We start from the raw sequence: 144,179 nt of genomic DNA on the forward strand, positions 1-144,179 counted from the left end.
ATTATGGGATATATAAACGAACTCTGTTTTGCTTATCAACTCAGACGCCCTCGGAGGAACACTACCCCGCATCAGGACCCCTTCTTTATCAACCCGGAACTCCCGTTTTGAGGTAAGCCTATCCTTAGCAACAGTGAGGAGCCTGAACTCTAAAACATGCAGACAAGCCCCCTCAGTTCCGCTGCACGTCTGCTTCTTTCTTTTCTTGTTTGGGATTCTACTAGTTTAAGAGTGAATACATTTAATCTCTTTTTCTTTTTCTCTTTCTTTAGAGAGGTACGGTTATTCCTTTGGTCCCCGATACAAACGTATACTTCTCTGTGGCAGAATGAGGAAAGCTTAATTGATAGCTCCGTTTTGCTTGGCTTAGAAGGTATGTGGCAATTTGGCTGTGTTCTAGCCTAGTACTTAATAGAGGACAGGCAGTCATTTGCTTTCAGGCACTTAGCTTATTATTGGTCTCCATTCTTTTTAGATTGTCCTGCACTTCTTTTAGTATTTGAATTACAGAAAAGTCGAAGAAGTAGACACCTCATTAGCCTGCATTTACCCTGTAGGTATTTGATGAGGAGTTTTTGCTTACTCTCCTAGTTTTAAGTGTATCAACATGTGGGCCATTGATGATTGCCCTTGTTTTATGCTTTTTTTCAGTTTTAATTGTGAGTGACGGCCTGTTACCACACATTCTGGAACTCGCTCTCTATATATATACTATAAGAGAGCCTCTCCTGACGATATAAGGTACTATCAGAACCTTTCTTCCTGGTGTTATTTATAGACCCTGGTACTACTTAATAGACCAATCTTTTTGACCAGAGTTTCTCAGTCATTTAGCATATGAGTAAAATTTATGAACTATTCTGGAAGAATGATGCATGTTGGTTTAGCCAAGAGGGCAGTATGTATGATGGGTTTATTCTGTGAGCCAGCAAATCAAATCTCATTAGTTTGTATTTTAATACATATGTTGTTTCATGTTTTTTTAATAGATGTTATAATGAATTGTGGGAAGATCAAACTGTTATCCTGAAGAATGCGGGCAGTTATTTAATATGGACCCGCCGAAACGCGTCAATGCTTTTTTCTGGGAGCACTCCACGGATACGTGACGGATGCATCAATAACGCCGAATATACCTCCTTTGAATACCTTGTAGCCGAACTCAAAATACAGGATTCCCCCCCCATCCGCCTTCACAATATATATAATCCGCCTAGAAATCACTACCCATTCATCGATGAGCTATCTAACCTTCTTACGCAATCCTCAATTTCCAAATGTAAAAACTTCTTCCTGGGAGACTTTAACCTCCATTGGAATGATACTAAAGATCCCTCAATCTCCCTCCTGTATGACCTTCTCGAAATTAATGACCTCAAACAAATCTGTCAGTCACCAACCCATTCCAAAGGAACCACCCTCGACGCTATCATTACCAGCAAAGATCTAGCCCTCCTATCTAACATCATTCCCATTGACTGGTCCGACCATCACCTTATCCTGTTCTCCATAAACAACTCTGCCTCCACCCCTCCATTTAAACTATTAAACCCATGAAACTGATCAGAAATCTTAGTCATATCCCTCCTGACTTACTTGAATCCAAACTTCAGGCCCAGCTTCTCGCTATCCCTCCTTCCCTCAACACGAATGAACTAACCGAACAATATGACAAAGCTGTCACTGCTACCCTTGACCTTTTAGCACCACTCAAACTCAAAAAACAAAGAAATATCCCCTCCAAATCACGGTTTAACACAGACCTAATCATTAAAAGACGTAGACTCAGACTGACTGAAAGATTATGGAGACAGCACCCCTCTCCTTCTAACCTGGCCAGCCTCAGACTTTCTAGATCGTCCTACAAAAAACACATCTTTAGACAAAAAACTTCCTTCCTCAGATCACAACTAGATTGAGCTCAGAATAGGCCAAGAGAACTATTCAACATTGTGCGCAATCAAACTGCTTCCGCTTCCCCTGTCCCACTGGCCTCGAAGACTAGATGTGAAGAAATAGCTCTCTTTTTTTCAGACAAAATTAAACTAATTGAGCAATCCTTCCTCTCTACTGCGATCCCTACCACCAATCCGAACACCTCTCTTAATATCCCACCCTCCATCAGAACTCCCCCTACACCCTCTACGGCCCATCATAACTCTGATCTCCCTTACCCCTCCTTGCCCCCCAATTTCCTGGACTCCAATCATCCTAACTCTCTTACTAAAAATAATGCCGCTTGGCTTAACTTCCAGCCAGTCACGGAAAGAGACGTCTTTAACATCATTTCCAAACTCAAGCCTTCCTCCCACACCAAAGACCCTCTTCCCTCTAAACATGTCCAAAACCTCAAACATATCATCACCCCTACCTGGACCTCTATTATCAACAGCTCCCTTGTCACCGGTTGTGTCCCCAACTCATTGCAACTAGGCCAAATCACCCCCATTATCAAAAATCCTTTGGCAGACCCAAACGACCTCAATAACCTTCGTCCCATCTCCAACCTTCCCCTTCTTTCTAAAGCCCTGGAAAAATGTGTTCTTCTCCAACTAGAGAGACACATTGAACACTTTAACTTACTAGACCCCTTCCAATCTGGCTTTAGGAAAGGATGCAGCACTGAAACCGCCATGCTAAACATTGTTGATGACATCCACCAATCACTCGACAATGGTGAATCTAGCCTTCTGATCCCCCTTGATCTCTCTGCAGCGTTTGATACTGTTAACCACTCTACTCTACTCAATGTTCTTAGAGATCGATTCGGCCTAAATGGTATGACACACAAATGGTTCGTCTCATACCTACAACACTGTTCTCAACAAATCAAAATCCAAAATTGCCTATCTAACCCTACCTCCATCTCCTTAGGAGTCCCGCAAGGATCCATCCTCTCCCCCGCTCTCTTTAACCTTTTCATGGAACCCCTCACACTCATTCTTAAACAAGCCGGGATCAACTACCATCTCTATGCCGATGACACCCAACTCTATTATAAGATTAAAACCCATGCTGACATCCTTCACCTCAACAACACCCTCATCAAGATTCAAGCCTGGTTCCACACTAACCACCTCAAACTCAACCCTAAAAAAACTGAAATAATTCTTTTTTCCCCTAAAAACAACCAGCTCCCTATTCAGAATTGGATCTCTGACCTTAATGCCCTCAACTGCTCCTTATCTTTATCCTCCTCAGTCAAATCACTAGGTATCTCACTTGACGACCTCCTAACCTTCAAGGCACACATCAATAATTCTGTAAAAGGAGCCCTCTTCACTCTCCGCCACCTGAAGAAAATCAAGCCCTTCATCCCGATCGATGATTTCAAACTAGCAGTCCAATCCCTTGTTCTTTCTCGCATCGACTATGGCAAAGCCATTCTCACCGGAATTCCCAAGATCCACCTCGCACCACTTAAATCTGTGCTGTACCTTGCAGCTAGGTTTACCTCAGACAGCAAGCGATTCGACCACATCTCCCCTACCCTTAAAATCCTTAAATGGCTCCCCATTGAAGGTAGATCCACGTACAAAACAGCCTGCATTACACACAAAATTCTCCATCAGAATACACCGACCTACCTCGCTAACAAACTCATAAAAGCCGGTTGCTCCCGTTCCTTGAGAAGCACAAACACCTTCCTTCTTATCCCCCCCTTCAAAAAAAGAAAACCACCCAGTCTCGGTCCTTTTCCGGCAACGCTCCATGCATTTGGAATGCCCTTCCAACTGACCTTCGTTGCAACCCTTCCTACCCTTGCTTCAAAAAAGAACTCAAACTACATCTCCTCAATAAATATTGGGGACCATAATCCATATCTGCTATCTTCCACTGGCCACATCTGTCCGACCTCAGATACATCCGCCCTCCCTTCTTTTCAGCCTTACTTCGCCCTTCCTCCTCGTCACTTCCACCTCCCTGTTTACCACCTTCACTCCTCCCTGCACCCCCCCTCCCATGTCCTCCGCCTGCCCTCATTCCTGCCCCTCCTCCTCTCGTCCTTACAAACCCAATCTGACCACCAACCTCCCTATCCTCCTCTGCAATTTTCCGGCTCTCTTTTCAATGTATGCCTGGTTACTTTTGATTATCGCATCTCCCACTTTTCGGTGTTCTTATTTACCATATTTATAATTTTGAAATATGTCTGGCGGAGACTTATATGTTGTTTATACTCATTTATGCTATGTATGACCCATGTCTTACTGACCTTCTTGTCTCAAAGATGTAAAGCGCTCTGATACCCCTGGGTCCAGCCAGCGCTATATATAACCTCTAAATAAATAAATAAATACATATATTTCATTGCTCTTGAGTATCTAGCTTAAAGTGTTTTCTACCTAGAGCCTTTTTGCATCAAGGACTATTCATTCATAGGTCTCAGTACCGTGTTGTTCCCTGATCTGATATACATTTTTGTCTTGCTGTACTTCTGTCCCACTGTTATGATTATTGTGTTTCTATTAAATGTTTTTAACCTGTTACTTATATTGTAGCATGAATTTTTAATTACATTATTGCTTTTGTTACAATTTTTAATAAACTGTTTGTTTATCTCTTTTTAATATTTTTGTTCCCCCTGGATTTGCTTTTCTGGTTCACTTCGAGGATAGAATAAACCTAAGAGTGTGTTACAGAATGTTTGTTGGATGCTGAGTGTGACTACAAGAGTGGTGTACTATCTTGGTGCGTTAAACTGGTTTCCCTGGGGAATCTTTTTTAGACAATTGTCTTTTGGTACCCTACCCCCTTGGGATTGTTGGGTCCCTCTCTCCTTCTTTTTATAGTATGATACAGATGCCTAAGTTGACTAATGCCATATCTTGCCCATAATTTAGCCTGAATATTGTGGAATATTTCCGGTAACATGGGTTACTCCACAAAGGTAAACTAAAATGCATCAGTGGCAAAGAACATTTAGTAGTAATCTCACGCCAAATATATACTATATCCTTAAGAGTCTTAAACCGTACTCTTTTGAAATAATTTGGATCATTAATCCTATATAAAAACATACTTGTATCATTACCAATGGCCAGGTTATAGCAACAGTGTTGAGTGCCAGGGAAAAGAAGATCATGCAAACGTTGTGCATAGGAGGCCCAAAAATAAGTTTTAAAATCAGGTAATTGGAACCCTCCATTTTTATAGGGGATTTTTAGGTATCTTATAGCGCGTCGTGATTGTTTATAGCCCCAAATAAAACTACCAATAGCCCCCTTGGGTTTAAAAAAATAATAATTCATGACTCCCAATGGCATTGCTCTAAATAGATAAAGGCAATAATTTTATTGATATTACAGCGTACTAATATGCTAATGGACAGTTTATGCTAGTTCTTCATTTTAGAAGTCATAAGTTTCAACAAAGGATCATAATTCAATTTTATGACCTGACCTATATCTGAAGTGACCCGAACACCTAGATAAGTTGCTATGGAGCATACCCCAATAATCTCCCTACTAGTTTGGTAGTTGAGGATAGTCTACGTCTTATTTACATTCAATTTATAACTCGAAAAATCCCCAAAAGTCCTAGCCTCAGTCTGAATTGCCTCAATAGCTTTAATTGGGTCCGTGGGAAAAGACGGCTATATCATCAGGATAAGCCGTTATTTTCAGATAATTAGAGCCAAAAAAAACTGAAGGGATGGATAAGTTAGTAAGCAATTATCTTAAAAAAGGCTCTATATATAAAGCGAAAAGTAGAGGTGAAAGAGGGCAGCTTTACCGGGTGCCCCAGAGTATCTTAAAAGAAGCAGACTGGTGATGTAAATAGATTAATTTAGCACATGGAGATTTATATAAGGCTCTGATCCATCCATGAAAACGACCATGGATGTTATACTCAGTAAGTGCAGCACAAAGACATTTCCATGTCACATGGTCAAAAGCTTTTTCTGTGTCCAACATGACCATCCCTATATACAAGTTCAATTTAGACGGAACAGAGAAAGCAACAAAGGTAGTATTGACGTGTGCGCTGGTATCCCTACTGGGGATAAAACCATGCTGTTGATCAGATACTAATTGTACCATATGAGATGCAAGACGCATTGCCAGTATTTTTGCAAAAATTTAAGCATCAGCGTTTATGAGCGAAACAAGGGCGATATGACCCACAGTCTTCCTTTGGCTTATTTTTTTTAAAGAAAAATATATTTGTCATATCCCAAACGCTAGGTACCATCCCACTCACACTGACATAGTTCATAATTCTGCTCATCAAAGGGATCAGACTTATCTTAAATGCTTTATAAAATTCTACTGGTAGAGTATCTTGACCAGCTGCTTTCCCTGAGGGAAGAGCCCCTATAGCTTCAGCTACTTTTTCAGCCGTGATATCTAAATCAAGGGAGTTTACTTGTTCTGCTTCTAGTCTTTGAATAGAATTATGAAAATTACCCTTTTCTACATAATCCAGAATTTTTTCCATCAAAAGCATTAGAGCAACTACATTGTTCCTTGTAGAAACAAAAAAATGGTTCTATTATTTTCTCAGGCTGCGTATAGAGTATCCCCCACCTCATTTTATACCCTTTATTTCTCGTTCTGCCCTTTTATCAGAAAGTTGATATGCAAGCACTTTGCCTACTTGTTCTCCATACTCGTAAGGCCCGGTTTGTGTTATAACTAGCCTTCGTCTTATCTTTCAAAGACTGTCCTAGTTCAACCAGTTTTTCAACTTTCAGTATTCACAAAAGGGATTTAGTAGTAGTAAAGTTAGGATTCATAAATTTACTACTACTAAATACCATGGAGCTCCAAGATCAGGAAGCAGAAATGGCAAATGATTAGGGGATTACCAACATGGCAAATGGAGTGCTGACATGGGCCATGGTAGTTAAAGATAATCTACCCAACATCCAGCTTAATGTTCATTTAATCAGGGCTGAAAGATGTGGGTGTTCCTCTGCGCTGTCATGGGTATTTCAAGGATTGTTTTCTGCAGTAAACGTTATGCTATGATGAGATGTAATCTCAGAAGCTTTTTATTCTCCTCCCTCATCCACATACGGCTCATAAAAAAAATGGGTCAGTTTGATCTCCCCCATCCTCAATTAGGGCATTACGTATAAAAGGGTTTTACCCATTCTGTGCCTATGGTGAAATGTGTTGATCCCTAATGATGTCAGTTACATGAGTACAATCCATGTTCCATGGCTAGTTTACTCCATCTGGACATTTGCTTTTGATGTAACTTGGCCCATGGGCATACAGAGGGTCGCTTTCAAGGTCTAATGCTCCTTTTGACATTCAGGGGTCCACTTACCCTCCACATCAAATATTTAAAAGTAATTTGTGTTAATCAAGGTATAATAAACCCCTGAACCACAGAACGTTCCTTTAATACTCACAGAATCAGAAGAAGTCTCCTAAATGAGTCTGGGTCTCAGGAGGTTCTGAGCACACAAAATGCTGTCTCTTTTAGAAGGATGAATGTTACCTGTGGCTAAAGTCTTACAACAGCCTCATCAGAGGTATCCTCCAGAGGTGAACCAAAGTATCTATGTCTCACCCTTTTCTAGCATGGGCCTCGGTCAATAATTATTCTTAAAAAGTTCAGTGGGCTTTAGGACAGGTCACCTCAAATAGCCATGTAAATAAAGAATAAAGACATAGGTACATCATAATATCAGCTACAGAAACATTAAAAGTATTGTTTACAAGGGTAAGAATGTTGTATCCTATTCAAATACTAATGAGTTAAATGAACACCAAAAATGCGAATAAATAACATTAGATGATGTCTCTTTAGGTTAAACATTTCATAAACATTGAATAAAGAATTTGAAATGTAACGTCAAGAAAAAAATCTGCAATAATGATAATATTCTACAAAAAGTGTCCACAAAAATATTTAGGGCCAGATGTACGACCATTCCAAATTGTGACTAGCAATTTGCGCTCAATTGTGAGCTGCAAATTGCGAGTCGCAATTTAGAATGTACAACTGTGTCAGAGACACTGATTGTGATTCCCAATGGGGTTGCAAAATGCGAGGCTCATGAATATTAATAAGCCATTCGCAATTTGCGATCCCATTTGGAATGGCTGGCCCTCCCAAGAATGGTGGACTGCTGGGCTCAGCTGACCTCCATGTCTGGGACTGCTTTTCAATAAAGCAGTTTTTAGGTCTCGCCTCCGCAAGGCACATGCGTTGCAGAGGAAAGAGACCTCTTGAGCTTTCCAGGCAAAAACGTGCACATGTTTCAATGCAGCTCGTGCACGTTTTGGCAATTTCCTTGCGAGAGCGTGCAGTGCCATTTGGTCGCACACTCACTTAAGGGAAACGCTGCCTGCTCTCGAGCAGACCCCCCACTCGCGCGCGCCTGCGCGCAATGCTTGTTTTTGTGTACATTGGCCTCGCGTTCGGCCAATGCTTGTTTCTAGTTGGCATGTTCACGCCAGTGTAACGATCCCATGAAATGTCCAGACAGTTCAATAGCTGCACACAAAGGGGAGTTTGTTTTGCATATTCACTAGACACCTGCGTCGTTTGCTGTATAGCTGCAAAAGATGTATGTATCAGGCTGTGATAACTACAAACCAAGAAATAAGAGCCATGCGCTCTAGTCTCTGTCTGCCGGGGGCGGAGCCTCTGTTCCAATTGCTTCTGGGGCTTGTAGTTGGTGCGCAGGCTTTTCTATCTGCCAGAAGGGCATGCGGGACTCCAGCTCCCAGGGCAGCACTTCCGAAGCCTGCTACTGCAGGAAGGCTCTTGCCTAGGCCGCCGACTGGCTTAAGTCGCTAAGCGAGGTAGATACCTTGCCAAAGACAGCATGAGTTCGCCCGACAACTCCCGCGTGGCTCGAAGAGGAGCACCTCTCCTGATGGACACAGCAAACTGGTAAGGGGAGCAGCGAAAGAGAAACGTGGGCCTTCCTGCACTAGTGTGCTTGGTCGGAGGAAGTGACCCTGCGTGCTTAGTAGTGTATAGCGACGAACCGGGTGCTGCTCGTGCACTATGCATGAGCAGGAAACACTGACTTACGACACACTGATACCCCCAGCGCAGCGTCTAGCTGCTGCAAAACCGTTGCATTGTACACATGGGGCAGTCTCTCCCATGCGGTGTACATACAATACGACGCCTCAAACTTGCATAGCTTCTCCTCTTACCATGAGGTCCCTTCACCTATGGCCAGTCCAGGCGAGGGAACCGATGTGTGTGACCAAGGGAGGGCCACGTGAGATACCGAGGGTACCCCGCAAAGGGCCCCGCCCCCTCAGAATCCAAGAAATACACCGAGGTAGACCTTAATCTTGAGTTCCAGGATGGATGTGTTTAGATGATAGCAGGATCATATTTTCTGCCTAGTTGCTATGCTGTTGTGGAGGAGTCAAAGCTAATGCTGATAGTCTGGTACTGCATGTCGTGGTGCCAAACCACAGCAAGATTCAAGAGCCAGAAAAGGAGAGAACACATACGCGGACAAACATTCCCTTCGTGCCCCTACATTTTGAAGTCAGTTCATTGCAACCTTTTCTCGAACATTTTAGAAAGCAACTAAAGATTATTCTATTAGATACATGCCTCCCCACGCCCGCAAAACTCGTACCAATGTACAGCCTCCTTAATTATCATTCCTCCGAGCTATCCCACACGCCTGCATCATTCTCTCTTTTATAACTGTTATACTATTGTCTTTTTTGTGTTTTTAACTATGTAAGGCGTTCATTGATCTCAGAAGCCAAAACAGTATTCTCTAAATATTCTAAATCAAATCCTCAGAAGGTGCATTGGATTACACATATATGCATCACTTCATATCACCGAAGTCGCCATAGTGTCTGGGTGGATGCTACACCCAGAGCATGCCTAGATGTAAGTGTGTGAAACCGTGACCAGTCCTTTAATCTACTGTGAGACCTAGAGTTGTGTGTTTATTGCTGCACCTTTGCAAGTGTCTAGACTTAAAATAGCGAGCTGTTGGACGAATAATGCCAGACTCGCTTCAGGTCTCCAAGGCAAGTAGGGCCTGCTGAGCCTCAGCTGTGGGGGCTGATGTTGCTTACCTTATGCTGCCATGGGGTACGTCCTGTTATCTCCATGTAAAACTGGGCCAGGTACTACCCCATCATCACTGGATTCTCAGTGGTAGTAATGCCAGGCATTAGGGTGTTAGCACGCTTCTCCAAAAGTTAGTGCGTGGGTGCACAAGCTCAGAACTCAGCACTTACCTAGTAGTGCATTAACTGATTATCCAACCCAGTGCTTTACTTTAGTAAAAGAAATGCAATAATCCACAGAACAGATAATAGGTACGAATAAAACAGTAGTGTTTGGTCTAGTGCACCAAGGGTTCTACCCCACCTTGTTCCATCTCCCAAGTGTCCCCCCTCCCACACCTTTTTTTGTTTGTAATTCTAGGCAGGTCTCTTCTAGGCAGGTCTCTTCCTGGGGATTTAGAGTTTCTCTTAAGAAACTATCAAAGGTTATGGACAGATTACTCTTTAATTTGATAAATAACGTCAAATAGAAAGTTCACTTTGAGCACAGTCTCAGCACAGTCATCAGAGTCCTTTCCTGCCAGGTGTCGGGTTGTGTGCCTACACCCACAACAGAGACACATAGAGGTGTGTTCTTTGAGCACCTGGCTATTATCTGCCACAGTGAAATGTGGCCTCACCCAAAGTGGTCCCTTTTACCTTAAGATCAGAAACTGCAGTCCCACCCTTCACTCTCACCATCTGTCAAACGCCAGTGCGACTAATCTGTGGTCCCCCTCTGCGAAGGAACTAATTGTGTTTCCAAACGAGCCATGTCTCCTCTGTCATCACTTCAGTGCCTAGGTCTCCTCCCTCCATCTTCAGAAATGTCAACAGTGTGCTTCCACTGTAAGGAAAAACAACCTCTCCTTTATCATGTGCATAGGAACAGGACAGAGGCTTCCAAATCGGAACCCACAGCCCTCCATTACCCAGACTCACTCATATACACATTACATGTGCACCACAGACCACCTGTTTGAACATGCACAGCTTACACCTGGGAAGTTAATGCTATAGATCTAGTGAATAGAAGCAGAAACTATTGGGCCAGTAGACCTTAACTCCAGTGATGCAGGAAAAAAGTTATGGTCACAACTATGGATTCACAAAACGCGTATGGTTCCAACATTGTTGTACATGTTTAACCTGGGACAAAGTTCACTGACAGTAAAATGAGGGCATGGTTAGTGTGCTTCTCCAGGTCCCAATTCAGGCCTTGGATCTCATTCATGTTAACTGACAGCCCTACGCTTATGTGTCCCCCAACAGTTGCTTTCAAAGCCAGCATTGTTTTCAACCTATGGAGAGCTTATCCTGCAATTCGCCTGCCCTCTGCTCTGCGAGTAACCTTAACAAGCATTTGTAATGCAATAGGTCTCGCATTTGCAAGAGTTTAAGCTACTAGCATTGCAAATGACAATGCCTTTTATTTGTTTTAAAAACCAAATGATAAATAAGACATTGTAATTTACAATGCGAATAGCTAAAACTCGTGTAAATGCGAGACCTATTGCATTGCAAATGCTTGTTTTTTAATGCAGAGGGTGGTAATTTGCGAGTGTTTTGCAGTCGCAAAACATTCATACATGGCTTTGGGGCCGCTGTTAGGAAGGGAACACCCCTTCTACTAGCGACTCACAAAACACTATTTTGCGAGTTTCAATTAATTTATGACTCGCAAAATAGTGTTTGTACATGGCCCACAAGGATTTAACATGCGCAAATGGGTCGCAAACCCATTTCAGCATGCTAAATCCTGTCGTACATCTGGCCGTCGGATCGTTAGCGAGAATATATCAGGGGTGGCCGCACCGGGAACCGAAACCAGAAACCCAGCGATCACGTCGCTGGAAGCTCCCCGCACCACGGGGATTATCCACTCCAGAAGGCTCCACTCTGCCCGCGCTTTATTCACGTGGACAGACACGCACCCCTGATATATTCTCGCTAACGAGCCGAATACGCAGCAACACTGCCATATAAAGAGCCTCCACACACCAGCTGGAGAATTTCCCTTCTGGACAAGCCAACTTGTATCTCGACAGTTACTTATACCCGGTCCTGAGCGGAGCCGGGTCGGAATTATCACCGGCACCGCGACCTGTGCTTTCTTATCCATTGCCCACAGCCCTGAGGAGTCGCGGAAACTGTGTTTTCTAGCGACGAAACACGTGTCGGCTGGCTTGCTTTGAATAATAAAAGGGGAACCGAAATACTGATGTTCCACACCTTCGCCCATGGATTTTGAACTTTATGTCTATTGTGACATCCTTTTTGCTTGAACTTATATATAAGTGTGCAGCACGTCCTGCTTTCATTGTATTCAGTGTGTCTTTCTAAGCACATTTTGAGGGGTTTCAGGGACTTGCCCCTTACCTGCATGCACCTTTTACATTACAGCATCCCTTCTACGTGTAATCTGAGCAGTGCGCCCGGTATTTCCCTCAAACTAAAACCCTGTCCTTTTGCTATGCTCACACAGATGCAGGCAAACGGCCAACACATAGCCCAGATGACCGCTGCAGTCCGTGAAAACAACCAGCTGCTTGTAGCTCAGCAGGACATGACCCGTCGACGCCACCACCAACTACTAGCCCGCCTATCGGCCTACACTAGGTCCAATCATGTAGTTGGTAATGCTACATCTCAGCTGGCACGAAGGTCACTCGCCATGCAGGCCCAGATGGTGCAGTGTTGCCAGGATGTGGCCAGGTCACTAAACCTACTCACCGCAGCAGTGCTCGGCAGAGAGGCCACTGCCCATGAAGAAGCAGAGGGGGCTGACGATGCAAGTGAGGCTGCGTCAACCAACAGCAGCGCATCCTTGCCACCGATGCCTGCACGTCGCCGCAGCAGCAGGCCAACATCAGCAACTAGGGCCAAAATTGTCCCTCAGGATGCGGAGAGACGACTTGGGGCGTCTCGTCGTCACCGACCGTGAGGACTCTGACACTCAGAGGGAGGCCATGCAGTCAACCCCTGCAAACCCCCTACCCCAGCATGGGGAGGTATGGAGCAATACTCTCTCCATCAGACATTTGAATACTTAAAGGCCAATTTATTGTGAATAAACAATAAAGAGTAATGGTCAAACCTGATACACACTCATGTCATTATTACTTTTGTCATGCATGGGTGCAGTGTTGTGATAGGGGAATGTGTGCACTAGAAACAGTTCGTAGTGATGTGGTTGCGGCGCCTGTGTCCTTCAGCAGGATCTTCTCCGCGTACATGACGTACATGTGGAGGTGGCCGGTTGTCACCTTCAGACTCACTGCCAGATATCTCCACTGGTATCCTGCGCTTGGTAGCAATGTTGTGGAGTATTGCGCACACGGCCACGATGCAGCAGCAGACCTCACGTGTGCATTTGATGGCCCCACCAGTCTTGTGCAGTATGCGGAAACGGCTCTTCAATAGGCCAAATGTCCTCTCTATGCAATTTCTTGTCCGTATGTGTGCAGCATTGTAACGCCGTTGCTGTGGTGTAGCTGGGTTGAGGTATGGGGTGAGGAGGTACTCACGTAGACGGTAGGCGCTGTCACCTGCGGGTAATGAGCACAGGGTGAGTGCCTATTCTGCGCAGATACATGATCAAAGTGTAGCATTTGGGGACATGTGTACTTACCCAGTAGGTGTCCTCGCCAAAGTCTCCCCTTGCCAGTCGTGTGTGAATGCCGCTGTGCCGGAAGATGGAGTCATGTGTGCTGCCCGGATATTGTGCCACTATGTCCGTGATATAATTCTTTGCGTTGCACACCATCTGGATATTGAGGGAGTGGTAGGACTTGCGGTTGCGGTTCATGTATTCCGTTTGTGCTGGTGGGCAGATGTGGATATGGGTACAGTCAATGCATCCAATAAGATGCGGAAAATGTGCAATGTTGTAGAATTTCAGCTTAGTGTCATTTAAGTCCTGTTGGGTGGTTGGGAATGAAATGTAGTGGTGTAGCCGGGTCAGCATTGCATCCAGGAAACTCCTAAGGCAGCGGGACATGGTGGGCTGGGATATGCCCCCAGTGACAGCAACTATCCCCTGGAAGCTTCCGGAGGCCAGTAGGTGCAGGCTGCACAATACCTGTACATGGGTGGGGACGGCATTGGTTTTCCTTGTTGGATGCTGCAGCAGGGGGTCTAGGTCCTGGATCAGCTTAATGATCATTGGGCCACTTAGGCGATACTTGGCATAGATTTGCTCCCTGGTTTGGCCCAGAAGGGTGACCCGCTGCCGGAATATCCGCTCCTGGATCCTACGCCTGTTCTGTGCTGCTCGCTGCAGCCTAGGCCGCCTGACCACCATGTAGAGTCCTGGCATTGTGGAAGTCCTCAGTCTCCAGCTGCATGTCCTTTAGTGTGTTTGGTCAGGACAGCACCTGTATGCAGTTAACATTAATCAGCATTTTTTTTTTTTGCTGGTTACCACCTGGTTTGAGTTCTCCTTAAATTGCGCGTCGCTAATAGCGATTTTCGTATTTTTTGCAATCTGCGAATTTTCATGAATGGCAATAGCGATTATTTAGCGACTTCGCAAATGAATTCGCAGAATCCTTGGTTTCTCGCTATTTCGAAATCGCAAATGGGTAGGTTTCAGGATTCTGCGAATTTATTTGCGAATTTGCAATTTTTATTTAGCGATTACGCACTTTTGCGATTTTCTATTTCATGAATGGCTTTTACTCTATTTGCGATCGCAATTGCTAATTCGCAGTAATTGCGATCGCAAATTAGCTTCCTGAATCTGGCTGTATGTCAGCTACATGGACATGGGGTTAAAACATTAGGTTGGGGAAAAGTTAAACAATTTAAAGGCCACAAACATGTCAGCAGGAGGATGAAGTCCCTCCTGATTGGAGTCAAACCCGGTTGAGGAAGGGGAGGAAACAGTGCGGGTTTGGGAGGTGTAGATGAGGTTGGCCATGTGATATGCATGACAGATGGAAGCAGAGGTGGTTAGTGCGATGGCGGCCAATAGAGATAGAAGTGACTGGTACGGTGAAGCTGCTGAGGAGGTTTTTTTATAAAGAAAACCTCAGAAAGCAACAAGAACTGCAAACTATTTAGCGAAAGTGAATATAAACATCTATCTGATTACTGATATGCTATTATCGAAATATAATCACAGAATTGGGTAATTGGGTTGGGTGTCACCATTTCAAGTCCTCTTTCTGGACAGTTTGACAAGGCAGTTCACACCGTGGGGAGAACACACATGAGAAAGAAAAGATACAGTAATTTCTACGAGGATGAGGTGGCCAATTACTGTCTGACTCAGGTGCTGACTGTTGCTGAGGATAAAAATATGGGATCTTGACATGAGGAGGGGGCACAGGGAAGATGATGGGAGAATAACTACCCCCTGCCCATTTTGGCGAGTGTCAGGTAAAGAAGGTGGGATTGAAATCATGCAGTCAGATAGCTTAGTGTGTAAACAATAGATGCCAATCACAAAATATTTATGACAGGCACTTTTTCTTCTCCTTGATGGTGAATAAGATAGTGTATGTTGCAAACCCTTTAACTAAGCTGAGCATGCTGGGCCAGGCAGGCCAAGCCAGGCCACACACGCACACATAAATACTCACACTCACCCATCTACATGCATGCTCATCCACACCCATACATTCCCAAGCACACACACATTCACCCACTATTCACAAGCACATTCACACGCACACAGCCATTCACAGCATGCACACACAAATACACATACATTTCTCACACACGCACTCATGCACCAAGCATTTAAAAAAAGAAACTTATCGGGCTGCATCAGTGATCTTAAGTGGAAGTAGGGAAAACGAGGGACCGAGGTTCCTGGAGGGTTGGGACTGCTGCCTTCTTTCCAGCTAATGAGAGGAGTCGGCAGTCCCTTACTTTTCACAGAGTTGGATGGGGTCAATGAGAGCTGCTGACCCCACCTCACTTTGTCATGACCACCACTGATGGACACTCGGCCCTGGGCACTTCAGGACGTAAAACTGAAGCACCCTTATCCAAGCCTATCTGTGATGTACCCCCCTCGTCATGAGGGGGTGGACCTTGGAACACTTGGCTGGGTTGAGGAGGGTCACGTCCACAAGGCTGTTTGCAGGGTCATCCCCAAACATCTTGCCTAAACCCTCCTGTTTTCGGAATAAAGTTTTGTTGGGTTTTAGAACTCTGTGAACTTTACCACTGCTAACCGGTGCTAAAGTGCATGTGCTCTCTCCTTAAAACCTGGTAGAATTGGCTTACTACCAATTGGTATATTTAATTTACTTGTAAGACATGGACTACATGTAAATTAAATGGTGGTAGTGGGCCAGCAGCACGTATTGTGCCACCCACTGAAGAAGTCCTTTAAACATGTCTCAGGTGTCCCAGTGCAGCCTGTGAGTACAGATTTAAACTAACATTTCAACCTAGCCAAAATAAAGCTTTTGCCACACTCAACCCTTCCTTTTTTAATGCATGTAAGTCAACCCTAGGGTAGGTCCTGGCCAGCCCACAGGGCATGGTGCAGTGTATTTTAAAAGTAGGACATGTACTTTTAAGTTTTACTAGTCCTGGCAGTGAAAAACTTTTACATTCGTTTTTCACTGCAGCATGGCCTACCACTGCCATAAAATAACATTGGATTTACCTTATTACATTTAATGAGTGATAAGATGAGAGCAGATAATCAGTACATGTTTGGTCTCTTTGGAATTGTAATGAAAAATCCTCATGGTGAAGTCGGATTATAAATTACAGTTTTGAAAATGCCACTTTTAGAACTCGACCGCTAAGCTCCCTGGCGGCCCGGGAAGATTAACAGTGCATCGGTTCAGGCTTGTTACGAAAGGAAAACGTGAAATGAGTTGTGTCAAAAATCCAACCTGAAGGAAGAACCTGCGGGCCAAAACTATCGGAAAACAGGATTTACCCCTGGAAATGCAACACGTATGTTTGAGCTACCGGCCTTCAACAGTCTGCCAATTGAAATGAGTCTACTATTGACTGGGATTTTGAGAACACAGCAGGGATCGGCTGATCTTGCAGCATAGAACAAGCTTGTGGGTCCTGAAGAGAACCCCGTATGTGAAGTGTTTTAAAATGCGTCAACCTTTTTTGTGGAGGCAAATAAAGTATAACAATTGATGTTAAAAAGTGAAAGTTTTGTATTTCGAGAATTATTGTCTGTTTGGCCATTGAGTACATTGGATTTTCTCTTGTAATTGTATAAATATGAAATATCGAGAGATGGGTATGGGTATACTGGTAAGTGAGGGGAGTGTAATGATTGTATGATCGAATAGAAGGAACTGACAGAGAGGGGTGCATTAAGGGTCTCTAAAAGAGAAGTTTGTATGGGTGAAAGGATGTATAAAAAGAGAGTTTGTAGGTAAAGAGAGCTTGGTTGTTTTCAAAACTTTTAAATTGAATGTACTATGTTGTTGGTGATTTATATATGTGAGTTCTACAATAAATCTTGCTTAAATCAAAAGGCAAAAGAGGTTTATGGTGGCATTGTTTCATTTCAATGCACCAGTTGTAAGGTAAGAATTGTGCACCAATATTGGCATTTTGTTGTTATTGTTGAACTAGGGCTCAGCTGTGCTGATTTAGAGCCAAAACCCCCTTTGTTTTTTTACTTTTAGAAAATTGGCATTTTCCTGCCTTAGCCATTTAGTGCCTGCTGCCTATCTCTGAGTCACCTGACTGGGTGTAGCTGACAGTTGGGCTTTGTGTATTGCTCCTAGACAGCCACACACAATAGAGAGCTTAGGCGTACCTAGACGGGCCATCACTGGCAGGATGAGAGGTTGGAGCTGGGCACAACCCTACTTACACTTGAATAGGCTGTGTACTGTCTCAACTCAAAGGGCTGGATACCCCTGTAGTTAGTCTGGAGCCAGGGCAGGGAAGGCAGGAAACCCATGCATTTCAAAGGGAAACCTCTAGAAGCTTCTCACGCTTCAAAGGAATACCCAGGTATAAATATTTAACCTCTAGCACCAACTATTCAGGACACTTCTAGACCTGTGGATTCTCTGTAAAGAAGAAGAACTGATGTGCTGCTGAAAGGACTGCTACTCTGCTGGACTGCTGCTCTGAAGGACTGCTGATCTGATGCATGCCACCCTCTTACCTGGGTGAGAAGGACTGTACCTGCATCTGCTGAACCCAGGACACAGAGAGACTACAAGGGCTAGTTGGCTGGCCTCTTCTCTAGAACCTCAGGGATAGAAGGCTCCAACAACCTTGAAAACAGCGCCTGGACTCTGCTATCTGTGAATTATACCCTACCAAGTGCTACCACCCCAGTCCAGGACCATGGGCCTGAAGGTGCTCTGTCAGCATCTGTGGTCCCAGCAGAATTGACCATCTCCTTAACTGCGCGGCACAATCCTGAGCATAACTGATGCATTGCCTCTGGTACGAGGATACTCGCACTGCAAGAACTCTACATCGACCTCGCAGCCCGTATAAGAACACTTGCTGTGCAAAGTTTCCCAAATGCAGGCCCTCGCATCCAAATCTCTTGTCTGCAGCCTCGATCACGACGCAGGTTCTCGCATCACAGTTTGGCAGCTCTTCGGAACCGAAGCATCCCCCCGACTGTGTAATGATTGTGTAATGCATCCTCAACGCTGCACATCGCAAGCCCTCGTTGACAGGATCCTAGACTGAACAAGCTAATTAGGCTTCACAGGGGGCATTTTGAGATCTCTGCTCTCCTCTGTGAACGCATTGTGTGACCCATTACAGGTAAATTAATCTAATCTCTTTGTCTTTCAGTGACCACAAGCTGTCATGTTGATGCTTTATAAAATCCCCTCTGGTGGGATAGGCAGATGAGAAAGGGTTGCTAGAATCTGGTGGGGTGTGAGCTGCAGCACCCCTGTGCAGTATTTCCTTATCGCTATCCAGCTTGTACTGAATGGGGACTGGCTTCCACACCTCACTGTGCTATAGTAGAAGGATTACAATTTATGAACTGCAGGTAACAAAGGAATCTATGGCTTAAAAGCAGTAACCCATAAACCCATTAAAAAAAATCTGTCATCTGTTACATAATGTACTTTGCAGGAGACATGTAAACCCTCTCAGCATGCTACTCGGTCTCCAGAGTGAAGTCTGAGCCCAGTATTGTTGTTTATATTTTGAGTTCCCTCTTTGATGTAGGATTTTCACGGTTCATTGTGCTCGAACTTCTGCATTTTTACAATGTAAACATCTTGTTGGCTGCTCTCTGGCAGCTCGGATGTTTGCACCTTTAAATTAGATTTTGTCAGCTTAGCCCTCCTGAAATGATATTATGAATGCGAGACTTGGTTTTGCATAATGTATGTGTAAATAGGAAGAAGAGATAAGTTTTGAATTTTTCAATGTCTACCTTGACACATCAGCTCTTTCATCTTGTAAGGCTTTAACAGATGATCACATTGACTCTGCCAATGGATAATGCAGCATATTTGCATAAAAAGGTCCTCTGGCAAACTGAATTGTATTCTCATGTTATTAGTGCCAAAGTTGTCATTGCTTTTCAGACACTCAGCTGATTGTTTAGTATCTAAAAACCTTCTGTACTACACCACATGGCTTGTACTATGTTCATATGTAAGATATTCATGGCGTGCATCTTAGCTGCCAGCCTATTCACCTTCGTTATTCCATGATAGGAAATTAATTAACATTGCAGAGTGACTAACATTTATAGGATATAAACGAAGTGTTCTAACTATGCGTTTAATGGTCTTCCCTCTCTTGTCATTTTGTAGCAGATAATTTCTCTGGTAAACTATCCAGTCAATTATTTTTTTCATATTGACTGTTGGCTCTGAAATGTATTTAGTTTCTATATTTGGTTTAATTTCTTTCTTGTAAACCGATATATTGTGTTTATTAAAAAACAAGTCATAACACTTGAACAGACTTTCAGTAACTTATATTGCACAACTATTCACCAAGGGCCCGATTCACAGAACTAACTTAAGGCAAAATCCTAAACTTACTACCATTTTGGTATTCACAGAAGGCACTTACTCATTTTGGTATTCACAGAAGGCACTTACTCATTTCGGTATTCACAGAAGTTAGGAGTCCTAACTTTAGGACTCCTAAATGCCTTCTTTGAATATCGAAAGTCTTACAATTAGGATATTTCGCAGTTTAGGTGTAGTAAAGTTAGGACTCCTAACTTTAGGACTCCTAAATGCCTTCTGTGAATACTGAAAGTCTTAAAATTAGGATTTTTCTCAGTTTAGGAGTAGTAAAGTTAGGACTCCTAACTTTAGGACTCCTAAATGAAACGCCTCTAGGAAGAGGCGTTTCAAGGGTGTCCCTTCCTAATAGCGAGTCGCTTCCCTATGTAAGAATGTTTTGCGTCTGCAATTGTGGTTGTAAAACACTTACAATTTACCGCCTCTAATTTGCGACCAGGAAGGGGTCCCCAGGGGACCTCTTCCCCTTTGTGAATGCAGGCGAAAATATTTTTAGGAGCAGGCAGTGGTCCCATGGACCCCTAAAAAATGTAACTAAACTTTAAGGAAAACGGGCTGCATTAAACAAAAACTGCTTTATTTAAAAGCAGTTCCAGACGTGGCGGTCTGCTGAGTCCAGCAGGCCACCATACCCGGAAGGGCCAGCCATTCCCAATGGGACCGCAAATTGCGAGTGCCTCATGAATATTGATGAGGCATGCAATTTGCAACCCCAGTGGGAATCGCAAACAGTGTCTCTGACACTGTTGTACATAGCATTTTGTGACTCGCAAATTAAGAATCGCAATTGAGCGCAATTTGCGAGTCGCAAAATGCTATGGTTGTACATCTGGCCCATAGTGAATAATATTACATTATTCATTATTAGTTTAATAAAAAATGGAATACAAATAGCTGGAATATGACTTTTCCTGGCAGCTGAGGTAATTAAAAAATGCTTTTCAATGTATCTATGTTGTGTGCTTGCTTGCAGGTTTGAGTGTTTATGTAAGAGAGTGTAGGTGTGTGTGCATGAGTAGGCAGAGTGTGTGTATGTGTGAATGTGTGTTTATGTATAAGCATATGTATGGGAGAGTGAAAGTGAAGGTCACGGGGCATGTGAAGTCACTTCTGCTACCACTGGCATTTTGGTGAATAGATGTCCATGGCTGCTGGCAGGAAATTGCAGCTGCCATGCCGCCAAAAAAGAAAAATAATGATAATAGTAAAACATCGAATGAGAGGTGAAAGGGTGAGCCACATTGGAGATGGTGACGGTTTTTTTTTTGTACTTTGATGATGGCTACGCACTGTATAATTCAAAATGATGCTGCAACACATGCTGTGTCATGGAATGTGAGCGCGATCTAGAAAGTAGAGATTATTTTTTTTACACATTTACATTTTTTCTTTACCTTTAATATGACTGGTTACCTCTATTGTCTTTATAAATGCCGGCGGATTTTTGTCATTGGCAAAGCCTAGAAGACACCACCATGACACAGGACAGGAAAGAGGGGGAAGAAGATAATAGTAGAAAAAATGTTAGGGCACAGATTAATTCTTTTTAGGCATGGAGAATTTAGGTGACTTGCCCAGAATCAGAGGATGTAAATCCGATGTCAGGACTCGACTCCCATCATATTAGTGAAAATTAAAGGCTTTTATCGCACGTGCCTTTTAGCAGAAAATATGACCATATTCCAAACTCCGGTCCAAACTCTGGGTCTCAATCACAAAGGCAATCTGAGACAAAAGTCTAACCTAAAGACTTTTTGTATTCATAGAGGTCATTAATTAGTAGCATCTTTACGTCCGCACCCAGGCCATACTATCCGCACCCGGGCCATAATCTCCGGCTCGGGCCGTACTCCCCGGCTCGGGCCGGATAAAGTGTAATCAAAAGGCCAGAATACAATGTTTTACAAAAAAGGAACATTAGAAATATGTGATAAATGGTAGAGGAGGTCATGAAAATCAGTTTGGGCAGGGGAAAGGGTGTTGCTGAATACTACTTCATATCCCAGAAAAGTTTGCTCCTTTGCATCATTGAACATGCAGCCCACAATTAGCGCTCCCTTCAGTGCTGACTGCAGTGTCAATACTAGTGTTGACTGTAGTGTTGACACTACAGTCAATACTAACAGGAGCGCAAATCGTGGACTGCATGTACCGTGATGCAAAGGACAAACATTTCTGGGATATGATGTAGTGTCCGGCCACACCTTTTTCACTGCCCAAACTGATTTTCATAACAATCATATTTCTGGTTCCCCTTATTGAATATTTAGCATGTTTGTGATGTTTTGTTTATTACATTTTACTATATTCTAAATTGGTTTGGTTTCTATTGTCTAGTATTTTACCTTTATCACTGTTTTGATACTGCATAAATACTTTACACAGTGCACTAAGTTTAAGCATGTGTGCTCTGTGCCATAGCTAGCAGGCGGCTGAACTCCGTTAATGTAGTGCCTTTTGTGGTTTACCCTGACAAGCAAGTGTCATTGTTCGTTGAGGTGGGTGACCACCTACCGCAAATAATAATCTTTTTCCTTACATTGGTGGCAGCAGTGGGATATTGGACTTGTGTTTTGCAGCACTGTGTGATTTCGGTTGAAATTAAAAATCCCTTTCTAAAAGTACCAGCAAAAATTTACTTTTTGCTAATATAATTGGTGTTTCATCTTTCCTGGGCCATTTAATTTTTTTCCTAATTTAATTGTACTTAATTTTTTAACATTAAAGTATTGCGAGAATATAATGGTAGATCTAACTTATATGGAGCGCCCTAACATGACAGAGATGAGGAGCATGTGCAAACAGCAAGAGCTGAAGTTCAGCAGAGAATCCATAAAGGAGGATCATTACCATATTGCCTTTAGAACTTAGGAAGAGGTCTGTCAGCTAAAGTCCACCTCAGAGAAGAATGAGGATGGAGTTGAAGTGGAGAATGAGTCTGATGTTGAGGGAAACTAAGTGCCAAAGGGGAGGTTTCCAACAGGAGATGCATCACTTGTGCTGCCCAGAGCAGAGAGCAATGTGACCTCTTGCAATTTACCCCGGCTGAGCTGAAGCAGGCTGAGAGGGCATTGATAGTGCAGCTGGCTTCTTTGCCCATGAGGAGAAAAAGTTTGCTTTGGCTGCTGAGGAGAAAAAGTTGACCTTAGTCTTAGGCTAGTAGAAGGCCTTTATGGCCCATGTTAGATTGTAGTGAGGACACAGCAGAAACCTGTAAGGCGTCTTGGGGTTCGCTCCGAAGATGAAACTCTCCCCGATTCTCATTGCGACGTAGACACAGCCTAACCCATTGAGGCAACCACACACACAGAACACCCCTAAAGTATATCTTAATTGAGACGCTTGTATACAGGTCCACCACTTGAGCCTCACCGTGCAAGTCAAGCTTATTATCAAAAAGCACATAAGTCCACATAGACACCCACACTTGACATAGCTAAGGACAAAAGACCGACCATACCAGTTCACCCCAATCTGAGGAGACACTTTACCAAGACCAGAGTGAAAACCCATCAATACTCAATATAGGGGACAAAAGAAGGACTTACAATTAATCACCCTGGAAAGGACCATCACACATAAAATTATTATATGGTTTCCATTCTAAGACTTCTGTGGTCTTCATCCTGGTATCTGTAATGGTGTAAGATCATGTTGAAAATATGATAATGTGAAATATGATAACACACTGCTGATAATTTATGAAATGGCAGATACAATATGTACAGCTTGCGAAGACCAACCTATTGATTAATACATTAGGTCAACTGCTAAATTTCTACTAAGTATGAATGTTGTTCTCTGTAGCATATGATATAATATTGCTGGAGTATTTATATGAGAAGTAGAAAATACATTTTCGATGAATTTTCTTTGGATCAAGTGATTGTATGCATTCTTCTCAATTGAATTTTTTTTAGTAAGATGTACTTTTCTTCTTGTATAATACGGCCTATGAGAGAAGCCCGTACAAAAAGGCCTTGAGGTTGGAAGGGCATCAGAGTCCAGTGATGATGGTGGCCGCTATTCAGATGTGCCTAGGTGAAGTAAACATTGGGTCCACATCCTGAAAAACCTGGTGCCTAGTTATGTGGCGGGGGATTACATTGATAAGTGGTTTGCAGCTTATTTTCAGCCTGCATATGCACAGGGTCCCAGAAGAGGACTAGGGGTTAGCCTCTGGAAGCGCATGCCCATTGCTTGGAGGGGGACATTATTGGCCCTATCTGCAGCTGATCAAGTTATGTATGCCCCCATGGAAGAGGCCCTCATGCGGTAATTTGGTTTGACTCCAAAAGAGAATAGCCTAAGCTTTAGGTATGCTCAGAAACAGTTGCACCAGTCTTGAGAGAACTTTATCGACTTGTCAAGTAAGGCGCAAAGCCAATTACGGCACCCATTTCAAAGGAAAGTCTTATTTTTTTAGTCATCTAAATTGACTCTAAATTATATCTTTAGGTTACATTAATTCAAAGTCCAGCCGCTGTTCGTGCAGGTAACAGTGATAGGACGGTGGGGCAGGGGAAGGGGAGATTTCGAGGGACGATGCTGAGGGACAATTAATCCTTTATTTAATTTCCCCTTGGCATCATCCCTCGAAATCGCCCAATATCCAGCACCAGCGCCACCACCGCTGTTCCCTGCACGGACCGCGGCTGTCAAAGTCAATAACATATTTTCGAAACTCCAATATGATTAATATGTTCCTGTGGTGTGTATTAAATTTAAAAACTGTTTCTGTGCTTGAAATATATACAACTGCCCGCTAGGAAGCACCCGCACTATTCTTTTAAAATTATATGGGATGGTTACTTTTTTGTTAAATTTTACATTTTCATGGAAAGCATATGATGGCAGCAGGATTTCTCTTTTTTCTTCTTTTTTTTTTGTAGCATATACTTGCAATAAAAAAATGTAAATAAATGTACCGAACACATCAACTTGCAAATGCCAGACCTACTGACTTTGCCAATTTGTACTTATTGTGTTTTAGTGGTCTGCATTCCTCAAGTGTCTCTGTAAAGTAGGTGCTTTTTTATGTATTCGAATTAAGGGGCATATTATCAAGCCTGTGCGCTAAAATTATCGCCACTTTATCGGCCGAAAACGGCCGATAAAGCGGCGATAATTGGCTTGATAATATGCTCTATGGAATTCCAATCGAAGCACATGTTAGATGTGAAGACATCTAACATGGGCTTCGATTGGAATTCCACAGAGCATATTATCAAGCCCATTATCGCCGCTTTATCGGCCGTTTTCGGCCGATAAAGTGGCGATAATTTTAGCGCACAGGCTTGATAACATGCCCCTAAGTATTTAGTCAAGTCTGCGCTATTTATTGCCCCTTTATGTTTGTGTAAAATGTATCTTAGTTGCTCCGTAATAATTTTACAGATATCATATGCCAGTTATTAACTAACGCGATTTGTAGAATGTGACTAAAACACACCGTAAGTGTTTTCCCCTACAGTTCTGTCTTCTGTGAAATCCTCTTGCACTTTGCACGCCAGTTTTAGGAGGGGGCCTTCACAGTTTTCTTTCCAATCCTATTTTTGCAATTTTTATTGAAATGTTAGCCACGTTTTTCGTTGACTGTCAGAATCGCTTACATTTGCGTTTGACAGGTATGCACTGAAAGCCTGCTTGTGGTGTCGGCTATAGTTAATAGCTTTCTTGAAAAAATAATGAATTCTTTAAATAAAATAGCACATGACACTTTATTGAAAATCGGTTTCAGAGTTCATAAAAACGTGATGACTCAACTACTTTATTATTTTTGTTTGATGTGCCTCATAACTCCTGAAATGTATACCAGGGTACTCTTCTGAGTATAAAGCAGGGCAGTTGCGCACATGGACATCAATTCACCAAAAGACTTGGGCCCTTATTTATGAGGCCTTGTGTCAGTTTTGCGCCGCCGGTGCGTCACTTTTTGTGATGCATCAGCGGCGTACAAAATGCGCCTTGTTGCGCCATATTTAAAAAGTGACGCATCTAGGTAGATGCGTCACTTTTTAAACCCCTGCGCCACATTATACCTGCATCAGGTATAATGTATGCAGGGGGCGTTCCCCCGCAAAAAGCCTCGTAATAGTGACGCAGTGAAATCTATGAGATTTCACTGCGTCACTTTTAGGATGCTGTTGCGTCAAAATCTTGCGCCTGCCTCACAGCAGGCGTAAGACTGACGCAGGCCCTTTCACATGGAAAAGACGCATTGCTGGAGTTGCGTCACTTTTGTGACACACTCCAGCAATGCGTCACTTTTGCGCTTACAGATGCGTCAGTAATACTGACGTATCTGTAAGTCCTTGCGACATGAGATGCGTCATACATTAAATATGACGCATCATTGGTGTCGCAAGGAGTGCACAGTGAAAAGTGACGCATCGCTGTTTTCACGCAGCGATGCATCAGTTTTCATAAATGAGACCCCAGGGATAGTGGAAGCAACATCACATGCCATTTGATCTTTACTTTCACTCACTCACACATTACATGTACACACATACAGAGACTGCCTCTCACATAAGCACACTCTCACCTACAAGCACATACACAACATACAGATAAAAACATTTCTTACTTACCTCAGCTGCCAGTGATGTTTCTATTCTATCTAACTTGACTCCATTTTTATTGCACTAATAATGAATAAAATAACATTAGTCACTATTAGTGTAATAATAAAAATTGACAGAAAATAAGGAAAGTGGAGCCTCAACCAAGGTCAGTAACAGTGGCGTAACATAGGCCCCCGCAGCCCCTGTGGTGCGGGGGCCCGAGCTCCAGGGGGCTCCTTCATCACATTACCATGGCCTGAGACCTCTTGACTGAGTCGGGAAGGGGGGGGGCCTCACTGCACTTTACAGGGGGGCGCCCTCAAGTTTTGCTATGCAACTGGTCAGTAAGAACATGCTTCTCCTGTGTTCCTGGCACTTCTGAGGCCAGGGGTCGCAAAGACAGTGCCAGGGGTCACAAAGAACAAGCCTGGGGTTGCAAATTGCACTCCCTGGTGACTGCTAAATGACATCCATTGTTGCACACAGCACAGCAGACTGTTGGCAGCCAGAGAGGCGGTGGCCAATGAATACCAAGCCAAAACAATCCCTTGAGGCACCAACCGTTTGTCCATGCTTTCTTCCAGAGAGAGCGTAAAGAAAATATTTTATCTTTGTCAGTTGGGAGGTTTCTTTTAGCTTTTTGTGAGATCTGTGTAATCTGATGAATACTTGTGTCCTACAGGAAATTCTCATTCAAAAATGTATTCAAACAGATCATTCTTGTAGATAACAAGGACCCCCTGATATGGATGTGACTCCTGGGTCAGGGACAACAGTTTTTTTGAAATGGCAAAAACCCAGGCAGACTTCAAGCACAAAAGCTGGCTAAATAATGAATAATAAAAACATGAATGTGTACTGAATAAAAAGTAATGCAATGGACTGAAATGATATCAAAAATAGTTGAAATTTAATAGATAATACACTCTTTACATAAAATACATAAAAAACATGTGGCTATTATTAAAGTATACATTTGAAGCACATCATGATATATATAAAAAAAGGAACTTTTGTTTTCCTTTTTGTGAAGATTAGGGCTGTGTGTCAACGCGTTTCGACAAAGTCTTTTGTCTTCATCAGGACTAGGAGATAGTCAGCCACTCTCTCTAAAGAAATCTTTTTGGACAAGGTAGTTCAGTGTGGATAGAACAAGACACTTTCGTTTTATCTGTTCGTTTCAGTCTGTATTGTAGCTGTTCAGATAGTATTTTACCAGCGGCCTTCTTTTTTCTCTTTCCTTCACCTATTGCTTGATATTTCTTTAAAATGTCAGAAAGTATCCCAGAATGCGTTTATTCAATTAGTCGCAAGATACTCTGAGTGGTATATGACGTTATTGGTCTGTTTCACTTGCACGCTTATTTTTCCTTTTTAGGGGATGCAAGAGGCAGTTCCTGGAAAGGCTCTTCGTAGCTTGAGAGCGATTCAAGGGACGCGATGTACGTTGGTTAAATGTGCGTCGGCACTATGATGTAGGCACTTAAACGCTTGTATCTCCTTTAACAGAAGAACGTCGTGATGCGGTTCTTTAGCGAAGCTCTTTGTGGCTCGGGGGCACTTCGCGGAATGCGGTATGTGCTGATTTTAAAAGGGCGCAGTAAACGTGATACAGGTACGGTTTGATAGATGTGCTGCTGCTCGAAAAAGAACTTCCTCCTTCAGCGGTTCCGGATAGACGAATGGCTTGGTGATTTTTTTTGGAATAACTTTGTGAATGAGAACCTCCTGAAGGACACAAGGATTATGCACCAGGGGCAACTGATGTTGGAAGAGATGCCGCAGAGCTATTAATCACTACACTCCGACCTCGCTAACTTGATGAATACCTCTCCTGTATAGTCCTTTAGCTAACCCATTTATATACCATAAAATGCATATTTGAAGTATAAATCCTGAGAAATATTTGCAACAAGTTGGCTAACCATAAGGCTCGCTGCCTCAGCATGTAAATATAGGTAACATAAATTACAACGTTATTGATCCAAATCTGAGACTATGGGATCTGTGCAATCTGGGTGATATCTCATCTCTTTTAGACTCTAGCCCACGGGTACTCATAGTACGGCCCGCGGGCCGCCAGCGGCCCGGCAAGCCTTGCTTGGCGTCCCAAGGACCTTGCAGACATTGTACCTGTGTTTTTAAAAATTGTTTTTTTAGAGTGTCAGCAAACACTGCCGCAGCAGCGCGGACTCCGAGACACTCTGCTCTATGAGGGCCAGGCGATTCACAACAAAGCCACATTAACAAGTAAATGGTCTTTTAAAGACCTGTGAAGTACTCGGGTGCAGCTGTGTGTGTATCCAGGAAGCTGGGGTGAGGCGACAAAGGGTGACAGACAGAGGGAGACAGACTGAGGGAGACGGAGGGAGGAAGACAGAGGGAGGGAATCAGAGGGAGGAAGACAGGGAGGAAGACAGAGGGAGGGAGTCAGAGACGGACAGAGGGAGACAGCGAGAGAGGGAGACAGAGAGAGACAGAGACAGAGGGAGACAGAGAGGGAGACAGAGAGGGAGACAGAGGGAGGGAGACAGACAGAGGGAGACAGAGGGAGAGAGGGAGGGAGACAGAGGGACGGAGAGAGAGGGAGACAGAGGGCTACAGACAGAGGGAGACAGACAAGGGGATGGAGACAGAGGGAGGGAGACAGACAAAGGGAGGGAGACAGATAGATGGAGACAGAGGTAGGGAGACATATGGAGACAACCAGAGGGAGGGAGAGGGAGGGAGACAGAGAGAGAGGGAAACAGAGGGAGGGAGACAGAGGGCTAGAGACAGAGGGCGACCAACAGAGGGAGACAGAGGGAGACAGACAGCGGGAGGAGAAAGACAGAGGGAGACAGACAGAGGTATGAGGGCAATAGAGGGAGGGAGACAGAGGCAAGGAGACAGATAGATGGAGACAGAGGGAGGGAGACAGACAAAGGGAGACATACGGAGACAGACAGAGGGAGATAGAGGGAGGGAGACAGAGGGAGAGAGAGGGAAGGAGACTGAGAGGGAATCAGAGAGAGAGGGAGACCGAGGGAGGGAGTCCGGGGGAGACAGAGTGAGGGAGACAGACAAAGGGAGACAGTGGGAGGGAGACAGAGGGAGGGAAACAGGGACAGACAGAGGGAGACAGAGAGAGAGGCAGACAGAGAGAGAGGCAGACGGAGAGAGAGGGAGACAGGCAGAGAGAGGGAGACATAGGGAGGGAGACAGAGGGAGGGAGACAGAGGGAGGGAGACAGCGGGCAACAGACAGAGGGAGACAGACAGAGGGAGGAGACAGACAGAGGGAAAAAGAGGGAGACAGACAGACGGCGGAGGGCAACAGAGGGAGGGAGACAGATAGATGGAGACAGAGGGAGGGAGACAGACAGAGGGAGACAGACGGAGACAGACAGAGGGAGAGAGGGGGTGGGAGACAGAGAGAGAGAGAGGGAGACAGACAGAGTGAGTGAAACAGAGGGGGGCAGAGGGAGACAGAGGGAGAGAGAGAAAGTGATAGAGAGGGAGAGAGAGAGAGAGAGATAGAGGGAGGAAGACAGAGAGAGATTGAGGGAGACACTGAAAGAGAGAGAGAGGGAGGGAGACAGATACAGACTGAGCTAGAGACAGAGACAGACAGAGACAGGGACAGACAGAGACAGATAGAGGCAGAGACAGGGACATGATAGACAGATAGAGGCAGAGACAGACAGAGAGACAGAGAGGGAGACAGAGGGAGAGAGACAGGGACAGACAGAGACAGGGACAGACAGAGAGATAGAGGCAGAGACAGGGACAGACAGATGGAGGCAGAGACTGAGGCAGACAGAGATAGAGAGGGAGACGGAGGGAGACAGAGGGAATGAGAGAGGGAGGGAGAGGGAGGGAGACAGGGAGAGAGAGAGACAGAGAGAGAGGGAGGCAGTGGGACCGAGACAGAGGGAGGCAGAGGAAGGAGGAGATAGATGGAGGGAGATAGAGACAGACAGAGACAGACAGAGGGAGGGAGAGTGAGGGAGAGAGAGAGAGGGAGGGAGACAGAGGGAGACAAAGAGAGAGGGAGATAGAAAGAGAGGGAGACAGAGAGAGAGAGGGAGAGAGACAGAGGAAGACAGACAAGTGAAGACAGAGGGGGGAGGTAGAGGGAGACAGACAGAGGGAGAGAGAGAGAGAGAGAGAGAGAGAAGGAGAGAGACCGAGGGAGGAGGGCGACAGAGGAGGGAGATAGAGGGAGGGAGACAGAGGGAGGGAGTCAGAGGGATACAGAGGGCGACAGACAGAGGGAGACAGACAGAGGGAGGGAGGGAGAGAGACCGAGGGAGAAAGACCGAGGGAGGAGGGCGACAGAGGGAGGGAGACAGAGGGAGCGACACAGATAGAGGGAGACAGAGGAAGGTAGACAGACAGAGGGAGACGGACAGAGAGAGAGGGAGGCAGAGGGAGGGAGATAGAGGGAGGGAGACAGATGGATGGAGACAGAGAGAGACAGAGGGCGACAGACAAAGGGAGGAGACAGACAGCGGTAGAAAGAGGGAGACAGACAGACGGAGGAGGGCGACAGAGGGAGGGAGACAGACCAAGAAAGACAGACGGAGACAGACAGAGGGAGACAGTGGGAGGGAGACAAAGGGAGAGAGAGTGAGGGAGACAGAGAGGGAGACAGAGAGAGAGAGGGAGACGGACAGAGTGAATGAGACAGAGGGAGACAGAGAGAGACAGAGAGAGAGAGAGAGAGAGAGAGAGAGAGAGAGATAGAGAGAGGGAGGGAGACAGAGTGGGAGACAGAGAGAGAGAGAGGCAGACATACATATTGAGTGAGACAGTGGGAGACAGAGAGAGAGAGCGAGAGAGAGGGAGAGAGAGAGAGAGAGAGCGAGAAAGAGAGAGAGGGGGAGACAAAGAGAGAGTGAGGGAGACAGAGAGAGAGAGGTAGGGAGAGAGAGACAGACAGAGGTAGAGACAGAGACAGACAGAGACAGGGACAGACAGAGACAGATAGAGGCAGAGGCAGGGACAGGGGCAGAAAGATAGAGGCATAGACAGAGAGAGGGAGACGGAGGGAGGGAGACAGGGATAGACAGAGACAGGGACAAACAGACAGATAGAGGCAGAGACAGGGACAGACATATAGAGGAAGAGACTGAGACAGACAGAGACAGAGAGGGAGATGGAGGGAGACAGAGGGAGACAGAGAGAGGGAGGGGAGGAAGGGAGAGGGAGGGAGGCAGGGTGACAGAGAGAGAGGGATACAGTGATGGAGACAGAGGGAGGCAGAGGGACGGATTAGGGGGAGACAGAGGGAGGGAGAGAGAGGCAGACAGAGGCAGACAGACAGAAGGAGAAAGATGGAGGAAGGGAGACAGAGGAAGGGAGACAGAGGAAGGGAGACAGAGGGAGGGAGACAGAGAGAGAGAGAGGGAGACAGAGAGAGAGGGGGACAGAGAGATAGAGGCAGAGGGAGGGAGACAGAGGGGAGAGACAGAGGGAGACAGACAAAGAGAGACAGAGGGGGGATAGAGGGAGACGGACAGAGGGAGACAGAGAGAGAGGAAGGCAGAGGGATGGAGACAGAGGGAGACAGACAGAGGGAGGGAGACAGACAGAGGGAGAGAGACAGAGGGAGGGAGACAGACAGAGGGAGAGAGACAGAGGGAGGAGGGCGACAGAGGGAGGCAGACAGAGGGAGCGAGACAGATAGAGGGAGACAGAGAGAGGTAGACAGACAGAGGGAGACAGACAGAGACAGGCAGAGACAGACAGAGGTAGATAGAGGGAGGGAGACAGAGTTAGAGAGAGGGAGGGAGACATAGGGACTGTGTTCAATCTCATGGTCACAGTTTGTTTTTTGCTCTAGCCATGCCCCCCTCCCCCACTGACCCCGTCCCCACCGGTGTGGCCCTTGGCCACAACCCACACTGTAAATTTGGCCCCAGAGAGAAAGTTTGTGAGTACCCATGCTCTAGTCCATAAGATCCCAAACTAAGGAGTTGGTATGCTGTCTATAGAATGAGAGACATGTGTAACAGTGGGAGGCACTGAATGACTATGTTATCTGAAGTCCTGAACCTCTATATTCTCTGAAGCATGATGGGTCTCAATGATTATGCCTGGGTCTGTTAAATTGATGTATACCTTGGGCAATAGCTTGTGTGCATAAAGGTTTGCACTAGGGGAGCATGGGTTGAGCACACAGAACATGGTGGCATGCCAGTGGGCCGAGGGGACACTCTCCTTCCTAACAGCGGTTTCTCCTCTGTTTTTGATCTCGCTGTCACAGGTAATGACCTAGAGAGCTGCCTCATCGATATTTTAGTCGGAGAGGATATTGTGTCCTACTGCCTTCCATCGTGACAGACTCCTCTCCCATCTTTAATTTACGGCGGTAGCAGCAAAGGCTTTCAATGAGCACGAGGTGACCGGCAGAACAATGTTTTCCACAGCAATGCCTTTTCTCATCAATTTGTGCTGCCAATAGTAGGTTCTTCAGTTGCATTGGACATATATTTACTCATGCTTAAGTCTCTATGAGGTTTTGGCAGTAGAATTTCAATCCTGGCCTTAATATAACTGCTCCTCTACATATACGTCTTCTCAATTTAGACAGTGCCTCCTCCTGTGGCCGTCGCTGAATTACTTTAAAAATACCTTATTTCTTACTGTTTTCTTAGCATCAACCTTGCAGCGCTGACTTTTACAATTAAGACTTCTTGCTTGTTCGAACTTCTGTGATACCGCCATATAATCTTATAATCAGAATTATATGGGCAGATTGAGAAAGCTAAGACTGCATCTTAAGGACTCCTTGAAACTCTAACACTCTAACAATCTCCCACACAACTTCCTTAACTTTCTGCTAAACTAGAGACATCGCTCTCTGTTTCTCACGTGACTTGGGAGCTGTATTTTCTTCCGCTGCCACTGCAGGAGTTGCCTTACAACCTCTGGCTGTAGCTAAAACTTCACTAAAAGGCAAAAAAAGAACCTCCTTCTCCCACCAAACCTCCTTCCCTGGTTTCCATGGGCTCTACCCCCTTATATGGAGGAAACAGATATGAAACTACAGAATCTAAAGGAATCCGGCACAAAACTACAGAGTCTTGATGACAAATGGTCAAGGATGTAAGAAAGAATTGTGTCAGCTGAACACCAAATATCTGCATTTACTGCTACTACTCTAACAGTTATTCATCTTCAGTCTCATACTCCATACTTCAAAAACAGATTGAAGATTTGTAAAACAGGAACTGATGCAATAACTAACACATCTATGGTTTTTCAGAGGGTTCTAAGGGCCCGACCCCTCATGTTTTTCAAAACCTGTCTTCCTATACTTCTAAACATTTCACAGAAACCATCTCTTAATATTCAACTTGCCCATATCCTCAGTCATCTGCCAAATGATGCTTTTATGTCCAAAAGACCCAGGTCGGTCATTCTCTACTTTCTGTAATACGCAGTCTTGCTTAAAGTTCTTTCAGATGGCTAGGTTGATGAAGAAGAGTTCTTGGTCTGGTAAATACATCTATTTGTTGCTAGACTATACCAAAAACAGAGCAGACAGGCACAAAGCATTTCTCTCCATGGCATCAGTCCTTCGTTCTCTTGGAGCATGTTGCGGCCTCTTCCACCCTTGCTTGTTTAAGGACAAGTAAAAAAACAACACTTCCACCATTGAGGAGCTTTCACGTCTGAAATAATTTTTTCAAGGCTGTAAGAGTGAAGCCATGGGCATATCCAGATCAACTAAGACATGACACTGACATGACACTCCTCACTTATCTCTTTTGGTTCTTATTTGCAGGAATTGCCTCTTGACACTGTCTCGCAAGCATTGTCATTAATGTTACTACCAAATGTTTATATTTGCATTCTTTCAACACATTACCTCAACTAACTTTTTTCTCTGCCTTCACAGGTTTTATATCTCTGTTTGCGTTTATGCTGCAACTCGTTCAAGTCTCCCATGTCCTTTTTTCTGCAGCCCACATGTGTCATCCTTCCATTTGGTCTCCACAACCCCCAGACTCTCTGGAAATATTTTTAGGTATGTCCCGTTTCCCTCAGGAAGTGTGTTTCGTTTTTCTATTTCTTTTTGTTTGAATGACAGCTTTTGTCTATCTATTTGTTTCCAATATCATCTGGACATAGTTTGCCAATCTATTTGTTTCCAATATCATCTGCTGTCTCTTCACTCATTTCTTCATCTCCTTTTTACTCCCTTTCCTTCCTCCTTCTTTTACCTGTCACGTCAAACTCTGTCCTTGTTACTTCTTCTTCTTCTATTATCTGATATATCACTCAATATTTCCTCCCTATGTCATTAAAAATCAATCTGGAAATGTCAAGTATTTAGTTACCCCCATTAAAAGGCAGAGGGGTTTAACACATTTACCTAATCTTAAAGATGACAATGCTTAATTAAGAGTCCCATCGTACGGATTCAGAGTCTTTGAAAATAAAGAGAGGATTGGTTGGATATGTTTATTTATCACCAGGTAATGGTAAAAAGAACGGTGTTGTGACCTTATGCCACACATCTCTCCATGTTTGTTTTCCATCACAGGATACTGACACTGAGGGAATATAGTTATTTACCAATCTTTAATAACTTACAGGGTCACACCACCAAAGACTGCCAATTCTAGTCAACTGTCACTCAAAACATTTTGTAATGTCCAGTAGACCTTTTTATGTTTGCTGGTGACTTTAATCAGATTGTTGACACTTTTATCGAAATAAATTCCTCTTTGTAAACACCTAATAAATTGCAAAATCTAATTTTTCACATTCTAAAACAATGTGCATTTACTGATGCTTGGAGACTTTTGAGAATACACATACTACTCTCCAACTCATCATACACAGTCACAAATTGACTACGTTGGACCCGGGCCTTTTTGGCTGGTTCGCCCCTGAACGTTTTGCTTTTGATGGCGACCTGGCGTTCGTGATTCCTGGTTTGGCGCACTTTTTCCCTGGGTCCCAGGGTAAAGTGCGTGCGTGTAGTGAGGTTGGCCTGCCCTCCCATAGGAAGGCATGGGGAATGTACGTGACCATGTTAGTTCCTGATGTGTGGGGAGTGCAGGCTCGAGTTTGGTATGTGCGGACTCATGTGATTAAACGCTGCGCAATGATGTATGCGGCGTGATTGTGTCTACTGTGGAAGTGCCACTTCTAAAAGTTGGCATGTTTGTGTAATTTGTGGTCTGGCTTGTGATTGGCTGGAGCTGGCTGGTGAGCCTGGCTCCATGAGACAAGATGGGTCCGCCCCGGTGGTGAGTGTTGAGATTAGCATAAGTGTTGTGAGGGAGGAGTGCACCTCGGACCTGAATAGGGCTGGGCTTTCCCCACACAATGCTGGCTCCACCCCCTGTGGTGCGACTGATGACCCTGGCCTAACTAGTGAATAGGAAGGGTAGCTGAGCACATCACAGTGCTCCAGAACCAGCTGCGACTGGCTTCCACCCACCCTGCACTTAAGGACAAAGAGAGTTTACTGTATAAAAAGGGGCTGTGTCCCCTTACAAGTTGTTTTGTTCCTGATCCTAACCTTAGGGGGGGCATGCTGCTGCTGCTGGGTGCCAGTAGGAACCGCCACTGGGTGCTGCCTCCCTGCCTGGAGGGTCCCGTGAGCTGGCCCCTGGGCCCAGCCCTTGCCCCCTGCCTGCTAAAAGGAACTTTGCCCGGGACCCTGGAGTCCCTGCAGCGCCTGGGAAGCGCTGGATTTCGCTTCTAGGGGAGCGCTTTTGCTTTATTTTATGTCAAGTGCTTTGGGCCCTAGGGGAGCGCTGTGTTACGGACCTCTTGCCCGTTTTCTATGGTCCTAGCGGTTGCCCACCCCGCCAGGGACCTTGTGTCCCTCATAGCGGGACTCTTGTGTTTTAAAGCAGGTACTTATCCCGTACTTCTGCCCAGAAACGCCACGCCGCCATCAGCCAGCGAGTCCAGGGGCCTAGAGGCTCGTCTGCAGGGCCGCGCTGCCCTTGATTGGCCCTAGGAAGAGTTGCCGCGGCCGCCATTGGCCTCGTCCTGAGGTACCGCCAGAGGTACCGACGGACAGAGCGGGGCCTCCTATCCCTGAGCCGGTGCCAGGAGAGGTGAGGCTTACTCCCTAGATTACTGGAGAAAGAATCCCTTAAGACTAAGTCTGGCAGAATTGGCGCAGTGAGTACATTGCGTAAAGAGCTATAGCCAGATTAATCATTAGGTAACATCTATAATGCAATAATTATGGTACCGATTTTTTCATATTTTTTGTAATAATCACAAACAATTATTTGTGGAACCTTTTCTTTTGCAGTAGTGTATAAACTAAGATTTGGTCCTGATGAAAGCTAAGCAGGGGAGCTGCCACTGGGATAGCAGAAACATGTCGACCATTATATTATCTTCTTAGGGCAGTTATTATGTTGCACTGTCTTACACTTCATTTTTAACCTTGACCCCATGATTTATCTCCCAATAAAAAAGTTCCCTATATCATGGTAGCCAATTTTAGCTCACATTACCTTTTTTTGTTTACTCATTCTTGGTTGCACTGCAAATCTTTCTTGTTTTCTCACACCATCTTACTCACTCTCTGTGTTTGAGGTTGGATCCGCCTGGGTGGTCCTGGAGAATTGGAGTAAGCACACAATTTACCAGGTGTGTCTCCTTATCTGGACCAGGCCCCTTCAACTAATCCCAGATGACGAGGCTCCGCCATATGAATGGGCTGATGGGAATCATTTCCATTCATTTGCACACTCATATCTAACTCTTGTTTAATCTTTTTCATTCTCACTACTTTGAGAGGTTCAGTCCTGGATACTTACCTGTTACCAGTGAGTACAGGTTGTGTGCTATATGTGCTGTTTTGGTACCACAGTATGATTATGTTCTACGTGCTAAGTCTAAAAGTGATTATTCCTGACAGTGGTCCATGTGGCCCTGTCCTGTACATATATCCCCTGTAAATTCTGCCCGTGCCCATGGCACCTTGTAAAGTACGTGTTTATTATCTAACGTTTGTGGTATAATACAAAGATTATTTTTTATATATACCCTTGTGTGGAGTTTCCTTTGTGGTGGGCCTTGGGTGTTGTTGCTGGGTGCTTGCGCAAACGCTTTACACATCGCCTCTAAAATAAGCCTGACTGCTCGTGCCAAGCTACCAAGGGGGTGAGCAGAGGTTATCTTGGCTGGTAACTTCATTGCCCTGACTAGAGTGGTGGTTTCTGCCTGGCTTTGGCACCAGCCTCAGCCAACCAGAAATTCCCATTTCTACCTTTGGTGATCAACGGTGAGGATAGGACTTGCATTTACGCTGTACCGTAGCGGCAACTGGCTGCACCACAAAACTGCAATTTTTTAGATAATTACAGGTTGGGGATTATCGTTTTTTTGAAGTTCTAGTATTTCTTCTCAAAGAGTGTCATTTTCAAAGAATGTCCAGTACTTGACGCGGGACAAACGGGACAAACGGCAGCGCTGGTGCTATTAGATCTAAGCGCTGCCTTTGACACCGTCTCGCACCCTATCCTTCTGCAACGGTTAGAGGAGGCTGGTGTTACCGGCACTGCTCTCGACTGGTTCCGGTCGTTCTTAACCAACCGGGCCTTTAGCGTGACCGTCCCACCTTATCAGTCAAAATTCCATCCGTTGAACCTGGGCGTCCCCCAAGGCTCCTCGCTGAGTCCTACGCTGTTCAATCTGTACGTAAGGCCGCTAGCTGAGGTTGTCAAACAATGGGGTATGACCATGGTGTCATATGCCGATGACACCCAGCTAGCGGTCACGATCAGCGGGGATGCTGAAGTCGACGCTCCCAGGTTTCAACAAGGACTGAGGGCGGTCGCTAGCTGGATGACGCTCAATTGTCTCCAGCTAAACGCTAGTAAGACCGAGGTGATGGTATTTGGTAGACAACCGGAATTGTGGGGAGAGAGATGGTGGCCGGAGGAGTTGGGGTCTGCTCCCATCCCAGTCGCCGAGCTTAAGAACCTCGGGGTCTGGTTGGACCCTTCCCTTACGTTTGCATGCCACACTAAACGCACGGCTGCATGTTGCTTCGGCATCTTGCGTGGGCTCCGTCCTGTGCTAAAGTTCTTCGACGCCCCTACTCGGCAACTCATGATCCAAGCTACCGTCATCTCCAGGCTGGATTATGCGAGCTCTTTGCTGGCCGGGTTGAACGTAGCTGAGATCGGGCGCCTGCAACGGATCCAGAACGCCGCAGCGAGAGCGGTGGTAGGCCTTCCAAGATTCTGTCCTACCTCCAGCACCATACGAGCGCTGCATTGGCTTCCGGTGGCGCAGCGGATTCAGTTTAAGGTCCTATGCGTCGCCTACAAGATCTTGAAGGGGTCCCCGGCAACGATCCTTACGACCCTCATGGCCAATTATATCCCAGCACGACCCTTAAGATCGGCAGACCTCGAATTGGCCGTGGTACCACGCTTTAAGCGAAGCAGGGCCGGCGGACGCTCATTTCGAGTGCGGGCCGCTGCTTTGTGGAACTCCTTACCCCCGGCAATTCGCGCTATGAGCGATTTGCTTTCTTTTCGTCGCGCTGTGAAAACATTTTTATTCCCTTAGTCATCTGCTTGTGCTGTTTTATTTAGTTGTGTTGTGTAGCTGCCTTGTCGGGCGCCAGGACGCTCCTTAGCTGGAGCATCTGTGCGCCAAATAAAAACCACATAACATAACATAACATAACATAACATTTGTTCCCTGCCCTGCTCTCAGAGTTTGGTACCTGTGTCACATGAAGTCAGGTTGACAAATCAGGGGTAGTAAAAAACGCCTTACCGGTCCAAGGGTGGGGTGTGTGTGGATTAATAGTGTGTTGCCCTGGATAAATGAGTGTGAGTTCTCTGGGATAGGGAGCTTGCTGAATACTTTGAACTGTGTACTCTTACTTCAGCTCAGTTAGGTCCCCTGTGTTGCACGTGTCGGTGAGCATCCTGCCAAGATGGAATCTTCTTTTGACCTCTGTGGTCTGTTTAGGTACAGTAGGCATGAGTTGGTACATTTTTGTGAGGAGAGAGACATCACAGTGAATGAGTCAGAGACCCAGTCCAAGCTTAGGGATAACCTAATCCAATGGCAGAAGGATGACTGGGAACGTGAGCACAGTGAGAAAGAGAGGGCCCGGGCCGCACGCCATGAGGGTGGTGGGTGTGAGGGGAGCCCTGAAGAGGAGGATGAAGATGACAGTGAATGGGCACCAGTAGATAGTGAGGACCCCATAGATAGGGAGTCCCTTGCTGGGTCCAGTGCCAGATGCAGAACCCCATTCCTTTCCCTGTCCTCCGATGAGTGGTTGGATAGGAGGGAAGAGAGGGAACACCAGCTTGCTTTGGAGAAGCTCAGGTTAGAGCATGCCAAGGAGATAGCGCAGCTGGGTGTGCAGGAGAGGAGTGCAGAGGCTGAGAGGGCCTTGGCCAGGGAGAAGCTAGCCCTAGAGGGTAGGTTATCCCCTGTCCATAGTTATAGTTTTCTGGATTCCCCAGGGAGGGTTGGATCCAGTGGTGGCAGCAATAGAGAGTTCGGTGCAGGAAGTGCCATTCCCTGTTTCCATAGAATAGTACCTTGTTCCCGAGAGGACACGTACAGGTTTAAGTTCAGGGTGAGTAGGAGACTGCCTCACCAGGATTGGGGGGATTATGCGGATGATTGTCATGATGCACTGATTGATTGGATAGAGCTTCACGGGGAACCTGATTTTTATGGACTGCTCAACCTGGTTATCAGAGAGCAGCTGCTCAATTGTTTTGTGCCAGAGTTGCGCCAACACCTGTCGAGGGGTGACTACGTTTGTCCTTGGGACATTGCAAAGGAAGCAGACCACTGGGAAAGTGCCAGAGGTTCTGACACGTCATTGGTGAGTGAACCCGAAAGTAGTGGTTTAGGTATCTTCCAGCCCAGCGTGGTGGAAGAGGCTCAGAGTAGCCCAGCTAGGTCCCAGTGTAGCGAGAGGGGTTTAGGGGCTCAAGTCTTGTCTCAGTGGAGTAGGAGTGAGTGTGGGACTGAGTGTTCTCAGGTGCCCGAAACCCAGTCTCAGAACCTAGATGGTTTCTTGAGGGAACACCAGGTTAGGGACCTAGGCTGTCCTGTTAGACCCCTTGAGGAGGATCTCCTAGTGTCTAGAGAACCTGGAGTGTCTTTAAATAGTGCTCAAGTGATTCTAGTGTCCGGCAGTGCCACTCCAGTTGGGAGGGCACAGAAGTCCGAAGTGAGGAGTGAATGGGGGATGTGTTCCCCAGTGGGAGAACCAGTGGGTCAGGGACTACCCAGTTGGGCTACGCTCCCTTGGAGTGACCATGGTGACACCACTTCTGTTCTGGGGGATCTTCACGCACTGTCAGGTGGACAGGGGACGGGAGATCTGCGCCAGACAGACAGTCACACAGCACATGAGTCATGTGTTAGCCTCAGGTGGATGGTGTGTGAGTCCCCAGATGTCCTGGAGTGCCAGGCAATTATCCTACCTGGGGTTTTAGACCGAAGGTTGGGAGGCCAGGTTCAGGATCGGCCTGACCTGAAGGGGGGGACGTCTGTAACCAGCGTCCTGGCCAGTGCTTCTTCCAGGGGTACCTCTCCAGTTGGGAGGGTGCAGAACTCTGGAAGGGGGTGCAGAGGGTGGGAGAGCTCGCCTCTGTACCCGGTGCAACCTGAGGGGTTAAACCCTGGGTTGGGTGAATGGCATTCTAAGGGTGCCTCTCAGAGGAGGAGGAACCCTAGAAGAAGAGGCGGGGGAGGAGAGACTTCCCTGTGACTCCTGGTCCGTCTGAGGATGTAGACCCTAGGCTGGAGAACCAGTGGCAGTCTAGCCCTGTCTTACAGACAGGAAGAGTGGAGAATGGCTACTATGTGCCAGGGGTTACTAAACCCCAATCTGTGAGTAGGCAAGGACCAGTGGCACCTGGGTGGCCTAGGGCCTGGTCCTGGCCGCGGACAGCTCGGGAGTACCAGTGGGGTAGCCCAGTTGTTCAAGATGGTGGTTTTAGCAGGAATCCCAGGGGTTCACAGTGGCATAGAACAGGAAGGTGTCCCGGCAGTGGCAGGCCTGTGTCCGTGTTCTATCGCCCAAAGTAGGGAAGCCCATCACGGTGGTGATAGGTCTACCCTGCGTTTTGGCTGGAAAGGAGTTGTGTTGGATCCGGGCCTTTTTGGCTGGTTCACCCCTTAACCTTTTGCTTTAGATGGCGACCTGGCGTTCATGATTCCTGGCTTGGCTCAATTTTTCCCTGGGTCCCAGGGTAAAGTGCGTGCGTGTAGTGAGGTTGGCCTGCCCTCCCATGGGAATGCATGGGGAATGTATGTGACCATGTTAGTTCCTGATGTGTGGGGAGTGCAGGCTCGAGTTTGGTATGTGTGGATTTGTGTGATTAAATGCTGCGCAATGATGTATGCGGCGTGATTGTGTCTAGTGTGGAAGTGCCACTTCTAGAAGTTGGCATGTTTGTGTAATTTGTGTCTGGCTTGTGATTGGCTGGAGCTGGCTAGTGAGCCTGGCTCCATGAGCCATGATGGGTCTGCCCCGGTGGTGAGTGTTGAGATTAGCATGAGTGATGTGAGGGAGGAGTGCACCTGGGACCTGAATAGGGCTGGGCTTTCCCCACACAATGTTGGCTCCGCCCCCTGTGGTGCGACTGATGACCCTGGCCTAACTAGTGAATAGGAAGGGTGGCTGAGCACATCACAGTGCTCCAGAACCAGCTGTGACTGGTTTTCCCCCCACCCTGCACCTAAGGACAAAGAGAGTTTAATGTGTAAAAAGGGGCTGTGTCCCCTTACAAGTTGTTCTGTTCTTGATCCTAACCTTAGGAGGGGGGCCTGCTGCTGCTGCTGGGTGCCAGGAGGAACCGCCACTGGGTGCTGCCTCCCTGCCTGGAGGGCCCCGTGAGCTGGCCCCTGGGCCCAGCCCTTGCCCCCTGCCTGCTAAAAGGAACTTTGCCCGGGACTCTGGCGTCCCTGTAGCGCCTGGGAAGCGCTGGATTTCGCTTCTAGGGGAGTGCTTTTGCTTTAATTTATGTCAAGCGCTTTGGGCCCTAGGGGAGCGCTGTGTTTTGGACCTCTTGCCCGTTTTCTATGGTCCTAGCGGGTGCCCATCCCGCCAGGGACCTTGTGGCCATGTATTCCCTCATAGCGGGACTCTTGTGTTTTAAAGCGGCTACTTATCCCGTACTTCTGCCCAGAAAAGCCGCGCCGCCATCAGCCAGCGAGCCCAGGAGCCTAGAGGCTCGTCTGCAGGGCCGCGCTGCCCTTGGTTGGCCCTAGGAAGAGTTGCCACGGCTGCCATTGGCTAACCCGGGGGAGGCTCGACAGAAGGGCCGCGCTGGGATTGGCCCAAGCGCCCATGAGTCTCCCGAGGGCCGCGCTGCCATTGGCTGCCCAGGGGAGGGAGCCCCGGAGAGGGAGTGGCTGGCGAGGAAGCCGAACCGCACCCGCCTGAGGAGCAGCGCTGGCAGGAGAGACTGCGGGTGAAGCAGTCCCGTGACCGGCGCTGGAGCAAGAAGCTGTGGATTACCGCGGACTTGTCCTCAGTGAGTGCAGGCAACGTGTGGGGACAGTGTGGGTGCTTGTGCGAGGGCACTGGTGATGTAGAGCCTGTCGAGCCTCTGCCGACATTGGGGGCATTTTTCCTCTTTGAGTCCCCCGAGTGGGACCCCAGCGACCATTTGGTACTCAAGCCCGCCGGGGTCCCAGGGGCCTTTGGGTGTTTCGAGTCCCCGGAGCGGGACTCCACCGTTGTCTGACCAGTTATCTTTCGAGCCACGAGGGCTCAGGGCACATTTGATTAGTCAGAGCCTGTCGAGGCTCCAATGAGGGGGCATTTTATTGCTGCATCGAGTCCACGAAGGACTCCAACCACCGTGCCATTTATATTTCGAGCAACGAGGGCTCCAAGGGGCATTGTTGCTAATTCGAGTCCCCAGAGGAGGGACTCCCACAAAAGGGGCCATCGTAGTGCAGAGCCCACAAGGCTCTAGAGGGGGCCACGTCTGTTTACCGAGCCCAGGAGGCTCCCACGTTGGTTCTGGCCCCATTGAGTTTCTCGAGCCCACGAGGCTCCAAAACGTGTTTTTCCCCATTAGTGATTCAGCTGCCCAGCACTTAGTGGGCAGCTGCCCTGTTTAGGCTTGTCCCTTGGCTGCCGGCGCAGCCTGCCCTGGCTTTGCTGGACAGAGGGCGAGTGAGCCCCCGAGGGGACAGGTTGGCCTGGGGGGTCAGTGTTATGATGTTTTTGCGCAGATGTTTTGCCTGCCTAATATGATTTACGCAATGCTTTTGCCCTTGCCTCTAACAATTTGTTTTTATATCTAGAAGGTGTTTTCCCCTAGTATAGTGATGTTAGAGAAGTTATGGTGCCTGCGTGATGTTTGCCTAGATGTATTAAGATTACGTAGGTGATACTTACCTGTTACCAGTGAGTACTGGTTGTCTGCTATATGTGCTGTTTTGGTACCACAGTATGATTATGTTCTACGTGCTAAGTCTAAAAGTGATTATTCCTGACAGTGGTCCATGTGGCCCTGTCCTGTACATATATCCCCTGTAAATTCTGCCCGTGCCCAAGGCACCTTGTAAAGTACGTGTTTATTATCTAACGTTTGTGGTATAATACAAAGATTATTTTTTATATGTACCCTTGTGTGGACTTTCCTTTGTGGTGGGCCTTGGGTGTTGTTGCTGGGTGCGCGCGCAAACGCTTTACACATCGCCTCTGAGATAAGCCTGACTGCTCGTGCCAGGCTACCAAGGGGGTGAGCAGGGGTTATCTTGGCGGGTAACTTCCTTGCCCTGTCTAGAGTGGTGGTTTCTGCCTGGCTTTGGCACCAGCCTCAGCCAACCAGAAATTCCCATTTCTAACAGACTATATATTCATTTCACACACTCTCTTGCAAACCCTACACTCTGCAGACAAAGGCTTTATTCTAGGTGTCTGATGATGCTCCGGTCTCTATTCAATTAGATATTTTACCTAACCCCACCAAGCCTAACAAATATAGATTTAACAACTCACCATTATCAGACACTTCTTTTAATTCTGCGTTTTACTTCTTTGTTCATGTCTTCTTTCAGTCAAATTACACAGAAGGGATCGTCTTTAACTCTACTCAGGATGCTTTGAAAGCTTCTGCCCAAGATTTGATTCATTAGATATGTTTCCCCAAAAAAAGGAAATTGTCCACAAATAAAAATAATGAACTATTTGCAAAAATAAAACACTTGGAACACTTATATTATGCTTCTAAATTGAAGGATTGTCTACACAAGCTTATTACTGCCAATCTACACAAGCTTATTATTGGCAAGCTCTAGTTTAACAAATTTTCTACTGACAATGCCTCCCCTTACTTACTCAAATCTAGTACTAAATATTATAAAGGTCTAAACAAATCAGGCAAATTATTAGAAAATTATCTCAAAATGAAAAAGAACCGAAACAAAATGTAATTTAATTTAATTAAGGACACTGTTCAAACGTTACTACTTAGTGATCCTGACATATAGCAAGAATTTGTAAAATGTTATAAGAATCACTACTCCCCAGAGCACAATCCAGAGGATCCAGATATCATCAATTACCTCTCGACCATGCACAAATCTTTTGATCCTAATTTAGATCTCTTGAATCTATAGGTAGACATTAACCCTGGGCGAAGGACTTCGCTACGCCCACGAAGTGGGCGTAGTGTTGCCTACTTCGCCCTTTGCAAAGTAGGCGAAGCAGGCAACACTACGCTCAATCCTTGGGCGTAGCGAAGTTGCCCGCCACCCGCCTCCCTTCTACCCTCCCGAACATACCTAATTTAGTAAATGGGCACATAAAAAATAAATAAAAGGCACTTACCTTGTCCGCGGCGTCCCGGGGCTCCCTCTGCTCGTTCACGCCGCCGTCTTGATAGCCAATGCGCATGCGCGGCCACCCGCGCATGCGCATTGGTTATCAAGACGGTGGCGTGAACGAGCAGAGGGAGCCCCGGGACGCCGCGGACAAGGTAAGTGCCTTTTATTTATTTTTATGTGCCCATTTACTAAAATTAGGTATGTCGGGGAGGGGGGCATGCGGCGCATAGTAGGGCTGCGCGAAGTGCGCAGGGTTAATAGACATCTCTTTGACTGAACTTCAGACTGCACTATCTTCCCTTAAATCATAGAAAGCCTCAGTTCCTGATGGACTTTTCTCATCTCTTCCTTTCTCCACAAGGGTCGGGTATCTCGCTGTTTCCTAGATGCTCTCATCTGCCTCATCTCAAAAGATGGCAAAGATCCACAGTCATGTTGCAAATACAGACCCTTATAGCTCATAAACAAAATCTTTTCCAAAGCCTTAGCTCTTCATTTACAATCTTTTTTACCCAAGCTTCTCTGAAAAAAACTGTCCGGTTCATTAAGGAGAGATACCTATCCGACAATTCACTTTTAATGTTTGAAGTTTTATCTAAATCTATCCATCTCCCCGACCCCTCAGCAGCACCCTAGATGCAGAGAAGACCTTTGACCAATAAACTAGTCCTTTATTTCTCACACCCTTAAAAGTTTTGGATTCAGGCCAAACATTATGGCCCTCATTTCTCTTCTATATACCTCAGGCCAAGTGGACATTTTTGCCAATGGCCTTACTTCTTCGTATTGCTCCTTAGACAGAGGGGTTCATCAAGGCTGCCATCTCTCACAATTTAATTTTAACTTAGCAGTGGAACCTTTTTGTCCAGGATCAGGCAAAATTCTGAAATCCTTGATTTTTCTTGGACACTCAACAAGTCATGATATCTGAATATGCAGATGATATTCTTCTATTTATCTCACAACGCTCACATTAATTCCCAGCTTTTTCACATGATGTTGAGACCTATTCCCTTGCCTCTGGTTAATAACTAAACAATGATAAATCCGAAATTCTACCCCTTAACAAATACACCTTTAAACAAGATTTCTTAGTTACCAAGTTTTCTTGGAACTCTTCAAAATTTAAATACTTAGGTGTATGTTTGTCTTCAGCACTCAAAACTTTTATTTTACTGAGTTTTGGTGAATCTACTCAAAAATTGTCCATATTAGTCAACCGCTGGCACCCGTTACATCGTTCCTTGCAGGGTCACCGTGACACTATTACATTGATGCTGGTATTTCTAATATTCCAAAATATATCCCCTCCAAATTTTTCAAAAATTCAATTCCACACTCGCTTCCTTTTTATGGATCAAGAACAAAACGCATATATCTGTATTAAAATTAAAATGCCCTAAATCTGAAAAAGATTCTTTGTGAATGAGGACCAAAGTGAGTAATCCATGGGAGTTGTGGGCCACATTCCGTTCAACACCCTGGTTCCTTAAATCAGAAATAAACCATCCTGCCTCTTAAAAAAAACTGTTGAAAAAACGTGTTTGCCTGAATGTGAGCTAACTTCATCCTTGTTCTTAGCTACTAGGCCTGCGACCAATCCCTCTAATCTACTTTAGCAATGCAACAGTAATATAAATAATATTCTAAACACCTTTGGCCCTTCTACAAAAGTACAGAAGTAAAGAAAATTACTTGCCAACAACATGGAAAAGCCCTTATGGTCTCTAAAAGGTAATTTTCACTTATAACCCCAACACCTCATTCCTTGTCGATGACATCATCTCTTTGACAATGGACCCTCGTCTCTCCTTTTCAGTGACCTTTAACAACATTTTCCATCACATACTGCTAAAAAATTGAAATGACAGATTGGTGACAGGAGAAACAACTCTCAAGACATTCTATTCCTATCAAACAGATTTAAGTGTATTTTATCATTTCACACTCAGTCCCTTTGGTGTCCTCAAGCATCTATTCTTGCCCCCTTCCCATTAATCTTCTGGGTGACCATCTGGTAAAACATGGAATATATTTTTCCAGTATACCAATGGCACACAGTTTTTAAATCAAGATCAACACCTGAAATAGCCTAGTGACCATAACCTTCTCTGTAAGGAAAATGTAATCCTAGAGGACCACCAAAAAGCTAAAATAAAGCTGCCAGAAAATAAAATTGCTCTTTCTGTCTCCGACTAAAAACCAGGATTTGCCAGATGAATAGCTTACCAAACTCCTGGAGTTGGTAATTTCATCGCAAATTGTCACCTGCAAGAAATTAATTCATTTCAAACTTGACATTCTCCTACACCCGGACAGTCAGGTTAACAAAAGGGCCAGAAATGCATGACTCCAATTGAAATTTGTCCATAGTCTCAAGCCATTACTCCCCAAAATGACCTTAAACTAGTATTCCTAAAATGTATGCACTAGTTAAGCCCTGAATGTGTCAGAGAAGTAGGTGCTATTTATCATCTGAATCACAGAACTGGGGAAACAGTGGGATCCACTGACATCTGAATGAGCATAAAGGCATCCTATCAGAGACAAGACACAAATTCATGTTTTCCTACATAGGTCTCCAATAGAGATCACGTGTTGAAAACAAAACGAAGGAGTTGATAAGGTGCAGGAGCTGACGTCATGAGAGTGTGCAAATGATCTTCATATAGATACAGAAATGTAAATTTTTGGTGGTGAAGAAGCCATCAGAATGTTCCCGTCTATAATGCCAAGCATGATAGTGAAGCTTAACATGTACGAGATAGGCACAATTTGAAGACCTGCTTAGATAGCACAACAGTTACAGTTACTCTAAGTCATTATTTTAAAATCTCACAATCCCTCACTTTTGTACAATTGTACAACTATTAAAGCAGGTGAATTGTCATTAATCGGTTTACATCTTGAAACACATCATCACTGACATTTTCAAATAAACCATAACTACATTTTTTTTAAACTATGTCACCCAAGTTTCAGGTATTTTAAGAAGAAATAAAGGACATTATTATTTTTCTTCAGTGAGGGGATATATGGAACACTTAAAAACTCTGGTTAGAATATAAAGTCATATAAAGACCACAGAGTCCACTAGTTGATTTCTATGAATTAATTACCATCCCTTCAAATATGGCATTGGCCAAATATTCCATTTATGAAGATTAAATCTATCATTCATTTTTTGTGGAGATCTTTAGCACTATTACACATATGGTCCATATGATAATGTATGTTTAAAGAAATATTTGGTATACACAAGCAACCTACTTATCCTTCAATAAAAGACTCCACCCTTAGCAGCCAGTACAAAATCAAGAGCTATTCAGTTTTGCAAAGGGACATTTTTGGGGGTTCAGTTTGGCCAAATATCAACTCTAAGGCTATAACTGTAGAAGTCACATTTATTTTAAGACTTAATTTAAAATCTCCTGTATTGAAAATGATGTTGATATTTGAAGCAGAATAGCAAAGAGGCAAGTATTTTTTTATATTTCCCTGAGTAGTCTCATCCAGTGCAGAGATTTGGTGGGAGTGTGTCGGATTGCTAAGGCAACATTAACAGGGTAGCAGGATCCAGACCAATCCTTGGGTCCCAGTTGCTGCAAAAGGTAACTCTTCACAACATCTTTGAGAATAGAGAACTCCAGATGGAAGTTCTAAGTAATTGAGGGCAAGCTCATAATCAAGGGGGGCATCAAGAGATGTCACATCTGCAAATGCCTACATAGTTGCTGCCATTTTGGGTTTCATACTCTATTTCCTGTGCAGTGTCAGCAAGGTGAATAGAAGAAAGCATGGTGTTATGATTAGGGAAAAGGAAACCGCTTGTCAACATGGGCAAGATGACAGCAGTATTATCAGATTTTTCAGGATAGTTCCCATGCAAGTACAGGTTGAGACACTGTCCTGTTTCCTTAAAATGAATGGGAAGCATGAGCATGCCCCATCTGGCATCACTAGGCAAGACAACACAAATCCAGCAAGATGAAAGTGTAAGATTTGGTTGATGTTGTCCAGAAACCCAAAAATGTGTTGTTACTATACAAACAGAATTGATTTCAAAGGTTGGTGGAAGGCCGAAAGTTCCTGAGTTCATCGCACCTGGCCCCTTTAGGCACAAATCTTAGCTATCTTGTTTTGCAAAATCAAGTTGAAATGGTCCACCGGCTCCACCTTGCCTGAAGATTCAGAATCAGTAATGGTCAGTGAAAGTGTTGTTTGATCCCTAAGGCTTTACATCTTTCCTGAACTACAAAGAACACGAATTGGGCACCCTTCTTACATCATAGCCAAAGGAGGGACCCAAATCTTGGTATTAAATCTCAGCATTTTTACATCTGTAATCACACCACCACATGCACATGGATAAGCTTCTATTCAACCAGAAACATCCAAAACTAAACAAGGTCATACATGTAAGCACAATATTTTGGCATTTGGATAAAGTCCAGCTTAAATGCAGATAAATGCTCCCCATAACAGCTGGTAGGTAGTGGGAGTATTTTTGGTTCTGTTCCCAATGCTGTGGGCTTGGAAAGTAACACAGGAGCTGTAACACTGTTGGGCAACAGGAGGAAAAACATGGAGTGGGTACTTGGTAACAAATGACTTCAATGATGTCTTCAGACAGGCTCCTTTTCCGCACTGAGATGCCATAATCTAAATAGCGAACACAGAGAAGACAGAATTGTAATTTTTCTTTTGATTATTTGTGCCCTTTCTGAGATCATTCATTGAGGAGATATGGGGAGCTAGTCCTATATTGATGTAAGACGTTAGATGCAACTAACAAACCATCTCCATATTGACATATAGTGGGTCCTCCATGGAAGACGAGGGTGTCCAGATCATTCATAACGTTTGAAAAAAGATGGCGTGACTCATTGAAGCCCTATGGCAAATAACACTATGTGGGCTGACTCAATAAAAATGAGTAGGCAAAAGGGCACTGGCTGTCAGGGTGTATTGGATCGAAAAGAATGCAGAGCAAATATCCATTGTTTAAACCATTTGGTGGTGGCTGGAATACAAGACAATATGGTAGCAGGGTTTGAGACAACAGGAAAGCTAGGTATTACAGCAGCATTATAGGCTTGTTGTACTTTCATAAATCTATACATGTCTTTAGCAGGCTTTTTGATCAGTGAAATGGGGGTGTGACATACATTTAGGGTAGGCATCAAGACCCCTTGCTTTATCACAGTGCGAGTGACCATGTCATATATTTAATCTTTCGACTCAGAGCATAACTCTGAGGGCACCGGGGCACATAAAGGAGTTTCTACATCAGATTAATTATGATCTTTACAGGTCCAGCGGGCAGGAGAAAACCTACATGATTTGCATATTTGAACCATAAGGAAATAAAGCATATCAGAGGCGGAATTTGGTGGTGTGCTAATACCATTAAAATCATCAGTACATTCACATAGAACAGATACAAGTTTATTTTCATTGCTTTTAGGTTCGGTGCAATAAAATTGATACAATTAATGCTACAGTGTTCAGTGCAATTCAGTTTACTCAAAATATCGCTGCCCAAAAGGGTGTGCCAGGGAAGTGGAGCTTAACAAAAAAGGAATGTTGGTCTTGAATGGTACCCATGGTTATTAATACAGGCCCAGTGATGCATGGAATGCAGGTGTTTGCAATGCCAATTGCAGCAATAAACGTGCCCATGAGAGGTAAGGAAGAAAATCCAGAACTCTTAAGAGCAGAGTGGCTAGCATTGGTGTCAACCGTTGGGCTTACCGTTATTAACACATCACACATATGGGCAATATTTTTTTTGGGGGGGGGGCACAACCTTTATTGAGTTTTACAACAGTCATTACTATGGAACAGAATGCATTCACAGAATTTGGCACATATATCTGTCCAATACAATGTCCATTTATAAACTGTGAGGAAAATAAGCAGGAGGGGAGAAAAGGGGGGAGGGGTGAAGGAAACAACCAAGGGATCAAACACTAACACCAACATAGTTGATCCTCCTATAGAATGTTAATTAGGGCTGAAGTATGTTCAGCTCAGTACATCTGTTCAGCTCAGGTTTGTAAGGTGCCCACCAACTTCAGAGGGGTGGGCAGACGAGAAGACAGAAAGTGGGCGCAGGGACATTTTAAAAATTTGGGGGGCCATAGGCCAAACATATTTTGATGATATTCAGATGGTATCCACAGGCAGCGGGTCTCAGAATGCCTCAGTATAGGTGCCTCAGGATCCACGATGGCACACCCACCTCCAGAGGGTTGCTGCACTGGTCAGCACAGACAGGAGAGCTCATAGTGTGCCCGCCTGATCAACAAGCATCTGCTGCTGCCATGCAGAAAATGCAGCCGCTGCAAAACTTTGACTGCAACACAGGTCCCGTCGCCTCACCACTGCCACAAAGGCTACCCATGGGCAGTAGGAGCGGTATACGGCTCAACGCTGCTGTACATATGGCCTGATGCCTCTCAGCAGACAGGATACATTCCAGATCTTCTCTCCGGCTGGCAAAGTTTCCTCAGGGAGCTGCCCTCTTGTGGCAGGGCTAGCTCCACGTGTTTACACGTTTGTGAATTTCTCTTAGGCTGTCCTAAAAGGCAGGTTATTGTTTTTGGGAAACATGGGTAAATTCAGGTTAAAATTCCAATACGCGCTGCCTCCAAAATCCCATCACTACCAGTAACATGGATACCTGAGAGACAGTGACCTGACTGTGCAAATTACGAATTACTTTACTGCTGTCTGCGGGCAGGTGTCTTTCCCCCAATGAGATTCCATGACCTAAATAGTAAATGCGGGGAACACAGAATTATAATTACTCTTTAGACTCTTTCTGCTTTTTCCTTGCAAATTCACTGATGAGATACAGTGAGTCAACCTTACACTGGTCCAAGAAATCAAATGCAACTAACAAGAGATCTACATATTTAGCTAAAGTGGATGCTCTGGAAAGGCAATGCTGTCCTGATCTTTCTTAGCACTTAGGAAAATATGGATTGCAAATGATTACGTTTTGTGGCAAACAACACCACAAGACCTGGCTCCCAGAAAATGTGAAGTCAAAAAGGTACTGGTTATCAAGGAATACAGGGATTGAGAAGAAAGTAGAAAAAAGATCTGCTACAGTAAGCCATTTGACTTTGGCTGGAAAACAATTCACAATGGTAGCAGGGTTTGGAAACTAGGTACTGTAACACCATTAATAGCACATTGGTCCTGCACATATCTATATGTGTCTTTGTCAGGCTTTTTGATTTCTAAAATAGGGGTGTAACTTATAGTTATGGTGGGCACTAGGACCATTACATTAACAATTGGTCAAATGATTTTTAACTTCACTCAGTACGATAAGACGAAAGAATTGATTCACATTAGCCCAATTATTTTTGTAACATTCAAATAAAATCTGTAATTCTTTGCAGAATTTCTGAGGATTATCATGAAAATTAAGGAACGTTTTTTTTAAGTTCACTAGTTTGAAAGGGGTCCAAGGTACATGGATGGTGACTATTGGAACTCGTCCTCTCTACAGGGTCACCCCAGAATTCTGCCTTCCATTGCTGAACCTGTATTTGTTAGCTTTTAGGACTTTGTGCACTTTTTTCCTGCTAACCAGTGGTAACGTGATTCTGCTCTCTTCCTTAAACATGGTAAAATTGGCATACACCTGATTGGCATGTTTAATTCACCTGTAAACCCCTATTATATGGTACTATAAGTAGCCAGAGCCTGTAAATTAAATGATACCAGTGGGTTGTAGTACTCATTGTACCACCCACTAAAGTAACCTTGTAAAACATGTCTCAGGCCTATCACTGCGGTCTGTAATGTGGGTTTAAACTGCTATTTGGACCTGAAAATTAAACCTTTTGCCACGTCTACAGCTTCCTTTTTAATAGTTATAAGGCACCCCTAAGGTAAGCCTTAACCGCTCACAGGGCAGGTTGGCTAGTATTTAAAAAGTAAGTTGTGGATTTCCTGGCAGCAAAAAATTCCTAAAGTTGTTTTTCACTGTTGCAAGGCTAACTCTCCTATAGACTAACATTGGGATACCTTATTACACTTAACAGGTTATAACTTCAGGTTCAGACCAGATGGAGATGTACTGTGCGCACACACATTAATTGCAATTTAAAACTCTCTTTAGTTGTAAAGTCAGATTTTAAGTTTCTACTATGAAAATACCACTTTTAGAGGGTTGGCATTTTTCTACCTAATCAATTCAACAATAACCTTGTCCTCTGGGTGAATTATATATCAGTTCATTAATTGCAGAAAGAATATCTTGTGCTTATTTCTTCCCCTATGCTCATTAATCAGGAGGTGTCAAACTGCATGTCACCAAGTATTTTAAAATTTCCAACAATTTTCTCTTTTTATTTTGTGTGTGTGTTTTGTATTTATATAGCGCCTTCTACCCAGAAGTCTCGTAGCACTGTATTCATACAGCTGTGGAACCCTTCCTGGCTTTCCTGTGAGATGTCCACTCCTGGGCCCCCCAAAGGAGAAGCCAGGCATTCAAGCGCTGCTGGGGCCATTTTGGAGATTAAGCAAGCTATTGCCCAGAGTCACAGAGTGGGACCCATGATTAGACTAGGCACTGAGGCGAGAATTATCAGGTCCGGGGAGATTGAGTCCAAGAGCCGCTGAGGTGGGAATTGAACCCTGGTCCCGGGCCAGACCTCTGCATTAGGGCCTGCCGCTCTAACTGTTGAGCCACGCTTCTCCACTAACAAAGAGAGTTTTGAATGTGAATAACCATTCCAAATGACAGTCAAAGGAAAAAATGTATAAATCACAAGTAGTTTCACACATCAACTAGTGAAAAAATGTGAAGGACAAAAATGACCCCTCACGGGCGTACCACCTTCGGGGTAACTGGCAGGTACTCACCAGATTATGCCCCTTTTCTCATCACAGGCAGTCATTTTATTGTCCAGGAAAAACAAAAGTGAAAAAAGTGTCAGAATCAAAAGATTATGTAAAGTGTGTGAAGTGCAGGGGAGCGATAGGTACTCTCACTCCACCAGTGACAAAGTGATTAAAATAAAACAGGCACACCTCTCACAACACTTTATTCTATTTTTTAGGGTGTGATCTGTCGAATTAAAAAGGGAAAGGTAGCTATCATTGCATACCAATACCTATTGCCAACATGTTTCTCTGCCTGCAGTAATTTCCGGCAGATTTTTCAGGGCTGGTAACTTTGTCACACCACCTGTGTTGGACACTACATTCCCTTTAGACTGTCACAATGGAACAAAAAAGAAAACACATATAGTGAGGATTCCCAAACGTTCTCTCTCCAGACTGGTAATGCACACTATTCATTTTTTATTTTTTACTAATTACCCTCTGTCAGCTCTCATCTCTCATACCAGCTACAGGGTGAAAATGTATACTCCTCCCTCATGTGAGTCTTCTTAAAAATGGCACCGCAATATTGTTATCAATCTACAAATATAAAATGGCCATATCAACACCATCGTATCCAACATATCACCCATGATTTTAGCTTTTATAGCGTGCCCCCTCAAAAAAACCTTATTGAGGAAATCATGTGCCTCATATCTAATAGTGCGTTAATGTCGCCGCATCATTTGTAATCTGCCGTGTACAAATAAATGGCCAACCACCTTCGTCACCAAGTCAATTTCGGTGCGGCCATCAAGAACTCGAAATCTCTAAGGAATGTCGTATCTTGCCCAACGTCTTGATTTACTTGTAACACAAAAAACGGGAAAAACTTTGATAACATCTTTCTCATCTCTATCACCCCGCACCCCCCCTCCTCACCGTCTACCGCATTACGGGGATCGTTTTCTCGTCCTCAGTATCTCTGCGTTCTCTGGGGTTCTGTTTTACCTGCGGCGACGTACAGGCGCTGGGTCCCATGATCCACGCCAGGAAAAACGTCGTCGGCCATCTTAGATTGGGCGATTTGTTTACTTCGAGTAGAAGGGATCATGGGATAGGATAAGGATTATGTTGTTTACCGGAGTTTTACACTTTGCACATAAAATATTATGGCAAAAACAAAAAACACACAAACAACAAACAAAAACGCCAATCCCCATCCTCAGGTCCCTTTATGAGCCCAATGATAGTCTCCACACAAAACTGCATAAGATAAGGTATTCTTAGCCTGATGTTATCCTGAATTATATCCGCCATCAAGAGATTCAGGAAAAACGGTAGATAGTTACTCAAATTTTTCTTCTAAAATTGCAGATCCCTGCTAAAAAACTCTATTAAGAGTTGCTGTCCCTAAATCCAGAAATTCTTAATCAAAGGTTGATATCCACTCATACACGTCACAGTTCTCTGTATTAATGGAAAATGCCATCATCACACTCCGACGTGATGTTCATATTGCCATATGATGAAGTACCCCTCATAATAGAGTAGTTTTAAAAAACAACTCTGGTCAGACGTCAAGGAGCAACCATCTAGGTCAAAACTCATTTGACCCTGTCCCATTCAATAATTTCATTTAAGCCTATATGGTCGCTTTTTTCTTAATATATCCATCGTGCTTCTTTAGAAAGAAGTACGTATTCAATGTTCTGTATAGTGTCCTTAACTCTCTCGAGGACCACCCCCGTGAATGTATGTTTCTCTGTGAAGCAGTGCTGTACAAGCTTAGTGGAGAGTTTACTTGACCTAATGGTACTGAGGTGTTCTTGCACCCTCAACTATAACACATACGATTACGGGGGACCCTAGGGCTAGTTTAATGACCATGCTCTGGATACACGCCCTTTTGAACCTTCACAACAACAAGGGTACCAGAGGGTCAAAGTAATAACAAAGGATACTCGGATAATGGCTGAGAATTAGTACCACTAGCTATACCACAACTCTTCTTTATAGGATAAAAGTGAGCCAATCAAGTGTATGGTCTTGAACACCCATCAGTCACCACTCGGAACAGCCCTTCATCATTTGGGGTTCTGGGGACCCGCACACCAAATTGCCTGATCTCAACCAGGAAAGGGCCTAATAGATGATAAACGGTCCCTCCTGTGGGCAGCGTGGGGTCACCTCTTGTCAGAAAAAGTTGGTTATATATATATATGTGTGGAGTGGCTGATGGGGTAACAGAAAATGTGCAGTGCAGAGAAAATGTGATACCAAAAAATGAGAGTGAAGTAGGTAAAATTGGTTTAGGAAGCAAAAAACTAATTTAATTGGATATAGCTTCCAATGCCAACATTAAAAATAGCCAAGACAGAGAAAATTTATAAACTGTCTAGTAGTGGAACGTGGTCAACATGTTTCAGCAAATAGCGGCCATGTGGCCTTGCTTTCTTCAGGACCTTGTCAAAACGACTGCTGCTACTGCAAACAGAACCAAAGTGTAAACAAACATAAAGAAATAGTGTTCTAAAAAAGTGAAACAATTCAGATACTGGTATACAAGTCACCTGGACCTCCTAGGTGTACTCTTCCGTATCTTCTTACAGATTCGGTTGTTCACTATAAGAGTCAAAAGAATAGCATGAGTATATCACACACAACCTGTCTCTAAACATCCTTGTCCACATTATCATGAGTAATCTTCATCATTAATGAGGCCTGTAAGGAAGATAAGGCCGATTGCACTGTATATACTAGTGTCTCCTAATGTTTATAGAACTTGAAGGTTTTCAAATTTCATATAGTACATCTTACCCGATGTGTAAGATGTGAAGACCTCACCCCACCTGGCTGCGGCTCAGGACATAAGTGAAGCACCGCTCTGTTGAGGTGAATAAATACAAAAATGAATCACCCACCACAAGCATGTTCCAACACAGCATAGAGTTCACTCATTCTCATAGTCTCCGTTTACAGATGGTGGAAATCACTAACTTCTGTTCAGTATGTAAAAAATGCACATTACGAGGTCCTGATCCCAAAAGGGTCCTTATTGTACATTTCCTACAATGATACTTCGATGATTGTATAAGCAAGCTTTTCTACAACTGAGGTCCGTTATTAAGATCACATGACCCTCCTCGTTTGTATGAACTAGCCCGATAGGAAGAGCGATATTGTTCTACCTTTATCGGTTCTTCGAGGAATACCTTGAGTTAGCTAAAATGATTCTTCCAACTCTAATGATCACATAGTGTGCCTGAAAGCACCCGAGCACTTGTACTAATGCGTCATAACACCAATAGGACGAGCAATGTTGTCATAGCTCAACCGATCTTACACAGGCACCATAAGTTCACCAAACCCCTCTAGTCTCCCTACGATGATTATGATGTGCCAACAGCACCTACGCATTTGTACTAACGCGCTAGAATATCAAACATAGGCCTACCTCTCAGTCGGTACTCCAACGCGGCATCTGTGCCATCTGGGGAGGTAACGCCGGCTTGCTGGAGGTGAGTTTAAGTTAGTCTGCCCCAGATAGGCAGAGTACACCACGTGGTAAACGACCGAGCCTCGCCATAGGTCGTATCTATGCCGGAAATGTACAGAGTACTGTGATTGGTTGGGCACTCGATACATTGTCCAATCATATCCCGGTGGCTCGTGGTCATGGTGAAATTAATAAACAAAGACCGGCGAGGTTCCAAAACGGACCCGACTAGACTACGGAGTGATGTGGGCCCCTTTATTACTGTGAATATTAACAATATATAGCCTTGGTTCACCATACAGGAGCATTTGTTGCCCCCTAGTCAGTAACGCTATATTGAGTATGTAAATGTAAATGTACAGGAATTTATATAGCGCAAATCACCAACCGGTCTCTAAGCGCTTGCTTAGGGAACCCGTCCCGGTACTCCCCTGTGAGATAACCCCGGCAAGGTATCCGCAAGGTGAAAGCCAGGCATACCGCCGCGAGGGGCCGTTGTGGAGATTAAGCAAGCTATTGACCAGAGTCGCAGAGTGTGAACCCGTGAATCGAGTAGGCACCGGAGCGAGAATTGTCGAGTCCATGGACATTTTAGGACTCAAGACCCCACCGAGCCGGGAATTGAACCCTGGTCCCGGGCTGACCTCTGCTTCCAGGTCTGCCTCCTCTAACCAGTGAGCCACACTTCTCCACATGTAGAGTATGTAAAGTATAATACTCCTGATGAAAAACCAACAGGTTACAGTGACTGGAGGAATAATAATCACGACCCTATGGGTCATATAGACAGAACACTAGCAAATCTGGATGACATACCGTCAGCTGGCAGAGTCCTGTCTTCACAGAGAGGACCAGGGTATGTCGTCATTGAGCCCTCTACGGTCAGTGCCAAGTTTCAGCACCCATTTCTGTTCCTTCACTAACAGAAAATTACTCACATTGGCCACATGTGATGGAATAAACGTTTTCCCTAGAACCGTCCATTGGAAAGAAGTGGGTGAGTGATTTAAGTTGATGAAATGGGTAGTGAGTTTTGTAGCCTGCCGTTTGCAGTTGATGGTACTCCTGTGTTCGGACAGCCTCACCTTGATTTTACGGGTTGTCATCCCCACGTATCTGAGTCCGCAGGGGCAGGTGATCAGATAAATCAGTTTATCACTGTTACAATTGGTGAGTTTTGTCTGTCTCCAGGGCCTAGATGTGCCGATGTCTATTTCAGTGGTTTTAGATGTCTTTGCACACGATTGACAGGTACCACATGGATGGTGGCCAGACACTGGAGGCAGGTCCCACAAGGTGCCTACCAACCTGGGTGCTTCTTCTCGCGGTCTGGTGTGGACTATCCTGTCCCTTAGATAAGGTCCTCTTTTAAAGGCAAACAGCGGTTGTTGAATGGACTGAGGTCCCGAGTTTAAAATAGGCCAACGTCTCTTCACAGCTTTTTTGATGTTATTGGATAATGTACCAAAGGTATGTACAAACGTGAGCCTTTCCAAGGGTTCCTTTGGAGGGGAGGGTTCTTGCACCCTCACCTTGATCTTTCGCGAGGTAAGCCCGATATACTGAAGGCCACATTCACATTCTAGGCTGTACACAACATTAGTGGTGTTGCAGTTGCTAAAATGATTTAGGAACCACCAGAGGACAGAGTCACACTAGTTGTTTTCTTTGTTAACGGACACACCGAACACCCTCCGAAAGGTAAATGCCCATTAGTGACAGTGGTGTCATTCTTCTGTCCTGTCCTCGGTTCGCGGGTATGTACAAGTTAAGTTACTAGCCTGCTTGAAAGCAAACCTAGGTGGTGGCATTCTAAAGTCCTTACTGGATAATAATGACCAATGTTTGCGGATCGATTGTCTAATCTTGGTCGCCATTGGGTCGAAAGTCATGACCACAGGGACAACATCATCTTTTGTCTTCACATTCTTCTTAAGAAGAGCGCTGCGTGGTGTACTGAGGGCTTTCTTCTTGACCTGTTTGACCAATCTTAACGGATAGTTGTGATGTTGCAACTTCCTAGCCAAATCCTGCGATTGTTCAAGATATGTCTCAGTGGTGGAGCAATTCCTTCTATACCGAAGGAACACATTAATTTTTGGTCGCCAAAGGGAGATTAAATAATTTGCCCACAATCACTTGACGCTCCAGCGAGACCTGCTCATCACAGTGACAGTGACAGCCTGCGTCAACTGCCAATGCAAATCTCAAGCAACGACCGGCACTTCACAATACAGAGTGTCTATCCGCGACCCCTGACCTGCTCCTTTTGCGGACCTCCTTGTGCCCTGCAAACACAAACAGCAGCTAATTCGAACAGACTTAAGAAAGAAACTCTTCAGCTGGAGGAACTTGATCCCTGTATCCAACCCCTGCTCCATTGTGGTCGGCCTAAAATTGTGCTCCATGATGACAGTTTAGAGTGCTCCATACTCCTAATCCATGTTTATGAGTATAGAGCATTTTTTTTAAATTGTTGTCTTGGAGCTGGACCACAAAGACTGATTATGGCTTTGAACTAAACGGTTTGAGATATGAAACCTCAATCAATCAATCACAGCATTTGTAAAGCGCGCTACTCACCCGGGAGGGTCTCAAGGCGCTGGGGGAGAGGGGTATGTTACTGCTCGAACAGCCAGGTCTTGAGCTGCTTCCTGAAGGAGAGATGGTCTTGGGTTCGCCGAAGGTGGGTGGGGAGGGAGTTCCAAGTCTTCGCTGCCAGGTAGGAGAAGGATCTTCCTCCGGCAGTGGCTCTGCGGATGCGTGGTATGGTTACAAGGGCGTGGCTGGTCGATCGTAGCTGGCGGGTGGGCGTGTAGAAGGTCATGCGGTCGTTGAGGTACTTGGGGCCCAGGTCATGGAGAGCCTTGTGTGCGTGGGTGAGGATTCTGAACGTGATTCTCTTGCTGACGGGGAGCCAGTGCAGGTCACTCAGGTGTCCGGTGATGTGGCTGTGTCGGGGGATGTCCAGGATGAGTCGTGTGGAGGCGTTCTGGATGCGTTGGAGTCTTTTTTGAAGTTTGGCTGTGGTTCCGGCGTAGAGGGTGTTCCCGTAGTCTAGTCGGCTGGTGACGAGTGCCTGGGTGACGGTCTTCCTGGTTTCAGTGGGGATCCATCTGAAGATCTTGCGGAGCATGCGCAGGGTGTTGAAGCACGAAGATGATACGGCATTGACTTGTCTGGTCATCGACAGGGAGGAGTCCAGGATGAAGCCCAGGTTGCGTGCGTGGTCCGTTGGCTTGGGAGCGGTGCCCAGGGCCGGAGGCCACCAGGAGTCGTTCCAGGCGGAGGGTGATGATCCCAGGATGAGGACTTCCGTCTTGTCTGAGTTCAGTTTAAGGCGGCTGTTCCTCATCCAGTCGGCTACGTCTTTCATCCCTTCGTGTAGGTTGGCTCTGGCGGTGGTGGGGGTCGTTGGTGAGGGAGAGGATCAGCTGGGTGTCGTCGGCGTAGGAGATGATGTTGAGGTTGTGTTGGCATGCGATGGCTGCGAGGGGGCTCATGTAGACGTTGAAGAGGGTTGGACTGAGTGAAGATCCTTGTGGTACGCCGCAGATGACTTTGGTGGCCTCGGATCTGAACGGGGGGAGGCAGACTCTCTGGGTTCTTCCGGCGAGGAACGAGATGATCCACTCCAGTGCTTTCTCTCGGATTCCGATGTTGCTGAGGCGCTCCACTAGGGTGCGGTGGCAGACAGTGTCGAACACCGCAGAGAGGTCCAGGAGGATGAGGGCCGCTGTTTCCCCGTTGTTGATCAGGGTTCTGATGTCGTCGGTGGCTGCGATTAGGGCGGTATCGGTGCTGTGGTTGGCCCGAAACCCGGACTGCGAGGGGTCGTGGGATCCGTTCGTCTCGAGGAAGGCGGCAAGCTGTCTGTTGACGGTCTTCTCGATGACTTTGGCCGGAAAAGGAAGTAGCGAGATGGGACGGTAGTTCTTGAGGTCGGTGCAGTCCGCCGTTGGTTTCTTCAGGAGGGCGGTCAGCTCGGCGTGCTTCCAGCTCTCCGGGAAGGTGGCGGTGTGGAAGGAGGAGTTGATGATGTCCCAGAGATGGGGTGCGATAATGGCGTCGACTTTGTTGAAGACGTGGTGTGGGCAGGGGTCGGTGGGTGATCCGGAGTGGATGGAGTTCATCGTGCGGGTGGTGTCTTCGGTGCTGATCGGGGTCCAGTTGCAGAGGGTGGTGGTGGCGGGAGTTGGTTCGGTGGTAGGGTGCGTGGTCTGTGCGTCGAAGCTGTTGTGTATGTCAGCGATCTTGCGGGGGAAGAACGAGGCGAGTGAGTTGCAGAGGTCTTGCGAGGGGGTGATGTCGTTGTTTCCGGCGCTGGGGTTGGAGAACTCTTTGACAATGCTGAAGAGTTCCTTGCTGTCGTGGGTGTTGTTGTCCTGTCGTTCTTTGAGTGCTGACTTCTTGGTGGCGCGGATGAGCTGATGGTGTTTGCTGGTGGCGTGCTTGAGGGCGGTCCTGTTGTCTGTGGTCTGGTCGAGCCGCCAGGCTTTCTCGAGGGTGCGGCAGTTCTTCTTGGATTCCTTGAGTACGTCGGTGAACCAGGGGGTTTTCTTGCTGCCGGGTCTGCTGGGAGGGTTCTTTAGTGGTGCGAGGTCATCGGCGCAGGCGGTCAGCCACTTGGTGAGGTTGCTGGCTGCTTCGTTGGGGTCCGTTGTGCTGGTGGGAGTGTTCTGGCTGAGGGAGGCGGTGAGCTGCTCGGCGGTGATCTTGCTCCAGCTCCGGCGGGGAACCTGTTGCGGGTGGTGGTGGTCGTAGTTCTTCTGAAGCTGAAGTGGACGCAGCTGTGGTCGGTCCAGTGGAGTTCGGTGGCGTGGGTGAAGGAGATGTGCTTGCTGGATAAGAAGACGGGGTCAAGCGTGTGGCCGGCGTAGTGTGTGGGGGTGTTCACCAGTTGCTTGAGTCCGAGGTTGGCGAGGTTATCTAGCAGGGCGGTGGTGTTTCTGTCGTTGTTGTTCTCCAGGTGGAAGTTGAGGTCCCCTAGGAGGATGTAGTCGGCGGAGGGAAGGGCGTGCGAGCTGATGAAGTCTGCGATGTCTTCGCTGAATTGTGTGCGTGGTCCCAGGGGTCTGTAGATGAGGGTGCCTCGGAGGGTGGTCTTGGGGTCAGTGTGTATCTGGAAGTGCAGGTGTTCGGCGGTGGTGAAGGTTTCGTAGGAGTTAGTCGAGATGCGGATGATGTTCTTGTGTACGATGGCGATGCCTCCTCCCGTCTGGTTGACGCGGTCCTTCCGGGTGATCTTGTATCCGTCCGGGATGGCTATGGCGATGTCGGGTGCTGAGGAGGCGTTCATCCAGATTTCGGTGAGGAAGGCGACGTCCCGTGCTGTTGCGTCGAGCAGGTCCCAGAGTTCCACGGCGTGCCTGTGGACGGAGCGGGTGTTGAGCAGGATGCACTTCAGGTGGTTGCTGCTGGTGCTCGACTTGGCGGGGATGGTGCAGGTCCGGTAGCAGGTGAATCGGCAGGCTTGGCAGGCGAAGGGTCCGTGGGTGCATCTCGGGGTGGCTCGGTAGCAGGCAGGGTTCCGGCCGGCATTGAGTGCGTTGAGAGTGGCGGCATCGTAGGTCCGTCGGGTAGTCTTGCATCGGCGGGGGCCAGGGGTCCTGGCGCTGGGCGCGGTCCAGGCGTGGACGGGCGCAGACGGGCTTGCCTTTGGCGCGCCTTCGGCGCACAATCGGCGTGCCCGCTGCGCGTCATGAGTAAGGAGCCGGGATGGAGGGTCAGCTGGGTGGCAGGAGCGGGCGGCGAATGGGCAGGAGGGGGGCGGGGCCGCAGGGAAGCAGCAGCGGCAAAGTGGTGAGTCGTCCGACGGCAGGATGCAGGATGCAGGAAAAACGAGGCAGAGAGCAGCGGTGCGTGGGGGCGACCTCGCATGGAGTACAGGCTCAGCGGTCGCTGAGCCTGGTGACTTTCTCCTCAAATTTGGACTCTATGCAATTTGAAATGGAGTTTTGAAATGAACTATGACATTTTGGTGAAAGCGCTTTCTGGGATCAATTTCAATTTATAGACTGATGCAATTTCCAAAGAGAAGATCAACGCACAGTTATACTGCTGGCATAACTCTATAAGAACATTGTGTATGGCATATGAGGACACGGAACTAATGTATTTTAAGATTTTGAATCCCCATAACAGAGCAATGGGATTTCATTTTTGAACCTTACAAACTGTTCACCATAAATAGGCCTTTTTCGATTCCTAAAGGATGAATAAAGTGAAAAACGTGGAGATTTTCTTAGAAGCTTATTGTTTGGGGACAGAGTGCAGTGAAAGGCAGAGTTATTCAAGAGTTTAACAAACGAAATTATGTTTTAACATGATTTCCTCGTTACCACGACTTTTGCTAGCGCTCCTTCATTTGATCAACAAGGATGGAAGGCAGTGTATCTGCATGGTAGCGCAGATGAATGAGATGTGTTGAGTTTTTAAGATATTGTTTTACCCCTACTAAGTACCCACGAAATGTATCTGATCAAATCTCCATTCCTGTTATCTTATGTTTCTTTTTTCGCCCTGTTGAATCCGTCACTGGTCCTAATGTATATATTCATGTCATGCCATGTACCTTTTAGCTTTGCAATTTCAAGTCATTTTTCTGGACAAAATGAATATATAATTACTTTCAGGTGCTGATACCCTTATAGAAGTGTTTTAACGTACTATATGAAAAGCCAAATTAATTAAAACAAACCCCAGCTCCATTCTGGCTACCCGTATCCACTGTGCACTGTTTGCCATGGGATTCATTTGTAAAAACAAAAGTAGTATGAAGTTTTCTTAAGATGACAACCAGTCCTTTACAAAACTATGCAAATCACCTAAAATATGAACAACTAGATACATGTAATCAAATGCAGAGATTTATTGGGCAAATAAACAAATTGGCTAGAACGTAGGCCAGGGCTACATACCGAAAGTGAGAGTCAAACTGTCCAGTCTCTTCATTGGACAGCATTCCCAAGAAGTGGGGAACAACTGGTTTCCAGTCGTAAGATATTCACTCCGTGTGTTCTGCTGCGACCCCTGTTCTCTTGGGCAGGACTGTGTTTGTACAGTAGCAAGCAGGCTTCAGTATAACAGAAATGTTAATTCTCCTTAAAAACCACTTCAAACATTTACCTGATTGTTCAGCCTGTCAAAGAAACTCGGTGCATTCCTGTAATTAATTAAAATTCCAATACAATAGTCCGACAACATTAAGGATCCTAAGAAAGTGGGCTCCCTCTGTCCATCGTGCGCTTTCGAGAACCAATTCAATATTACCAGCATGGTTATTTGACCAGCATACGCCATTTCGCTGCCCTTTGTCAACAGAATAAATTCAGATTAGAGAGCCTGGCACTGAGATGGTCACTACCAGTTTGGCGCACGAAGGTCACGAGACAGAGGGCTCTCTCCAGGAGGAACCAGTGGGCATTTAGTAATTCAGTGGCAATGAAAGCTAAGAGCCGGATATGCCCCCTGCTCTCCAGCATATGCTAATGCAGGCAGGCACGTGAAGCTCACCCATGACGCATGCTCACAATGCCTGAGTTCCGTGGGCTGATGGGCCACTAGGAAGGGAGGCAGAAACAGAGCGACGAGTTTTCACGTCCTAAACATTACAGAGCTATTCACCACCAAAACATTTTAAAAGCCCTGAAGCCTCAAATGATTCCACCAAAACTCACCTGGACAAGCAAATAAAAAAGGAAAACAAGTGCTTTAATCCGGGAAGGAAGCCGTTTTCACGCGGTGCGGTACGAAGAAGGTACGAAGAAGGATGGTGCAGGGAACATAGTACTTTATCAAGAGTCACCCCTGTTGGAGCAATCGTTTCTCTGTCCATCTCCCTTTGAGCTTTAGACTATATAGCATCTAAAGAGGACTGACCATAGACGTTTTGCCAAATTCTTGAAGATGATTGTTCTTTAGACTACTTGTTTGCGCATTACACAATAATTATGTGGCATCCCAGCGCTATTAATTAAGAAATCCTTTGAGACGTTGAGTTACAAAGAAATTATCTACCCAGTAAGACGACTATCCATACTTAAAAGAATTCTGCCTGAAGAAGTCCCTTTAGGACGAAACGCGTCGGCTGCGAACACCCGTGTTTTGATTATACACCCTTTTGGAATAAAAAAGAAAATCACATCTAAGAAAATCTACGTCTGTGATTATTAGCATTGTAGTTTTAGAATTGTGTGGTGCACCTTTGCATTTATGTATTGCATCCTTTCTGCTGTACCTGGTTTACTTTTCAAATGTAAGTCCTCACCGGAACCGCACAATAGGCATCTCGTAGGATTTCAAAGTGGACAGGGTTTGACTTGTGTTCAAACAGAGCCTTCTAGGGCCATCCTATTAAAAGAAAAACACCCTCTCTTTCCCTGACCGTGCGTCACCAATAATCACTTTCTATAAAGAATCTAGAGAGTTCCTTTGTTTGCCGACGTCTGCTTGGGTTTTAAGATATATTGTGACATCATTCACCTGATGGACCCTTTATGCACTGGTCGGCACAATGCTGACTTAAAATCTCGTAAATATTTAGATTCTTAATTTGGCCGACCTTACTTCACAAATTACCCCGTGACAAGGGTACTTGCGTGGCCTGAATGGCTGCCATAGAAATGATCACGCTTGTACAGGTTCCGCCTACATCCCATAACATATTTATTACACCATATTATAAATCTTGATCTCCATACTGTCTCTTCCTCGCGAGCTGTAGCGTAGCCACTGGACAGATCCTAGCTTGTGGACACCTGTTGCCTAATTTACAGTCCCTTTAACGTGAAACTGGTCACAAGCCAGACTTGCATTATGGGCGCCCCTATGCTTTTAGAGATAACACTTCAAATATATCATCTGCTTTCTTGAAAGGAAATACTTCCGTAAAAAACATCAAACAGGAAAAGGGAGGACTTTTCTGTCTAAGTATCTTCAGATGGAAAGCACTGTATGCTGCTTGTTCTGGAGGATTTAAGCCTAAGGGGCTGTTTCCGTCAGTCTTCTCATTCCTAGTTTAAGAATGAGGGTTACAGGACCTTTTGAGCTGAGGCATCACTCCAGTTTCTTGACAATATAGGGACCTGGATGCTGTCAGGCCCCCAGCGGGCCCTGTATAGCGCTTGATTCATGCCGGTGGTTGTAGGTGGTGGCACCTTGCACTGGGGGCTGGAAACTATTTTCCATCTTCAGATCCTCATCGCAGAAACTAGGATGTATGAAGTTACAATGCATGCTTTTACCACGCATTCTGTTACAACGCAAGTATTACAACGAAAACCTTTACAACGCATTACACTTGGGGGTGCTGGATAGTGAATAGTTTAATTTACCAGTCCAACTCCAGTCCCCGTGGACACTAGGGAAGGTGTTGGATAGTAAATTAAAACTATTCCTTATCCTAGAGCACCCCCCAGTGTAATGCGTTGTAATGGTTTTCGTTGTAACAGCACTGCGTTGTAAAAGTTGCGTTGTAAAGGTTGTATACCCAGAAACTACTGCGATGAGGAGCGCGGTAAATACAAATCAGTTAGGAGCGCATACCATATAATGATCAAACAAGCGAAAAGGAAGTTTTATACGGCAGCGATAGAAACGGCTAGGAACAAACAAAAAGCAATTTTTAAGATCGTTAACTGCTTTAATAAACCCAAAATATTAGTGCAGGAAATCCCGCCCTCGGAGAGTCTTTGTGATACCATCGCAGATTACTTCGAGGAAAAAGTACAGGGCATTACGAAGGACTTTGCAGTTCCTGTGCTAGAGTCAGAAGAGGGGAGCCATAAGGGGAGCCAAGCGATGGATCAGCTAGCGATTTTCCGGCCAATCAGCATGGAGGAGACACATTGGGCAATATTGGCGGCTAAATCTGGGTCTCCGTTTGACCCTTGCCCCATTTCGCTCCTACATCGGAGTGTGGAAGTAGCTAATCCTGTGATAAATGAAATTGTTAATACCTCACTGGCCACTGCTAATATTCCCACTGAATGGAAACTAGCGGCGGTTAAACCGCTGCAGAAAAAACAAATGCCCGATCCTACCACGCTATCCAACCTCCGACCAATTTCATTGCTCCCCCTATTGTGTAAAATCACAGAATCTTTTGCTAACCAACAGATGACCAAGTTTCTGGAGGACAGTGAGGCTTGCCACTCAAACCAATCAGGTTTCAAAGCACAACACTCTACCGAGTCATCGCTCCTATTTACCACCGATACCATCCGCATGGCGCTGGACCAGGGTAAGAAGGCCGTCTTGATTTTGTTAGACCTGTCGGCAGCCTTCGACACGGTCTCGCATGCCATCCTGATTGACCGGCTAATAACATCTGGCATTACTGGGACAGTCCTGGAATGGATTAAGAACATTCTGAGTGGTAGGAGACAATTGGTTACTTTGGGTGAATTTTGCTCAAAGGAGAAACTACTTACCATGGGAGTGTCGCAAGGGTCCAGTCTGAGCCCGACATTGTTTAATGTCTACACTACCCCTCTGATTAGGCTGATATCATCATTTGGCATCGATGTGGTGGCATATGCCGATGATACTCAACTGATCCTAGTCCTTGATAAAGACACTCAGGACTGGGAAGCTAATCTCAAATGCTGCCTGACGGCTACCTTTGACTGGATGAGGAGAAACCACCTGAAATGTAATACGAGAAAGACTGAGAACATGCCGATGGGCCCACAAAATGACTTTGTCCCCAGGCTATGATGGCCGGAGAAGGCAGAAATCCCGCTTCATACTACCGATTCGGCTCGCAATTTGGGGATCAACTTTGACTCCGACCTGTCCTTCAAGCAACAGGCACTGAAAGTAGCAGGGACATGCCTTGGTATCATCAGGGGGCTAAGGAAGTATTTTGATCTACTTCCGCTGGAGGTTAGAAAAACGGTAACAGTCGCCCTTGTGACATCAAGGATAGATTACTGTAATAGTCTCTCTGCTGGTACTAACAAAGTGGTCACCCATAAACTCCAGATGGTGCAAAATGCAGCAGCCAGACTGGTGCTGAAATGGCCGAAGAGATCATTAAAAACCAGTGCTGCATTAAAAACCTTGCACTGGCTACCAATAATCAAAAGGGTCCTCTTTAAAATACTGGTCATCACCTTTAGAGCTGTTCACTCCTTAGGGCCCAAATACCTACGAAAAAAGTTCACCAGGTATCATCCAACTCGTACCTTGCGTTCCTCAAATGCTAATCTGCTATCTGTTCCAGCTTTCAGACTTAGTACGAGAGGGGGTAAATCCTTACCAGTTCTAGGGTCAAAAGCCTGGAATACTCTTCCTCTGCACCTTCGGGCACTAGAGAGTAAAACTGAATTTCGAAAAGAACTTAAAACCTGGATCTTCAAGCTACAGGACACCATAGCTAGAACTCTAGTGTGAAAGTGGGATTAGTTAACATTAGCAGCCGGACCGTTGTTACATCACTGGGTCATTCTGTTGGCGCCTAGATGCTCCTTGGAGCGACAGTAGCGCAGTATAAAAGACGTCTTACATTTACATTTACGTTTACATTTGGACCCATAGCAAGAGAGAGTAAGGGGAGAAAGGGAGAAAGGAGGAGGAAGAGAAGGAAAGGGAAGCAATGAAAAGGAAGAAAGAGGGGATGAAAACGAACCAGCAAGAGTGAGATAAAGGGACAGGAAGAGTACGGTGGTGGAAGGTAGAGATCCGAGTTAGAATCACCCTGGGGGTAAGCTCGTAAGAAAACTTTGGTCTTCTGCACATCTGTTTTATTTATTTATCCATACAAATTAGGGCCTGGCGCTATACAAATGGATCAAATGGATCAGAAGCCACTCTTCAAAGTAAGAAGAATGCTAGGCGTGACTACAAGAACCAAGGTCCATACTGGGGTGGCTTAGTGGGCAAAAGAAAGATGGATTTAACCCAGATACTTTGACTGGGGGAGAATGTTTGTATTGTCAGCATTCTGTCCATCATTTGGTTGCTGTAAGCCTTTTCGCCCAAAGTGGGATGGGTATGCCCAGACATGGGTCCAATGCTCACTGTGCCACTGGATTCAAGCTAGCCTGGCTGAAGAAGGGTGACATACCCTGAAACCGGTCCAAGGATGCTTGTTTCCGGTCCAGGTAGGACCTGGCCTGGCAGTTCGGTCTGGGCTTAGTGGGCAAAAGAACGATGGATTTAATCCAGATCTTTTGACTGGGTGAGAATGTTTGCATTGTCAGCATTCCATCCATCATTTGTTTGCTGTAACACTTTTCGCCCTAAGTGGGATGGTTATGCCCAGACAATGTTCACTGTGACACCTGATTCAAGCTAGCCTGGCTGAAGAAGGGTGACATACCCTGAAACCGGTCCCTGGATGCTTGTTTTTGGTCCAGGAAGGACCTGGCTTGGCAGTTCGGTCTGGACTGTTCCCATGGGGCAAAACTGATATGGCTGGGTCCAAAATGGGGTCGCGTAGTGGGCAAAAGAACGATGGATTTAACCCAGATCTTTTGACTGGTGGAGAATCTTTCAGTATTCCGTCCACCATTTGTTTGCTGTGACTAAAAGAACCAGCATGCACTAGCCAACAAGATCTGATGAGTTAGTTTAAAATGCTCCCTGTCTGTTAAAATAGCATGGGGTTCAGTGGCAGTCTCAAATCAGCCCCTTCATAGAGTAATACAGAATGAGTATTTTTAAACAAACTTTCAGTTTTAGCCATTTTTCTTTCAAAATGTTGTTTGTTCTTTTAAAAATATCTAAATTATGGGAACATCTATAGTGTTATGTTTCCAATTAACGTCCTTTAAAATTTTATGAAAGGAACATGTCAAGACTACAGTTATACTTCAAGGTAAGCCTTTGAGCCACCTATGTTACTTACCTTAGTTTACATTTTATTTTACATTTATGTATGTACTTTGATGAATTATGGAATGCTCACTCTGAAACTATCTTCATGTACAGCTTTCTTTGATGTACAGCTCACCGACAGGCTGGAGTTGCCATGCAAACCAAAAAAAGATGATAGGAAATGTACAGTATGGGAACATTTTGAAGGAGAAAGTGTGGTAATGTGTGGAACCCTCTCAGGTGAAGTGGAACTGCTGATCATAGTGCCAGTAATTCATATTCTACAATGTAGTAGTAAGGATGGCCCCTTCGACGCCACATAAATGGACCACCTTATTTTTGGCATCTATGGACAAACCTTTAATAGGCCAGACTAGCAGGGCTGGGATGCTGCCCCTAACCGTGGCCTCTGTATTCCTTTCTCCATCCAGGGCAAAGCTGACAGGAGCAATGTAGTCTGTCCTCTGACCTGAGGAAAACTCTATGTACTCAGTTACCATTGCAGTCTTAGTCCACATAGGCCGGGCACACGCATCCACAGGATAGCTCATTGGCCTACAGTTTAAGGAGGGGTCCTGGTTTTATAGGGGTCAGGAAACTGCCACACTTCACATGAGCTGTGCATTGACAGAAACAGAGAAAACATTGCTGGATTTTGATTGCCATGGAGGCAGGTGGACAGTGGCCTTACATAAATTTAGGAGAAGAGGAATTCCCCACTCTGAGTTAAAGGATCTGCTGACCTCGTGGAAATGCTGTAAAGGAAGGAGAGAGAACAGGATTTCTAAGGAAACCCCTCATGGATTTTAAAGCATGTCTTTTTCTGAGAAAGGCCATTTATGCTGACAGGCATCCTAATGCAGAAGGAATTATGTGAGGACCCAGATGTCAAGAGTCTCTTGTAATTGTAGTACACCTGGAATAAAGGCCACTGCCATGTCAGCCTAAGTTCCCCACACATGGAGTGTCTCTGGCAACAAAGGACTTCCTCTAGGAACACAGGGGCATATTATTAATAAATAGAGATAATTATCTCTAAATGAGCTTAGCGCATTTTTTTTATCGCCGCGCATCACCGAATATTATTGCTGAGATAACGTGCTATTATCAACGTTTATCTCTAAAGCGATAAAATATCCTGCGTTAGCGGCTCAATGCGTGAATATCGCTGGAAATCCAGCGATATTCAGGCATTATCGCTAATGGGGACTTAACCTGAATATCCACCTCCCATTGGATATACAGGTTAAGTCCTGGTCTGAGCAGGCGTTAGTTTCTAGTGATATTCGCGCTTAGCCCGAATTCTTTAATCGCTTCGCCTGCCTAGCTAATAGACGATAGCTGTGTTGGTGACTGCTTTCAGTCGCTAACAGGTTGGGTACGCCCACTTTGCATGTCATTAGCGATAAATATCGCTGACATGCAAAACAGGCCCCAAGCCTGTAGCTATCGCCTATAAGCTGTCGCTAACTGTTGTTAGCGACAGCTTGCTAATAGGGCGATAAAAATATTGCCGCTTTAGCGGGAAAAAGTCCAGCTAAAGCGACGATATGGCCCTTGATCATATGCCCCACATTTTCTGATGGTGCATTTCCCACATGCTTGTATTCTGTCAGTCCAAAGAAACTGGGGGCTACTAGTTTCCCACTGATTCATGTGCTATTATCATTAACCCTGTTTCATTACAGAACTCATGTTGTAACCTACAGGTGAAGTAAGAGTGTTTGGATGCCCCCCCTGCAGCCCAAGAGGAATCGTACTATTGCAGACCTATGTCCAAGTGGTTACCCAGTCCGTAACAATCTGATTCTGGCACACCTGGTGACATTACTGGATGGTAATGGTTGCTGCATATTTGGTCTCAAACTCAAATTGATTGTGAGGGTTACATCTAAGAACTCTGTTGGAAAGGGTGCCCCTGGCATCTGTTGCATCTGCCATCTTTACCGACTACTGTCAGCTGCTGGGGACCATTCCAAGAAACACTGCTGACTCTTTTATTAGTTCTTCCCTGACGGACATCTGCAACAACTCTACCTCACCTAGGTTATGCATTCTTTGTTGGTTTGTGGGCCATTCAGATCACTCTGCCTTTCTAATCCTCTTAGCCTGCCATGGGTTCAGCCATTGTCCCCAGTGATCTGTCAAAATTGATGCTCTACCAACTTATTTATATGTTGGGCAAATCTGTGGTATCTGCATTATGTGTCCCACCACTGTCCCAAACATAGCTCTGAGAGCATCCTGTCTTGATACCTCAAAGGTTGCAGGGGTTGTCTATATGTATGTGGCATTTAGATATCCCAATCCCAATCAAAAGGCAGTGATGTGCTGTATAGGGTTCAGGGAAAATACATGGTCAGTGTATGATTGGAAGTGTAGCTGGTTTCTAAGAGTAAAGTTGACCAGTACAGCATCATGAGGTAGCGTTCTTTACAGAGGTGTGTCCGCGCCGCCTTTCTAAACTGGAGCACGGCTTGGGCAGCCCTGATTGATAAAGAAAAGACGTTCTAGAACCTCTGTGCATAAATGAAAAAGGCACATAGCCTTGTTTTTTCCTTCCTTACAGTTATTCGTCACCAGTTTCGTGGTGCCCTGGCATCAGACATGGTGAATGTCTCAGACAGATAGAAGGTTTTCTGGTTTCTGTTCCTGTTGACCGTGTAGAAGATGCTGCTGGTTTATACGATGATGCGAGCCAGCAAGGGCTCATCTGGTAGTAGGCCGACTTAGAGTTCTTGGCATTTTGTTCCTTGAGGGTGAGGTTACTGAACAGGGTGAATCCAAGTGACTTAGCATTGTGTTAACCTTAGGGGTTAAATTCTGCCCAGATTTATGCTGTTGAGCCGTTGCTATGTCCTTATGTGCCTTGAGAGAGAGTGCCACTGTTGCCCTCAGACAACCCCAAAGAGCACCAAGGCCAGACATCTTGAGCTGCATGGGGCTAGCAAGATTTGGCCTTCTCCTGATCACATATGAGATCTCAACAGTTATCTTTAATGGTCAACTATTTAATCCCACACTTCTGAGAGCATGTAGGACCCAAACTTCACATCAGATGGCCCTAACCGTACAGTGAATACCCCAATCCACATCATTAACACTATACTTTTCAGCAAGGGCCACAAATGCGATCACCAACAGGTGTGAACACTAATAGACGGAGTGCACTCTTTAATACGTATCCAAATACTTGAGGCACTGTGGTGAGCTTGTGTAGATGTGACCCACCTTGCACTCACATTTGCTTTCGGCAAATCATAATTTGAGAACATCCCTTCAGTCTGTGGCACACGCATTGCTCTATGAGATTGTTTCAAATTATATACCAAATGGTCTCTTGCCCTTCATATGTCTCCGGTTTCATTTCAGCGTGTCTATCTCTCTTTAGGAACATCATCCTTGCATTTTTGTTAGTCAAGAATAGTCACACTAAGCATCAATCACCCAGGTGTAGATCCAGACACAAACTCTTATGGATGTACCATTATTTATATTAGTTTCTTCATGACTCAAGTTGCTTATATTTCTCTGTGCCCTGCAATCTCTAGTTCAAAGGCACAGCAGACCAATGTCTCCTAATTAGCCATGAGTGCCCAACCCTACTACACAGTCCCCTCTCTGTCACAATAATCAAATAATGTAGCCCTCCAACCATTCAGGGGGCTTAATTGACCCAGCAGGTTCTGTTTAGATGTATGAATATTTATATAAATAAATATTTGACAAAAGCTGGGTCCGCTATTGGGTCATTCTCAACACCTTCTGGGGAGAAACTCTGTTAATCTGAAAAGGAGTCAAGTCTGTTATGTTATAGTTTGTTGTTGTGTAATGTATTCAATGTGTCAATCAATCAATTAAGATTTATAAAGTGCAGCAAATCACCTGTGAGGGTCTCAAGGTGCTGGAGTTGCTAACTGCTTCGCGGAGAAAGCAGTAAAAGATAAGGCAAAAGCAGGAAAAAACACTCTGGAAAACAGGGGAGAGACAGCAGTAAAAAACGAGGCAAAAACAGAAGAAAGCACTCAGAAAAACAGGGCAAAAGGAAGGAGAAAGCAGTGAAAAACGAGGCAAAAGCAGGAGAATTCACTAAGAAAAACAGGGAGGAAGCCGAGCAGTGCAGCAGCTCGGGAGAGCTGGGCCTGGGACCTGCTCAATGCAGTCACGCTTTGGCCTCCTTTAAGTAGGTCCTCGGAGAGGAAAGGGCACTAGGAGGCTGTCAGTGGGGCCAGGTGGAAGGCGGGAAAACAGGCAGCAGACGGAGTGCCAAAAACAAGGACAAGAAGTGAAAAACAAGTAAAAGCAGGAGAAAGTACTAAAAAAACCACGGGGAAAAGACAGAGAAAGCAGTACATTTTTTTAGGAAAAAGCAGGAGAAAGTACTCCGAAAAAAAGAGGGGAGGAAGGTGAAAGCAGTAAAAAAATGAGGCAAAAGCAAGAAAGCAATCAAAAAAACGCATGGAAAGGAAGGAGAACATGAGTGAAAAGCAGGAGAAAGCAGTCAGAAAAGCAGGGGAGAGGAAGGAGAAAGCAGTAAAAAAATGAGGTAAAAGCAGGAAAGCACTCAGAAAAATTAGGCGAAAGGAAGGAGAGCGCAGTAAAAGCGAGGCAAAAGCAGGAAAAAGCACTCTGAAAAATGGAAGGAAAGGAAGAAGGCAGTAAAAAACAGAAAACCAGGAGAAAGAATTCAGAAAAACAGGGGAGAGGAAGGGGAAAGTAGGAGAAACCACTCAGGAAAATGGGGAGGAAGCAGAGCAGTGCAGTAGCATAGGAGAGCTGGGCCTGGGGCTACTCTATAATTGCATTGTGTCTCCAGCTGCATGCACTAGACATTCTTTAACTCTACACTCGTGTCTTCACATAAACAGAAAATTCTCAGGCTTATACCAAAGTCTTACCCAGAAACTGGTCCCAGGATGCTTGTTTCCGGTTCAGGGAAGACCTGGCTTTGCAGTTCGGGCTGGACTGTTCCCATGAGGCACAGGGTCAGACTGATTTGCATATAGCTGGGTCTCAACTGAGGCGGCGAAGTGAGCTAAAGAACGATGATGGATTCAACTCAGATCTGTGACTGGGGGTGAGTGTCTGAAAAGTTTCAGTGCTCCGTCCATCATCTCCTTGTGTTTGCTTTACCCAAAGCCTTACACAGACATCTTGCATTTCATTTCGCTTTTGCCAGAAACATCTTTCTAATGCAGTGAGGGGGAATGTCTGTTGCTCAGGATTTTTACGCAGTTTACATAGGTGGCCTGAGTCATCTACATATTCTTTTTTATCTTCTGAATTTCCCAAAGTATCCATGAAGTCAGTGTTAGCTAATAAACCTTTCAATAGATGGGTGTAAAAACCCTGTCGAAAGTGCACAAAGACTGACTAAAGCAGGCAAGCCCTAAACAGGAATAAGCTTTGATTTTCTATCCATATAACAGTCCTAAAGAAACAGGGCCAGATGATGTATTTTGCTGAGAAGTTTTCTAAAAAAGAAAATAGATATATTTAAGGTATCTGGGGCCAGATGCATGAATGTTTTTGTGGTCACAAATCATGTGCAGAATGCTTTATATCTGCAAACAAATATGTATTTCCTGTGTATGAAAGTGGTTTATTGGACCAATCACAAAAATAGTGAAGCAAAATGAATAAGTAACCAATTGCTCTTTTTGCTAAATGTAATTGCTAATGGAAATGTACAAAGCATTCACAAATTGCAAACAGTCGTAAAATGTACATTCTGAATTCACAAATTACCATCAAGTGGGAGCAAGTGGTAATCAGGTGCATGTATAAAAGGAAGAGAAGACGTTTTTGTCTTTCAGTATGGTTGCTATGAATGCTTTGGCATGGTGGATGAGTGTGATTTCTCTATGCCATTGCACTCTATGCCACTATACTCTATACCATTGTACTCTATGACACTCTACTCTGCCACACTGCACTCTCTGCCTCTGAACTCTGCCCACTCTACTCTGCCCACTCTACTCTGCACCACTCTACTCTGCACCTTATGCCACTTCACTCCACTCTGCACCAATCTACTCTATGCCACACTGCGCCAATGCACACACTGCCAATGCACTCTACGCCACTATACTCTACACCAGTACACTCTATGCCACTCCAATCTACTGTGCACCACTTTACTCTTTGACACTGCAATCTATGCCACTTCACTCGGCACCTCTCTATTCTATGCCACTGCACTCTAGCTCACTCTACTGTGCACCACTGAGTTGTAGGGTTTAACAGGGTTTGCGCACATGTCTCCATTTTAGTTGCATATTTAAACTTGACATCTTTTTCTAAACTGTTACTTTTTACATGCCTTGCACGTACACAAGACATACCTAGGAATTATTCTACTTGCAGTACATTCCTTAATAAGCATTTTATCATTTAGTTCATAGACGCTATCAAAGGTTAAGGAACTGTGAAAGCAATGCCCATGTATTCGTTTGTCCGGCTGGAGACTGCTCTGAGTTGCTAGACAAACAATCACAGCATTGCTGCACCTCTGACACAGTGTCATTGGAACAGTGCTTTTATGATATAAACCGCCTCTGAGCCTAACTCGGCAGAGGAGCACTTCTGTGGATTATCCTTGAATGCTATACTTGTGACTGAGATACAGCCCTCCTGACTCTAATCCCTATCCTGCAAAGGACAGTAGCCTGCTCTACACCAGATCAACTTCCTGACGCATCACACACAGGTATCGGGGTTTTGGTTGTCCCAAGTGATCTGGCAGAGGGTGCTCCCACTATGCTCCCTATAGTGTAGGTAATATTAGGTAGGGGAATAAGTAGAAATATAGGCCCACATGCATCAATGTAGGATTTTGCATTTCTTAAATAGCGAAAATTAAGGAATCGCTATTTAGGAAATGCAAAATGCTATGCATCATTTTTTTCGGTATTTCTTTGTGATTCGGTAAAAATCGCATTTTTTACCGAATCCCAAAGAAATACCGAATTCTTAAGTTAATTTTCGCAATTTCCATTGATTCCTATGGGCCAAAAGGCCCATAGGAGTCAATGCAAATTGCGAGTGGCACTTAGAAAATTTCATGGGTGCAGGGGGGGGTCCAAAGGACCCCCCCATGCACCCCTGAAATGTATTTTTCGCATCATGTTGCACACACACATGTCCTAAGGACATGTGTGTCCGTAACATGAATGTTGAAAAAATAACATTTTAAGCATTTTTAACACTTTTTCCAAATTTACCGAGTGGTTCAACCACTCGGTAAATTTGGAACCCTAAGTGCGAATTTTCACTTGTCTAAAGTGATGATGCATTGCTTTTAAGAAGTCGCACATCTGCGACTTCTTAAAAGCACCCGCAATTTTAGAACTCGCAACAATGTTGCAAATTCTAAAATTGCTTCATGCATCCCAAAAAGCACTTTTGCATTCGCAAACGGCCGATTTTGAGGAATCGCACCGTTTGCGAATGAAAAAGTGCTTGATGCATGTGGGCCAAAGTTATAATCACACTGTAATGTTATAATTATTGGACTGTTTATCTTTTTCCCCATTCTTGTAAAGCTGGTTACAATGCTAAGTTTCATCCTATAAATAAATGCAGCTCACACTTTTTACCCAAGAATACAATTACTTGAATGAATGTTGGAAATGTCAATCTGTATCTTTCTTTTGTTTCTCCTTAAGCATGCCTGAGTCATAACGAAAGGATAAATCCTTTTCCAAGATTTTCTTGGGGAATTAAAGTGTTCATGTTCCGAGGTTGCAGATACCATCTGGTACCCTTAAAGGTTAGGGGTTCAGATGGCACACTGTGAGCTAGCTAGGAATTAGGCCAACTTACTCTGATGATATGGGTTGACTCAGTCCCTATATTGTGACGGTTAAGTTGGCTGGATACACAGTCCTACTTTATTCGTAGGAACCAGATGACAACTGCACTTTTCGCCACTGCACCACTGTACTCTGCACCACTCTCATTTATGCCAATGCTCTCTATGCCACTCTACTGTGCAAGACTGTATCTAAGAAGCACTCAAGAAATAGCCCAATGATTGAGAACCATGAAATTGCAACCGAAGCAGAAGCAAAGGCTACTTGCACTAAGGAAATGAGACTATCAAATCAATAATATATGTTTGAAAATCAGAATAGGCAACCACCCAGTATCAGCCTTAAATGTTTAGAAATCCTCTTATTAAACTCTCAAGTATCAGCTTTTCATTTCCTGATATCAATGCCACATTTTCATTATTTAATTTTAATTTGTTCACAAAATTCCAATTTATAACTTTCTGAAAATAGACGCCTTTTCACAGAAAATGCCAGATTTATATTTTACTTTATTTAATAATAAAGTTTCAATAAAACATCAGTTGTTTATTTTTAGCTTTTTAGCAAATACATTTAATTTGTCCTACAAAATTTGCCTGCCACTGAAAATATACAAACTTTGAGTATAATAATCACTTTAATCAACATGATAATTTTATATCCTTACTTTTTCTGAAAGTACACTAGTTTTAATTACTTTTCATTTTAATAAATAACATGATTTCCCAGAAACTAACCATTTTATCAAAACTTACTCTTTGTGTCACCAAATTCCATGTGTCCTGTTATTTTTACTAACTAAAGTAATTTTGTCCTGAAACACCAGTCTGTCATTTTCAGAAAATTCGTTAACCTTGTCACAAAAATAGTAGTGCTTCGCGATAAGTAAATACATTTCTTTATTTCCCCAAGTATCAGCTAGTCATTTTCTGAAAATACTCTCTTTCTGTCTCCAAATGGTCGATTTTACATTTTAGTACAGAAGTTCAGTTTGCCTCAGTACATTGTTGTGAGAAAGGGACGATTAATTGGGGTAGCTGGTAGTCTACCATAATAAGGTCACAATTATGTTAGGTCCAGTTTTTGGTTGTGGTAATTTAAACCTAAGCTTAAAGCTAGTGGCCGCGGCACAGAGTAGAGACCCCTAACTTAAAAAAATGTGTATTGCATGCAGAAGTAACAACACAGGTAAATATTTAAAAACACAACACAATAAAAATCATACTCCAATTTCTAACAATAGAGACTAATATAATGAGCATATTGACACCAAAATAACAAAAATCAAATAGAAATACCACTAAAAAGTGTAAAGTACCAATGGTAGTCAATGGTCATAGTAGACCCGGACGTAGGCATGATATCAGGCTGAATGCAATACAGTGCAGGTTGGATGCACCAACCAGTTTCGAGCCAGTCAGAGGGTATACCTTTTTGTTTCTGGAAATCAAAATCTTTCAGCAGAGGAAGGCAGTAGGCTGTATTTGAAAAGGGGTCCATGACGTCAGATAAGTGGTGGATGAGGTACAGGTGAAGCTATTGATTTTGGAAGGAAAAGCTAAGCGCATGATAAATTTAAACTTTGTGTGTATGGAAGTCCTCTCTGCAGCCCGGTCAATACTTCTACCTTTAGACTTAGTCTCTTTTTTGGATCTCGGAATTATTCAGCATGGCAAGGCTGTCGGCGGTTTCCGAATACGGCTCCACAAGGCCAGATACCTGCTCGGTGATAGGTCCCCCTGAATTGGAGTTGATGGTTTGGAAAAGCTTAGGCAAAGCACATTGATCAGATCTGCTTGCAAGTTTGTCCCAGTCTTCGAAGGTCTTTAGTCCTCCCATTTTTCAAGTCACAGCTTTTTTTGGCAGGTTAGGAGGAGTACACTTTGGCACAGCCAATGTTTCCAGGCCCTCACAAACAAAATAGAGGGCCTGTGCAGGCTTGAGCCACATCTGTAAGTGACAGGCGAGGCCCTTCAAAGTAAATTAGGTTCCTGGGTACTGCACAGCTGACCTTCCTGCCAGAGTAGCATACATCTCCCCACACCCAGTCCCTGTCTCTGCTTTACCAGTAGTTTTCACACCTCATGAGGGATATTCACCAGCAGGGTGACAATTGAAGGCTAATGCAAATTAGCGTCCAAGAACACCAGACAGGGAAAAGGTAACTTTATAAAAACCCACTTTCCTTAATATTTATTAAGATTGCAACTTCACCATTTGAGTTGGGTTTTAATAAATATTAAATATAGTCCTTGAATTTGAACTAGCTGGTCCCTAGCCTGAGATGGCAAAATAATATATAATGTTTCTTAGCAATGTTTCTGTATGGAGCTTCCTGCCTACCTTCCAATATTGAAAATAGCTTTTAGACTGCCTATGTTTAACAGTCAATCAGTATGAACGTTACATTGGCCCAACCTGAACCATAATTGTAAGCGACTGGAAATCTTAGGATCAGCAAATGAATAAAAAATACTTTGATTGTTAGCCTTGGCACAATTTAACTGCATAGTTTGCATTAGCAAAGCTAGGCTAAGACCTTAAGTACAGTAAACGCGTAGGAAACCACTGGCCTCCGCAGAGCTCACACTGACGTCATTGACAAGTCATTAACTGTACAGATGTTTTCCCACCCAAAGCCGTTTTTGTTCATTGTATTCTCTGTAATTTGAGGGTGCACTATAAGCTGGGAAAGAAATTGTTTTACAATAAGGCACACACCATTCAGGCATAATTGTACAGGACAGGGGTGACAGCAACTTCTAAAGGGTAGGAAGGGGTCCGAATAGAGCAACTAATTCATAAAAAGCTGCCGCAGATAAACAATTTACATCACTGCTTTCTATAAGTTACTATAATGTCTCCAAACATCGGAGCTTTGCTTACACTGCCAGGATCTGTGTGTGATCCGTCATTACTTCAGCCAAGTGCTAAGCCTGAAGTCCTTGTAATGTAAATGCACTGAAACCAAAAATAAAGCGTGGGCTATTGTATATCACAGCAGAACAGGTGGTGAAAGGGAACTGCTGACGGATGGTTTCTCGGGCCGCTTCCATGTCGGTTTGAAGTAGGGCACGGTTTGCAAAATTATTGTATCCACATTCCAGCTGTGGATGCGTGACTGGCAGGAGCACGATCCTACAGATGTTTGTAGGCCTCAGCGAGAGGAAATGTGAGCCATAATGAAAGCATTACGCTTCTCCCTGGCCCGGAATCTAGGCGTGGAACTCCCAATAATTCTGGGCTTTTGCTTCTGTGCAGCATCTGGAATGCGCTCCTTTTGTTTGGAGCAAAACATTATTAAACACACATACATTAAATTAAATGTTGGTCCAGAGTTCATTCCTAACATTAGTGAATAAAATAATAAGCCCCAAACACAGAATCGATTTTGAGCAGAGTATACATTTCTCATAGGGCCTCAACATGCTTGATATACATTTGGATTTTTATATAACCAGACAGTGGCAGAAACTTCGGAGGCAGTAAAGTTTCAGAGAGCCCTTCAGCCATCCATGCACCCATGTCCTTTATCCATAAAGTTGCAGGAGTGTTAATCCGGCCTATCATTGGTTTACCCTTCACTGTCCCACCTGAGACAGACCTTCGACTGACGCCCTAACTGCAGTTAGTTTCCAACTCTGACAGTTTCCATATATGCCATTTGCATCTTACTTGGCAGGTCAATAACTGTTCAAAATTGCCCGATGGTGAAACTGAGACATCAATCGTTCTCAAAGTAGCCCGACCATTTCTCGGCTCAGGCACTATCGACCTGATTTGCAAAGATTTGGCTGTGACTTACACTTGTAGTACTGGAATTTAGGGGTAACATAAGTTCTACAGCAAAATGTCAGCCTCTTTCTCTGCTAATTCATTCATTGGTTTAAGTTTTAAGCCTGAACGTTTGAGTTAATCTGCAACACAAGGGCAGTGTAAATAGGAGGCAGCGCCAAAATTAAGATTATAGAAAACCTGGTCTTAAATTGGCAAAATGAGGAAAAATGAATTACTTCTCCTCGTTTTTGCTTTTTCTATGTGTGCTGCCTTGTGCAGCACACATGAAAAAAGCAAAATGGCTTTGATTGTTCATGTACAGGAAGGTCGCCCTTCCGGTACATAAAAAATCTTTTTTAAAAACGCCATTTTGTGACTTCCATGTGTGCTGCATTAAGCAGCACACATAGAAATGACAAAATGGTATTTAAAGAGTGTTTATGTACAGGAAGAAGGACCTTCCTGTACACAAACAATCTTCCCCTGCACGCAGACACCCTTGCACTATTGAGCAAGGGCACCAGCGTTGGCGCTACACTGATAAGTGTAGCACCAGCGTAGGAGGAAACGCAAGGCAGCACCATATCGTTGTAAATATGGTGCATCCTTGCATTTCTGAAGTGGCGGTGTGAGACGTTAAGCCATGACGGCTAGCGCCTCACTCCGCCACTTCCTTGAACATATGCCCCTCAGTATGTAGGTCCTCTCAATGAGGGAGATATCACAGTGTTTTTTAAAAAGAGAGTTTCTGAGTGCTGACACAGGGGCTGAGTGTTGGAAACATGAACATACTAGTGCCTTACTGCCTTAGATTTAGGGATACATCTCAGAGGCAGTGAATTTGTACTGTTGTTTACTTCATCAGGTTACTCCTGCTGTAGCACAACCGTGGGAAAGTCCCCTTCCTCTAGACCAGCAGCACTTGAAATTATGTTTTTGCAGTGCTTAATTTGTGCAGGAGCTTTCAGGTGCTAAGCACCAGCACTTTTTTAACAGGGGCTATTGAATTTTTCTACCCAGTGAGATGAGCCCAATATTTTTTTTAAACAAATGTACGTACCTGTCCTGTGTCCTATGTTATCCTCCTTCCTGCAGGATGGCTCACCCAGGTCCAGGCATGATAGTGCACGCCTGCCTTTCAAGGAGCATTTTCTTTCACAGTGGTTAATTATTACAGTTGAGGGCGAGCGGATGGGTGAGCTGCGGGCAAGGCAGACTGGGTCCTGGAAAGTTCCGGTCTAGGAAATAACTTTAATACAACATCGTCGAAGTAATGAAAAAGTGCGTAGCCCGCTTTCTGTTAGCAACTCGCATGCACTGAAATGAAAACCCAGCAGAAGCAGGCCATAAATTATTCCTTTTGACTTGTCATTTGCATTGCATGCTGATGCTCATGGCCTGGGCCTTGGGCCCACCAAAACACATTTGCCAGCGATCTAATGGAGCCAGTGCCAAGGAGACTGCAGGTCACAGGTAAGAGAGTAGTAGATAGTACAACAAGTCGCTATTAATTAATCTGAAACAGATTTACAATTGTGTGTCCTCTTCACCAATTTCTTTGCAGCAAATAAATGTATAAGTTAACTGACAACTCTGCTTTTTCAAGCTCAGCCCCTCTTGACTCAATGGCCCCTTTCCTCTGCCACACTTGACCGCCCAATTTATGGATTACCAAAGTAAATTGCCAGTGCCAGTGCTTTTCCGCGTATGTAAACTGGCATGTTTTTCTTTTTTCAGAATCTGCAAATGAAAAAGGGCAGGTTACAGCACTTGTCTGCAGCTGCAGTACAAGTTTTAGGCAGAACCCAGTGTCACACGTATGGACAGAAGTTCCTGCAGGTTATCTATGTTTGTGTTTCTAGCGCAAATTGGTCCACTGTAGGACCCCTGGCTCTAGCTTCTCCATTCTTGTAGTAACCTTAGATGTAAATCACGCAGTTGAATGATTATCAGATAGGCCTTGTGTGTGAACACTCATGGATATTTTAAATGTGTGCATTCATCTCAAAGGCCCGGACTGTGCCACGTTTCATGTGTCAGTTTCCATCTGCACTGCTTCCCCGCCAACATAAGGCAACATCAAATGAATGCTACACTCTTCATGGAAGCTGCTTGGAGAACCTCCAGGCTCCATGGCTCATGGCGACTGATGGAGTTAAAATGAGATTTACGTACTAAACAATGGGAGGGTAAGGGTTTTCTATTGGGCTATATTCCTAGTCCCCTAGAGCTTGAATTCTACAAAACAAATGAAGGAGTATCCCCGGGGCGCAGTGTCCTAGTGATCAAATGTGGAGAGAAAGAAATGCAAGTAAAGAAAGGAAATCTTTCTTTATAAACCCCTCACTCACCAACCTGGTTGGTTACATGCTTCATCACCGGGGTACCCTCGGGACTCCGTGTGGATGCTCAGCAGGTTTCTGGCAGGCCACCATTAGTTGACAAAACGCTCACTAAAAGGCCCCCCCCCCCCCCACGGTATCCATAGGGTTCAACTACAAATAGTTTTAACTTTGTATTACTCTGAATGATGTTAGCACGCTTAACCATAAGTACACGGTCTGGCATTTAGCTGAGCCTGGGACAGGTGCACCTTAGCGTGTGCAGACCTCTCGACTCAACTCACTTTGTCCTGATGAAAACCTAACAACAAATGGAAATGTTGAAACATGTTGACCATATTTTCACTATAATTGCGGTCCTTTCTGGTCCAATCACACCAGTAGAAGTATCTCACCTGTTTTTAATTGTGGCACATGACTCTAGAATAAAGACAATAGTGAGTACATGTAGTACACTTTTTAATTCACTTTCACAACTCACAAAACAACCAGCTCCGCTGCAGTTGCAGACGTCGAAGCACACCTAAGTGGCACTCGGTCACTCGGGTGGACCCCGATGATGAAGCATGTCACCAACCAGGTTGGTGAGTGAGGGGTTTATAAAGAAAGATTTCCTTTCTTTACTTGCATTTCTTTCTCTCCACATTTGATCACTAGGACACTTCGTCCTGGGGATACTCCTTCATTTGTTTTGTAGAGTTAAAATGAGATTAACTTTTTCCAAAAACAAGGGGTAGTTTCATATTGAAAAATTGTTCTTTTGAGCTTGAAACTAATTGAAACAGCAGAATGTAAACAATGCATGCTATATTATTTGTGTTTTGGTCCAATAAAAAAATACCATTATCGCTCTCGCACACACATTTTTCGCACACACTTTGTGCCCCTTCCACGTAATTTACAGAAGCGCACCCACAGTTATCTTCTGGCTGCCTGACCACTTCATCGTTCGGCAAGGTATGAATTAACACTGTTTCTGTTTGAAGTAATTTGTAGCTGCTCACCTTGGAAATTTTTCAGGAGGTTGGAAGGGAGAGGGTTGGTTTGCTGTTGCCTTGAACATTTATGAAAACTTTTTCTCACAGTTTACCCAATTTGAAGCTTGGAATGGTTGCAGCAGACTAGAATGTTTTGCTTATATCCATATGGAGTAATGCTAAACAAAACCGGACATTGTGTGGTGATAAACAACTTATAGGACCTTATTAAGCAGGAAATTAAAAAAGAACAGTAATTGCAAAAAGAGCTCAACTGCAACTTTTGTCTATGAAGTATTGGTGCAGCTCACCTAAATATCATCGATTGTATAAATATTATATATAATATCACAATGAATCACGTCTTGTTCTCTGTGGTAGGGCCAAGGCTGCTGCTGTATTTAGGGTGCAGGGGTTGCGAGACATTACATTATGATCGGATATTGCGACTGCGAGCCTGCGTTCCTGCAAGTGCATTGCATTGATTGATGCTTCTATTTTGGAGGGTCAGGTCCGGTTGCAGCTAGGGAGAAGGGGTGGGGTAGTCAGGTGTGAATAAATGACATTCCAGAATAAGCATCATCAGAAAGGAACAGCAGAGCTTTAATTTTAGAGTTTAACGGGGTCCGCTCGCTAAAGCACTGGACTCCAGGCAAGAGCTCTGTCCTTTGCATGGCCCTCTATCCACTGCCGAGCACCTGCAGGGGTGCGGCAAGTCAGATCCTGACAGCCTGTGTATACAGGAGCGAATGGGGCCTTAATGGGCTTCATGTGGGCTAGTGATGTGGAGGTGAGATGTCATGGGTGTGTGGTGCTCAGTCTTCCACCTCTCTGGGTGGAAGTGTGGTGTTTTCAGACTTACACCCCTGTGGTTGACAGACATCTCCTCAGGATCTTGCTGTGCCACAGCTTGGCCCATCTGTGCTTCGAAACACGTAGCTAGTGACTGACCCTCAGTCACAGGTGCACAGTACAGGGTATATTTGGTCTAACCCTTGTTATGGCACTTTCAGCAATACTAGTTCTGGGTGTGGGTGGTTGGAGCCAATAGAGGAAGTGGGTGGGGTCAGTGGAGTGAGTGGGTGGAGCCAGGGCTGTGTGGGTGTGGCCTTCTTTAAAAAATTGAGCACCTGCCCTAAATATTTTACAAATTAAGCACTGTGTTTTTGATCACCATTTCAGGTATCCTTTTCAACTTTTTAAACCAAGGACTTTCGTTATAGGTCCACATTAGTTTTCTGCCAATGAAAACAGTCATGCATGATATGTTGTGTAGCGATTGGATACTTGCATCAACTTCTCCTGCATATCTCAGCACTTTTACATAAATGTGCTGTTTATGTTTTTAGAGGTGACAATTAATTGAATGGTATGGATTGGAGTCCAGGGCCCGTATTACAGATAGGATGCACTTTCCATGTTTGAGCAACGGCGCAGCTTAAAGCAGGTGTGTCAGGTGGAAACATGGAAAATGTGCCCTATCAGGAAGAATGCTCTGCTCTTGGGGCAGCCACAAATGCACACTGCTCTCAGGGAAGCACATTCAAGAGAAAAACGGAGCAGTTGTTTGAAAGCTGATCTGTGTTTCTCTGTGCAGGTAGCAGGCCGCCTGCACTCTTAATATGGATTGGAGATTCACTTGCAGGCGGGTGCCCTGAGTGAACTCACCTGGCTGCAAGGGGATGTCTGGCAGTCCATGGGACCCCTTTTATCCCTTTTGAGGGCTGCATTTAGAAAGTGCACTGAAAGTGTGCCTTCTAAAGTCATATTTTCCTTTGCGACCACATCGGTAATACTGCACAGGCGCAGAGTCAACGTGATTCCCTCTTTTGCATGGGGCTATGTCCCCATGCAGATGAGGGAACGCTCTTGAATGACAGCACTGGTGCTGTATGTGCGCTAGGGCTATCTGTATTACAAAAGGGGCAGAACAAGCATCTGCGGCCCCTCCTGTAATACCAAAGTGCCCGGGAGCACAAAAAGAGGGTGCAAACGATGATTCCGCCCCATGGCTCTTGTGTAATAAGGCCACAGGTGTTGTCTACGTCCATTAAGTATGCTTGATTGTGCATTTAAAATTATGTTGCTTTTGGGTGACACTACTAGTGACTGAACATATCCATACTTCAAGGCACAAGATGAAAATTGTTGCCCCACAGAAGCCTCAGCAAATGTCACTGAGAAGGGACAGACATTGCATTAGTTACAAAGCATGTATTCATAGTTTCAAAACGGAATTATTGAAACATCCTGTACGCACACACACCGATCAATGGCAGGTTGTTTATTAAAAAGAGCAATAATCAACACAGGTCTGCCTGTGCACATATCACGCTTGTATTATTATCACTACATTGCCTAAAGTCCAGGCATGCACTTAATTCTTGTCAATATTGTCATCAATGGCAAGGTGGCAGCACATTTCATTAAAACTTTTTACTCAGTCTAACAAGCATGCATGGCAATTATTGCCCTAAAAGTGCAACATGCATAGCTATACACACACACACATATATTGATAGATATAAAGATATAGATACAGATATTTATACATATATAGATATAGAGATATATAGATATATCCAACAAGTTTTGGCGATCAGACCAATGCAGCTCACAAAGGCGGGTCACAGCGGGGTTCGCGGACCCCAATTAATCCAACAAGAAATAGTTGTCTTCTCAGCAAAATGACAGCCAGCTTTAGCCCAGAAATGCTTCAAAGGTTAGTTTAATAGGCAAAGTTTACCCTACGCGTTTCACAGCGCTCGCTGCTTGATCACGAGTAAGGGTTTGTCAGGAATAACTTTTTATACATTGTGTGTAACATTCAATTCACCCAAAAGTGTACACAGACTATACATTTCGTTGTTCATTATCAGATTTTGAACTTATAAAGAGTCATATTCCTGCAACATTTTAGCATGATAATTGACCTTATAGTTTTATCAAACCATTTAGCACATTTTGTCTCATAATAGCCTTTCCAAAGAAACCGACTCTTTCTTTTCAAACTGCAATACCCATAATGCATCATTTCAGTAAACAGTATTCCGGTTCTAAAACCATTGAGCATGAATACCTCATCACTTTTTTGTATATGTGCAAGGTTATACCGCAAATATTTTTAACACGCCACAGTGGGCAAACATAATAGTGTTTGTATGTACATCGCAACAAGAACTGCATAGGTCATTTATCGCCGCAGTCAATATCTCGTGCAACAGATACCATTGACCCAATATCGTAGGTCTATAGTTTTAAGCCCCAGTGGGCTAATCTGCTCCTAATGCATAGTATTATGTTATCATACTATACGTACATCGCATCACTATGGTTTCTTAAGCCCAAGTGGGCAATAATAATTTGAGCACATCAAATTCAAAGAAGGTCACAATCGTACATTTTATCCCCAAAGGAGAATGAACTGCAGATACTTTTACTCTTTAAAATCTTCATATTCATCCTTGCAACAACAGCTAGTCTGAAATTAAAGAAGAATGTACACATTAATATATAGTGCATACATTACTAACAAATAACCAAAATTTACATACGAACTAGAGGAGATCAGCATAAAATATCAGTTAAAAACTTTCCACAGAAAATATGTAAGAAATGGCAAACAATACAATTCTTGATTAGCCCAAATGTACGGCAAGGGCCGCGTCACCGTTATGACCTGTTGGTTGCAATGTATGATATTTTATTATCATCTTGGACTCCAAACGTCTCAATTATTTTAGTCTGTCTCACACCCTTTCAGGTCTAGGGATACAGTCCAAGACAACAAACGATAATAGACTTGTATTTTGTCTGGGTTCTGCAAAAAAGTGGCGTGATGAGTAATCGTCCTCAGATGCTCCAACACTCTTTTTTGGCCTTATGGATCGTACTGCCAATATAATACTTATTGCAGGGGCATCTGAGTGCAAAGATTGCATACTCAGTGATACATGATACATGTTTCGTGATTCTGAAAGTACTACACTCGACAGACAGTCTTACCGCCTTGCAGCTGGAGCTGTACTCACAGGCCTTGCATCTGCCACATACAAAGAACACTTGTACAGCCCCACCTATAGTTTTGGTTGGTTTGGGCAAAAGGGCAGGACTCATCATGTCTTTCAAAGACTGTGCTTTTCTATAGTTAACCTGTGGGGAATCACCCACGTATTTTTCCCAGATCTACATCAGTTTGCAAAACATTCCAGATTTTGACAAGACATTTTCTCATATCAAAGGACTTATTATTGAATGTAGTAATGAATCTGATTTTATTTGACTCTTCATCTTTTGAATTACTCTACTCAATCAGTAGTAGTTCCTCTCTACTTCTCGCTTCGACTTTTTTACACGCCTTTGCGATACATGCCTCACTATATCCTCTCTCCTGAAATCGTTTCATCATGTTTTCTTTTTCTACATTGTAGGATGCCTGAGTGCTACAATTTCTCTTTGCTAGCAATAACTCCCCATATGGGATACTTTTAGTGAGGTTTTTCGGGTGGCAACTGTGAGCGTGTAACATACTGTTACCAGCCGTACTTTTATGGTATAGTGTGGTCTCAATTCTTTCATTTTTATCCTCTAATAGCACATCGAGAAATTCAATCTTATTTGTACTCAATTGGCATGTAAAAGTCCAGTTTAGATCATTAACATTCAGATCAGCAATAAAAGTTTCAGCTTCTGCTTGTGTGCCCTCCCAAATACAGAAAACGTCATCTATATATCTAGACCAAATTTTAACATGATTTTTGTAGGCTTCTAGGACCTGGACCACCTGCTCCTCCCACCAGCCAAGGTAGAGACACGCAAAGCTGGGGGCGAAGCAGGTGCCCATTGTGGTCCCAAGAACCTGACGGTATATTTGGTCATCAAAGATAAAAAAGATTTTGATAAGGCATGCACACATGTCAATTAGCATTTCCGTGTGTAGAAGAGAAGATAATGATCTTGCACCCAGGAAATGCCTACAAGCTTTAATCCCAAATCATGGGGAATGCTAGTATATAAGCTGTTAACGTCTAGGCACATCATTAAACATTTGTCATTCCACTTCACATTCTGGATTAGACGTAGGAAATCCCCTGTATCTTTAATAAATGACGGAAGACTTTTCACCATGGGCTGTAAAAAGTGGTCTACGTATCTCGATGTATTTTCTAGGCCACTTTCCCTTGTGAAGACAATCGGCCTGCCAGGGGGTCTTTCCTTATTTTCGTGAACTTTAGGCAAAAGTATAGTACTGGTATTTTAGGGAATTCGCAGTGTAGAAAACTGTATTCATTTTGCTCCAGTAAGCCCCTTTCCTTCCATTCCCATAGATTACCCTGGTACTCTTTGTTAGCTTTTTCGTATAAGCTTATGGAGCTTTTCTCATATTTGGTACTGTCATTCCTTCCTTTATATCCTTTTCTCTTGACCACACCACCAAATTTCTGTCTTTATCAGATCTTTTGATCATTATACTTTGATCACATTTAAGATTTTTGACAGCAATTTGTTGTTGTGGTGTAAGGTTACTTTGGCTTTTCTGTGGAATGTGCACTAGTGGTTTGAAGCCCTTAACTACCCCCTTTTCAAAGATATCGAGAGCTTCATTGTGTATCTGTGGTAAAAAAAATTACTTTGGCTTAAAGCTACTTTTGTAACTTAAATCTAATCTGATATTATCGTTTATCAGATTAATATATGGGTCAGGGAGAAAATCTTGTTGATCCCCTAACTCATTTATAGCATGTAACGTTTCCATGTCATCAATACATAAATTGTTTAAGCCACTAGAAGTAGCACTCACTTTGTCTTTTCCAGTTGACACTTTTGTCGCAAACCATTTTTTTAGACGCAACTTTCTTGTAAAGTGTAATAAATCAATATGTGCTTTCGTATAATCAAATTCAGTAGATGGACAAAAAGTCAATCCTAATGATAATACCTCAGTTTCTGAATTAGTTAAAGGGCGCTCAGACAGATTAATTACTGTTTTCTTGGCTAATTCCAACTACCTCATTATTTTATTTTTAATTGCCCTTTTGTTCTGGATCCCACAGGGCTGTCCATTGCTCCTTTTGGTGTTTCGTTCAGTCTTGCGCCGACTCTCCCCCCGCGACCTCGACCTCTTTGATTTCTGGTTCCTGGTTTGTTTTGTTTGGCCATTCTGTCTTGCGCCATCAGTGAAAACTCTTTTAAAATGTTGTCTTTTACCGAAATACTCTCGCTACCGTTTCCACTGGCTACTCGTTCAGGTGTCTTTGTGAGGTCCGACACAGTGGCGTTCCCTTCCGTATTAACTACTGTTGGACTTGTAGCTATTATAGCTCCTTGTTTATCTGTTGTTACTCGGAGACGATCAAATTTCTTTGCAACAGTGAAAATTTGTCCTTTTTCATAATCTACGAGATCACGTAGGAACTGCCGCTGTTTCTTTTCCCTTATCTCTTTTTCTATGTTCTCCAATCTCAGATCCATTTTATCCATATCTAGTTTGAATTCATCGTCCTCACACAAAGATTTCAGTTGTGTAGTAATATCCTCAATCAATTCAGTCAGTTTCTCACAGTCTCTTGTCGCATATTGGACCAATAGTTTCAACATTGTTGTAGAACAACTATGGTTGTTTTCGGCCCATTCTTCAACAAGATCTGGGTCAGAGTCATTGAAGGTCGGGGCTATAAAAATATGTAACCCTCGCCGGACACTTCCATCATCAATATATTTTTGCAATGTTGTGACTTCCCACCACTTATTCTGTTTGAGTTTCAAATACTTCCATAATCTGTCGAAGTGCTCTTTTTGAAGTAATGCTGCCACTCACATTCGGTAACTCGGCCATTCCATCTGCACTAAGTAGTGTTTGCTTGTCAAACATTTTGCTTGCAACAGCGCTCCTCTTTTCATTTTGTGACAATGCCATAATCAATATATAACGTGCAAGCACGTACTTACTTTTCTGAAGCTGTCAGTAGATGTTTATTTATAAACGCCTTCCTGACTCCATTTGCCCTTTATTCCGCGTTCGATATGCACGTTGTACACCTTTAGGGATATCTCGCTACCCAACCTGGAACTGAATTGGAACTCCTTTTGTGATTCTTCCTCCGGTCGGTTACGGTCTCCTGTGCATGTACTTGCGGGGGTGGGCGAAGGTCGTCAAAATCAAATACAACAAGTTTTGGCAATCAGACCAACGCCACTCACAATGGTGGGCCGCAGCAGGGTTCGCCGACCCTGATTAATCCAACAAGAAATAGTCGTCTTCTCAGTAAAATGACAACCAGCTTTTGCCCAGAAATGCTTCAAAGGTGAGTTTATTAGGCAAAGTCTACCCTACGCGTTTCGCAGCTTCCGCTGCTTGATCACGAGTAAGGGTTTGTCAGGAACAATAAAGTTTTATACATTGTGTGTAACATTCAATTAACCCAACAGTGTGAACTTGTATAGAGTCATATTCCTGCAACATTTTAGCATGATAATCGACCTTATAGTTTTATCAAACCATTTAGCACATTTCGTCTCATAATAGAGTTTCGAAAGAAAACGGCGCTTTCTTTTCAAAATGCAATACCCATAATGCATCATTTCAGTAAACAGTATTCCGGTTCTAAAACCATTGAGCATGAATACCTCATCACTTTTTTGTATATATGCAAGGTTATACAGGAAATATTTTTAACACGCCACAGTGGGCAAACATAATAGTGTTTGTATGTACATCGTATCAAGAACTGCATAGTTCATTTATCGCCGCATTATATTAAAGGAAGGCCGCAATACGGCGCATTGTTCTTTTCCCAATATAATTTCCACAGCCTACTGAACCCCCCTCCCAACATAAATGAAGCCCCGGAATTGCGGGAACCCCAGCGAGCCCCCACTTTTATTTTTTTAAGAAATACCCCCCGGACGTAGCCCACCCAGGGGCCTCATTAAAATAAAACCGAGAACCCGCGACCCCAGCCTCAATTGCGCCAATTTTATATATTTTTTTAATGCTTTTTTGGGTCCTGGGGTCCTTCTTGGACCCCCTAAGCAGGTCTAGGGGGTCAGGATGTTTCTACCCTGCCCCCTTCTCTTGTTTTATATTTTTGTTTCTCAGTTTTCGAGTGACTCGCTTCTACCGAATCACGAGATGGCTGCCAACACTTCCTGGTTTGGAGTGTTGGCAGCCAATCACAGTGAAGCTCGTGCACAGGACTTAGGCTCTGCCCAGATATCGAAAGTTTTATTTTTCTAATTTCTCACCAACTACTGAACAGATTTACACCATTTTAAAAAAAGGTCGCTTTCTGACCCACGCACTACCTTTGTGCCAAATTTGGGGTAATTCCGTTCAGTAGTTTCAGCTGTAGCCTTGCACAAACTTTCCTATGGGAAATTGATTTTTTGACTCTTATAATTTGAATTTCTCAAAAACTACTGATCGGATTTACACCATTTAAAAACAAAGGTCGCTTTCTGAACCAAGCTCTACCTTTCTGCCAAATTTGGAGTAATTCTGTTCAGCAGTTCAGGCTGTAGCTGGACGCAAAATTGCCTATGAAAATTGAAATGGGGAAAACGCTTTTTGGGGCCCCCTTTTTTCTCAGCCCCCCTTGACGAATCACCCCCAAACTTTCAGGATAGGAGCTGATCTGGATACACTTTTTTTGGAAAATTTTGCAAAGATTCGTCAAACGACTCCAAAGTTATTAGCAAATCAAAAAATGCTTTTCCTATGGAAACTAGGTTGTAACTATAACTACCTACTGGCGGAGCCAGTAGGTAGTTATAATTAGGACCTAGTTTCCCTAGGAAAATGGCAACATTCTATTCCCAATAACTTTGACACCGATTGACGAATCTTAGCGAAATTTTCAAAACTAATTCTTTGTTAAGATCAGCTCCTATGTTGAAAGTTTGGGGGTGATTCATCAAGGGGGGTCGAGAAAAAAGCGGGTCCATGTTAATTTCCATAGGAAACTTTAGAAAAGGCTACAGGTCGAACAGGTGAACGGAATAACCCCAAATTTGGCAGGGAGAAGGGTCTTGGTCTAGAAAGCATGCTTTTGTTTATTTGGTGTAAATTCGTTCAGCAGATTTTGAGAAAAATCAAAATTTACAGACATCGATATTTGGGAATTCTGCCATCTGATTGGCTGAGGCGTTACGAGCAAGAGCTTGTTGCTGATTGGCTGCGAGTGGTGCGAGCGGTTGCAACTAAGTGTTGGCCGCCATTTTGTGATTCTGTTGAAGCGAGTAAGGTGGAAAAAGGGGGGAAAAGTGGGATATAGTAGGGTAGGAGCACTGTAAACTCTGTGGGGTGTTTAGGGTGTGCTATTGAGGGGATGCAAGGCGAAGTATTTACCCCTACTGGTGTGTAAGTGGTGGGCTACTGAAATTAAGTGAGGTATTGCGTAAAGTCTGATGCGGGTAAGGTGAGCTGGTGCGGGACTCGGGGATTAAAGCGTGAGCCCAAATTGTGTCTTATGCTGTGAAGTCATGTGCCGTGGCCGCTGCACTACAGTTTTGGAAGTAGTGTCCGGATGTGGTTATAACTACTATGACAAACTACTGCCCCGTACTGGTGTGAAAGTCCTGGGGTACGGAATATATGTGAGGTATTGTCTAGAGTCTCATGTTGCTAAGCTGAGCTGATGCCGGAGTCAGGGATTAAAGCGTGAGCCCAAACTGTGTGTCATATGCTGTGAAGTCATGTGCTCTGGCCGCTGTGCCACATCTGTGCAAGTAGTGTCAGCATGTAGTTATAGCTACTTGGATGAACTTTTGTTTAGAACATTGTAGCGTGTGTATGGTGCTTAGGTGGTGTTGTATAGGGAGTGTGAAGGTAAATCAATATGGTATTTGTAAAGTGCAAACTACTCACCCCAATGGGTGATTAGAGCTGGGGATCAAAGAGAGAGGTCTGTACTGAAAAGTGAGATGCTCTGGCTGCTGCATCACAGCTGAGTGGAGAATACATTTTGGCGAGGGTGCAGGAGTTGGTGTTATATAGCCCTAAAATAGAGGGCATAAGTTGTAAGTTATAGCGTGGCTCTATAAAGAGCCCTTGTGTTCATTAGTTGGAGCTACATATAAGTGTGGATGCACAGCTTCAAGTTATTCAGGAAAACTCGTATTCCCTGATCTGTGAAGTGTACTCCATCACTACTGTATACATCCGCCATATCAAAACGTATGTTGTTGTTGTATATGGACCCCATTTTGTGGTCTCACAGGTATGCAGAGACAGCTTTGTTGACTTTTACCCGAGAGTTTGTAATCTGCGGACAAAATAGTTTGGACCATTTACACTTCTGTTTTTGGCATATATTGGAACATACAAAGACAGTTTGAGGCAAAAGTAACATCAATTGTCCAAAGGTGTCCTTCATAAGCATTTCCAAATCTACCCCGGTCAATGTGGCTAAGTCGTTTCCACCACAGTGCACAATCATGAGGTCAGGGTGTTGGGGATGCAAACAGGTTTTAATCAAAGACAACAATTGGTGCCACTTTAATCCTCTCTGTCCAAACAATTTAATGTCCACTTTTTGTAAACCTAGGTATAAGTCAATACGTCGCTGTTCTGCATACCTTTTGCACCAAAAAACATAGCTATGGAATGGTGGTGATATGATATGGTACTACACTTGGGTATGAAACCGAGGGTCTAAACCGTGAGGTCATTGCTGTAAAGTGATGTGGTCTGGTGTTTGTAACATACGTGTGCAAGTAGTGTTAGTAGGCGTTTATACCATACAGGGAGTGGGAAGCGAACTACTGACCGCTACTGTGTTGATAGTATACCGGAAGCAGGAAGCAAAGTAGTTACACCTACCGGTGTGAAGACTTGGGAATGAAACCGAGCTGACGGCTGTAAAGTGATGGGCTCTGGGCACTGTAGGATACTAGCCGCTGTAGTATAAGTGCGTAAGTAGTGTTAGTATGCGTTTATAGTATATAGGGAGTGGGAAGTGAATTACTCATCCCTACTGGTGTGAAGACTCAGGGATTAAACCCTGAGCCTAAATTGTGAGCTCATTGCTTTAAAGTGATGTGCTCTGGGCGCTGTAGCATACTTGTTGAAGAAGTGTTAGTTTACGTTTATACAATATAGGGAGTGGGAAGCGAAAGTCTTACCCCTACCAGTCTCAAGACTTGTGAGTGAAACCACGAGCTGATTGCTGTAAAGTCATGTGCTCTGTGTAGTATTCCATTGTAAGTCATAGTAGAATGTTAGTATGTAATTCTACTAGAATCTAAGAGGCATATTATCAAGGAACGGCGTTAAATTATCACCGCTTTAGCTGCAGGAAACTGCCACTAAAACGGCGATAATGGGCTTGATAATATGACGTAGAGAATTCCAATAAAAGCCCATGTTAACACCAGAACAGTTCCTTTCGCTTTTTTTTTTGCCCTCTGGTAAAAAGTGGTAAATCAGGTTTATTTTGTGAGGTCAATATACTCATCTACAGCTGTGCAGCAGCACGGTGTGCAGAGGTCACCCGTTTTTGGCGCTATCTTAGAGTAGCTGTGCAGGACGTGCACAGCGCTGTTATGCACGCATAAAATTGGCAGTCAAAGCTTACAATTAAAACTAAAGAAGAGAAGGTGTGCACTCTCTACTCCTCATGTACTTGCATCAACTACAGTGACGACATTCTGGTATTTGGTCGATCGGATGAGGAGCATGCCAAAGCATTGCGAGACGTATGCTCCCAGTTGGAACAAGCAGGTCTAACGCTGAATGAAGACAAGTGGGAAATAGGGCAAGACGAACTGGTGTTCTTCGGACACATCTTCTCCAAAAAAAGGATGCGATCAGATTGCAGCAAAGTGGAAACGCTAGAAAAAGCGAAACCTCCGAGCGACGTTGCAGAAGTGAGGTCGTTCCTTGGGCTTGCCAGCTACTGCGCGAGATACATAAAAGACTTTGCCACGGTAAGCACACCGCTGAGAGAACTGACAAAACAATGCCAGACATTCACATGGACAGAGGACTGCAACAAAGCGTTTGAGGCCATCAGACAGGCAGTGATAGCGGTGGACCATCTTGCGTACTTTGATCCTCTGCTATGCACAGAATTGATGGTGGACGCCAGCCCGGTAGGGTTAGGAGCGATCTTGGCACAGCATAGGCCAGGCAAAGAATCCCCAAGAAATCAAGAAATATAGTGGCCTACGCAAGAGAAAACCGGTCCGAAGTTGAGATAGCATACTCACAGCCGGAGAAAGAAAGCCTCGCAGTAGTATAGGCATGCGAGCACTATCACATGTTCATATATGCGGAACCATTTACCATCATAACAGATCATCAGACCCTAGTAACGATCTATGGAAATCCTAATGCGAAAATACCGCATAGAATAGAGAGATGGGGCATACGACTGATGGACTACAATTTCAAGATCGTGCAAAAACCAGGGAAAGAGCACAAACCGGCAGATGACATGTCACGGCACCCATTGCCGCAGACACCTGAGGCAACATCCACAGCAGAGGAGTACCAGAACTTTATAATAAAACAAAATACTCCGGCATCAATAACGATGGCGTAGATGGAACTAGAAACAGAGAGGGATGCCACAATGCAGGCAGTCAAAATGGTAACAAGACAACAGAGGTGGAGGCATGTCAACAACAACAACAGCATCATGGAAAACGGAGTGATCAAAGAGGAAATGTTGGCTTTCACAAAGATTCATGAAGAGCTCTCAGAGACCAAAAACTGAATAATGATGAGAGGAACAAGAATAGTGATGCCAAGAGCTCTGCGGAGACAGACTGTGAACTTGGTGCACGAATCATATAGAGGCATGGTAGCAACAAAGAAACTGCTACGGGAGAAAGTGTGGTACCCAGGGCTGGACAACATGGTGGAGGCCACAGTCGCACACTGCCATATCTGCCAAGTGACGGGGCAGCCAGCAAAACCGGAACCACTACAAATGTCAGAGCTCCCGAGGGCAGTGTGGACTGAGCTGGCAGCAGACTTCTACGGGCCCCTGGAAATGGGAAACAACCTGCTCATGATAATTGATGAATTCTCCAGATTTCTCATTGTGCGACAAGTCTCGTCAACATCAGCAAGTTCAACGCTGCCAACTATGGATGACGTCTCTGCCGCGTGGGGCTCCCCGCAAACCCAAAAGACAGACAATGGTCCACCATTCTCAGGGGAGGAGTTTAGAAAATGTATGGACTATCTAGGGATCTATCACCGGAAAATAATGCCCCTGTGGCCACAAACAAATGGCATGGTGGAAAGATTCATGGGGAACATAAAGAAGGCTGTACAAAGAGCAAAACTGGTGCAAATATCAATAGGGCAGGCTCTGTGCCAAGTATTAAGAGACTATAGAAACACTCCTCACAGCTCCACAGGACAGTGCCCCGCCGAGCTAGTGCTGGGCCGATCAAGCAGGATGAGGCTACCGCAGATGGAAGCACCAGCGAAGCAAGAGCAAAGCAGAATTGCCACCAAAGATCAAGAGGCAAAAGAGAAAATGAAGACATATGCAGATGCAAGGAGACACGCCACTCCGGCCCAACCAAATCAAGGAGATACAGTGGTGGTGCGGCAGCGGCAGCTGAGGAAATCGGACAGCCCGTTCTCAAAAGAACCTTTGACGGTGACTGAGGAAAAAGGGCCCATGATAACAGCATCAGCAGGACGCTACCACATCACACGAAACAGCTCACACTTCAAGGAACTCAAGATCATGGATGAAGAGGGAGGAGCAATCGCAACGGAAGACACAGGCATGAGACAGTATGAGGACACGCAGATGGACAAATGAGAAACACGGCAGAGAAGAGAGTGCAAAAGACCAAGGAGACTGATTGAAGAAATGTGATATGATGCTCTCTCTCTCTCTCTCTCTCTCTCTCTCTCTCTCTCAACAACAGTTTGGCATCAACAACCTCTGTTCTTTCTGCAACAAAGGGGGAGGTGTTATGACCTGGACACAGGGCACCAGGACCCTGGACCCCGACTGGTGGGAGGGGGCAAGGGACCGGACACCACTTCCGGACAAGGAAAGCGAGGAACTGGGCATGAGGCAGGACATATAGCCATGTGTATGAAGAAAGCCAATAACGATACCTGACTGAATGAGAAGACTCCTGTTGTGCTTCGTCGATAAAGACACGACACCAATTAACTAAAATAAAGCGTTTCCAATACTGTACACTCGTACACTTGTTCAGAGCAGGAAATAATTCCAATGCGGAATTGTTCGTAATGCCTTTAACTAAAATCACCTTCTCGAATCAATAAACATGTATACTCATAATAAAAAAGAAATAATCCTACCCGTAGGGCACGGCCTGCTTTGAGCTGTTGGAATGCGGGAGCCGGCAAAGCTTCAAACACCAGCTGAGTTTGCATCTCCAATTACGAGATTCAAAGGAATGGCGCAATCAGGAATGTGCATGTCACTGCTGCCAAACAAGAGCCAGGAGAGGCTTACCTGAGGGCTCTGAACTTCAAAATGATGAAACGGGCTCACGTGAAGGACCGGAACAATGGAGCTGCTCCCCAACGGAGAGTCGCATGAATAGTGAGCAACCCCCCAAGGGGCGGGGCTCCATTTATAGGATAGCCACACACAAGATGGCTGCCTTGCAGACTGTTTGGACTTGTAGTCCCCATGGTAGAAAGAAGGAAAAAAATATGCACATACTACTATGCTGCAATACCAAATGTTATAGTTACTTAATGCTTTACTGTAGGGCACTGCAGCCACCATTTAGTAGCGCTAACAAAATGTTGCTTTCCACATCGAGATGTTGTTGCACCACATGCATACGGGACTTCCCACAGAAGTGGATGTAAGCCCCTATAGGTACTCGTGGCAGGCCCTAGAACCTGTGCCACAGCGACACTGACAACTTCCAACTAAAATAATGTGTAGGGTTCCTTTTTAGGTTTTGATAGAAAGTATCACCATTACTCCAAAGGACATAACATGGCGGGTGATTTAGAGGTGCCCATATGGAGTACATCACAATAACAGGGTTGGGATAGCACTGGGAGAATTCTAATTTTCATCAAATGACTAAGGCGAGGTTAAAGTTAGAAGAAATATTTACTTCATATGTTTGCATGGTGAGGACATATTATAAATTCTGTACCATGTTGGAGGATTACAATTTGTTTCTAAAATAAGTTGGGCATAAATAATTAATTAGGGTCTGCCATGCTTGAAGTATAATTTAGCTTATGTAAATGTCAGACGCACCTGTTAATATGATCAAGGAGATGAGCTTCTTTAACATTTGTGAGGTATGGAATGCCAGATGGCAACAGAGGATAAAAAAAATTCTAGATACACAGATTCTTTACTTTGAATCATAAAAAGATATAGGACCTGATTTAGATCTTGGTCTAAATCATGACGGATATCCCGTCTGCCATATTACAATCTCATTATAAACTATGGAGATCATAATACGGCGGACGGGATATCTGTCACGTTTGTGACAGAGTATTCCATCCGCAGTGATATAAAATAAGACCAATACTCTAAACTTCTTAGAGGTAATGTCTGAGTGTGGTAGTTTTTTATGAGTGAGTTAAAGGAGCCAATGTGGAGAGTTACATTCATATCATTGAACTTAAACAAAATAATTATTAATGTTTGTTGTTAATTAGGGAAATATTTGTTGTACACATTGGTCATTGTCTAACTGTTGGTTTTGTTATTTTTAGATTGTTTCTGTATACCATGTGTTAATATAGCTATTGAAAGATGAAAATAATCTAACTTCCTGAAGAAGAGGGATACTATAAGATCATCCCGCCGAAACCTATCGACAATCAAGATTTCACAATCTATCTGCAATTAACATTTTACATGGAAAAGTGGTCCATAACTGTACAGTGATGTATTATGGGAGATGTGATGGATTTGAAAGAGTGATGAATTTGTTTTTAATTCTAATGTGTTTTGCATATTTATGTTTTTATTAATACATTATATATAAAATTGAAAACTATTTAACATAAATTTAATAAAACATAATTTCAATACATGTGGCATCCATATTAGCTTTTCACATTGGGCTCAGGTTGATAGATGTAAGAGTGTTATTGTTGAGTGAATAATATTTTGTTATTTCATCAATACCTAAGGGAGATTTGTTTCTTGTTTATTAACCCTGTCACCTTGGTTTGAGGGGTTGTCCTGTTTTGTCTACTCGATGTTTCCTTCCTTAGCAATTGCATGCAAGTCAGTGTGCACGAGGGTCCAAATAAGCTTTGAAACCAAGAACTGTTATCATTCCTAACTTTTGAACACATGTGAGTGCTCACCTTTGAGTGAAATGAAGTCATCATTCAGTGTGAAAGCAAGTTTATAGCTGATAAATTACAATATGAAATGAAAAATTGACATATTGTATATTTGTATTACTTTTATGAGTGAGTCTGGCATCTGAATCATTCAACCGTCGCTCTTGGGGATGCATAGCTAGTGGGTATAAAAAGATGCTAGGCAAATAAGAGTGGGCAGTGAAGGAATTGGGTGTCAAATCGGAGATGGTAATGAGCAGGGGCTGTATGGCAGAGGGATTACGTATTTAAATTTCATCCAATATGGAGAGGTTACATGTGCCATTTTCCTGGATGATGGTGTTACGAATTTCCACGTATTTCCATTTCCCAGGATTGGGGGTTTTAAAAAAGAAATTAGTACAATAAACATCACAGGATAATAGGTAATGCATTCAGAAGAGATAACCTTTCTACATAATACCTTGGACAGTCTAATCAGTGCGTACCAATAATCACATTGTGCATTTTCTATTTAGCTTATAACAAGAAAAGAGGGACAATTCTTTCAATCTTCCACCGCCTATCCAACAGCAAATAATATAACAGCTACATATATACACCCCCAAAATTGCTAAGTGTTCCTATTACCTCATCAGGAATTTGTAGTATGAAGCAATATAAGGATTCAAGTAATCAAAAACCCAACCAGGCTAACAAACATTATGCAGATGGATAGAACATTAGCAAACATTATAATAATGTCATGATACTGAGGTTTTGACTGAGGTTTTGATTGTGGGCAAACAGAGTAGCCTTTGGGGTGATAACTGGTGGCCCCCAGAGCTAGGTGTTACTCCAATCCCGACTCTAGAGGTCAAAAACCTAGGGGTCTGGCTGGACTCAACCCTTTCTTTCTGTAGCCATACAAAGAGAGTATCAGCGACCTGTTTTGGGTTTTTACGTGGTCTGAGGCCAGTATTAAAATGTTTTGATGCCCCCACTAGGCAGTTGGTCATTCAAGCAACCATCCTCTCCCATCTAGACTATTCTAGTTCTCTTCTGTTAGGGGCGAACCAAGCGGAAATCTCTCGGCTGCAACGTGCTCAGAACGCTGCAGCCAGGGCCTTGGTGGGTCTACCAAGGTTCTGTTCTGCTAAAGCTACAATCCGTGCTCTCCATTGGTTACCAATTAAGCAAAGGATTGACTTTAAGACTCTAGCTCTATCCTTTAAAATCTTGAAAATGTCCTCTCCTCGGATTCTTGAGAACTTTCTTACACCTTACATTCCGTCTCACTCCTTGAGGTCATTGGGGCAGAACTTGGTTGTTGTTCCTCGCTTTAAGCTCTGTAGAGTTGGCGGACGATCTTTCCGTGTTTTGGCGGCAAAACTCTGGAACTCTCTTCCTTGCCATATCCGTGCTATTAATGATTTACTTAAGTTTAGGAAGGCAATCAAAACCTTTCTGTTTCCTTCTGAATGCTAGGATTCTTTCTGCTGCCTTCTTTCTGTTGCTCTGCGTAGTGTTGTGTTGCATCTGCCTTTCCAGAGCGCCGGGACGCCCCTTTGCTGGGGCAGCTGTGCGCTATAGAAGTGTGCATAACATAACATAACATAACTTGTTTCAAATGAACATGGAAGATATCTACGGGAGAGTTGGGGGCAGCCATTGTCCTTACTGCGAGATTTTAGGATATCCCAAACATGGGATACATGGTATTTCCATAATCCAGCCCTCCCATCTTTATGTAGCATGTGACTCTGTGAGTTAAGCAGTGGCAATAAGACTTTATTCCATGTTTCTGCTGAGGGAGGATGTTAACTTTTCCAATTCTTTCGCTTGGGTATAATCAACGCTAGATCTATGAAGTTGCTTGAGGCTTTCTCAACTTTTGGGTGGGGATAAAGCCCGAGTAGAGTAATCTCCAAACAGTTATCTAGCCACCACCCTAGGATACGGGACCCACTTGCAATACACGTAACATGTAAAATGTGAGAGATGCACATGACTGCTGCATGTGGGCAAGATCAGCTTCCCCAGTGTGGCACCGTGGGCTTGCTAAGTAAGCTCCTGGATAGATGCTGCTTAGATGCTGCAGTGTTAATTGGGCCCCTTTCAATATATTAAATTGGATGTACTTTATCGTCACATTATTGGAAAATATATGTGAGTATGCTAGGATTTTTCTTCCCTCTAAATCATGCAAGGGGCGGTCTGGGTCAGTTTTCCAGATGGTATGTAGTTTAATACGGTAGGGTTACCAAAGTTGAACATAAGCTTCAAATAACCACCAAATCAAATTTTTACTCCCTCCCATAGTAGACACTGTATGTGTAGTAGGCTCACAGGAGTGTAGGTGAAATAGATTCTGGAGCACACACTGATGGTTGGAAATTATCCTGGTGGAATATAGTAATCTGAAATTAACCTCAGAAAATTAATAATTTCAGTTTCTTGAAACAAATCATCCAGTGTGCTGTTACCCACTGCAGACCACTCCCAAATCTGCTGTGAATGTATCCACCTGGTTTGTATAGGAAGCCCCAAAAGAGGTGTAGCTGATGCATAAGAGAGGCAGGATGTAGTAATCTTGTGGGTATGTTGCAAGCAGGACAAGGCGATAGTGAGTAGAGCCGAAGCAGGAGCCAAATATCATTTCATGTGAAACATGAGGCAAAATAAATATCCATCCCTATAGCTTTTGTAGGGAAAGCCAGTCTCTACCAGATTATATCCCACCAACCACGAAGACACCCACTGCAGTTGTGATGCCAAGACATAACTGTAAGAAAATAGGGGGCATATTATCAAGGACGGTGTTAAAAATTATCGCCGGTTTAGCGGCAGAAAACTGCTCCATCACCACCCCCTTTTGTACCGGTTTTGGCCGCCATAAGTGTGGCAGGGTATGCTCAGACATAAGTCCCTTGCACACTTTGCCAATGGATTCAAGCAAGCCGGGCTGAACACGGCTGGAATGCCAGAAACCGGTCCTCGGAAGCTTGTTTCCGGTCCAGGGAAGACATGGCTTGGCAGTTCGGGCTGGACTGTTCCCATGAGGCACAGGGTCAGGCTGATTTGCATATAGCCATGTCTGAACTGGGGTGGCAGAGTGGGCTAAAGAACGGTGATGGATTAAACCCAGATCTTTTGACTGCGTGTGAGTGTTTGATTGATTCAGATGCTCCGTCCATCACCACCCCCTTTTGTACCGCTTTTGGCCGCCATAAGTGTCGCACGGTATGCTCAGACGTGAGTCCCTTGCTCACTTTGCCACTGGATTCAAGCAAGCCGGGCTGAAGACAGCTGGAATGCCAGAAACCGGTCCTCGGAAGCTTGTTTCCGGTCCAGGGAAGACATGGCTTGGCAGTTCGGGCTGGACTGTTCCCATGAGGCACAGGGTCAGACTGATTTGCATATAGCCATGTCTGAACTGGGGTGGCAGAGTGGGCCAAAGAACGGTGATGGATTAAACCCAGATCTTTTGACTGGGTGTGAGTGTTTGATTGATTCAGATGCTCCGTCCATCACCACCCCCTTTTGTACCGCTTTTGGCCGCCATAAGTGTGACAGGGTATGCTCAGACGTGAGTCCCTTGCTCACCTTGCCACTGGATTCAAGCAAGCCGGGCTGAAGACGGCTGGAATGCCAGAAACCGGTCCTCGGAAGCTTGTTTCCAGTCCAGGGAAGACATGGCTTGGCAGTTCGGGCTGGTCTGTTCCCATGAGGCACAGGGTCAGACTGATTTGCATATAGCCATGTCTGAACTGGGGTGGCAGAGTGGGCTAAAGAACGGTGATGGATTAAACCCAGATCTTTTGACTGGGTGTAAGTGTTTGATTGATTCAGATGCTCCGTCCATCACCACCCCTTTTTGTACCCATTTCTAACAACAGGCATACAGTGACAGCAGCAGTATTACCTGTCAAAGATGAACAGGCATGTGACTCTCAAAGTACTACCCATATAATTACAAAGAATCCAATGTGCCATACCAGTATTTGTAACGTGTGACAGATCAGTACTCTGAGCATGTTGTCCAAAGAGGTCAAGTAGATCTTCTGACAAACAGCAGTACTATCCATCGAGGTGCAGAGGAAAGCCCTGCAAAGTCAAAAAGTGTTGGGAACTGACTGAAAACTGCTTCACCTACTGAGGCAACTGTTTCCGAGGATCTTCCTGGCTCCCAACTGGAGTTAGTCGCCTAAAGTGACTCTAAGGTACTACATTCCAACTAGCCAAACATTTTGGTGAAAAAGTTTCAACGTGTCATATTCATTGAATTTGCAAGTGCTTTTTCGCGATTGAGTGAAATAATCCAATTTACTATACCTTCTATATCGCTTGAACCCTCAAGTGGATCTTCTTTGTTGTGATGTCTAAAAATACATAAAAACACAATCTATTTTATAAATTGGTGCTGGATTTCTTTAGTGTCTTATAGATTTCTCCTTCGTGCTGTTTAAATGCTTACACTTATTTATTTGTGTAAGTCTTGCTGCACAGACCCACAGCTACCCCAAGAGTCCTTAGAGGGATGGTAAGTGTATTACACTGTGAGGTTGCACAACCAAACCAATCACAGAAATGATAAGTTTTGTTGCCACTTGCAAGGGAGGAAGAAAAGTTATGTTACTATCTGACTCATTCAGATAGTCCAGTTTAACAGATGCCCTAGTAATAGGAGTATCTCTTCAATTATTTGGTAAATGCTCTTAACACTGCATCTGCAGACATACACCCTCCAGTATGTCTCGCCCCACCCAGGCCATGCAGGTAGGGATTGTTGCCCAATGTACTTTATGTAGCTAAAGCTGAAGCGGGAATGGGAACGAAAACTTGGGGTAAAGAATGAAGAATAGCAGAGTCAAAGGAAATCCAGCTGCAATCAGCAGAGGTAAAGAAGAGGTGTATTAAGTGCGGGAAGCTTGAGTGAAGGGGGGAGGGCGAAGTTAAGATAAATGAGGGAGAAGGGAGTTGAGGGTAAAGGAGGAAAAAGGAGGAACAAGGAGGAAAAAGGAGCTGTGTGGTAGAATGATAACTGGAGTGAAGAAGGAAGGATGTACTGGCTCTTGAGCTAGGACAGAAGAAGGTTAAGAAGAGCTATTGTAAAAGAGGGAGGTGGGTGCTGAATCCCAAGGATGGAAAGAATACCTTGCACGAAGAAGGTGTACGAAGGTGGAGTGAAAGAGGAAGAATGGACAAGATTATCAGCTGGGGCTGATGGAGGGTTAGAAAATCCAGGGTTTAAGGAAGGGATGGGGCTGGAGTGAATTGGGAGAATGGCGCACGCCTCTCGCTATGTCACTCAGGTAGAGACCTTACAGCCTATGACCCAATCTACTTAGCTCGAAGTCCGCTAATTCTATGCACACGTGTTGTGTGAAGAGCTATCAAGCTTCACAAGTCGATATTTGTATAGCTCATCCAGCCTAGATTAGTGTTTTGCAATCTGGGTGTGGTACTTCTGTTAAATTGGGATAAATAGTACTTCAAGTTTCAGAAAACAATTAAGAACACATGTCCATCCACATGAGCAATTTACACAGGTACTCAGGGCTGTTAGAATTTCGGCAATGCAGATTAGTGGGGAGGAAGCATCAAACAGCATTCCCACCTGCCTCAGGCTTGTTGTGTTTCGTAGTCTTTGTTGTACATTCCAACAATCTAAGCTTCTATACAGTGGAAGCGAAGTCCATGAAACACTCAGCCACAACACTTGGGAGATAGTCATCGTAGAGAGCCCAAGTTCAACTCACAGAGTCACCATGTGGTGGAACTGCAATCCTGTTGTAGTGTTGTATGCTGTACAATGACCAGTTTTCAACAGTCTGTACACATGGACGACATGGGAGGGGGAGACATGCAAGAGAGTGTATGCTGCAGATGCAATGTTAAAAACAGCATTTTCCAAATAATTGAAGACATATTCCTACTACTAGTGACACATTTGAGTCAGATAGTAACACGCCTTGTCTTCCTCCCTTGCAAGTGACCACAGACCTTTCCATTTCAGATGCAGCTTAATTAACAGCAGTAAAGGTCTATGCTACATAGCAGGTTTCTGGCTAACTTTAGGCATTTGCATGTACATGCCTCATCCAAAGCATTATCTGAAACCATGAGAAATGAATGGATCCTGACATTTTATCTGAATGTGCATTAAAAACAACGCGTATTGTGGTTTTATAACACAATGTGTGTGCTAATTGCCATCAAACTATCACTTATCATTATGTATCAGCTCATGCAGGAAAGAGGCATGCAGAAATGTGTGCAGAAAGTAAAAGGGCATTGTACAAATTTGACAAATTATATATTTATAAGCCTGGGAGAATAGCTACTGCTGCAATGGGGATACACTCTCAAATATTTTTTACCATAAGATTTTAACGCAACTAGAGCCAAATTTCAGGGGGAGCTAGGAAAAAATTTCAGAGGGGCGTTAATTCTCCCAGCAATAGGCAGAGTGGAGATGCAGGAGCTCTAAGAAGGGGTGAAAAAGAGCAAAGCCTCATTAACAAGCAAATGGTCTTTTAACCCCTTAACCGCTGGTGTAATTCCCCTCCTGTGCGGGGGGAGGGGGGCCAAGCACGGCACTGCGGTGCTCATGATGAGCCCAGCTCGTCATGAGGCACAATGCAGCTGTGCTCATGCCGAGCTGGGCTCGTCATGACTCCGCCCACTACCATAGAACGTCCGCACAGGTGTGGAATTCACCTCGCGAGGGAGTGGCGCGGCCGTTATGATGAGCCCAGTTGTCATGAGCACAGCTCCACTGTGCCTCATAACGAGCTGGGCTCGTCATCAGCAGGCAAGGGGTTAAAGACCTGTGAAGTACTCGGGTGCGGTTGTGTGTGTGGCCGGGAAGCCTTCTCAGCCCGGCTGACACACATGACTGGGGCTGAAGCCCTTTGAGCCCAATGGGCTCACAAGAGACACCACAATTTGTCAATTGTCAGCATAAGACATAAGCGTAAAGCCAAAACTCCCAATGAGATGGCGATGGAAATCATATGATTGTTGAAAAGTGTGGGGGTCTGTGGAGCTCTGAGGAGCTAGACATCTCAACATCTTAGCGCTGGTTCTAAAGGACTTGAGGTACACTACCTGGGCCCAGTTACTCAAGGAAGACAACATGATCAACAGTGTTTATATCCTTGTCTGCTACCTTACTGATCTATAGTTCACTGTATTTTATTTTTAATTACAAATGCTTTATATAACACTATCCTCCCTTCAGCCACCTTTTGAGCGCTTTACAAGGTATACCATAGACGACATGGAGAACCAGTCCTATAGAATCTAGCAGAGATGTCGCATAAAAAAAAGGTTTACTTTGGTGGTGTTTGAAAATGTGAAGTTACACGCATGCGCGGTGGTCTTGGAAGCGGAACACCGCACTGACCTGGCTCTGTACTGAAGGAGGCCCGTGCTCACCACCATTGGACAAAGGTGAAAAACCGTGCTGACTGCCACTGTAAGTGGCTCCGCGGTAGCTGGCACTGAAAAAACTCATTTTGAAAAATATGAATGTACGTGCAAGACACTGACTGGCATTGCCTTTGCTCGCTCAGAATTGATTCCTGGTAAATCACACCTGCAGGGAGCATTAAAAAGAAAGCTGCCACGTTTTTTGGACTCGGTATTTGAGGTTTAGAGAAAAGGAAATACGGGAATTTATGTTGGTTCAGTACGACCGCAAGTCCTTCTGAAATGGATAAGCTAAAGGTGCATAAATATTTCTTTTTTTGTCTGGGCCGTCATAGTTTGAGGTTATGGGCTGCTGTGTGAGAAATGGTATAGCAGATGGCGGCATGAGACTTGGCAGTCCTCTCTGCACAGCAGAGTGCTTAAAAGAGCTGATTTTTTGGGGAAAAAAGTCTCAGAGAAAGAATGATTGCTATTTTAACAGATTTCTTTTTTTGAAACTATGCAACGTATTTGTTGGATTTTTGACCACGTGACAGTAAATGTATTGACATAAAGAGTACAGTTTAGTCTTCCCACTTTATGGCGTTCTTTAACAGTTATTGCAATAAATACATTTCATGAAGCTGCTTTAACCTCTAGCTAATAAAAAAAGGTAAAGCTAAATTATCATATGTGCCAATTTACTTCCTTATTTATAAGGGGGGAATAACTTTTTGCTGGTTGGTGTAAGAAACTAATACACTGTATAGTAGACCTCATTAAGAGCTCCACTTTACTGTTAATGTTAATGTTAATTTTGATTTGTAGAGCACTTAATACCGTCAGGTCTCTAAGTGCTGCAAGAAGATTGGCTAAAGTCCCAGAAGTGAGTGTTAGCCTCTGAGTGGTATATGTTATGTCCGGATGTATGACGTTACAACGCATGCCTTTACAACGTGGTTTTTACAACGCATGCCTTTACAACGCATAGTGCTTTGGGGCGCTGGATAGTGAATAGTTTAATTTACTATTCCAACTGCAGTCCCTGTGGATAGTAGGGAAGGTGTTGGATAGTACATTAAACCTATTCCCTATCCTAGAGCGCCCCCCCAGCGCAATGTGTTGTAATGGTTTGCGTTGTAAAAGGTGCGTCGTAATGGTAGTGCGTTGTAAAAGTTTCATTGTAAAGGTTGTTTACCGTTATGGTAGTGCGTTGTAAAAGTTTTGTTGTAAAGGTTGTTTACCGTTATGCCCAGGCTTCTGTGAAGAGTAGAGTCTTCAGTTCCTTCCAGAATAGAAGGAGGGCTTTTTCGGACCAGAGGTGGCCTGGCAGCCTACTCCATAGTTGCGGGATGAGGACAGAAAATGCTCGCCCACCTTTAGTTGTGTAATTTAAACCATGGCCAGGTTAGTAGGCCATCCGTGGAAGACCTTAGGGCGCTACCTGGGACATATTTCCCCAGGCATTCTTTGATGTATCTTGGTGCCTGACCATACAGGGCTTTGTGGGCGATGCAAAGGCCCTTGAATCTAGCCCTCTGTTTAATGGAAGCCAGTGTAGCTTTTGCAGTAGGGGTGAGGCCCGAGTGCGTCTGGGGAGTTTAAAGATCAGCCTAGCAGCATCAATCATCACCACCTAGAGTCTGCCAAGCAACTTGTCCAGTAGTCTAATATAAAGTGAGTTAACATAATCAAGTCGTGACAAGATCAAGACGGCCACCACCGTCCGTATGGTGGAGAAAGACAGGATGGGTGATAATTTCCTCAACTGCCTAAGCAGGTCCACACAGGTCCCGGACACGGTGGATACTTGGTTGGACAGTGAGAGTTTGGCATCTATTTTGATACCCAGACTTCTTACCACCAGGGCTGGTGACGGAGTGTCTCCCAGCTTCTGCTGCCAAAATTGGGTGGTCCTTGGGTTGCTGTCCGTAGTAATGGCCAATTCCTCTGTTTTGTCGGGGTTGAGGTTAAGTGAATTGGCTGTCATCCAGTTTGCCACAAATCTCAGTATGTCTTGCACCCGTGTGTGGGCTTGTGGAGTGCTGTCAATTTGTAGGATAATTTGTGTGTCGTCCACCTAGTTAAACACTTGGCAGTCCATCAGGGCCAGGTCCCTCACTGGTGGTCTGAGATATATGTTGAACAGAAGTGGGGACAGTGCAGACCCTTGCGGGCCTCCACAGGTTATAGACCCCCTATCGGACACACAATCACCCATCTGAATTTTTAGGGTGCGATCTGTCAGGAAGGAGGTGATCCACTGGAGTATTGTCCCTCCAATGGCAATGTCCTGGATTCTTTCCAGGAGTTGGCAGTGGTTGACTGTGTCGAACGTCGCTGACAGGTCAAGGAGGACCAGAGCGCACAGCATCACCAGCTCGGTACTGCGGTGGGCTCTAAAGCCTACCTGTCTGTCCCCGAGTTGTCCCAGTTGGGCCAGCAACAGGGTAACATGCGCTACCGGTTTAGAGTGACCAGATTTTCAGAACCAAAGGCAGAAATGGGCACAGGCATAGAAATAGGACTAAATGTTGACACGTCGATTAGTAAATAAATAAAATAAATTAGTCATATATATATATATATATATATATGCTCTGATTTGGACATGGCTAATGAGTCCAATAAACAACAACGCCTAAGAAGTAATACAGGAGCCAGATCAACACTAATAGGGGAAGTTGATTTTTTTACGGCAGGATCGCCTCCAAACATTGCACCCAAGAAATCTCAATGTCAGAGACGCAAAGAGAGGCAAAAAAAACAAAGACAGCGATTCGCAAGACAGAATCCCCAACCAGCAGAATTGGAGGAAGAAGTAACAATCAAAATAGACGCAGAGCATACGATTATAAACCTAACATCGCTAACATTGAAGAAAGCGGAACAACAGATTTTAGCTTTAGGTTTATACTTCTGTTCGGAAAATACTTTTCAATACAGTCAAACATTCATTGACATGTATAAATTTATCAGGAAATTGAAACTTATAAAGTCCCATGCCAATAGAAGACCGCAACAGACAACATCCAATCCCTTGGCTATAATACCAGCACACCAAACAGGATTACAAGTATCAGACATGACATTACACAAGGGCACAACACAGTAGATGAAAAAAGTACCGTATGTCCGTAGCAAAGATGAAAGAGGGATGGCCCTGCCCTGCCTCTTCCTGGTGATGATGGGCAAAGACGGGCCCGGGCTTTGCCCGGCGCGCGCCCGCGTGCCTCCCCCCGGAGCGGGTGGCACGAGCAGTTTAAACGCCGGTGGTGGAGGGAGGGGCTCAAGTCGTCAGCTGGCTTGCCCCGCTGTATACTGTGGCCAGGAGTCCCTCTGCCTCTCTGGAAATGTCCCCGCAGGCTTAGAGCGAAGCGCCACCCGCAGAGCGGGTGGCGCGAGCAGTTTAAACGCCGGTGGTGGTGGGAGGGGCTCAAGACGTCAGCTGGCTTGCCCCACTGTATACTGGGGCCAGGAGTCCCTCTGCCACTCTGGAAATGTCACTGCAGCCTTAGAGCTAAGCGTCACCTGTTTGGTAATGTTCAATCTTTGGTTTTATTTCTAAAAGATGGAGTAATATTGAGCTCCTACTAGTATTTCGGTTGTGGCCGCCAGTCGCCTACACTAGATTCCATTTTCTGTACTTGCACTCCTCTCATTCATCAAGATAAGGATACTAATTTAACTTTTAGCCTCCAGTTTCAAGTTCCTTCTTATCTACAGTTTTTTTTTTACATTTTCAATGTTCAAATATACTTTATTAATCTGCTAATATTATTTAATTTTTTTAACTGTTGCAGACTTTCCTAGTAGTTGCCGAGACCGAGACCCCAGCAGTCCATAAACAGCAGGTTTATTGGGAAGGTATTGAAAACACAGTTGGATCTCTGTCGTGGTAGTGTTCTGACTTCATTTTCGCACAAGCGTTTTGCTGCTCAAGTGCCATGAGCGATAGATAAATGTGGTAACTTGATCACAACTGATAGTGACATAGTCCCATAGTTACTCGAATCGTGGTATATGTGAGTGAATTGTATAGTTCAATTGAACAGTAATTTGAAACGTTTAAGAAAGAGAAAGATACAATATCTAGATATGCAAACTACAATGCACTCTCTAATGTCAATAAGGAACTGTAGGAGCTTTGAGATTTAGACAAGAGATGCCTCCTAGATGGAGGTCAGTGCAAGTTGAGAGCCCCATGAGGAATCCTTGGACATCTCAGTCGCTAAAGGAGTCCCTTACCCTCATACTGCAGAGAACATATATGCCTTTGTGTGGACCCTGGGGTGCCCCTCAAGCTTTAGTGTGTTGTCTCAGCAAGGGCTGTATGTTTCTAAAATCTTCAGCAGCAATGCGCGACGGCGTTAGACTTGAGTCACAAAAATAGTGCCTCGGTTTGTTTCTTATTACCCGTAATATTTTACTCTTATTCAAGAACCACTAAACAGCCCTATGTCTGCACATCCATTGTTTTTTCAATGCCTTTGCATTTATCTTTTCTAAAGCTCATCGGGATGTGGGTGCTTTAATAGGACATCCGTGGACCACCTACTGAAAAGAAAATTATTTGGCTTTCTTTTTACTTCCATTGTGACATGAACTGAGGACTCTAGTGCTTTGACCTTGTGAGTGAAGGGCAAGGCGTATGCCAATTTGCAGTGTGATTTTAAAAGTGTCACACAGTTACATATACATTTTCATGACGGCTACTAATTGTTTCTTGCTAAAGAGAGTCTCTGGCTGGAGTATCTAGGTACAATGTTGGCAAAACTGGGTCTCCAAAACTATTTGCGTTTCCTGAGAAATGCAGCAGTATCTCAAAAGTCAAATTGAAACAGATTTTTTCAGGAATACGCAGCTGCTGGTAAGTAGTAGGAAAATACAAATAAAATCAGTTTTTGTTTATATCATATGTCTTTGCCACCAAGGCAAAGGTTGCAACCTTATTTGACTTTTGTCTACAATCTACAACATCATTTAATTTTGACAATATTTCGGTAAAATTTTATCCCACTGATGCTAGGTTTCCCAGCAAATATTTATCTCCATAAAAATTTGCCCCTTTGTCCTGATGATGGGTTTCTGTCGAGAGGGAACAGCACAATTTGTTCTTTTGTCTGTTTTATGTTCAACAAATACAAAGAATATTAGTATCCTTCCTTTTTTTTTATTTCACCAATTTTATTAGAAGAAAATTATATTTACAGTACAGTATCTATACATTGAGGGTAGAACAGCTGTGTAATCATCGCCGTTGGGGTTACAATAGGCGTATCGTAAGAGTAGGGTGTTCGTCTGTGCTTGCGGACCTGCAACATGTACTGACATCGCTGGCTATGGCGTGCTCTTGTAATACCCTCAGAGAAAGGAGGATGAGAGAAAGGAGGAAAATAGAAAGAGAGTCGGAAGGGGATAGGACAGGTGGTTTGATCTTTGTTTGCCCAGCACCCAGGCATTGTGGTGTCTAGGTTCGGCTAGCTTAGGGAGGTCTGAAAGGAACCAGGTGCTTGTCCAGGGCGACCCACATCTCTCCTCTTGCTGAGTGGTTGGGTGAGTAGCTAGTTTTTATGTTGTCCGCCCCCCTGAGGAAGGTAACCCAGTTAAGCCAGCTTTTGAAGGAGGCCTTTCCGGTGTCCTTCCAGTTTGTGAGGATTGTTTTCACCGCAGCGGTGAGCAGGAGGTCGATCAGGTCTCTGTCCTCTTTTGTTTGGGGCTCCGGGGCCATGAATGCGGTGACCAGCCCTATGAAGTCTTCTTGTATGGGGTATCCTACAATATTGCTTATGAAGTCCCTGACTTTGGTCCAGAATGTCTTGACTTTGGTGCAGTAAAGGATCAGGTGTGCTAGGTCACCCTTCTCTTTGTGGCAGTTCCAGCATACCTCCCTGTCTCGGATCCCAGCCGCGGCTAGGTGGGCCGGGGTCCAGAATGCTTTGTGGAGTAGCCAGTATTTGGTTTGTGCCAGTTGCGGGGTGACTTTATTTTTGACTGCTGAGTTCCACAGGGAGACTTTTTCTCTATCGCTGAGGCTTCTGCCGTGTAGGGTTTTCCAGGACTCTAGGGTTTTGGCATTTAGTCTCGATTTTTCAGGGCTGAGCAGCTTGTAGAGGTGGGCTCTGGGTCTGGTGGCCAATCTTGTTTAAGTTCGCCATGTATTTGATGATGGATGGGGTCTCTTTACTAAGATTTGCCCTTGATAGTGCCGCTTTGACTTTTAGGAAGGCGTAGAACTCAATTTCTGGGAGGTTGTATAGGCGTTTAATGGTTTCGAAAGTGAGTGGTGTGCCAAGCTTTTCTAGTTGTTGGGGGATGGAGATACCCTGCTCGTACCAGGCCTTCATGTCTAGTGACCTATCCTTGTATTTTATCCCAGTGTTGAACCAGATGGATTCCCATCTTGTGTGTCTGATGCTTTGTTCTAGTTTTCTATCTACCCTGAGGATGGCGGCCCCAGTGTTCTTAAGGATGAAGTTGTTGGATTCCGGATGTCTGTTCACTGTTAGCATAGCTATGGGGTCAAGACTTTCTACGGAGGCTCTCTCGAGTGCCAGCCACACTGGCGTGTACTCTTGCTCCGGAACTACCCAGTAAATCCTTTGTTTGGCCAGGCACGGGGTTTTGAAAGTTTTAAAGTTGGAGAGGTTGAGTCCCCCTATATTCTTGTTGAGTCTAAGTTTCTGCAGGCTTATCCTGGGTTTTTTATCCCTCCATATGAATTTATTAGTGATCTTGTCCAGCTGTTTGTGGAAGTCGTCTGTTGATATCAGCAGGAGCATACTGAGCATGTAATTAACCATGGGCGTTAGCATCATTTTGATTGTTTCCACCCTTCCCCACCAACTAATGTACTTTGGTGACCTAGTGTCTAGTCTCTCTTTTAGTTTTTTCAGCAACATTATGGTCCAGAGTGGATTTAAGGTCCCTGCCAAAGTACAGGCCGAGGTATTTCAGGAACTTCTTTTGCCAAGCCAATCCTGAGTTTCCCTAGGACTGCTCTAGTAGTGTGGACATTCATTGGTTTGCATTCCGACTTGTCCCTATTTAGCCTGTACCCTGAGACCTGCGCGTATTCCTCGATGGTGGACATTAGGGCCGCTATCGACGGACCCGGGTCCTCAGTTGTGATTAATATGTCGTCTGCGTATGCTGCTATTTTGACCGTGGTCCCTCTAATCGGAATGCCTTTTATTTCCGAGTTGTCCCTGATCATGGACAGCAGTGGTTCGAGCACCAGTAGAAAGAGGGCAGGGGACAGTGGGCATCCCTGCCTGGTTCCTCTACCTAGGGTCAGTGGTTCCGACATGTCCCCATTGACCACCACCCGGGCTCTCGGTTCTTTGTATAGCGCCATCACCATCTTCCTGAAGTTATCCCCCAAACCGAATTTTATCATACAGCAATCAAGGAAGGGCCATGACACTCTATCGAACGCCTTCTCAGCATCCAGAGCGATCATGACTGCCGGGTCCCTGATGGTGGAGGTGTGATTAATTAGGTGGCATAGGAGACGCGTATTGTCATTAGACATCCTGTTCTTGAGAAACCCCACCTGTGAGTTGTGGATTAGGTTGGGGAGCTGCATGTTCAGTCTTATTGCTAGAATTTTTGCGTAGATCTTACAGTCGATGTTAATTTGGGAGATTGGGCGGTAGTTTTGGGGGTGCTGTGGGTCCTTGCCTTCCTTGGGGATAACTATTATGTTGGCTTCGGACATTGAGAGTGTCATGCTCCCTTTTTGGACACAGTGCATGAAGATCTCCACCATTGTGGGTTTCAGCAGGTGGAAGAAGTGTTTATAGAAGGTAGCTGTGTACCCGTCTGGGCCGGACGCTTTGTTGCCTTTGAGAGAAGCGACTGCTTTTTCTATTTCCACCCCCGATATGTCACTTTCTAGTGATGCTTTCTGGTCCTCAATCAGTCTGGGTAGGTTTAGCCTTTTCAGGAGGCTTGCGCCCCGTCTGTTTTGAGGTCTTTATCTACTTTGTAGAGCCCCTTATAGAAGTCTCTAAAGACCTTGAGGATCTCTTTGTTTGCTGTTTGGGATTTGTTCTTGCTATCCGTTATGGCGGCAATCGCGTGTTGTCTCTGTTTGCTTCTTAGGTAGGAGGCCAGCGCTTTCCCTGCTTTATTCGCCGTACATAGATTTATCGCTTTGTATTTGTTAATCCACGCGCCTGCTCTCTCGCTCAAGATTTTGTTTCGTTTGTACTTTTTTCTTGTTAGATCGGTGAGGGTGTTGCCATCCGTAAGGTTGGTGCGGTTTCCCCTTTCCAGTTCCCTGACCTGGTTTTCTAGCTCCGCTACCTTTTTATTTCTTTCCCTGTTAATCCTGGCTTTAATGCTTAGGATTTTCCCTCTCAGAGTGGCTTTCAGTGCGTCCCACAGGGTGCTTTTGTCTGTGTGTGTTGTCGTTAAATTCAAGGTACTCTTTAATGGCCCCCTCAATCTCTGCAATATTGGCTGGGTGTTTGAGGATGTCGCTGTTCAGTCTCCATCTGCAGCTGGGTCTCTCGTTATGTCTCCCGCTAAGTGTTAGGCTAATGTGTGCATGTTTCATAAAGTCCCATTAAAGCAATGAAAAGACAAAGCTTATTTTTATTGTTTGCTTTTAGTTCGTTTTGCATAAAATATAACCATTTTAATGGTATTTAGCCAATTAATTTCTACTATTTCATTTCTACATTTGTTTTAGTTTTTACTTTCCTGTCACTGTATTTTTTTATACCTGTTGATTCTTTCGCTCTTTAAAGACTCTTGCTGGAGCAAATGTTGTTTATAGAAGTTGTTAGACCCGCTAAACGTAGGGATGTCTTCCCCCAAACTTTTTGCATTACTCCTCCTGTTTCTGTTGAACTTGTTTTTGTGGGTTTTAGAACTTTGCACGATTTAGCACTGCTACCCAGTGCTAAAGTGCTTGTGCTCACTCCTTCAAACTTGGTGAAACTGGCTAACACCCAATTGACACATTTAATTTATATGTAATTCCCTAGTAAAGTTGTACCACATGTAGCCAGGGCTGTTAAATTAAATGCTACAAGTGGGCTTGCACCACTCATTGTGCCACCCACTTAAGTAGCCCTGTTAACGATGTCTTAGGCTGATCACAGAAGCTTGTGTGTGCAGTTTTAAAGAATAAACTAAAAATAAACATATTGCCAGGCCTAAGCTATCCTTTTTAATACATAAAGTTACCCCTATGGTTGGCTCTAAACCCCGCATAGAGCAGGGTGCAGTATATTTAAAAAGTTGGACATGTATTTTTAACTTTCACATGTCCTGTTAGTGAAAAGCTCTTAAAAGCGTTTTTCTCTACTGCAAGGCATGTCTCTCCAATAGGATATCATTGGGTAACCTTACTACATTTAATAAGTGATTACTTTCAATAGGGAGCAGGTAGGAATGCTGAATTTGGTCTCCAACGAATTATATTTTAAAACCTGCTTTAATGGTAAGTTTAGATTTTAAGTCACAATTATGAAAATACCACTTTTAGAAAGTTGGCATTTTCTTGTCCTAACCATCTGCTGCCTGCAACCTGTATCCTAGGTTATATGACTAGTTGTAGGTGCCAGTTGGTCTTTGTGTATTGCTCCAAGACAGCGAGACAAAGGGGGAATATCTGTTGGTAGAATGGGCCATCTCTGACTTAATAGGGAAGTAGAGCTGGCACCTACCACACTTAAACATCCGAAAGCTTCTGCCTGAGCACACTTACAAAGGGTTTCACTCTAATCTTTTATACCTCAGACAAGCTTGGGCCAAAGCAGGGAGGCAGATCATTTCAAACACGTCTGTGGGTGGAAATCTCCTGAACCTTCTCCTGCTATAACCCCTTGCCCGCGGCTGGAATTCCGCTCCTGTGCAGCACATTCCGATCGTGGGCGTAGTCATGACGGCCCCCAGCCATCATCAGCACACGAGCACTGTGTGCCATGACGGCCGGGGGCCGTCATCAGCATGGAAGGGGTTAAAGTACCAAGTGTAAATATTGGACCCTCAGTCTCAACTCTTCAGAAGACCTCGGTACCCAGATGAACTGCTGTGCTGCTCTGCTGCAAGAAGAACCACTACTCTGCTGCCCTACTGCTTGAGTGAAAAGGACTTGACCTGCACCTTGAACCCAGGGCCACCAGATTGACTCCAAGGGCTAGTTTGTTGGCCTAATAAGAGCCTCCGGGGCAGAAAAGGTTCCAACAACCTTTAACCATATACCGGGATTGTATCTGTTGTGAGTCCTAGACCCAAGTGGTGACACCCCAATCCTCAACCCTTGGAATGTGCTCTACCAGCCTAGCTGTGGTTCTCATCTGAACCAACGTGTCCGCTACACAAGGCCCTGCAAAGCCTCTACTTATAGTTAGCAGCTTCATCAGAACTGATGCAGAGTGACGCAAAGCCCCACCAATCTTTGTGGCATAGCTCCATGGAACCAACGCAGAGCTATGCAAAGCCTCGCAAAGCTTCTCTGCACAGCTACATCGGCACCGACATCGAATGATGGAAAGCCTCACAAAGCAATGCTGCGCAGACCATGCACCAAAGACATAAGGAGCTGTTCAGGTGGCCTAACTTGGTACCAATACTTAGCCCACGCTCCACCATGGTCGGCCTGAACTTCTGACTTTGTCCTAGTTCGACATGACACAATAACCACAATTGGCACTTTATGCTTTTCAGCACTATTTTTACCTCAACCTTTAAAATTGCGTATCTCTGATTCTACTAATTGGGTTTTTGTACTTTTGCCCTTGAATGATGTATTAAATTTTACTCTACATTTCTAAATCGGTGAGGGATCTTTCTTGGGTTGTATTTTCACTTTATTACTGTTTTTGTGCTGCATAAATACTTTACACATTGGCCCTGAATTAAGCCTGACTGCTTTTGTGCCAAGCTACTGGAGGCTTAAGTACAGGTTACTTTGAGCTTTGCTTGCCTTTCACCTTGTCAAGAATCATGGTTGCTGCTTGAGTAGGGTTTTACCCACCTGAACTAGTAACACAATTTTCTATAGAAGCTTCAGAAAGAAGAGCCAAAGGTCTCAGTAAACAGGCTTGTGAACTAGTATGGTGCTGAAATGGGTGTTGTGGAAGCTTGATTGGCATACATTAATCAATCTATTGTCACTTTATATTTATTTTGCAAGGGACCTCCTCACATTGCTCAATCAGCTAAGAATTCAATACCAGTAAATAAATAAAGATCACTCTCAATGGACTAGAAACGCTCTACTGTTTTGAGAATGGAGCTTAAATTGGTGATGCAATCTCTCAATGAATCATGCAATGCGAGAGCTCTCTTCTGTGACTAATAACAGTAGTGTGGTCTGTTAGAGAACAATCTCACAGCCTTGGCCCGAAGCAGTCAAAGTACAGAAAGAGCACAGTCTCACCCTTGATGGGCTCCTAAATCGTGAGAGCGATGAAGAGAGTCCAGAAGAAATTAAAGACAGTCTAGGTGAGCTCGACAGTTCCAGGGATCACAGAACTCTCAGCCCAAAGGACATGGGGATGAGTAAATTAGAGACAGAAGAAAGATCATTTGTCACTGCCAGATACATTATTTGTTTACAGAGGGGCTCATATAGTGCGCTTCTTACTCAAAGGAAATGGAATTACAATATGGCTAGAAAAGAGAAGAAAAGGGAGAACTGTGGGGAAGCCACCGAGAGGTAGCGGCTTGATAATTAGGGGACCTAGAGACCAGTTGGATGGGATCATGGGAGTTAGTTGGGGGAAGACGTATGACTGAAGCATCAGGAGTGTTTGGGCAAAAATGTCAGGATAGCTTTCTAATAATAAGAAGGAGCTCCAATATGCCTTAGTTTCAATGAGAGGTGTCTAGAGGCATAACTAGAGCTCCCAGCTAGCTATGGAGCCAGAAAGTTCCCCTGGTACCTACAAGAGGTATTTATTAAAGGAATATGGGTACCTGAATTCTTGCAAGCCCTGCAATGCCAAATCACTACTAAAACCCAAATCCTGATCTGATCTGATTTTGTGGCTGGATCTTTACTGACCAATGCAAGAAGATAAGGTAGTTAGGCCTGCATAGGAAGTCCCTGTGCAGAGCACTCCAAATGTGGGCTGTTCGGGGGACTGGGAAAAGTTCTTGCTAGCAAAGTTGGCACTGAAGTCAAAGGAGTGCCATAGTTTAATGGTAGAGGGTATGCTATGCTATGACGTGCCTGGGATGGATGCAGAGCCATGAGGAACGTTGTTGCTGCAGAGAGAAAGAAAGAGAGAAAGAGAAAATGAGAGGGAGAGAGAGAGAGAGTCAAGAATAATTTGGGTATCATCTGCGTATGCATAGAAATTCATGCCAAAGGACCAGACAATAGAGGCCAAAAGGCGTTAAATACATTTTAAACAGGTAGAGAGAGTCGAACCCTGAGTAGACACGTAGGTGATATGTATGAAGGCTGACAGAAAAGAATCTAAGCAGGTTTACCTTTTTAATACAGGGTCTTTAACTCTGATGTTGTCCTGAAAGTATAGTAAAATGTCACGTGCCCTATTGAAGGCCCCTGAGCGGTCAAATAAGATTAGCGCTGCTTCAACTCAAGTACCATGCGGCTGTCATTAGCAGTACGTTTGTGGTACAAATGAAGAGTGAAAGCGCAATTGTTGGGTGTTTACAATACTGTATTACTCTATCAATGCATACAGCTGTGAGTTTCCAAAGTTTTATTTTATTTTACTTAAAAATGGGGGATGGAAATGGGGCTATATTGTGTCATGATATTGTGATTTCTTTAGAAGTGGCTTGATCAGAGCTACGCCCAAGAACACATCCTAGTTTATAAGTGAGGTCACAGATCTTTATAAGTGCAGGTGTGAGGGATATGGTAAGTATTGTATGTGCCATCGCAGGGCAAAACTCAGGCAGAGACCGGGATGAGATTTGGTTGACCACTTCATTAGATATGGGGAAAAGAGATAATGGAGCACAATGGTTGCTAATAGGGTGTTCGAGCAAAGGAGGACACCTTAGGGAGAGTGCCGATAAGATTCATCAGTTTGGAGTGAAAGAAATCAGAGAGATGCCATACAGAGACTGGGGTGATGGTGTTGGTTGATGGTTGATGGGTGGGCTAAGTTGTTATAGTCTGAGAAAGCCTTCTTGCTAATAATATTTGTCCTTACAATAAACACAACATAAAAGTTCGCCTATGTCTGTCTAATGGCGTTTTATATATTTACAACGTTCTTTTTATTATTGTCCGGTGTTTCCTTGGGATTGAGGAGACCCCATTCAAATTCTAGTTTATTGCAGGTTCTCCTGGCATAATCTTACTCAGCTGTGCACCTTGGCCTGGAGAAGTGGTGCCTTTGTTTATATATATGGATATATCAAGCTATTGGGATCCAATAATTAAACAAATCAGCTGCTTTGCCGACATCAATCTGGTTAAACGAAGGACTCAAACTCTGGCCTCATATCTATGCACCTACAACAGGCTTCCAGCTACCCATTCATCCAAGTACGCACCCTTATTTTTTAAGCAATTTACTCATGCTCCCATAAAATAATACATCCATCCTTTTGCCTTTATGTCAGTGTGTGCCTGTCACAGCCTAACATGGAGCAGCAAATATCTTGTCTAAAAATCTTCAGTCCCCCTGTCCACCACCTTACTCTGCATTGTTCTTGTTCTCCTGGCACAGCTTGCAGTGCAGCATCATGAGCGAAGACTTAACCTGGGAACAGGTATGGGCTCTGCACTCATACCTTAGTCTCACAGGATGCCAAAGAGATGCATTCACCTTGAGTGCAAGCAGGCATCCCTTAATCCCCTCCAATTGCTGACTTCTTATAGTTAAGCAGCTGTAGTTTGGGAAGGTTAGGAGGTGGGCTCAGACCAGTTGGATTTTTTCTCGGTGGGAAAGGGCCTGAATCAAAACTTCTCTTTCTTTATGGTTTCTCATTTCAGCAATCGCAGAAGCCCGAATCTCCGTATTTCCAGTCTCGTTTTCAGTCTGGAGCTTGTCAGACTTGTGTGCCATCACCTGGGGGCTTGAAACAGGCAATGGCACCTCAGCATAAAAAACACTATCACTCTTAGACAACAGGGTTTCCACTGTCAGTTCCAAAGCACTCCGTCATTGCCTTCTGTACTGAATGTTCAGCCTGCAACAGCTTTGTATTCATCCAGGGCAGGGGCTCTTTAATTGTGAAGACATTCTTATCTATTGACTTGATGGTGTCATGAAGCTCCTGCAACATCTCCAGTATTGTAGTCTCGCTTTGTGATGGCCTTTGTAGCAGAAGCATTTGTGGCTCCGGCCTTTATCTCGTCCGAGATTACTCCTTACATACCTACTCGGGAACTACGCTCGTCCTCTCAATCCCTCCTCACTGTCCCCCGTTTCCGCAGAAAGAAGTGGGGAGGATCTAAATTCGCCACCCTTGCCCCGACCCTTTGGAACTCCCTCCCCTTCGAACTCCGTACCATCACACAGTACTCTCAATTCCGTAGGCACCTTAAGACCTACCTGTTCAAAAAGTATTTTGATTAATTTTCCCCCACCCCTCTCTGCCTATTAGCTTTGGATCCAGTTAGAGTTAGCGCCAAGAAACCGCTGGTATACGTGCGCTCTAGAAATAATTTTAAATCAAATCAAATCAAATCAAATCAAAATCAAGCACCCTCCCCTCTCCCATCGGTGGCAACATCCCCATTGGTTAAGGAAATAAACCAATACATTTTATTTAAGGCTCAGTTTTTACTGATTTTCACAGATACATACAAACGGAAAACACCGTGTTTGATGTCTGCATTTATATTTAAAAGCAGAAAAATACTGAAAATTGTTCTTCTTGTGAGTGACTCTCCATGCTGTCCTTCATGGCCAACAGTTAAGCAGATAGACATCATGGAGACTTAAAAAAGACAACATTAAATGTCATTAAATGCAGGCATATGTTAATAAATATTTGTATATAATGCTAATATTTACCTGTGTGTAGCGTTTTGGTATATTTGGCAGCTTAATTAGCTAAAAAGTGACAGGTATCAAAGTATGAGTACCTGTTAAATGAATGCAGAAATATACAATTTTACATCTCCATTTATTCTCAAAACACATAATAAATTTGGAAAAATACTAACAAGATGGCAAAAAAATAAATATGGATAAATACAGAGGGAAAGGTTAAAAAAATAAATACCATGAAACCGGAAGCTCTAATTATATTCCCACCTGTAGGGACCTCAGTCATATATTGTTTGGTATTGGCCAGTCCTAATGGGATGCTCTCCCTAAGGCCCTATGGTCCTAATGCCACACGCACTTCTCATGGCTGAAACCGTTCAGCGTCCTCCCAAGCCACAGCTTCAGATGTGGCACAATAGAGGCTGCCCTGGTCCACTGCTTGCGTCTCTGTGGTATTCGTGTTCCTCCCTAAAGTGGTGTATGTCCAGTGCCCTCCCAGTGCTCTATTTCCCCGCCTCTCATTGCAGCTTGGAGCTGTCACCTTTGTTGGGCTGCTAGATGACAGGTGTTTCTGTGAGCGTGGCTCGATTTTAAGAGTTAGCTGGGGGTTGAGTCATTAAGGTGACTGTTGTTGTATATTTCCATCTTCTAACCTAAGACTGTTCTATCTGTGATGTGAAGATTCCAGCCTTGGCAGTTGATGGTCTGGTTAACTGTGAGGTTTACTGCTCTGCTGTCTAACTTAATAAATATATCTTAATAAGTGTCCTTAATAAATATATCCTGAAGACGTGTCCTGCTGCCTGCCTAATCAACTTACAACAACTGTGTAATAGAAAGTCTTTCATTTTGGGTTGAGCATAATAGCGCTTGCACTATTGCTTATAGACCTTTTGTAGATGGTTTGTGGAGTAAAACTCAACTCAGTGGTTGCCCTTGCTTTATATTTGTCTGTGCCATTGTCCTTAGAAAATCCTTGCTTGCTTCTGGGAAATCGCTTCTCTTTTCACTTCTTTCGGTTTCCGCTTTCCAGCTACAGAGCACCAGTCAAGTACTATCTCCCTACGCTGTCAGTGTTTAACCTCTTAAGTGCTGCGTCGGGGCGTTGGCCGACAGCAGCACTACCTCCCCAGTGCTGCGCACGACCATTGGACGTCCATTCAGCACTAGTTCCAATGGACAGCGCTTCACTGGGGAGGGATATTTGCGCCGCATCTATGAGGTTAAGTACTCCTCTTTTTTTGGAGTGTCAAGTTACGTATCTACCCAACGCGCCACGCTTTCACTTTCAATATGGGGGGCCACCCGCTTTTGCTTGCTTCTGCATACGTTATTTTTTTTCGAGCGATGTGCTTTTCACAAGCTCTACTGTCTTGTTATTTCACGCTGCACTTTTCAAAACACAACTTTTTATGCCTATGCTGCCGATCTCGCCAGTCCTCAGATTATATGGTCATCTAACTATTTGGCCATCTAACAAATGATCCAGATATTTGAGCCCATTGAAAAGATTTACGGCCGGCAGTAAGTGTGGCAGGAACTTCAGAGATGTCAGGCTGCGGGGCACAGGTCCCGTGTAATGTGATGCAAAACGCGGCTTCTATTTCATTGGTGCATGTTTTTATGAAATATGAGGTATTTAAATAATACTTTCTTTGTTTATATATTATCATATGAATAAGCCAACTGTATCATAGATGTCACAGCATTAAAACCACACTTTTTGTTTGTTGCCTCTACTTTTAACCCCGCTGTCTGTGGTCAAATGCAACTATCCAGGCAATCCCTTTCGAAGAAAAACCTTGGCTAGAGGATTCCCCACAGGGTGCAGCTGTTTTCTCCAGGCTATGTGCTGCTGAATTAGCACCTCCAGTTTCCTAGACCTCATGTCCTATTTGTTCACTTTCACAGAAACATTTTCATGAAAGTAAAAGTTGTGTAGAATTATAATATTTACCACAAAAGGAAAATGAGCCCAAAGTTACCTCAGATATATACACTCTATATTTTCAAATTAGCTCAAATTGTACATATTATAATAACTCTTAGATTGATGTCTTTACTGCTTCAACATAATTCAATATTTTGTTTTTATACAGAAAATGTGCCTTTCAAACATGGCCACAGGATAATTAGTTGAAAGCAAGTGTGACTCTGCATAACCTAACTAAGGGAGAAAGATAAATGTGTGTAGTCGGTTTACTATGTTTAGGGCCCTGCTGGCATAGCTTGTGTAGTAACTGACAGGCTATCACTGCCATGGCAGCCCTCAGCTGGACTCCAGAATCCCTGCTCACCGGGCAACAATCACTGCCCTGCTGGAAGAAGCACATCACCATGCAGCTGAAGCAGAGGGACTGAGCACAGAAAGCATGAAATCATCCAGTCCTGTGATTAATGCATTCCCCAGATTTCAGTGCAGCCCTTCCTGCACTCTGTAAAACATAGCCCCTGGATTCTGTCCTCATTGTGCATGGTGCAGCGCTCTATCAATCTAACACTAGCGTTCGGGATCGGCAGGGCCCCATTTGCCCATACTCTTTGGGCCTCATTTATGAAAAGTGACGCATTGCTGCATGAAAACAGCTATGCGTCACTTTTCATTGCACCCTCCTTGCAACATGCTGGATTCGTCATATTTACAATATGACGCATCATGTCACAAGGAGTTACAGATACGTCAGTATTTCTGAAGTATCTGTATGCACAGAAATGACGCATTGCTGGAGTTTGTCACAAAAGTGCCTGCATCAGTCTTATGCCTGCTGTGAGGCAGGCATAAGATATTGGCGCATTTGCATCCTAGAAGTGGCGCAGTGAAATCTCATAGATTTCACTGGGTCACTTCTACGAGGCTTACTTGCGTCAGAACGCCCACCCTGCATACATTATACCTGGCGCAGGTATAATGTGGTGCAGGGGTTTACAAAGTGACGCATCTACCTAGATGCGTCACTTTGTAAATATGACGCAACATGGTTCATTTTTGTAGGCCACTGGTACGCCACAAAAAATGACGTACCAGCGGCGCAAAAGTGACGCAAGGGCTCATAAATAAGCCCCCTCAAATTTAATAGAATCCGTTCTCCTACTTTTTTGGGGTGAGCAGAGAAGGAAATTGACTCTGTCTCTTCCTTCTTGCCCAAAGAAGACAAGGACAGTGTCCACTTCTCCTGCTCTGCTGCTGACAGCTTCACCCCCTGCTCTCTCTCTCTTTCTTCCTCTTCTTTCCTCTCTTTCTGTCTCTGTCTCGCTCCTCCTCACTTGCTGAATGAAAACCGTGACTTCAAGAAACAGCTCTGACCCATATTTTACTCTCCTTTCCTTCATTCGTTCCCTTATAAAAATGGATCCAAAAAAGAAAGAAACACTTTTGCTGGAAATCCCGTCTTTTTCTAAAAAAGATTATATTACAAAGTTTGTGCGCGCACCACAATAATTTAATAATTAATTAAATTCCTGCTCCCCTTCCAGGCACTATCCCATCACCACACCTTCAGCAGGTTCTCAAAAAAAGGGAATACCACAAATATTTCCAATAACCCCTTTTTTGCCTTTCTCCCATTTTGCCCCTGTGCAGTCCGCCTTAGCCCCGTCTTCCTAAAGGTTTACAGTCTCTAGCAGCTCCCCGCACCCCTGCCAAGCATGAGGTAGCCTTGGGTAAGAATCTCACTGGTTTCTCCATTTTCTAATGTTTATATAGAAAAGTAATTTCCATCTGGAGATGCCTTTCACATTGTATCTAATTTTTATAAACCAAACCATTTCTTAATAGTGCCAACTGCAAAAACATGCATGTGATCTTTCTGGCTTCTTTAATAAGTTCACAAAGCCAGTAGCTCTAACACAATAAAATGCGAGATCTATTGCATTTTTAATGCTTGCTATTATAATGCTGGCTTGACTTTGTAAGATTCCCAGCTTCAAGGCAGAGGAGGAAAGCCACAGTGATGTCACATGGACGTCATTTAGGGGTCACCAGAGGTCGCAGCTGCCACACGGGTGGCAAAATTAGTGCCTGGAACACAGGCGCAGCTAGTATTAATAGACGTCGTTTGGCGCTCCATTTTCATGGTTTTCTGTCAAGTTTTGTTACACAAATAGTGAAGTATATTTTTCACTATTAGTGTAATATAAAATGGAGTATAATGAGAAGGAATATGACCCTGTCTGCAAGGCTTTAAGTGGGCCAGGTCTCACCAGGTGTGAGCACCGGCAGTTTTTTAAAGGAGGCCTCGAAACGGGTCTCTATCGGGCTCTGTTTTGTGCCCTGGCACAGGCAGTCTATTTCCCCAGACTACAGTGACAGCAGGCACATGGATGTGCGCTGCTCACACTGCTCACTGGAGGAGACGTTATGGCATGAGGTCATGTAGGGTAAGGGTTGAAGGGAAAGGGAAATGCTTTAAAGAGAATCATTTTCTCTCTGGGTTTCCCTTTCCTTTTTGAAACGCAGGAGCAGCAACATTGTCCTGGTGTCACCAGGCCTTTAAGTGGAAGCTTTTCCAATATGATATACAAGCCATAGTTGCTGCTTATTTTCCTATGCAACTAACAACCATTGACAAAGCCAATGGTCCTGACTTGTTGTAGGTATGATGTTACTTGTTGTATCAAATATCTAGATGCAATGGCAGAAGCAGCAAAATACAAGTCGGGTGGCACACTATACTAAGCACAGAGTTTTAGCTTCTGTGTTTTAAACCACGCCCTTAATTACATTGGCCTCGCCCCTTTGAGAAACCCCCCAGTTTTTTCATCCCACTTAAAGCCCTGCCTGTCTGGCAGCTAAGGTATGTAGAAAATGCTATTAAATGCATGGTTGAAGGTGAGTGTGTTTATCTGAGAGGGAGATGTGAATGTGCGTGTGTGTGTTTAAGCTTGTGTGTGTGAGTCAAAGTAAAGGCCAAATGGTGTGTGTTGACCCTTCCGCTATCTCTGGCATTTTGGTGAATTGAGGGCCATGTGATTTATCAATTCCACTATTTTAAATTTAACGAAATCATCAGTAATCTGGTCATAAACTCCTGTGCTGGCTTTGCTTTTACAAATATGCTTAACCACGTGACAACAGAACATGATGCATATAATATGGTCTCGCGAATGGAGCATGTTTATGGGTAAAAAAGTAAGCAATGATAACCTTGAACATATATAGTGGACTTTTATACAAAAAGCTGGATACACCAGCTTTACAGAAAATCCAATGAAACACATCATTACTATATGTTTATGATTTATCTATCGTTACTTTATTTATTTCGCTATTTACTGTGTGGTTTGCCCTTATACAAAGCGATTTACATATATTATCTCATTTATCTTGCAATATGTAACTTAATTGGTTGCATTCCAGAAACGTACACAGGTTTCCTCCGAATGCGTTTCTTAACAACTGTGCTTTAAACCTAACTAATCATGAAGCGCATATCCCATAGGGCATAAAGTTTGCAGAGCAAGTGAGCTGTTAACAAGAAATTGGCCTATCCCTCGGTGAGAGAAACCAGATCTCTTCACACAGCATCTAACAGAACATGGATCTCGAGCAACGCAGGCCCGCAGAGGTCTGAGGTGGAAGTTTGCAAGAGCAGAATGCAGTAAAGATCAGAGGGTTAACTCCCTGACGTCACCGGCTCCCGCTTCCTGCGCAGACCCTTATCAGCTCCGTGAGTGCAGGGTGAAACGGGACAGAAGGTGAAAGTGGAAATAAAGCTGCGCCGCAGAGGAATGTGGGCGAATTCCACGCGGGCCTCGTGCGGCAGAAGGCAGGTAACACTCTCCTAAAGAGAAGCAGGTCTTCTTATCTTAAGGGGGCGTCTAGCATGTTACTTTGCTGTCTACCCTTGACTTCAGCTTGGTTTTACGCACGAGTTGTCTGCAGAGTAGGCGACAGGGTCCCTTTGATCTTGATGTCAGAGATGTGAAGAATTTAAGGAATGTGTTTAAGGTTTAATGGTGAGACACGGTAGCGGCACAGGCGGAGGCGCTTCTCTATACTGAAACCATTTCGGATGCATAGGCTCTGAGAGGAAAAGAAACGGGTGCTTCCTGATGGTGAAAGAAGGCATGTCCTTTGCAGGATAACCGGTGATGCATAATCACAACTGGGCTCAGTGCTTAATTCGAGCCTGTGGTTGCTGGTGGTGCCAACGGTACTCATTTTTGGGTCCAGGCACATATTGGTCCTCATCAGACTTTGACCCAGATCAAGCGAGAGAAAAATAAACAAGGGAGGAAGAAGAAGGAAGAGAAAGATGGATACGCTGTGGCAAATGGGGAAACCAGGAGCCTGCGACAGTGAGATAAGATAACAGGGAGTGTCTGGTGGTGGATTAGAGAGGCAAGAAGTGGATTCAAGACAACGCAGGCTTGACATGTGGCACTCCGACGTTCAATAGCACTGGCCATGGGCTTCTGAGCGAAACGATGAGAACCAACATATTCATTCACAAATTCAGCACTGCACCCCGTACCACAGTTTGCACCCATTGTGGCCCATTCTGTGGCACCATTGTGACAACAGCAACTGTTGACAGGCTGGCACTGCCATTATGCAAATGCTAAGATGATGGAGGAAGTTGTAAGGCACAAGAGAGCTTGGCTGGCTTTGAGACCAGGTCACGAATATGGCACAAAAAAGTGGCAAATGGGGGACAACTTTGGCAAAATAAACGTCTTTTTGATTTCTAATCTTGAAATGGCTATGTATTAAAAACAGTCATTGGCAAAGCTAAGAGGTCTGGTCTTTTATAACAAGTAAAGTTTCATCATTTATTGATGTATGTGTGTATGTATGTATGTATTTGTGTATATGGTATTTCTATTGCGCAAACCTAGCCAAAAGACAGCAAAGCACTGTACATAGTGAAATAGTAATAGGAGACAAAGCTGGGTTGCGGACGGCAAATTCATTGTGATATAGTGTTCTTTAAAAAGGTGAGTCTTCAACTCCTTAATTCGAGCAGCCTTGATGAGGTCCTGATGGATGCAGAGATGATGTCACATATCCAGGGTACGTGGATAGAAAAGGACTGCTGTCTTGATTTTACTTTTTTACACTTCTTAGACTGCAGACTGATGGTGTCTGGGGTCAAGGTGTGCTGATAACCACCAGCGATGGTGAGCTTGTCTGCAAGATCAGCAGGGATGCTGTTTGAGATGGCTTTGTAAAGAAGGCAGCTGGTTTTGAGGATGGTGCAGGCTGGCGGGTGGAGCCAATGGAGTTCCATCAAGGGGTGATGTGATCCTATTTATTCAGGCCCTGGATAAGACATGCTGCAGGATGCAAGAGGCCTCTAAGGAGAGTGTCTGTGATGTCATAGATTAGGGCATTACCACCATCCAAATGCGAGAGATTAAGGCCTGAACCTGTCTTGCTATTGTGAAATGGTGAAGACTGGAGGTTTGATCCCAGCTGTGTCAAAGGTCAGGGCTTCAAGCATTGGCTGTCTTGAACATTTTGAACAGGTGCTCATCCAGGCTACGACTGCACATCACTAGGTATTAAAAACCTTTTTCAAAGAGGTTAGTAGCTGTGCCTGGATTGAGCATAGTTACTTAAGGGGTGGTTGAGATGCTCTGCTTAACATTGACCTCAGAGGTTACAGCTACTTCCTAATACAAAGTCTAGCAGTTTGTAAAAGGCCTGACACATTTGTTTGCGTCATTTTCACAACTACAAAACCAAGTTTCAGCTTGAAAGCATCACTTTGTTTTCAAATCTACATAGGATAGGATTTTCTCTTGAGAACGCGAATGCAAGATCTCCACCTTGATGTTGCCAAATTGTGGAACAAAGATTTTCTTTCAGAAATGTAAGTTTGAAACATTATCATTCAACAATTCCAGTAGGGATACCTATTGCAGAAGACAAAAAGCCATTGCAGCCATTGACCTCCATACGTAGGTGAAAAAAATGAAACGTTTAAAAATGTGAGACAAAGGAGACGAGAAAAAGAGGGACTTGAACGAGAGAAGTCAGAGTGTAAGAGTGGTTAAGGTGTGTAAAAAGGGAAGCAAGAAGGGTCAGGGGCGTAGCTTCATGGGAGGTGTTTGGGGTGTTACACTCCCCTAATATGTGTAATTTCTGATAAATAGATGGGTGCAGGTGCTTTCAATCGGTATGGTGAGGTGTCAGTCGGATTTCATCAGGAATTTTTATACACACAGACAAAAGTGCGCACACATTCTCTCTGGTTTGAAAGTCCTTAAAAATGTTGGTTATTTTTACAAAATATTGCGTTTTATTTCAGTACTCCTACCAATCGCATTTTTTCCCTTTTACAGCCCCTTAGGCCCCTCTCATGCGCTTTGTTTGTCGTATATTGTTATTTTCACATATGCCAGTGTGATTGTTGGAAATTTTGATGCTCACCGCCTGCCCCCCACCCCCACCCCCACCCCGTACCAAACTGACCAAGTTATGCCCCTGAGAAGGGTTTGTAAGAGAAAGGAGGATTTCGGGATGGAATTTTAAAACCAGTGGTGGCTCGCCGTGGGAGGGCTGCGGGACGGGGCGGGGGGCTGGGGGGGGGGGGGTAGTGGAGTCTGACTTATGATGGACAGGAGTAAGGTAAGTCATTAAATAAATAAAACAATTTACCTTGCGCGCGCAGCATCGCCAACTCGGTGATGCTGTGAACGTAAGGTAAATTGTTTAATTTATTTAATGACTTACCTTACTCCTCCAACCCACCCACCACCCGCAGCACTCCCATGGTGAGCCGCCAGTTGCTAAAACGGAATGTGTGTGAAACACCAACCAGTCCTAGGAGCCAGACTCCAGGATATGACAAGTGCAGTGACAGCACAACTCGGAGTGACTGCAGCAGTAATTTCAGGATGCGACAGAAACATCACTTACTGTGTGTGCTGCGGCAACAAATAAGGCGTCCCTTGCTTGCTGTGCCACTAGATTCAAGCTAGCCTGGCTGATGGGGGGGTGTTACCCCAAAACCGGTCCCAAGATGCTTGTTTCCGGTCCAAGGAGGACCCGGCTTGGCAGCTCCGGCTGGACTAGACTGATTTGTGTATGGCTGGGTCCTAATTGGGGTGGCGTAGTGAGCAAAAGAACAATGAATTTAATCCATATTTCTTGGCAGGGGGCAAATGTTTTATTAATTCAGCATTTGCTCCATCATTTGTTGCCGCAGCACAAGAAACATCACTTACAGCACTGCAGGTGGAAGCAGGTGGTGAAACAAAGAGTGACTTCAAGTGTGCTGACATGGAAATACACCTAACTTAGCGTGATGGCCAGAACTCACACATTCCATACTCATCCCTTTATACACTCATTTCAGTGGAGTAAGCACCTGCTACAGATATTAGCATTGGAAGCTTGCACTACTACACGTCTCGCAGTTCATATGTTGTTTAGGGAAGGGAAGCTTGCACTGTGACTGCCTTCAGTGTAAGAGGGATTCTTCGTTTACTAGTAGCATGCTTTACCTTTTCTGCAAGAAGGCAAGGGTTCACCAATTTATAAGCCGCCTGTGAGGGAGGGGGGAGGGGGGGCTTGTAATGCTGCAGCACGAGCTGTTTCTGCATGTAATAGAGGGATTATGGCACTGAGGCTGACCAAGCTGTACTTGTTCTCTGAGAGAGGGAAACTTGCTTTGCTGTTGTGCTGTTCCCTTTCTTTGAAGATGGGGCATTTCTATTGGTGCTGCTTCTCTGTGTCACACTTGCACCTTTTTTAAGAGAAGTGGAAAAATACTCTTGCTACCTGTTTTGTACCTATTTCATTTGTGTGAAAGAAACTTGTGCATCACTTCCTCCTGCGTCTATCCTTAACCTATTCTTTGTTTTGGGGAAGGTCACACTACTCCTGCCCTTTGTAATTGAAAAGAGTGCCCCCCCACAACATATGTGAGTCGAACTTACTTTTAGTTTTCCACATGAAACAAGGACAGTTTTAACATGAGTATACCACTTTGTAGAGATTTTGAACATATCTGCCAAGTAGCTCCATGTCATGCCACGTGGCATCTTCAGCCAATTCTGCCTTTTTCGCCATCATCAATTTGCATGTTTGGGGTTTTGAGTCCGTGACAACAGTATTAAAAGCAAAACCTAAAGTCCCAGAATGAAACATGCTGTTGGCTAAACAGACAGGAATATTTGATGGGATTACATGTTATCGAGTCAATTGTCAGGCTTCTGAAATGCAAAATGAAGTTCAGAAACAAAAACAAGCTTTATTTGATTTTAAACATTAAAATCATAAAAGCACACATTTAAAAGATAAATATATCATCATGGTTAAAATGAAAAAAGTTCATTGATACACAGTTATCACAGGTAAACATCCAAGAATTCATAATGTACATGTCAACATCTTCTAATTACCCAAGACAATCCTAAAACAATCAATTTAGCACTTAAATGTCCATCTCATTACATATCTTGTGGTTCAATTATCAATAGATGTCCTAGCCCTCAACACACTCTTTAAAAAACCCAACATTGAGCTAATACAATAAAAATTTCCCAGCATCTGTAAATTCATAAAGGCAGGTCGACATTGCCTCCATCCTCCCTGTTTTAGTAGGGGTATTATCCATCAGCGCCTTTCACTACTATAGAATTTACAAAATAAAATTGCGTGTATGGTGCTCTGTAGAGAAATATTGTCACAAGGGCAACAACAAAGTTCCCTTGACCAGTCGTTAATGACAGGCTGGGTAATCAAGTAATGGAAGGTCCCGAATCTGAATCTAGTCAATAGGTTTCTATTGTATCCATCCATAACATGCAACAGGTATGGTTGGATATCACACGTGATGGTAATTATTTGGTGTTTAACTGCCATGGGTTTTTTATCTCGAGGGTTAACCTGGTTTCTTCCAGGTGGATCATACAGACTTTTTTAAACTCCTTCCGATTGATAGACATCATGTTGTAAGGTGAGGTGAAATATTTCGGGTGTCCAATATCCTGCATAAAGTTTTTGATTTATATTAGACATAACATTTTGTGGGCATTATCTAGACTCATTGCATCCCTTATTATTTCTCTATTAGGGCCCGTACTCTCTGTAGACCAGATTTTATGCCACAGCAATAGAGGTTGGACCTTAATTAGGTCGGAGATATAAACCAGCCCTAACTCCGAATGACAATTAAAAACTGGGGCACTAGTTGGAACGGCTAGGATGAACCTTAAAAAAGCATTTTCGATGCGTTGAATTGATATACAGTCTTGGAAACCCCATATGCCAGCCCCATGCACTGCTATGCTCACGCATTTCGCTTGATAGATTTTCAGTAAAATTTCAGGCGGCCTTTTCCCCAGTTTTTTTTTTAAAGTTTACTAAGGCCGCAATAGAATTCATACAAAGTAAGCTCCTAGCCTTAACGGCTGAAGCCCAAGAACCAGATCTATCAAAAAGGACACCCAAATAGCTAAATAAATGTATTGTTTCCACCATACTCCCCCCACCTGATAACTTATGTTCTTGTTGTTCCCTCTCCCACATAGCATGACAAAACTTTTCTTGGCGCTCAATTTTAAACCCAGCCTATCCATAAAACTAGTGTAAAAGGAAAGCGCCCTCTGTAGACCAATCTGGGTGCAGGCCATTAGTACTGCATCGTCGGCATAGAGGAGGGAGGCTATTGGGCGGGTATTTACCGTTGGAGGATCCCTGGTATGTGACACCAACTCCTGCTCCAAAGCATTCGTATATAAAGAGAACAGGAGTGGTGCCAAAACACACCCCTGCCTCACGCCCCGTTCCACTTTGAATGGAGCGGTACACTCGCCCTATACTCCATAACAGACCTTTGCAGTGGCTCCAGAGTATAACTGCTTTAAAAACTGAATTAAAACAGGATCAACCTTTAAATCATTAAGAACACCCCACAGCTTGTTATGGACAACACAATCGAAAGCGGCTGTGAGGTCTACGAAGGTCAAGTAAAGTTTCCCTGTTTTGGCCTCTGTGTATTTACTAATTAAAATATTAAGGTTCAAAATCTGCTCGTTGGTTCCTAACCCAGCTCTAAAACCATACTGGACATCACTTAAAATACCCTCTTCTTCAGTCTATGCCTGTGGTCGATCTAAAACAATACTGCCCGCTACCTTCATTAAAGAGTCCAACAAAGTTAATTTGTGATGTTATGCCTTTTGTACTTGTACGGAAAAAAGCTTTTAAAAGTACAGTGGGCATGAGGGCAGACATGGCTTTTCGTGTGCAGATGTCATCATCTGATAGCTAATGGGCCAACATTAACAGTGCTTTAAAACTAAAGCGCATGTTCAACAGCTGGTATTGACCAGAACAATGGGGGTCAACAATTGATTTGGCACAACCTGCAACCCTCACCCCTTGTGGGATTAATTAGTAGATCTGAAATGTCGAGAAAAGAAAAACAATGTGCAGGCACCCCTCATGCTGAGCTCAGGGATTAATGTACCTGCAACACCTCTGTGAAATAACCTACTTAGTATAGGTGCAGCCCGTTGTAGGTGGTACCCTGCAAGGACTTCCAATGGCCTTACAACAGGAGGATTCTGTCAGTGCTCAGACCAGAGATAATATAGGGCTGTCTGGGTCCTATGTAGATGTCTTTTGTCTTGCTAATAAAAACACTAGTCGATTTTTGAACGAGTGTAAAAACCCTTAAGGCAATCTATGTCACCGATGCAGCCGCAGCCTCCATTTCACGTTTTACTTCATCTTGCATTCCCTACAAGCATTCGTATCGTATCGTATCGTAGGGGGAACTTATAAAGCGCGCTGACACCATGGGTTTCCTGGCGCTGGTAAAGAGTGCAGAAAGCAGAGAGACTAGACAGATTGGGGAAAGAGCCAGGTTTTTAAAGACTTGCGAAAGAGGGTTAGGGAGTTGGAAATTTTGAGGGGGAGAGGGAAAGAGTTCCAGAGCTTGGGGGCCAGGTGAGCAAATCTCCGGCCTCCAGATCTACAGAGCTTAAAGGGAGGAACAGTCAGAAGGTGAAGGTGAGAAGATCTCAGGGTACGGGATGGGCAGTAGGGACTGATGAGGGATTTGACAAAAGCAGGGCAGGGACCGAGTAGTGACTTAAAGACGAGGCAGCCGGTCTTGAAGGCTGCCCTGGAGACGACAGGGAGCCAGTGAAGTTTGACAAGGAGGGGCCTGGCAGATTGCCACTTCGGAATCCCTAGAGCTAGTCTCGCCGCCTGATTTTGGACCACTTGTAGTCTAGCCATCGATGTTTTGGGCAGGCCGTGGTAGATCGAATTAGAAAAATCTAGGCGGGAGAGGACGAGGGCCATGATGACGTGCAGGAGGGCATCAGGTGTGAAAAGGTATGCCACTTTCCTGATCCTGCGCAGTTGGTAAATGCAGGACGAGACCACGGTCCCTACCTGCGGCCCTAGGGATAAGGCGGAGTCAATGGTGACCCCCAAACTCTTCACCGAGGCTGCAGGGGTGGGAGGGGGGCCCATGTCCACCGGCCAGAATTGAGGCCCCCAAAAGGAGGCACTCTTGCCGGGGAGGAGAAGCTCCGTCTTTCCGGGATTCAGTTTTAACTGATTGTGGCCCATCCACTGGAGAATGTGGGACATGACTGCTTGAAAGTTGGGGATAGCAGAGGGGGAGTTAAGAGGAAAGATGAGTTGCAGGTCGTCCGCGTAATTAAACACGGTAACGTCCCACTGCCTCAGAGAAAAAAGAAGGGGACGGAGATAAAGATTGAAAAAGATTTTTTTTCCTTGCAACATATGGCTTTTGTATAGCACATACTGTGAACTGAGCCACCTCTAGGTGTCTGGGTGATTCCAGGGTGTGAACGGGTGTTCATAACTGGGCAGGAATTAGGGCCCTGGATTTGAGACTGAAGGTCATGCTAGTTCCTCACAATTGCTTTAGGTGAAAGTGTGCGAAGGAAATATACACAATTCTAAACTATTTACAGCACAAAAGAAAATACAATGTTTACAGGTAGGCGAGAAGACAGAGAGAGAGTGTGTGTATGTGTAAGGGAGAGAGAGAGCATGATGAAGGAGAGGTGAGGCAAGGAAGTACGTGCAGAAGGGCATATTGAAAACACAGTAATGAAGAGGAAAAAGACAAGGTGTGAGATATGCTGACTGAGGAGTTAAGGGCTTACATATCTAACAGAGTGAGAGACTGAGAGGAAAGTGGTGTGAAAGAGAGGAGGAGCAGTTAAAACACTCCGAACACCACTACCGCTTCCACAGAATGTAATAATATTTAATTCAGTCTCATATTTTCAGATTTTAAAATATGTTTAATTCTAATTATTCGCAGTGTTACAATTTTTTAACTCATTTATCTACAGCTGCCAAAAAGTATGAACAAAGCCAATAGGTCTGTAATTTTTGTTGTTGGGATGTATGACGAAACCACGCATTCTGTTGTAACGCATATCGTTACAATGCAAATGCCATTACCACGCATAACCTTTACCACGCATGCCTTTACAATGCATATATCTTTACCACGCATGCCTTTACAACGAATTTCACTGTAAAAGCATGAGTGGTAAAGCCATATTCGTGGTGAAGGTTTTAAAAGCAATATATAATTATTCACAGGTACGTATAAACACTTTTTTTGTATACACACACACACACATATTTAAATATATGTATATATGCATATATATTTTTATATATGTACATATTTACACACGCATAAATGCATATGAATGTGTGTGTGTATATATATATAGATAGTAAATACACATTACCTACTGGAGGTCGTCAGTAGGTAGTTATAGTTAGGACCTATTTTCACTGGGAACTCTGCAACATTCTATTTTAAATATTTTTGGCACTGGTTGATCAATCTTTGTGAAATTTTCAAAACGAATGGCCAGCTCCGTTCCCCTCCTTTCCTGAAAGTTTGAGGGAGATTCGTCAAGCGGGGGCCAAGAAAAAAGGGGGTCCCAAAACGTGTTTTTCCCATGCAATTTTCCATAGGATCTTTAGCCACAGCTACAGCCTGACCTACTGAACGGAATTACGCCAAATTTGGCAGAGATGTAGTCCTCAGTTCAGACACGTGCCTTTTTCTTAAATGGTGTCAATTTGTTCAGTAGTTCCTGAGAAAATTACAGTTAAAAGCACATATATATAACTATGGGCGCAGTGGACTCTGAGCGCAGTGTGCCCACCAAAAGCGCATCCTTCTGATCACGCACTGAATGCTAATTGGCTGTCAAGTGGTTGTCAACATTCGAAACCAGGAAGTGTTGGCAGCCATTTTGTGCCTCGGTAGAAGCGTGGCTGAAGAAGTCAGTGGAACAAGTGTGTAAAATGTAGAAAGGGGGCAGGGTAGAAATACTTTGACCCCTAGACCTGCTTAGGGGGTCCCAGAAGGACCCCCAGGGCCCACAATTTTATTTATTTTTTTTAAACCCGGCAGGTGTGCATAGGGTGCGCGGACTCTGCTGTAAAAATATAAATAAATAAAATGGAGCTTTATTTATAATTAGCTTCCGGGGGGGGGCCAAATCCCGGGGCAAAATTATAAAATTTTATGGGGGGCCCAGAGGGATCGTCACCCCCCGAGGCTACAAAAAATAAATGGTTGGGGGGCCTCTAAAGCCCCGGGGACTACCACCCCCAGGGCTTTATATATTATAGGAGGGGGGCTGCGTGGCCCTGCTCCTGGAGCACTCAGGGCCCTGGGGACCACCACCCCCCAGTGTCAGCTCCTGCAGTGTCCTGGGGTGCCCACCCCCGGGACACTGCTGTTTGCTCCCGCCCTCCCATAGGAAACTTGGTTTGGATTTTGAAAGACAGAGCAGGGACACCTGCTCTGTTTCAAAATCCAAACCATATTGGTTTTCCACATGGGGAGCTGCATGTTAGCAGTTCCATATGTGGAAAAGCAATGCTGGCTCCGGAAGGACGTGGGGAGCCGGCTGGGACTGTGGGGGCATTGGGGCTCCCCTCACGGTCCCCAACGTTTTATATAAGCCCCGGGGGATGGGGTGCCCGGGGATAATAGAAATTAGTGATAGGAGCTATTCTTTATGGTAAAATTAGGAGTCGCGCACTTAGCGTGGCGCTCATGGCAGCTCCCTGGTGTGCACGTGTTGGATGCACAATTCATAATCTGTAGGGTGCGCGATTCCAACGTGTTTGGTGCACGACTTCTAAGCGTTTGGTGCACGATTCTGAGGCATTGGGTGCGTGACTCCAAGCAAAAAAAAACCAAAAAAACATTTAGATATACATCAAGCTTTTGTGTTTAGTTCTTAGGTGGCTCTAAAAAGAGCCCTTGTGTTTATTGAGAGATTTAGGTACCTACAAGTAAGTACCTTTGCAGAGTCTAAAGTTCAAGAGGAAGACTCTGTTTCCTTCATCTGTGAAATGTACACCATCTTTCCTATAGATGCCATACATATTGAAACGCAGATTGTTGTGGTAAATGGACCCCATTCTATAGTCTCGGAGAAAAGCAGAAACAGATTTATTCACATGTTTCCTAGCTTTCTCAATCTGTGGACAAAATTGATTGGACCAGTTCCATTTCTGCTTTTGGAATATGTTAGAATAAACAAAGGCAGTTTGGGGGAAAAGTGTCATCGTTTCTCCAAAGGTGTCCTTCATAAGCATTTCCAGACCTACCCCAGTCAAAGTGCCTAGGTCATTGCCACCACAGTGCACAATTATGAGGTCAGAGTATTGGAGATGCAAAAAGTATTTAACCAATGGCATCAATTGGTGCCACTTTAACCCTCTCTGTCAAATCCATTTAATGTCTACATTTGGCAAACTTAGGTCTTTGTGAATGTCTTTGTTTTCTGCATACCGTTGGCTCCAGAAAATATAGCTGTGTCCTACAATCCACACTCTAAGCATCTTGATGTCTGGATGTACTCAGATTGTCTCTGTAAATGAATTGGCAGTTTGAAAAGTAAGATTTTTCTAAAATGTGTATAAGATTTAGTTTTGAAACGAAAATGATTGGTTGTTTGAGAACATTCTACACTGAAAACTAGGGTGCATGTTTCTGTTTTTAAAAAGCATGATTCTTATTGGTTAACAAAATCTGATTGAAAGGGACATTACATAGGATAAGTTGATATGTTGAAAAGTCAAGCACACTTGCTGTTTTGATTAGAAAGATTGTGTGGTGAACTTTTGACCTGTGTGTTCAGTTAAGTGTTCCATGAACTGTTTCTATGGTAACAGGCAGAAGGCAGATTGGGGGTAGGGTTGAAATTTATTTCATTTGGAAAGGGTTGAAATGTCTAACCAATAGAAATGTGTGTTTGCTTTTGAATTAATGTGGGAAGCAATGTGATTTGATGATTACATGTATATGTGTGTAAAATGAGAGGGAAGCTTTGCCATTCTTTGGTTTTGCTGACAGGTGCACAGTACAGCGATTCTGTATAAGAAAATCTGGTGTGTGACTGACATACTTCTTCATCTACAAAACAATTTGAAAGGTGAGTTACTAATTTGTGAGGGGGTGTATGTGGTGCATTTTGATTTTAATGAGACTAATGTGTTTTTCCTGCTAAAGTGTAGGAAGTACTTTTTTTCTAGAATCTTATTGTGAGTGTGTGTGAATTTAGAAACCATTCTGAGAAAAGCATTTGTGTATTTCATGTGTTTTCAGAGAGAAAACTGTTAAACAATCTAGCTGTTCTCATGTTTTTGTAGAATTAGAAACCTGTCATTGTTTATGTACTTGCAAAATGAGTCAAGTTTCTACATTAGCATGCAGTACTCCTTCTAGACTATGAAATGTGTTTTGGCAAAATGCAAGGGATAGTGTTTGTCTAGAATCACACAGTGAGTATGTGTGCATTTATGAATCATTCTGAGAGAAGTACTCTATACTAATGTGTAGTAGAAAATTTTGTGGAATCTGTGTAGTCACCTTATGTCTTGTAGACTAGTAAATGTGTTTTGGTAAAATGTAAGGGATAGTGTTGCTTGTCTAGAATCACACAGTGAGTCTGTGTGCATTAAGGAATCATTATGAGGGAATCATTTTGGTATTTCATTTGTTTGCAGACATATAACTGATTAAAAACCTATTCTGTTCTCATATTTTGGTAGGATTAGAAACCAGTCATTGTTATATATTTGCGAAATGAGTCAGGCTCCTACACTAATATGGAGTACCCCTTCCAGACTAGTAAATGTGTTTTGGTATTATCCAAGGTATAGTGTTTGTTGTCTAGAATCACAATTTGAATCTGTGTGTATTTAGGAATTATTCCTAGAAGACTTGCTGTTGCAATCCCATAGTGAGTCTTTCAGTACCATGTAGTAATCCATTCACTAAATTAAAAGTCAACCAATTATGAATTCACCTAGTGTCTCTCCTTATAGTACTGTAATCATTCAGTCAGTAAGTATGTACTCATGCAGTGAGCCAGGCTTTAGGGCATGGAGCCCTTCAAAGTGCTATGATTATGCATATAGTGGTGTAACCACCTTCACACTTGTGCTTCAGGCCTACAATTCCCCAGTCAATATCCAAACACTGCAGCAAAGACACTGTGACTGCTGTTGCAATCCCATAGTGACTCTTTCAGTAGCACGTAGTAATCTTTTCAGTGAAGTGCAAGGGATACTGCTATTTGTCTAGAATCACACTGTGAGCCAGTGTCCATTTGGGAAAATTGAGAGAGAATGATTTGGTTGGTTGATGTGTTTGCAGACACATAAGTACATGTACTCTTGCAGTGAGCCAGGCTTTAGGGCTTGTAGTGCTTCAAATTTCTACTGTATACATGCATTTAAGAATCATTCCGAGAGAAGTACTCTATACTAATATGTAGTAGAACATGTTGTGGAATCTGTGCAGTCACCTTATGTCTTGTAGACTAGTAATGTCTACAATGTCTATGTGGTGCTTGAAACTCGTATGCACTATGCATGTACTGGTAGTTTAGGGGTAATAATTACTATTCTAACTCCAGGGGGGTGCATCTGTAGGGTAAGTGCTGGATAGTGTAGGGGTAACAATTACTATTCTAACTCCAGGGGGGTGCATCTGTAGGGTAAGTGCATGTTAGTGTAGGGATAACAATTACTATTCTAACTCCAGGGGGTGCATCTGTAGAGTATGTGCTGGATAGTGTATCAGTCAAAAAAAATATTCCAACCCAAGGTGGTGCATCTGTGGGGTATGTGCTGCATAGTGTATGAGTAGAAATTATTATTTCAATTCCATGGGTGGTGCATCTTTTGTGTAAGTGCTGGAGACTGTTTAACTAACAATTGCTATTCCAAATCCAGGGGGTTGCATCTGTAGGGTATTTGCTGTATAGTGTATGAGTAACAATTACTATGAAAAAGAAAGGAGTTAAAAGAGAAGCAGACATGCACTTTCACGATCAACCTGGACGAACAGAAAGTGACGAGAGACGATTTCTGACATGTTTAGGTTTGAGAGCCTGGATAAACATTAAATGGGGTCTGGCAGATAAGTGCGTACTTATTCTGCAAAAAGCTTTGCGGGGTGTTGCAAAAGCAAGCCATTCTCAATAATTCCCATTGCACTACACTTGTTATGCAAATGTCACACATGTTCTTTTTAACTTTGCAAGTGAAGGAGCGGCAGACAGTGGTGAAACGTGAGTCATGTGATTGATCGCTAATGCAGCGATAATGTTAACTCCGTACCTGATAATATCTCCGATCATTTTTTAAAGATTTTTGATTATACTTCACCTCGGAAACTTTATTTAATCAAACATGCGTGTGTTTTATTCCAAAGCGCTCTTTTAAACTACCCTTTTTTATTCTTATTATTTATTGTAAGCAACAATTGCCTCTCCCTGCGCGTACTTGCAAGGTCATCTGATTTGCTCGTATGTTCAAAACAGAAACTTTCTATACGTATTTTTCATTGGTTGTGAAGCATTGATATTCTTTCCTTACTCCGTCGTAATTCATCCAACTCCTCTGGAGGGGACATAATGTTTTATGTATTTTTAAATATACATTAACAATATGTTCCCTCTGAAAAAATGAAAGATATTCTCAAGATGCTTCCGCAGCCCTGAATCATTTCCTTGCTCGTAGTTTCTACACCAGTATTGATTCTCTGAAACGAAATTAATCATCCCACGGGTGTGGTTTATATACTTTTCGGTTACTTAGCACTCTATGGGATCAATTCATTGCTCCTCCCACTTTTAACTCACGTTTT

At 44.2% G+C, this 144,179-nt stretch overlaps 1 pseudogene; it reads left to right on the top strand.

Annotated features, from left to right (window-relative positions):
- Positions 1–1,553: 1,553 nt before the first annotated feature.
- LOC147728909 (uncharacterized) lies at positions 1,554–70,832 on the top strand (annotated as a pseudogene).
- Positions 70,833–144,179: the final 73,347 nt, after the last annotated feature.

Source organism: Lissotriton vulgaris, chromosome 3_1 (genome assembly GCF_964263255.1).
Source record: "Lissotriton vulgaris chromosome 3_1, aLisVul1.2, whole genome shotgun sequence".
Taxonomy (NCBI): domain Eukaryota; kingdom Metazoa; phylum Chordata; class Amphibia; order Caudata; family Salamandridae; genus Lissotriton; species Lissotriton vulgaris.